General features: G+C 33.4%; 4 protein-coding genes across 4 annotated transcripts; all 4 read right to left on the bottom strand.

Annotated features, from left to right (window-relative positions):
• Positions 1-6,330: 6,330 nt before the first annotated feature.
• On the bottom strand, positions 6,331-27,814 carry LOC142219626 (transmembrane protein 135-like). Its single transcript, XM_075288523.1, has 6 exons — positions 27,580-27,814; positions 20,581-20,711; positions 18,627-18,750; positions 14,182-14,580; positions 13,780-14,111; positions 6,331-6,398 (listed from the first exon to the last, which is right to left on the bottom strand). Exons 1-6 carry the CDS (start codon positions 27,730-27,732, stop codon positions 6,344-6,346), a joined length of 1,194 nt encoding a protein of 397 aa, XP_075144638.1. The 5' UTR covers positions 27,733-27,814; the 3' UTR covers positions 6,331-6,343.
• Positions 27,815-34,538: 6,724 nt separating this feature from the next.
• On the bottom strand, positions 34,539-55,511 carry Hsc70-2 (Heat shock protein 70 cognate 2). The gene is made up of 3 exons (XM_075288700.1): positions 54,956-55,511; positions 35,033-36,514; positions 34,539-34,954 (listed from the first exon to the last, which is right to left on the bottom strand). Exons 1-3 carry the CDS (start codon positions 55,127-55,129, stop codon positions 34,685-34,687), a joined length of 1,926 nt encoding a protein of 641 aa, XP_075144815.1. The 5' UTR covers positions 55,130-55,511; the 3' UTR covers positions 34,539-34,684.
• A 6,354-nt stretch (positions 55,512-61,865) lies between these two features.
• Positions 61,866-65,516, bottom strand: LOC142219625 (small lysine-rich protein 1). Its single transcript, XM_075288522.1, has 2 exons — positions 65,081-65,516; positions 61,866-62,145 (listed from the first exon to the last, which is right to left on the bottom strand). The coding sequence occupies exons 1-2, from the start codon at positions 65,270-65,272 to the stop codon at positions 62,077-62,079; spliced, it is 261 nt and encodes an 86-aa protein (XP_075144637.1). The 5' UTR covers positions 65,273-65,516; the 3' UTR covers positions 61,866-62,076.
• Positions 65,517-71,716: 6,200 nt separating this feature from the next.
• On the bottom strand, positions 71,717-81,772 carry LOC142219916 (uncharacterized). Its single transcript, XM_075288689.1, has 5 exons — positions 80,817-81,772; positions 75,121-75,230; positions 72,468-72,635; positions 72,140-72,392; positions 71,717-72,072 (listed from the first exon to the last, which is right to left on the bottom strand). The coding sequence occupies exons 1-5, from the start codon at positions 81,690-81,692 to the stop codon at positions 71,878-71,880; spliced, it is 1,602 nt and encodes a 533-aa protein (XP_075144804.1). The 5' UTR covers positions 81,693-81,772; the 3' UTR covers positions 71,717-71,877.
• Between the last annotated feature and the right edge of the window lie 23,019 nt (positions 81,773-104,791).

The following is a 104,791-nucleotide window of genomic DNA, read 5'->3' as shown; positions in this document are numbered from 1 at the left end:
GGACTCTTCCACCTACGCCAATGTCATTGATAAAGTATATTTAAATATAAACAAACACAGCCTATTAAAGTTCTGCCAGCAACAGAGAGAATAAAAACACAAGAGGACGAAAATTTCTCTTCTACAAAAACAACAAATATCAACCGTATAGATGTCGCACAATGCCTACAGCTTTGGTATTACCGACGTTGCGGTCGAAGCGCTGTTTTGATAAATTTTTTTATAAAGGCATCGGCAGTTATCATTTCAAATTGTCTGCCAAAAAATTGAATGGAATGAAAACATTTATAAAAAAGAACATTTGTTACTACAAAGTAGGTTTTAAATCCTATTTACTTTACGTTTCGTAAAGTCAGCGGAGAACTGAACTGGGTGAAGCCGACGCAAACTGTATGATATTTGAGAGAAGCGCCGACAAAAACTTCATGATAGTAGAGAAATTTTCCTCATGGCTGCACCTACAGACGCAGTTTCGCTTCACAGTTTCGTTCTCTTGTGTTTTTATTCTCTTTGCCAGCAATGAAATTAGGGTTGCCAGATGGTCTGGAATGGGCTGGGATTTGCAGATTTTCTATATCATGTCCAGTTACACGCTATTCAATAATATTTCCAGCTAAATATACTTCTGAAATAATATTTCAATAGAAAAGACTTAGTTATTTATCTTTTTCATTCTCAATGAGGAGATTTTTGAGTGTTAATTAGTTTTAGTCATCACTCAATTACACCCAGAGAGAGAAAGCGTACACCCTCAAAAAAAATCGCTTCTCTAACATGTGTTCCAAACATATTTTGCAGGAAGCACATATATTATTGGATACTGCCGAAACATTAATATGTTTGTTTCACGTGAACATATTATATGTTTGGAAGCGTTTTGAGCCCAAAAATATTATATGCTTGGAAGAATTTTCTCCCCAAGAATATTGTGGTCATTCTCTCACATAATTTTCACTTCCACGAAATTTTTTAGTTCTTGGCACCTTTTTCTGTGATACAAATAATGTTGAAGAAATTATTCAATTTTATAATTTTTTAAAATTTTACCTTTCGCCTTGACGGAGAATCGAACCGCCGACCATGCAATTTGTAAGCCAACACACTATCCACTGGGCTACGTAGCTGTTATTGCCATCAAAAGACAATTATCGTTATAAGTTATATTTGTATAGCATAGTTTGCAGCGCCCACGAGCCGAAGCAAACAAAACATTATTCAACAGAAACATATATTTGTTGGCCACGAGGAGCAGTGGTTAGCATATCCGCCTTGCATGCCAAGGGTCGTGGGTTCAATCCCTGCTCCGACCGAACACTTTTTTTTAATTTACACATTTATATTTGTACTATATTAAATTTTTATAATGAAACTTCGAAATGTGGGTTATTAAAGATTTACAGTCAGAAACAGTGCTTGATATAAACGAAATGGACTGAGCATTTGGATAAAATATTATTTTTTATTGCATAAATAACAACCGGGAACCATGGAATTTGTAAGCCAACACACTACCTCTGGGCTACGTGGCTGTTACAGTCACCAGTAGACAATTATCGTTATGAGTTACATTTATATAGCATAGTTTGCAGCGCCCACGAGACCATGCAAACATAACATTATTTACAAGAAACATACATTTGTTGGCCACGTGGAACAGTGGTTCGCATGTCTGACTTGCATGCAAAGGGTCGTGGGTTCAATCCCTGCTCCGACCGAACCAATTTTTTTTAATTTACACATTTATATTTATACTATATTAAATTTTTATAATGAAACTTCGAAATGTGGGTTATTAAAGATTTACAGTCAGAAACAGTGCTTGATATAAACGAAATGGACTGAGTTTTTGGATAAAATATTATTTTTTATTGCATAAATAACAATTTTGTAACAAAAAACTGTTTTATATAAAAGTTTGAAATTTTGAAAGGAATTCAAAAACTCTAACGAAAGAAGAACGTGGAGTCGAGCACAAACATAAATATATAAATAATTTTATAATAAACATACACATAAATTTATTTAGGAGTGAACAATTTTTTACTAGCATTTAACACTATTTTAAATACATTTACAATTTTCTCTTTACTGCGAATAGTCATTCTGATATTCAAATTAAATAATATTTAGACTTAAGCATATCAAATTTTTGGCCTTTTGATTATCTCGATGTGTTATGTTGATTTCTTTCGTCAACCCTCCCGGTTTCCATCTCTATTTCTTTCTCTATACTCTCTCTGTTGCTCTCTAAATAAAATATTGCAACATATATATGTTTACTCGAAATTTGTAAATGTATATATGTTTACATTCACACATATTATTTTTATGAAACATTCATGAGCCAAACATAATATGTTCTAACATATTAACATATGTGTCCCAAACATTTAGTGTTAGTTTAGGAACATTATATGTTTGCACTTAAATATATTGTGTTTAAAAATTGTGCCCGAAACACATTTTGTTTATATCGGAACATATGAAAAACATATTTTTCTAACAGTGTAGTAACTCAAAATTTTCACTTTTCATTAAAAACGATATACACTGTAAAATTCTTCCATTTTTTTACTATTCTTTCATTAAAAATGCCGTTATGTCTCTTCTTGTCTTTAGAGTTAATACTTTTTTACTACAGTTTATTGTCTCTACTGAAAAATAAAAAAAAATTAGAGTTACTACCCTTTGTTTAATGCGTTTTACAGACTATCAGTTATTCCGGGCGGAATGTCGGTGTTTGTAAAGAATCTTACAGTGTGTCGGATCGATACGACTTGTCGGTGATAACTAAATAATCGGTAAATGTGTTATCGATCCCATAAACATGCAGCAGTATCGATTATGCCTTCGGACTTAATTTATAATGTGCACAATATATGGGATATGTTCGACACGAGCACTGTCGTCCGGAATAACTGATAGTATGTAAAGCGCATAATAGGTGCGATATGTATTATATATAAGAACTGCATTGAACCTATTTTGCCTTTTTCTTTAAATTTAGTTTGTAAGAAAAGATTGAATTAAAAATATGTTCTCATTTTTATAGCTTAGTTATATTTACTTTATTTTATTTATGTTTAAGGTGGGTATTAAGTTCGAGTTTAGCCGCTAAAATCGTAATTTTTTCACGATTACTTTTCTTTAATAACGTTTTTTACTCATTTAGTTTTCACTTTAGTGAAAATTAGCGGCTAAACTCGAACTTAATACCCACCTTTATGAAAAAAACTGAATTATAAATGTTTTGTTGTGTTTTTATTATTTATTTAAAAATTTTAATAAATAGTTTTATTCCTCATATTTGAGGATTTACGAAATCCAGATTTTTTTTTTAAATCCAGCCAACTTTTTCTAAAACTCCAGACAATAGGCCATTTGAATCTGGCAACCCTAAATGAAATAATTGCAGAGAGAATAAAAACACAAGAGAACGAAACTGCGTCTGTAGGTGGCAGCCATGAGGAGAATTTCTCTAATATCATTCAGTTTTTGTCGGCGCTTCTCTCAAATATCATACAGTTTGCGTCGGCGTCACCCAGTTCAGTTCCCTCCTGACTTTACGAAACGTAAAGAAAATAGGATTTAAAACCTACTTTGTAGTAACAAATGTTATTTTTTATAAATGTTTTCATTCCATTAAATTTTTTGGCAGACAATTTGAAATGATAACTGCCGATGCCTTTATAAAAAAATGTATCAAAACAGCGCTTCGACCGCAACGTCGGTAATACCAAAGCTGCAGGCATTGTGCGACATCTATACGGTTGACATTTCTTGTTTTTGTAGAAGAGAAAAACAAGAGGACTTGTGTTTTTATTCTCTCTGATAAAGGCCGGTACTCTGTTCGGTTTTCGCGTTGAAACTCCATACAAAACCAAAACATGCGAAAAATTTGCGAAATTTTTTCCATTTGTGATACTTTGTTTTTTCGTGTTGAAAAACTGACGTTTATAGCACGGCGCCATTTGCAATGTGAATTAAGAAATAATTTATTTATTAAAAACTATTTGTGCGGGTTTATAAATCAAACACGGACCATATTTTTGTTCCGAAACTATACAAAGGATCAAAGGAATAGCAGATCAATTGCCCAAGGAAAAATAAAATGTTATTTTGTAAAAACAAGCAACAACCACCAACTTAATCCAATATCGCTCCCTGTAAAATAGCGCTCCAAGCTACCTAAAAAAACGCCGCTTTCTATGTGCGAAATAATGGTTTCCATAAAAATTTTTCGCAAGAATGAACATAGTACCGGCCTTAATTGTGGATATGCCCATAGACCTTTTAATACATAGACGATCCACTATTCTCTTAAAAAAAAAAATGTGTCAGTTCCAAAAATTAATTTTCTGACATTTCGTTTTGATTTTTTCGTAAAGAGTCAGTCCCAAACATTAATTTTCGTGCATTTGCTTTTGTGTTGTTCGTAAAGAGCAATGCTGCTCAAAATTAAATTTCGTATTTTCGCGATTTTGGTCACAATTTTTTGTTCAAATATGAACTTTTAATATATTAATTTATTTATAAATCCTCTGTTGCATCATAAACGTTCTAATTTTGTGTAAAATTGGCAAATTACAAAAAGGAAAACGAAAGAGATTGTAAGCGTGCTCTTATTTTTCTCGTTTATTCTTAATCTTCGGAACTGCCAAAAATAGTTTGGCTCTCATGGCTCATCTATCTAAAGTCTATAGTCTATGGATATGCCTTACATTGAAATGTGGTGCTTACAGGGTACCTCATATATAATAAATTCTTACACAAGGTGTACCAGAAAAGTTTATTAAATTAATATGTCAGGTATAGGGCTGTCATTCGGGATCGATTTTTAAAAATCCCGAGATTCGGGATTTTAAAATATAGAATCCCGAGATCCAGGGATTTTCCGAGATTTTTTTCGGGATCCCGAAATTTTCGGGATTCTTTAAATATTTTAAGTAATAACAATCCACAGAGCCAAGAAATTGTTGTACATTCCCTGCCAGCATTTCAAAGTTCCCTTTCATTCTCATCGCTACCACAAACTCGTAAGTGACATTACTACAATCGCCAACTGTGATGGGGGAAACGTATCAAAAAGTACCAAATGTACATTAAAGTATTTTGCCATCACTATTGTTACAAGAGTCATTTTATATTTTGTGAAACACCAAGCGCAACTAGTTAATTATAAATTATTTAAATAAAAACGATAATAAAGTGCTGAAAACATAGCTACTACGCTTAAAATTGTGAATGGTATATTGGTGAACAGTTTTCGACTTTCCAAATTGAATAAAGTGATAGTTTTGTCAGATATTTTTCCAGACATGCTGCCTCCATCAAGAATAAACACTAATAGATGTTGGAGCGTCAGCCGAATATAACAGAATTGCAACTTATAAATCAACATACATAATTCCTTTTTAAGGTATTATGTTCAATGTGTTTTTATTCGTATAAATTTTATATCTGGAATAATTTTTAAATTTTTATTCAAATTAATAAACATCTAAACAATCGTGTTTTACTTGACCACAATGATTCTTATACAATTATCTTAAAATGCTCTTTTTTAATAGTTTGAAGGGGATCTTATTGGCGTCGTTCTAAATTTATCTAAAAAGGCACCTAATAATTGCACTCATGCGATGCTTTTTGTAGTAACTTGGCGTGGTACAACTTCTCAATAATGTCGGCGCTTTTCCGACGAGTTTTGGATATCGTATATGACTGTTTTCGACGTGGTGGGGATTCTCAGAAGGGCCGTCAAATTCAAAAAATGTTGCCGGGTATTAAATTAATTTAGTTAATTCAATTTTATTAACAAAAAACAACAAAAGATTGGGGATAGCAAACCCGTCATTTTCTACTAACTCTGAATTCTTTCCAAAGAAGTTTCTTATAAGCATAAATACATTAGAAAATTCTTATAGGGAAATATGTCACAATATAAGAATGCCAAATTTCAACTGGATCGGGTGAAATTTGTTACTCCATAATATGAACCAATTTGTGCGCGGTTGTTAGAGGTTAGAGTTAATTTCCTAATTGTTTATCAAGATTTTTTATTTTTTTTTATCGTTGTCGTCGCATAGGGTTGCCAGATACTAGATTTGAAAAATCAGTACATAAGGAAACATAAATAATTCAAGAAAACCACAAAAAATAAATAGAAAGAAATTATAAAAGATTTCTTTCTATTTATTTTTTTATGTTTCCTATGATACTGATTATTGTTTACATTCGAATTTACTATTTAATCATCAGAAGGTAACTCAACATCCATAGATAATATGCCATAATTTCCAAGTTCCAAAATATACATACAACAAAATATGATTTATTTTGCGTATTAGATGCCATAAGTTTTCTTATATTTTTGCACTATATTTTTAATTACATAAGGCCTGAAACGAAAAAAGAGAATATGGCAATTGAAATTAAGCCGTTGATCGATCATCCCAACAAAATAAATATACTGTTCCAATATCCTAAGTTCTACTCAAACAAAAACTACATTTGTCAAAATTACAAAAAAAAAAAAAAAAATAATAATAATAATGGAAGTGAGCAGTTTGAAGGTGCAAGAAACTAGAAAAGGTGGCGTACAACCTACCTCATCATGACAAAAATACTAGGCATAGACATTGTTACAAAAATAACACCTAAAAGACACATTTCGATTTCAGTTGTCGGATAAAGACAAGTAAGTAAAGTCTAAAGTCGGGCGGGGTCAACTATATTATACCCTTCACAATTATGTAGACAAAAATTTGTGTTACCATATCTGATTTACATCTGAAAAGATTTGGAGACAATTTTTTGTACTTCTACAAAATCGCTAGAATTAAAAATTAAATCGGCTAATACCCTGGGATGAAACACAATGTTACTAAAGCAATATGGGAAATATAAAGTTAGAGCAATTTTGATGCAATTGTACAAAATTGCATTTATGATTTATCGGGCGATACATATGTATTCGAGATATAGGACAATTTGAGTAATATTTACAATTTTTGCTACTCAGCAGTGGCGATTTTACAAGGTTATTGGTTAAATCTCGCCAAGATATATTAGGTTAGGTTAGGTTATGTGGCAGCCCGATGTATCAGGCTCACTTAGACTATTCAGTCCATTGTGATACCACAGAGGTGAACTTCTCTCTTATCACTGAGTGCTGCCCGATTCCATGTTAAGCTCAATGACAAGGGACCTCCTTTTTATAGCCGAGTCGGAACGGCGTTCCACATTCCAGTGAAACCACTTAGAGAAGCTTTGAATCCCTCAGAAATGTCACCAGCATTACTGAGGTGGGATAATCCACCGCTGAAAAACATTTTGGTGTTCGGTCGTAGCAGGAATCGAACCCACGACCTTGTGTATGCAAGGCGGGCATGCTAACCATTGCACCACGGTGGCTCCCTCGCCAAGACATGCGGTCAATTGTGGGTCGTGATATATTATTTGGCCAATTCGGGCGATATTTCCACAAGTCGGAGGTTTATTGAAAATTCGACCATTCTGTGGAAAGTTTGGCATTACCGTGTGTAGGATATGACTACGATATGGGGAAATCATCACAGAATTTTGTGTAAAATGTGGGTATTTTGGCCATATAAGATCAAGATGACACACTTAAATAGCATATTAAATGTATTCTATGGAAACTATCGAATCAATTAGAGGAAACTCCCATTGAAAATGGGTCTAAAATATGAAATATTCTAACATATTTCCCTTACTCTGGCGTACATATATATGGGAGCTATATCTAAATATAAACTATCTCAGCAAAAAACATAAATGGGAGAATAATTTTGGCCTCCGTGGTTATATGGGTGTAAATCGGCCGAAATATATATATATGGGAGCTATTCAACCAAAATTTGCACGCTTAACGATACTACTCATACGTACTCCTTGTGCAAAATTTGAAGCAAATCATGGCAAACCTCTAGCTTTTGAGGTCATATGAGTCTAAATCGGGCGAAAGATATATATGGGAGCTATATCTAAATATGAACTGATTTTAACCAAATTTAGCACACTTAATGATACTATTAAATGTACTCCTTGTGCAAAATTTGAAGCGAATCAGGGCAAAACTCTGGCTTTTGGGGTCATATAAGTTCAAATCGAACGAAAGATATATGGGAGCTATATCTAAATCTGAACCGATTTGGCTGATATTTTGCACATCTTAGGTTAGGTTAGGTGAGGTGGCAGCCCGATGTATCAGGCTCACTTAGACTATTCAGTCCATTGTGATACCACAGTGGTGAATCACTGAGTGCTGACCGATTCCATGTTAAGCTCAATGACAAGGGAACTCCTTTTTATAGCCGAGTCCGAACGGCGTTCCACATTGCAGTGAAACCACTTAGAGAAGCTTTGAAATGTCACCAGCATTACTGAGGTGGGATAATCCACCGCTGAAAAACTTTTTGGTGTTCGGTCGTAGCAGGAATCGAGCCCACGACCTTGTGTGTGCAAGGCGGGCATGCTAACCATTGCACCACGGTGGCGGTTGCACATCTTACGAAAGCCCCAAAATATTTGGCTGGCCGAAATTTTGAGAAAATACGTTGATAAATATATATGGCAGCTATATCTAAATCTGAACCGATTTTTTCCAAAATCAATAGCGATTGTCTTTGAGCCAATGTAAAACTCTGTGCCAAATTTGAGGACGATCGGACTTAAACTGCGAGCTGTACTTTGCACACTAAATTACATATACAGACAGACGGACATTGCTAAATCGACTCAGAATTTAATTCGGTATACTAAACGATGGGTGCCAGACTTTTCCTTCTTGGCGTTACATATAAATGCACAAACTTATTATACCCTGTACCACAGTAGTGGTGAAGGGTATAAATATTGGAAGGTGACAATTTTATGTTATTATGTATTTGACGACTGGATGTAGATCAGCTGTTATCACCTATGGTACACCACCTTTAACAATTTCATAATGAAGCTGACGTTGGCAACAAATGAAAACTTAGAATTGAACCGAACCATTTTGGTCAACGGCGGCTTAGTGGCTGATCCGATAAAATTTGGTATAGTCGGCTGCTGATAGTTATACCACGATGGTAGAATGAGGCCAACTCATTTTTGTTCACGGTGTCTGGTACTTAATTCTTATCATTGGCGGCGGCGGTTGAGACGATACAAATGTATGTATCGTCTCAACCGCCACCGAGCCGCGCCAACAATGTTTGTAACTTGACTCTCTCAATCTGGACCGCTTTGTATTAGTTATATAACTAATGTCACAATCAAATTTTCATTTTATTAAGCGGCCGAGTCGAGTTTGAAGCGGCCGAGTCGTGTCGCCGATTTTTAGCCACAGCTGACAATATTTGGCCAGGCGAAAATAAAGCATTTTTTAAACGTAATTGGCGGCTACATTTCGAGATGAGCCGACATTATCGGTGGCAAATTCGACGGAAAACCCGCCGACGTGTCTCGAGGTCTTCATTTTCTGACCACAATATAAATTTCAGAAATATAATAAAATTAGTTGTATTAGATGATTTAAATCATCACAATTTAGCAAGATTTTGGCTACAATTCTACGTTCTGATTAGGTACGAAATCTCGCTATTTAGAACTAACATCTCTTTACAAATATCAAGTGTTCAGACTGATAAAATAACGAGATTACGTTGATTTGAGGATTTTAAAGCTCTTTTTTGTTTACAAGTAGAAAAAGTAAACATTGGGACACTTTTCAGTTTACGGTGATTATTATTATTTCAAGGTGAGTATTAAGTTCGAGTTTAGCCGCTAAAATCGCTAAAGTGAAAACTAAATCATTAAAAAAATGCATGAAATTATACATATTTGTTGCAAATTTTATTATAACTTGATGGGGAAAAGCCCAAAGCAAATTTTCACAAAGTTTGTATTCCTTAAAATGGATTATTAAAGAAAAGTAATCGTGAAAAAATGACGTTTTTAGCAGCTAAACTCGAACTTAATATCCACCTTTAACATAAAAAACCATTCAGCTATGTTGTTGTTGTATCAGTTTATACATTTTTATGTTATACGCTTTGGTACTTCAGCTTGTAGCCAGATCGAGGAACTCTGCGAATAAGGTGGGGTTGTAAGTCGGATTGATTTAGCTGGGCAAGAGAAAAGATGACGCGTGTCATGTGGCCCTTGGTTGCATACGTCAGCTATGCTGCTATATGCGGCTGCACTTGCCTGATCTTAATTGGGCTAAAACTACCCTAGTCTGCCGTGGGATGTCTCTTTCCTCCGGTGCTATGGGCGGTGGTCGGACTCCGAGAACAGGATTAACTTTGTAGCTTCTCACTGCTTCAGCTACAGTATCCTCATGAATCCTGTTCAAACCGGCCTAGTACGCTGCTTGATCCAGAGGCTCTCTTTTTTTGCGCTGGATCTCGCGCTCTAGATGATGTATATCAACCCTTACATTCCTGGGTGGAGGTTGTTCATCCACAAGATGGTGATTTGGATGACTGCTTCGAAAGCAACCCAAGAGGTCCTGCTTTGACAACATGTAATCGTGTCGACGCACTGGGATGATCTTGGTCTCCCCATAAAGGTGATCCAGGGGTGTACTGTGGAGACATCCTGTTGTAGTTCTAAGGGCAGCGTTCTGACAGATCTGTATGTTATTCCACTGCGTGTCACTCGTTTGAGGTGTCCACTGGCGCTGCATAGTTTACCACTGACCGGCCAATTGCCTTAACAAGGTTTCTTTGTCCACACCCCAAGTACTGCCGCCAAGTGACTTGAGGACCTTGTTTCTACCACGGAGCTTATTACAAATTGCAGTGGCATGGGCAGACGACCCGAAAAGGCTGTCGAATGTGACCCCAAGAATCTTGGGGTAATTTGTGGTCGGAATCGTTTCGCCATCGACACTAATATTCAACTGCCTGCGTACTTCTGCCGTCCATGTAGTGAATAGTGTGGCTGAGGATTTGGTGGGGGATATCCTCAAATTTCTTGCAGTGAAATAACTGGTAAGATCAGCGAGGTAAACGTTCAATCGATCGCATATGTCAACAACATCATATACAATAGAATATATATATAGATGATCCATCGGTGTCAAACGATGTTTGACAGTTCCGAAGATTAACAATAAACGAAGAAAATAAGAGCACGCTTACATTCTCTTTCGTTTTCCTTTTTGTAGTTTGCCAATTTTACCAAAAAATGAGAACGTTTATGATGCACCAGAGGATTTATGAATAAAACAATATATTAAAAGTTCATATTTGAACAAAAAATAGTGACCAAAACCGCGAAAATACGAAATTTAATTTTGAGCAGCATTGCCTTTACGAACAACACAAAAGCAAATGCACGAAAATTAATGTAAAGGACTGACTGTTTACGAAAAAATCAAAACGAAATGTCAGAAAATTAATTTATGGAACTGACACATGTTTTTATACCCTTCACCACTACTGTGGTACAGGGTATAATAAGTTTGTGCATTTGTATGTAACGCCAAGAAGGAGTAATCATAGACCAACCTTTTAGTAAACGGATCGGCTTAGAATTAAATTCTGATTCGATTTAGCGATGTCCGTCTGTCTGTCTGTCCGTCTGTCTGTCTGTCCGTCTGTCTGTCCGTCTGTCTGTCTGTCTGTTGATGTATTTTTGTGTGCAAAGTACAGCTCGCAGTTTTAGTCCGATTGTCCTAAAATTTGGTATAGGGTCCTGTTTCGGCTCAAAGACGATCCCTATTGATTTTAGAAAAAATCGGTTCAGATTTAGATATAGCTGCCATATATATTTTTCGCCGATCTGGTCATAATTGGCGTGTATATCAACCGATCTTCCTCAAATTCCGTACATCCGCATATTTTATGGGTCTCGAAAAACTTACAAAATACCAGCCAAATCGGTTCAGATTTAGATATAGCTCTCATATATAGCTTTCGCCAGATTTACACTCATTTGCCCAAAGAGGCCAATTTTTAACTCCGATTTGGTTGAAATTTTGCACAGGGAGTAGAATTAGCATTGTAACTATGCGTGCCAAATTTGGTTGAAATCCGTTCAGATTTGGATATATCTCCCATATATAGCTTTCGCCCGATTTACACTCATATGACCACAGAGGCCAATTTTTAATTCTGATTTAGTTGAAATTTTTCACAGGGAGTAGAATTAGCATTGAAACTATGCGTGCCAAATTTGGTTGAAATCGGTTCAGATTTGGATATATCTCCCATATATAGCTTTCGCCCGATTTACACTCATATGACCACAGAGGCCAATTTTTTGCTCCGATTTAGTTGAAATTTTGCACATGGAGTAGAATTATCATTGTAGCTATGCGTGCCAAATTTGGTTGAAATCGGTTCAGATTTAGATATATCTCCCATATATAGCTTTCGGCCGATTTACACTCCTATGACCACAGAGGCCAATTTTTGACTCCGATTTAGTTGAAATTTTGCACAGAGAGTAGAATTAGCATTGTTGCTATGCGTGCCAAATTTGGTTGAAATCGGTTCAGATTTAGATATAGCTCCCATATATATGTTTTTCTGATTTCGACAAAAATGGTCAAAATACCAACAATTTCCATGTAAAATCGCCACTGCTTAGTCGCAAAGTTGTAAAAATGACTAATTTTCCTAAACTTCTAATACATATATATCGAGCGATAAATCATAAATAAACTTTTGCAAAGTTTCCTTAAAATTGCTTCAGATTTAAATGTTTCCTATATTTTTTTACTAACATTGTGTTCCACCCTAGTGCATTAGCCGACTTAAATTTTAAGTCTATAGATTTTGTAGAAGTCTATCAAATTCTTCCAGATCGAGTGATATTTAAATGTATGTATTTGGGACAAACCTTTATATATAGCCCCAAACACATTTGACGGATGTGATATGGTATCGAAAATTTAGATCTACAAAGTGGTGCAGGGTATAATATAGTCGGCCCCGCCCGACTTTAGACTTTCCTTACTGGTTTTAAAGAGACAAGTGGATCATCTATGTATATTCTATTGTCTATAATCAACATTTCGCCCAGATGCCATGATTGTACAATCGTCTGCGTACAATCTCGACGCCGTCTGGAGGGTGTGGAATAGAGGATAGGTAGAGGTTAAACAGTGCCTCACCCTGGAGAACTCTATGTTTCACTCTACCGTTCAGCTTTAGTGTCAGACGCTGCCGACAAAAATGTGTCGGTTTCATTCTCTTGCACACACAGATACATCACAACGAAAATAAAGGCAGGGTTCAGAGAATGAAGCCACCCAGCCGAGCAGCCGTTTTTAGCCGCCACTTACCGGATTTTGCCAGTCGAAGCCGCCGCCGAATATGTCGACTCATCTCGACTCAATTAATCAGAAAAATTTATTAATAATTGTCGTATTTTTTGTCAAAATATTTATCTTTCCATCCAAATATTAAGCTGCTATAATAATTTTGCAAAAAATTAGCTCAGAAAATTTGAATGAAATATTAATGTGATTGGTTGTGAAACTAATCGCAAACTTCAACTAACTTCAAATTGATTTTATAATGGATTGCCGCCGGAGGTAAAAAGTTAGTGTCAGCCGCCGTCGACAAAAATGGGTCGGTTTCATTCTCTGGCAGGGTTGCAAAAATAGTACTTTTATTTCTTATTTTTTTTATTTCCCAATTGGAAATCTACTGAAATCTATGAGGATTTCGGTCAAAATCCTCTTTCGTGCCTAGTGTGAACGTAGTATAAATGATCGTATTTTTCTATTGGATAGGTTTTAGATTTTTTTGTACTTACCTATTGTTGCCAGAACCATTTAACACAGTCGCTGCAAAGGATGAACAAAATTCTGGTCGGAAAATATATATGTGCGTAATTCTAGCTAAACTAAATGGTAATATAATTTTGTCAAATGGTATCTGCATTAAAACTTGCATAATCTGACTATTCGAACTAGCATGTTCGATTTTAATACATGACCACAATGTTCGAATGGCTTGGGTAATGGCATAACATAATAAATTTAATTGAGGAGAGGTTTTATAACAAATACCGGCTAGAAATGCTGATGTTATATGTTTACGTCTATCGTTTTCGCTAAATTGACGATTAAGGAAGCAGTCGACGAACTACACATACAAATTAGAGAGATTATAAAGTTAGAATTATGGCAATAATTGGAGATTATTAAGGACTTACCCTATAAATACCTATGTAGGTTATCAAGAACATTACAGAACCAATACGGAAGTTCTTCAATTTGCCCCATATACGATTGGTATTATCCGTTTTACTCGTCAACGCTTTTAAAGCTTCTATTGCCAAACCCATGAGGAAATATTTTCGCATACCTTGCATGAGATATGTTTTACAGGAGAAATTCGCATGATTTTGGCATTTCTTGTCGTTGTTTGCATCATTCAGTTTTTTAGGCTTTCGATTAGGTTCAAGTATCCAAAAACCCTTAGTATTGTGAAGCTGTTTACCTTGCAGGATTATTGCACTACAAATCATGAATATAATGGTTTGTAAACTACTGGAATTTGCTAAAAGGCGGCTCGCGAAAGATTGCTTCTTTAGGAAGAAGCTGTGAATGTTCTGCGAAAAGAAAATATACGCTTTAAACCAAATGTATAGGGATGAATCCTAATAACCGAATCAATTTCAATTAATTTTTTGATTGATTCAATTAAAAATTTAATTGATGTTGATTGCAAAACTCAATTAATTTTTTGAATTAAAATGGTAACTATTTTCAATTACTTTCTAATCTGACTTTGTGTTTTTAGTTTGATTAAAAAAATATATTTGGAAATAATTTTCTATTTAAAAATTAAAAAAAAAAAAAAAATCCATCACTTTTTTTTACTGACTTAGTCTTCCGAGTTGGATTAAAATGTTAATTGAATCAATTAAATTATTAATTGAAAAAAAAAAAATTCAACGTCAATCAACTTTTTAATTGGAAATATTTTGGTTATATTTTTTTCTGTGTAGATAGGATAATACTCGTACATAGTAAACAAATTTAAAGCCTGATGTGAGTGAAATTTTTACGTCCCCTAAATGTGCTATTATTTTGGAATATAAAAACGAAGAAGGACTATATCGGTCCATGTTTATGGAAGTTTATAAACTTCCAAAAGCATTTTGTTCTTTTGCATAGAGAAATAAAATCCATCACGAATGGAATTCAAGCTTGATATTATATTTGATATGATTTATATTTGACTGGAAAACCACAAGTGGCTATCGTTGTTAAAAGTGACTGCTTTCTCATCGCTTTAAAAGTGACTGCTTTCTCATCGCTTCTAAAAAGTGGAAGAAAAGCATATGTTAAGGAATTTAACTGGAAGAAATTTCTCAGAAAAGCATTGCTGGTTCAAGAGATATTGACTTTTTTTCGTTTTATGCATTCGTAAACCAGGGGCCAAATCACCGCAGTCGAAATCGAGTAATTCGTCATCGTAGTGTAGTTTACGCGGATCACCGCAGTCGTTATCGAATTGTTTCTACTCGAAGTTGAACACGATAGGTAGCATGCTATCGAAAACGAAGTATGTAGTAATTTTTGAGCAGAAAAAAGGTAAACAAAAAGAAAAAAGTTGGTGAAAATGTAATTATTATTCTATTTTGGCAAAATACATTTAAGAAAATATAATATTACTTGCATTTAGGGAAACGGATCAAAGAAAGGAATGCTCAGTAGCCGCTTCAAAAAAAAAAACTTATTTTTTCAAGAACATATTTAAAAGTTTCTTTTGACAGATGAAAACGTTTTTTAAATCTATGGATGTTAAAAACACAATTACTTAAAAGCACTCACTTTAAAATAGAATCACTTACTCTACTTCAGACAATGCTAAAGGACTGCTTTTGTCACGAATATTTTTCCTTATTAATGCCACTTTGTACTCATCCTCTGAATCCGAAGACGAAGAAAACAAAAAAAAAAAACACACACAAAAACAATATAAATAACATAATTTGATAACAAAAAATTATTTTGAAATTCATCTATCTTCCAATTTCTTATTACCATATGTTTACAGCAATGTAAAAAAAAGTAGTAGACAAAATAAATTACGATCGAATGCGGTGATCCAAAAATTTAATGCGATCGAAATGTTTCTCTATACGAAACAGAACTCGATGACGAATGCGGTGATTTGGCCCCAGAACATAACAATATAATTTGTTGGTTTATTAGGAATTATTGTATAAATATGGGTCAACCATATTTTTGTGTATTTGACATCAGCTCTTAGTACATGTTTATATTATACAACCCATTGCTGAATAAAGAGTTTGAATCACGATTAGAAAAACAAAAATTTCAATATGTTGTTTACAATTTTAAGAAGTCAAAATCAGCTGATAAAAAAATCGTATGACATTGGTAAAACTGGCAATTATTTATTCTTTCAATTGTCCTGAAAAAATAATTCAAATCCGGAGAAAAGTGGAGGTTCAAATTTAATTGCGTAACCTATGAGTGATTGCGAAGTAGATAATTCATCCGAGGAGACAAATAAGACTATAATACCTACGATATGAGACAAATAAGACTATAATACACACCAAAGTTAGGAATGGAAGGCAGTCAAATGGCTCTTCGCCAGCTATTAACGAAAACAGTTAATGATGCTGTTTAAAAATTGATGTGTGGGGTATTTTGGGACTGGAATATGTTATCAAGATACTAAAGTCATCTTCGAATAATTCTCCAGTTATGAATGCGTGAGTTGGTTTTAAATGCATTTGCTATGCAGTGTCATTTGGAGAGCTACAACCACCATAAACATTTGATTTTGACATCTTAAAATTTTGTCGAAATAAAAAAATTGTAATCATATGATCCCATGATTTAACCTTCTTGTTCAGCCATGATAACAGGTTGGCTGATAAGTCCCCGGTCTAACAAAGAAAAACACATTTTTTTTGTCAAAATTCGTTTTTATTATTCAACATAGTTCCCTTCAAAAGCGATACAACGATTATAACGACCTTCCAATTTTTTGATACCATTTTGGTAGTACTCCTTCGGTTTTGCCTCAAAATAGGCCTCAGTTTCGGCGATCATCTCTTCATTGCAGCCAAATTTTTTTCCTGCGAGCATCCTTTTGAGGTCTGAGAACAAGAAAAAGTCGCTGGGGCCAGATCTGGAGAATACGGTGGGTGGGGAAGCAATTCGAAGCCCAATTCATGAATTTTTGCCATCGTTCTCAATGACTTGTGGCACGGTGCGTTGTCTTGGTGGAACAACACTTTTTCTTCTTCATATGGGGCCGTTTTGCCGCGATTTCGGCCTTCAAACGCTCCAATAACGCCATATAATAGTCACTGTTTATGGTTTTTCCCTTCTCAAGCGAATCGATAAAAATTTTCCCATGCGCATCCTAAAAAACAGAGGCCATTACTTTGCCAGCGGACTTTTGAGGCTTTCCACGCTTCGGAGACGGTTCACCGGTCGCTGTCCACTCAGCCGACTGTTGATTGGACTCAGGAGTGTAGTGATGGAGCCATGTTTCATCCATTGCTACATATCGACGGAAAAACTCGGGTGTATTACTAGTTAACAGCTGCAAACACCGCTCAGAATCATCAACACATTGTTGTTTTTGGTCAAATGTGAGCTCGCGCGGCACCCATTTTGCACAGAGCTTCCGCATACCCAAATATTGATGAATGATATGACCAACACGTTCCTTTGATATCTTTAAGGCCTCTGCTATATCGATCAACTTCATTTTACGGTCATTCAAAATCATTTTTTGGTTTTTTTTGCGATGTTTTCGTCGGTAACCACCTCTTTGGGGCGTCCACTGCGTTCACCGTCCTCCGTGCTCATTTCACCACGCTTGAATTTTGCATACCAATCAATTATTGTTGATTTCCCTGGGGCAGAGTCCGTAAACTCATTATCAAGCCAAGTTTTTGCTTCCACCGTATTTTTTCCCTTCAAAACACGAAATTCCTTTTTTTCCATTTTTTTCACAATAACAAAAGTTGCTTCACAAAAGACGCTCTATCTCACAAACTAATTTTGACACGAATCATTTGAAGGTTGGTACTATATAAAAATAAAATGCATTTAATACTAGCGACGCCATCTATGTGTCAGACCGGGGACTTATCAGCCAACCTGTTACAACCTTTAATTGCTTCATTAGGCTGCAAAACTATCGGTATTCGTACCATTCAATATTTGCGATAGTTTCAAAAAAATCGATAGTATCGATACTGCTACAAAATAAAATGAGAGACAATTAACTTAATGCAAAATCGTCAACTTTACCAAAGAAGAATCTGTTTTTAAAGGAATACGCCTTTAGGCATTAAAATAAAGCAGAATTTTTCATTTTTGGTTTATTTTTATCCATGTCTGTTCATAGCATCGCCGGTATTTGTTTAGTGATCTGGGTTTCTCGATGGTACCGCTATCGGAAAATAAATATCGATAGTACATTAAAAATAAAACTATCGATAGTTTTGAAGCTCTAAGCTTCATTAGGTTTTTCTTAATAATGAATATTTATATTTGATTCCTAAATGATATATTCTATGATCAGTTGGGAGAATCAATAATGAGTCAACTAAGATAGAAAATGCGCAACAAGGAAATATGTATAGATTATACTCACAGCTTGAGTCAATGTTATTGCAAAAAGTTCTCGTGCTCTAGCAGATCCAAAACTTGCCACACAACCACCAAGATATGATGGTATGAATACGAAAGTGTATAAATAAAAACAACCTAAAATATTCCTGAAATTAAGAAAGAAAAAAAAATTATCAATACACAGAAAAAAATATCACCAAAATATTTCCAATTAAAAAGTTAATTGAAGTTGAAAATTTTTTCAATTAATAAATTAATTGATACAATTAACTTTTTAATCATGATAGAAACATTAAGTTAATTAAGTCAATGATTGAAATTTTTAAAATGTTTAATTAAAAAATTAATTGATACAATTAACTTTTTAATCAAATTCGGAAGACTAATTCAGTTAAAAAAAAATGCTGATTTTTTTTTACTTTTTTAATTAAAAATGTATTTCAAACAATCATTTGTTAATCCAAATAAAAACTCTAAGCCAATCTAACTAAGTAATTAAAAATAGTTACCTTTTTTAATTAATAAATTAATTGCGTTTTGCCATCAACATCAATTAAATTTTTAATTGAATCAATTAAAAAATTATTTGAATTTTGCTGAAAAAATCAATTAATTTTTTAATCAAGAATTTTTTCTATGCCCAATTAAAACTGTGATTGATACTATCATTTTCGTGATTGAAGACATTTCAATTAAAAAATTAATTGGATCAATTAATTTGGTGATTGAATCAGAGAAAAATTTTTTGTGTGTAGTAATACAGCAGAAAATTAATTGCACTCATGCGATGTTTTAACAGGTTGAGAGCCACCGTGGTACAATGGTTAGCATGCCCGCCTTGCATACACAAAGTCGTGGTTTCGCTGAAAATGTTTTTCAGCGGTGGATTATCCCACCTTAGAAATGCTGGTGACATTTCTGAGGGTTTCAAAACTTCTCTAAGTGGTTTCACTGCAATATGGAACGCTGTTCGGACTCGGCTATAAAAAGGAGGTCCCTTGTCATTGAGCTTAACATGGAATCGGGCAGCACTTAGTGATAAGAGAGAAGTTCACCAATGTGGTATCACAATGGACTGAATAGTCTAAGTGAGCCTGATACATCGGGATGCCACCTAACCTAAACAAGTGTTCGCCTGCCGCCTATCGCTATGGTTATAATTACACACTCCCATAAGAAATACACTTAAGAAATAAACTTAAACATGTGACCTATAAGATATACACTTATGGTGTTTTCTTTTCTGATAAAAGTGATTTGCCTTTATTTTGTCTGTACAGAATTCGCATTTTTAAACTGTTGCCAGCAAACCTAAAAAATGCTACCATTTCAGCGGGCAGAATAGAATTCAAAGGAGCAAACAGGGCAATCGCAGCACTCTCGTTTGTCGGCAGTGCTGATAATGCCCGCAATTTCGTGGCACTATTTTTACAACACTATTCGAAGTCTTTTAGCACTTTTGCCTGGTTTTTTTTAGAAAATAACCTTAAAATGTAAATTTTCCGGGCTAAATGCAAAGAAAGTGCGCATTTTACAAGAAAAGAAAACACCATTAAACAAGTGACGGTCTATCGGCATGGTTATATTTACACGCTAATTTGGCGACACGCCGCTGGCCGTCACGGCATTCTGCCTCGTGTTTTTGGCGATCGTTTTGAAATACTTTAACCCTCTAATGCCCAAGCCCGCCTTTAGGCGGTCTTCATTTAATAAGGAAGCTTTTAGTAAAACACACCTTAAGGCAACAAAAATTGGTAAAATAAAAAGAAAACTTAGTTAATACAGTTCAAGAGGCTTTGCAGCATGTACTGAATTTTACCGAATAAATTTTTCTTGTTTAGTTTTCGTGTCGTTAACATTGAAAATTTAATCAGCTGGCAAACAAATTGATGCATTAGAGGGTTAAAGAACATTTTTGCATATTTGAAGAAAGAAAGAATTGCTATGTATGAAAGAGCTTTTGTTTATGAAAATACCTGAGAGCGCACATGCTGGTTTGTAGAGTACAGCACAGGATGGAAGAGGTCAAAGCGCATTCAAAATAATGTTGAAAAATATCTGTTACCTTCTTTTTATTCAATTTGCGCAAATTTAGTACCATTGGTATCTGAAAAAGAAAAGTAAGATGTTGGTAAATATTAAAAATTCTAATCTAAGGATGTTCTCAAAGAAATTTGTTAGCACATACACCCATTGAAAACAAATACAGGGTGGCTGATATGTAACACTTTGAAGGGTCTCTTATTGACTTTGTTCTCACTCCAGATCTGCGAACCGGATGAAATTTGCTTCTCTTAGAGCAATCGCAAGCCAAATTTGGGAGTCCGTTTATATGTTGGCTATACGTAAAAGTGGACCGATATGGCCCATTTGCAATACCATCCGACCTACATCAATAACAACTACTTGTGCCAAGTTTCAAGTCGATAGCTTGTTTCGTTCGGAAGTTAGCGTGATTTCAACAGACGGACGGACGGATATGCTCGGATCGACTCAGAATTTCACCACGTCCAAGAATATATATACTTTATGGGGTCTTAGAGCAATATTTCGATGTGTTAAAAACGGAATGACAAAGTTAATATACCTCCATCCTATGGTGGAGGGTATAAAAACACTCATTTGCAGACGAATAAGTGCTATCACTCGAATTTGAGTTAAAACACCCAGCTGCCATTAAAAATTCCAGCGTATATGTTTTAATGTTTCTTTGAAAAATCGAAAATCGAAGATTTATTATTATTTTGGTTGATAAAAAAATAAAATTTCTTAATAAAAATTATAAAATTTGTCGTTTTGTTTAAAGGAGCTTTTTATTACAACCTCATTTTTTATACCCTGCGCCACACTGTGGAACAGGGTATTATAAGTTAGTGCATATGTTTGTAACACCCAGAAGGAGACGAGATAGAGACATGGTGTCTTTGGCAATAGTGCTCAGTGTGGGTCCCTGAGTCGACATAACTATGTCCGTCTGTCTGTCCGTCCGTCCGTCTGTCTGTGAACACATTTTTGTGATCAAAGTCTAGGTCGACATTTAAGTCCAATCGCCTTCAAATTTGGCACATATTCCTAATTTGGGTCAGAATAGAACCCTATTGATTTTGGAAGAAATCGGTTCAGATTTAGATATAGCTCCCATATATATCTTTCGCCCGATATGCACTAATATGGACCTAGCAGCCAGAGTTTTATACCGATTTGCTTGAAATTTTGTACAAACATAACACTTAGTCGTATAGTCATGTGTGCCAAATTTGATTGAAATCGGTTCAGATTTAGATATAGCTTCCATATATATTTTTCGCCCGATATGGACTAATATGGTTCTAAAAGCCAGAGTTTTGGCCCAATTTGGTTGAAATTTTGCACACGGAGTAGATTTAGCATTTTTGCTATATGTGCCAAATTTTGTTGAAATCGATTCAGATTTAGATATAGCTCCCATATATATCTTTCGCCCGATATGCACTTATATGGGCCCAGAAGCCAGAGTTTTATCCCGATTAGCTTGAAATTTTGCACAAGGAGTACAATTGGTAGTATAGTCATGTGTGCCAAATTTGATTGAAATCGGTTCAGATTTAGATATAGCTTCCATATATATTTTTCGCCCGATATGGACTTATATGACCCCAGAAGCCAGAGTTTTGGCCCAATTTGGTTGAAATTTTGCACTAGGAGTACAATTAGTAATATAGTCATGTGCGCCAAATTTGATTGAAATCGGTTCAGATTTAGATATAGCTCCCATATATATGTTTTTCTGATTTCGACAAAAATGGTCAAAATACCAACAATTTCCTTGTTAAATCGCCACTGCTTAGTCGAAAAGTTGTAAAAATGACTCTAATTTTCCTAAACTTGTAATGCATATATATCGAGTGATAAATCATAAATAAACTTTTGCGAAGTTTCCTTAAAATTGCTTCAGATTTAAATGTTTTCCATATTTTTTTACTAAAATTGTGTTCCACCCTAGTGCATTAGCCAACTTAAATTTTGAGTCTATAGATTTTGTAAAAGTCTATCAAATTCTGTCCAGATCGAGTGATATTTAAATGTATGTATTTGGGACAAACCTTTATATATAGTACCCAACACATTTGACGGATGTGATATGGTATCGAAAATTTTGATCTACAAAGTGGTGCAGGGTATAATATAGTCGGCCCAGCCCGACTTTAGGCTTTCCTTACTTGTTTTAATAATCGGGCGGAAAATCGGGCGATATGTATATATATATATGTATATATATATATATATATATATATATATATATATATATATATATATATATATATATATATATATATATATATATATATATATATATATATATATATATATATATATATATATATATATATATATATATATATATATATATATATATATATATATATATATATATATATATATATATATATATGAGAGAGACATTTTACAGACTTGAAGGGTGATGAAAAAGATTACTTTTGGCCAATTTTGTTGACGATCTGTTTGTAAAATAGCGCAATGTGACCCCATTTGTCGAAATCGGGCGGTAGCTATATCTAAATTTGACCCGATTTCTTCCAAATTCAATAACGTTCGTCCTTGTGCCCAGAAAACACCCTGTACCAAATTTCATCAAAATCGGTTAATAATTGTGACCGGAATCCTGTGAATAACAAATACATGGACAGACGGGAACCAAGCGCTAGATCGACTCAGGAGCTAATTCTGAGTCGATCGGTATATATTTTATGGGGTCTACCATCAATATTTCTGGTAGGCACATTTTTTGGCAGATCAAAGTTATTATACACTGAAAAAAAAGCATACCCGGTTCCAAAGATTTTGTCTTTACTTTAAAAAATTTGGTATTGATTCCGAGCCAAAGAAGCGGAGAATACAAGTAAAGATACTTTTAAGACACAATTCTCTTTTAAAATCGGGTTTTGTGTACTTGCTTCTAGGAAGCAAATTTTAATTTTTCGCTTTTTCAGCTTTTTTTCTTCATATGCTATCAAAGTCCTTTAAAAACAAGTTAACGACGGCTTTATTTTCCAAATTAAGACTCGACTTCTAGTAGAAATTATGCTGTGTTTCAAGTAAAAAACGTCTTTAAAATAAAGTGTTGAAAAACATATCCTATATTTGAACGATTTTTTTCTTTGTAGTCAAGATGCAAAAAGACAACAAATTTAAAGACAATTTTCTAAATTATTAAAGTCAAGTTGACCTTAGCCCAAACATTTTTTCTTTCATGTTATGATATCCATTTTTAAATCAAATCACTTAATTATAAGGACAATACGACTTCATTGAAAAGTTTATCGACCTTTGGTCAAGGAAAAAAACTTTATACTTTGACTTCACGACAATATTTTTTTCAGTGTACCCTGACCACTATGTGGTTTAGGGTATAAAAAGATTAATCGTGAAAAGTGACTATTTTCGTTTGAAAATACGAACGTAATATCATCATTTAAAAGACAAGAACACTGATTGAGCCAATACTTTACACACTCAAAAAAAAAAGTTTACTCGAGTCTAAAGATTTTGATCTTCCCTTAAGGATTTTGATATTGATTCCGAGCCAAAGATGCGGCTTCTTTAAAATAAAGACATTTTTTAGCGATCTATCTGGCTTTAAATCTACACTGAAAAAAATATTTAAGTGATATTAAAGATTACACAACCTCAATTTTAGGATGCGCAATTTACACACTGAATATTAAGGACAAATTTCTTTGAAATAATGAAATTTTAATTAAACAAAAGTTTATAATATTTGCTTCTAAATTTTTTTTTCATTAAATTTAGGACACACATTTTGAAAATTTGCGTACCTTGGTTAAATTTGCACGTCTTTAAACTAAGGCAAATTTTCCTTAGAGTAAAGAAACACATTTTTGATTTAAAGAAATCGTTCTCAAATTAACTGAAATATTGAATCTTTAGATTTAAGATAAAAACGCTTCAAATATAGGCTAAGACTTATTTTGAGTTTTAGCATCTTTGGTTTAAAGTTTTTTTTTGGAATTAAGAAAATATTTTTTACTTCGAAGTATCCGTCATAATTTGGATTTTTAATCTGACATTTGTTTGTACGTGAATAACTTTATTAATATACCGCAAAAAATAGAATGAAAATTCAACCAATGAGATATGTCTCCTAATTTTAATTTTATAGATTCTAGATTTAAAGCCAGAAAGGTAGCAAAAAAATTTCCTTTTTTTAAAGAACCCGCATCTTTGGCTCGGAATCAATACCAAAATCCTAAATGGAAGGTCAAAATCTTTGGATCCAAGTAAACTTTTTTTTGAGTGTAGGATTAATAAAAATTTGGCTCGGACCCAATACCAAAATCCTTAATGGATGGTCAAAATCTTTGGATCCAATTAAACTTTTTTTTGGGTGTAGGATCAATAAAATTAAAATTAGTATACAGATCTCATTTAAAGCTATTCACGTACAAACAACTGTCAGTTTAAAAATCCAAATTCAACGGATATTTTAAAGTAAACAATGTTTTCATAATTCCAAAAAAAAACCTTAAATTGTATTTGAAACGTTTTTTATTTAAATATAAAATTTAATATTTCAGTTCATTTAAAGACGATTTCTTTAAATCAAAAATGTGTTTCTTCACTTTAAGGAAAATTTTGTCTTTTTTCAAGGACATACGGCTTTCACGGAGAGATGCAAATTTCCAACATTTGTGTCCTAAATTTAATAAAAAAAATTTATTTTAATTAAAATTTCATTATTTTAAAGAGATTTGTCCTTAATATATTGTAAACTGCACATGCTAAAATTTAAGTAGCATAATATTTAATATCACTTAAATATTTTTTTTTAATGCACACTTGCATCATAATAATTTGTTTATGACTGTGCGGAGCATTTTTTTATACCCTCCATCATAGGATGGGGGTATATTAACTTTGTCATTCCGTTTGTAACACATCGAAATATTGCTCTAAGACCCCATAAAGTATATATATTCTGGGTCGTGGTGAAATTCTGAGTCGATCTAAGCATGTCCGTCCGTCCGTCCGTCCGTCCGTCCGTCTGTTGAAATCACGCTAACTTCCGAACGAAACAAGCTATCGACTTGAAACTTGGCACAAGTAGTTGTTATCGATGTAGGTCGGATGGTATTGAAAATGGGCCATATCGGTCCACTTTTACGTATAGCCCCCATATAAAGGGACCCTCAGATTTGGCTTGTGGAGCCTCTAACAGAAGCATATTTCATCCGATCCGGCTGAAATTTGGTACATGGTGTTGGTATATGGTCTGTAACAACCATGCAAAAATTGGTCCACATCGGTCCATAATTATATATAGCCCCCATATAAACCGATCCCCAGATTTGGCTTGCGGAGCCTAAAAGAGAAGCAAATTTCATCCGATCCGGCTGAAATTTGGTACATGGTGTTAGTATATGGTCTCTAACAACCATGCCAAAATTGGTCCACATCGGTCCATAATTATATATAGCCCCCATATAAACCGATCCCCAGATTTGGCTTGCGGAGCCTCAAAGAGAAGCATATTTCATCCGATCCGGCTGAAATTTGGTACATGGTGTTGGTATATGGTCTCTAACAATCATGCAAAAATTGTTCCACATCGGTCCATAAATATATATAGCCCCCATATAAACCGATCCCCAGATTTGGCTTGCGGAGCCTCAAAGAGAAGAAAATTTCATCCGATCCGCCTGAAATTCGGTACATGATGTTGGTATATGGTCTCTAACAACCATGCAAAAATTGGTCCACATCGGTCCATAATTATATATAGACCCCATATAAACCGATATCCAGATTTGGCTTGCGAAGCCTCAAAGAGAAGCAAATTGCATCCGATCCGGCTGAGATTTGGTACATGGTGTTGGTATATGGTCTCTAACAACCGTGCAAAAATTGGTCCACATCGGTCCATAATTATATATAGCGCCCATATAAACCGATCCCCAGATTTGGGTTCCGGAGCCTCAAAGAGGAGCAAATTTCATCCGATCCGCCTGAAATTTGGTACATGATATTGGTATATGGTCTCTAACAACCATGCAAAAATTGGTCCACATCGGTTCATAATTATATATAGCCCCCATATAAACCGATCCCCAGATTTGGCTTGCGAAGTCTCCAAGAGAAGCAAATTTCATCCAATCCGGTTGTAATTTGGAACATGGTGTTAGTATATGATCTTTAACAAGCGTGCCAGAATTGGTTCATATCGGTCCATAATTATATATAGCCCCCATATAAAACGTTCTCCAGATTTGACCTCCGGAGCCTCTTGGAGGAGCAAAATTCATCCGATCCGGTTCAAATTAGGAACGTGGTGTTAGTATATGGTCGCTAACAACCATACCAAAATTGGTCCAATCACACAAAAATTGGTCCATATCGGTTCATAATCATGGTTGCCACTAGAGCCAAAAATAGTCTACCAAAATTTTATTTCTATAGAAAATTTTGTCAAAATTTTATTTCTATAGAAAATTTTGTCAAAATTTTATTTCTATAGAAAATTTTGTGAAAATTTTATTTCTATAGAAAATTTTGTTAAAATTTTATTTCTGTAGAAAATTTTGTCAAAATTTTATGTCTAATTTGTCAAACTGAATTATATACGTATTGGATCGATCTTTTTTGATTTAATATATACCACGTATGGACTTACATACATTTTAGAAGATGGTGTTAGGAGGTTTTAAGATACCTTGCCATCGGCAAGCGTTACCGCAACTTAAGTAATTCAATTGTGGATGGCAGTGTTTAGGAGAAGTTTCTACGCAATCCATGATGGAGGGTACATAAGCTTCGGCCTGGCCGAACTTACGGCCGTATATACTTGTTTTGGAATAAAATATTACATTTTAGTGTATGTTCTTTGAGCTAAGTGGAATATATTAACTTGGTTTCTAAAAAAAATTATATATGGCACTGATGTAGAAAATTTTACTTACGATACATATTGGTGCATAATATTTGCAATTCGATAATACGAGTAGAGGAATCTGTCTAAGGCAAAAATGTAGGCAACTAGTACTATGTATTGAAAGGCTTTTACAGGATTGTGTGTGAATGGACTCATTAAACAATTTACTGAGTGCTACCATGTTGCTGGCTGGATCACTTCACTTTCAATACAATTCTATATCGGCCAAAGCTTTTTGAGCAACTGATTAGCTTGATATTCAATTGCTTTGATCGACCAATGCACAGTGATGATTTAATTTAATAGTTTATAAAATGTTATGCTTTTATGCACTTAGAAAAAAATACCTGAACAAAAAAAATGTTTTTTTTTTTATTCAATCACGAAATTAACTGATCCAATTAATTTTTTAATTGAACAGTTTTATTATTAGGCATAAAAAATAATTGATTAAAAAATTAATTGATTCCATTAGTAAATTTCAATTATTTTTTTAAATTGATTTAATTAAAAATTTAATTGATTTTGATTGCAAAACTCAATTAATTTTTTAATTAAAATATAACTCTTTCCAATTACTTTCTGAACTGACTTTGTGTTTTTAGTTTGTTTAAAAATATGTTTGTATTGTTTGAAATAACAAAATTAATTAATTTAAATTAATTTATATATATAATTAATTAAAAAAATATATAAAATATAAATATATAATTAATTAAAAATCCAATCCATTACTTAACTGACATAGCTGACATAATCTTCCGAGATTAAAAAGTTAATTGTCAATCAATAATTACAAATTAAAACATGTTCAAGCATTAACTTTTATTAACTGTATGCTTCTTTCTTGATTAAAAAGTTAATTATATCAATTAATGTAGTAAATGACAAATTGTTGAACTTCTTAATTGGAAATATTTTGGTGATATTTTTTTCTGTGTGTGGAAAATGCGGGTTCAAGAAACTAATTAAATACAATATGAATATTTTTCATAAAAATGTAAGGCATTTTATTAATTGAAAGCACGGAGTAACATAGTTCCATACAATGCATAGGTAATACTTACACTCAAAAAACAGTGAACCCACTAAGAAAGAAATTTTTGGTTAGTTTTAGAAAATTTTGGTTAATTCTAGAAAACTGAATTCCAAAGGCAGATCTCACGCGAATTTCACAAAAATAAGTAAATATTTTTGGACAAATTCAAGAAAATTTATAAGACAGTACACGGGCGAAAAATACCGTTTTTCATATGTTTGGGTGTAAAAGTTATATGTTTGGAACTCAAATTTTTTAACATAATGTTTTTAAGTCCAAGCATATAATGTTCATAAACTATCATAACATGTTTCGGACATATATGTTGATATGTCAGAATATATTATGTTTGGGACATAAAATATTATGTTTGCATGCAAATATATATTAATTTGGGAATAGCCTATAAACATATATGTGTTTTGAAAGAGAGACCTAGAGAGTATGCTGCAAGTAAAAGATTGGAGGTAACCAATTGGAGTCTTAAAAATATATATACACAACAGTCTAACAGTGTATGTCTAAGGTGAAACATACAAAAAATCGTCCCTTTATTCCAAGTCAATGCTTTTGAGGTCTTGGACCCTCAAATTACAATTTACTCTGCTTGCCTAAGAAGATTTTCAATTTTTGTGAAATTATTTCGTAAGGACTCGGGTCGCCATTTTGCTCCCTTATTTAAATTATTTTAATTTAAATTGAAAAATTTTAGGGACGAAAGCGTCTCAATTTGCGGACAAGAACCATGAAAATCCTGGCAACACTGCTCACGCATGGCATATTTTTGTTTAGTTCTATTCACACACATCACTAAAATCTCATGTCACGCACACATTTCTATTTAAAACTCATAATAAATAGTCTAAGTATGTTACTCTATAAACATAACTCTAGCGATAGGTGCAACATTTTTCTATGACGAATAAATACAACAATCTTGTCTACAAAAATGTCGTCTTTTCTTGTTCCAAGTGTTTTTGATTTGAATATTGAATATTCAACATTGGAGTTGAATCAAAATATGTAATGTCTTGTTATGAGTTGAATTATTTCAAGAAAAAAAACCATTTCCCCGTGGGCAAGCAACAACAGTGCTTAGTGCTGAGTTAAAAAAGCGATGGCATTAGCAATTAGAATAGATTGTCATTCGACGACACACCGCTTGCGCCATGATTTCAGTTTGCGCCAAAAAGGGAAAGTTATCACTTCTACAAAGAAGAAGAACTTATTCACCATGGTACTTTGACATAACACGAAAATTAAAATATTGAATTTAAAGAAAATTTTATCAAAATTTTGTTTCTAAAGAAAATTTTGTGAAAATGTTATTTCTATGGAAAATTTTGTCAAAATCTTATTTCCATAGAAAATTTTGTCCAAATTTTATTTCTATAGATATGTTTATAAAAATTTTGTTTCTATAGAAAATTCTGTCTAAATTTTTTTTTTATAGATAATTTTGTCAAAATTTTATTTCTATAGAAAATTCAAATTTTATTTCTGTAGAAAACTTTGTCAAAATTTTATTTCTATTGAAAATTGTGTAAGCATTTTATTTCTATCGAAAATTTTGTCAACATTTTATGTCTATAGAAAATTCAAATTTTATTTCTGTAGAAACATTTGTCAAAATTTTATAGAAAATTTTTGCAACATTTTTTTCTAAAGAAAATTTTGTCAAAATTTTATTTCTATAGTAAATTTTGTCAAAATTTTAATTCTAAAGAAAATTTTTACAAAATTTTATATCTATGTAAACATTTTATTTCTATAAAAAATGTTGTCCAAATTTCATTTCTATAGAAATGCTTATCAACATTTTGTTTCTATAGAAAATTCTGTCTAAATTTTATTTCTATAAAAAATTTTGTAAACATTTTATTTGTATAGAAAATTGTGTGTTTATGTCTATAGAAAATTCAAATTTTATTTCTGTAAAAAACTTTGTTAAAATTGTATTTCTATAAAAATTTTGTCAAAATTTTTTGCTTTATAGAAAATTTTGTCAAAATTCTATTTCTATAGAAACTTTGCGAAAATTTTATTCCATAGAAAAGTTTGTCAAAATGTTATATCTTTAGAAAATCTTGTCAGAATGCTATTCCTATAGAAAATGTTGTCAAAATTTTATTTCTATAGTAAATTTTGTCAAAATTTTGTTTATATAGAAAATTATGTCAGAATTTTATTTCGATAGCAAATTTTGTCAAAATTTTATATCTATAGAAAATTATGTCAGAATTTTATTTCTATAAAAAATGTTGTCAAAATTTTATTTCGATAGCAAATTTTGTCAAAATTTTGTTTCTATAGAAAATTTTGTTAAAATTCTATTTCTGTAGCAAATTTTGTCAAAATTTTACTTCTATAGAAAATTTTGTCAAAATTTTATTTCTGTAGAAAATTTTGTCAAATTTTTATTTCTATAGAAAATTTTGTCAAAATTTAATTGCTGTAGAAAATTTTGTCTATAGAAATGCTTATAAACATTTTGTTTCTATAGAAAATTCTGCCTAAATTTTAGTTTTATAAAAAATTTTGTCAAAATTCTATTTGTATAGAAAATTGTGTGTTTATGTCTATAGAAAATTCAAATCTAATTTCTGTAGAAAACTTTGTCAAAATTGTATTTCTATAAAAATGTTGTTATTTTTTTTTTTGTTTTATAGAAAATTTTGTCAAAATTCTATTTCTATTAGAAAACTTTGCGAAAATTTTATTCCCATAGAAAAATGTGTCCAAATGTTATTCTTTAGAAAATCGTGTCAAAATGTTATTTCTATAGAAAATTGTGTCAAAATTTTATTTCTATAGAAAAGTTTGTCAAAATTTTATTTATAAGAAAATTTTGTCAAAATTTTATTTTTATAGAAAAATTTTCCAAAATTTTATTTCTAAAGAAATTTTTGACAAAATGTTTCTTAATAAGTTTTGTCAAAATTTTATTTCTATAGAAAATTTTGTAAAAATTTAATTTTATAGAAATTTTTGCAAAATTTTATTTCTAAAGAAAATGTCAAAATTTTATTTCTATAGTAAATTTTGTCAAAATTTTGTTTCTATAGAAAATTTGTGCAAAATTTTGTATCTATAGAAAATTATGTCAGAATTTTATTTCTATAAAAAATGTTGTCAAAAATTTATATCTATAGAAACTTATGTCAGAAATTTATTTCTATAAAAAAATGTCAAAATATTATATCTATAGAAAACAAGTAAGGAAAGTCTAAAGTCGGGCGGGGCCGACTATATTATACCCTGCACCACTTTGTAGATCTAAATTTTCGATACCATATCACACCCGTCAAATGTGTTGGGTGCTATATATAAAGGTTTGTCCCAAATACATACATTTAAATATCACTCGATTTGGACAGAATTTGATAGACTTTTACAAAATCTATAGACTCAAAATTTAAGTTGGCTAATGACCTAGGGTGGAACACAATTTTAGTAAAAAACAAGTAAGGAAAGCCTAAAGTCGGGCGGGGCCGACTATATTATTCCCTGCACCACTTTGTAGATCTAAATTTTCGATACCATATCACATCCGTCAAATGTGTTGGGTGCTATATATAAAGGTTTGTCCCAAATACATACATTTAAATATCACTCGATCTGGACAGAATTTGATAGACTTCTACAAATCTATAGACTCAAAATTTAAGTCGGCTAATGCACTAGGGTGGAACACAATATTATTAAAAAAATATGTGAAACATTTAAATCTAAAGCAATTTTAAGGAAACTTCGCAAAAGTTTATTTATGATTTATCGCTCGATATATATGTATTAGAAGTTTAGGAAAATTAGAGTCATTTTTACAACATTTAGACTAAGTAGTGGCGATTTTACAAGGAAAATGTTGGTATTTTGACCATTTTTGTCGAAATCAGAAAAACATATATATGGGAGCTATATCTAAATCTGAACCGATTTCAATCAAATTTGGCAGGCATAGTTTCAATGCTAATTCTACTCCCTGTGCAAAATTTCAACTAAATCGGAGTTCAAAATTGGCCTCTGTGGTCATATGAGTGTAAATCGTGCGAAAGCTATATATGGGAGATATATCCAAATCTGAACCGATTTCAACCAAATTTAGCACGCATAGTTACAATGCTAATTCTACTCCCTATGCACAATTTCAACTAAATCGGAGTAAAAAATTGGCCTCTGTGGGCAAATATGTGTAAATCGGGCGAAAGCTATATATGGGAGCTATATATAAATCTGAACCGATTTGGCTGATATTTTGCATGTTTTTCGAGACCCATAAAATATTCGGATGTACGGAATTTGAGAAAGATCGGTTGATATACACGCCAATTATGACCAGATCGGTGAAAAATATATATGGCAGCTATATCTAAATCTGAACCGATTTTTTCCAAAATCAATAGGGATCGTCCTTGAGCCGAAACAGGAACCTATACCAAATTTTAGGACAATCGGACTAAAACTGCGGGCTGTACTTTGTACACAAAAATACATCAACAGACAGACAGACGGACATCGCTAAATCGACTCAGAGTTTAATTCTAAGCCGATCCGTATACTAAAAGGTTGGTCTATGATTACTCCTTCTTGGCGTTACATACAAATGCACAAACTTATTATACCCTGTACCACAGTAGTGGTGAAGGGTATAATTATTACAAAGTTTTATTTCGATAACAAATTTTGTCAAAATTTTATGTCGATAGCAAATTTTGCCAAAATTTTGTTTCTATAGAAAATTTTGTCCAAATTCTATTTCTGTAGCAAATTTTGTCAAAATTTTACTTCTAAAGAAAATTTTGTCAAAATTTTACATCTATAGAAAACTTTGTCAAAATTTTGTTTCTATAGAAAATGTTGTCAACATTCTATTTCTATAGCAAATTTTGTCAACATTTTATTTCTCTAGAAAATTTTGTCAAAATTTTATTTCTATAGTAAATTTTGTCAAAATTTTATTTCTATAGAAAATGTTTTCTAAATTTTATTTCTGTAGAAAATTTTTTCAAAATTGTATTTCTGTAGCCTGTTTTGCATCAAGAATTCTATCATTCTATCAAACAGTAAAAAATCTACCATTTTTGCTAGAATTCTACCAACTGTGGCAACCGTGACCGCTAGCCATCAAAGGAGCACTATAATAACATGGAATTTTTTTACAATCAAAATTTTGCTTAGATATAAAAAAAGTATTTTAGTAAAAGACTCGCTTGTAATTAATGAAAACATTAAATCAAATAAATAATCATGGAATTCCTTTGCCAATGGAAGCCTTTATTGAAGCCGGAAGTTCCGTTACTTTGCAAATACCGTCATTATATGTATACTTTTTTAATTCAGTGTATAAAAGTAATGCATATTTCCCACATAATTCCCACAAATACAATGTGGTAAAATGCTTAATGCATTTAAATATTTAAATGCATTAAGCAATTTCTGGTTGGTACCGTTTCGTGAACCACTGCTTTGACTTTTCTCTTAAATTCAGCTTATATTGTTTTTTAACTAATCTTTTAAAATTTCTTTTGCTCATATTAATTTATTTTTCAATTTCAATTTTACAAATCACTTTTTCCTTTTTTTTAATAAAACTTTTTTTAATAAAAATTTTCAGAATTAAAACAAGGAAAAACAATTAATAATTAAAAGACTTAGAGCTGTCATAGACTTACAGCTGTCAAAAATGTCAACCGAAAAAAGCAAGTCTAGACCATTTGTTGACTATGTCACCATAATAGTTGACAAAAGTGTTGACTTTGAGACACTAGACCCCAGGCTTTCTACAGGGATATTACTTTTACAAATTCTAATTTATTACTTTTCTAACATTATAATTTACCAGCAACTTTCCCTATAGTTTTTTAATCGATATTGTAATAGTTTGACTTGTCAAACTCATTGAGATACTTGCAATTTCTCAAGCCATACAAATAATTAGTATTCGTGGATTAATTAGGTATAAAAAAATTTTATTAATAACAAATAATACATATACATATTCATAATAATAAAATAATGTAAGATGCCGAAAATTCGATGTAAATACAATGGAAAATAAAATCATATAAAAAAAAATTATTAGAAAATTTAATATCTAATCAACTTCCTCAACAGTGGGACCACCACGACCACCACCACCATTATTTCCTTGGCCTGCCGCCTTTTGACCTCCATCACCACCGGCTCCATGCATTTTCGCCATGATTGGACTGCAAACACGTTGGCAATCCTTCAAATGATCTTCAAATTCTTCCTTTTCAGCCAATGTATTGTTATCCAACCAGGACATTTCAGATGAACATTTGTCACGAACCGTAGCCTTATCCGATTCACTTAGTTTATCCGAAGGAGCATCTTCAACTGCCTGGAATACATAAAGTTTAAGGGAAACACGTTACAAAATCTTTTCTGAAATTCTTTCCCGCCCATCACCATGACCCACCTGTTTACAGCTGAATATATACGATTCCAGATTATTGCGTGCCTGTACTCGTTGCCTTTGCTTCTCATCGTCGTCCTTGTATTTCTCAGCTTCGGCCAACATTCTATCAATATCGGCCTTGGACAAACGTCCCTTATCATTGGTTATGGTAATCTTTTCAGATTTTCCAGTGCTATTATCCTTAGCGGACACATTTAAAATACCATCGGCATTCAAATCGAATGTTACCTCGATTTTGGGAACACCTCGAGGAGCTGGAGGTATACCAGTTAAATTGAATGTACCCAAAAGATTGTTATCCTTGGTCATGGCCCTTTCACCTTCATAGACTTGAATGGTTACAGCATTCTGATTATCACTGTAAGTGGTAAAGGTCTGTTGTTGTTTACATGGAATACGGGCGTTACGTTCAATTAATTTGGTCATAACACCTCCAGCGGTCTCAATGCCCAGTGATAAGGGCGTCACATCGACCAATAAGACATCCTGAATTTGAGAGCTTCCCACTCCGGTGAGAATTGCAGCTTGAACAGCGGCCCCATAGGCCACGGCTTCATCGGGATTAATGGACAAATTCAATTGTTTGCCCCCGAAGAAGTCTTGCAACATTTTTTGGATTTTGGGAATACGAGTAGAACCTCCCACCAAAACTACATCATTTATGGCCGCCTTGTCCATTTTGGCATCATTTAAGGCCTTCTCCACCGGTGTCAATGTTGAACGGAACAAATCCATATTCAATTCCTCAAAACGAGCACGAGTGATTTTCGAATAGAAATCGATACCTTCGTGCAAAGCATCAATTTCCAATGAAGCCTCTGAGCTAGAGGATAAAGTACGCTTTGCTCTTTCACATGCTGTACGCAGGCGTCTAAGGGCCCGGACATTGCCCGAAAGATCACGTTTATGTTTCCTCTTGAATTCCTCAACAAAGAAATTGACCAAGCGATTGTCGAAATCTTCACCACCCAAATGGGTATCACCAGCAGTAGATTTAACCTCAAATAGTGAACCTTCATCAATGGTCAAGATGGAAACATCGAAGGTACCACCACCCAAATCGAAAATCAGCACATTTTTCTCACCCTTTAGATTCTTATCTAAGCCATAGGCCAAAGCAGCTGCTGTGGGTTCATTAATGATACGCAAAACATTGAGCCCGGCAATAGAACCAGCATCTTTTGTAGCTTGACGTTGTGAATCATTGAAATAGGCTGGCACTGTAATAACGGCGTCCGTTACCTTGCCACCCAAATAGACTTCGGCAATTTCCTTCATTTTGGAGAGGACCATCGAACTGATTTCTTCAGGAGCAAAACGCTTACGTTCGCCTTTGAATTCAACTTCAATTTTTGGTTTTCCACAATCATTGACTACTTGGAAAGGCCAATGTTTCATATCTTCTTGGATTTTCTGATCATCGAATTTGCGTCCAATTAAACGTTTGGCATCGAAAACGGTATTCTTGGCATTCATAGCAACCTGAAAAGTAATAAAAAAATCTTATAAAAACCATAATCAAATGATGAATTGAAGGGTTAGCTGCCAATTATTACAGACAACTTAGGTAACTCAATACTACATTACAATCATATTATATCCGAAACAATCAGACATATCAGCAGTGAGGGGACACATAATCGTTGTTTTGCTTTCGGTTGAAGTTGGAATTGAATCCTTGATCGTTGTATACAAGCCGATCGTGGTAATATGGTGGCTCCCTCCCGATAAGTACTTAAACTTACACACCAAATTTTTTTTCTGATTCAATCACGAAATTGATGCAATTAATTTTTTATACCCTCCACCGTAGGATGGGGGTATATTAACTTTGTCATTCCGTTTGTAACACATCGAAATATTGCTCGAAGACCCCATAAAGTATATATATTCTGGGTCGTTGTGAAATTCTGAGTCGATCTGAGCATGTCCGTCTGTTGAAATCACGCTAACTTCCGAATGAAACAAGCTATCGACTTGAAACTTAGCACAAGTAGTTGTTACTGATGTAGGTCGGATGGTATTGCAAATGTGCCATATCGGTCCACTTTTACGTATAGCCCCATATAAACGGACCCCCAAATTTGGCTTGCAAACCCTCTAAGAGAAGCACATTTCATCCGATCTAGCTGAAATTTGGTACATGGTGTAAGTATATGGTCTCTAACAACCATACAAAAATTGGTCCATATCGGTCCATACACCCAGAAAAAAGTGACCCCTTCTTTAAGTTAAAATGAACTAATTGTGAAGAAAGTTGAACTTCGTATAGCGCCAAAGACATTTTTATTTGTTTGAATGATGTGATTTTCGTAGAAATTAGGTAGAATGCATTCCGTATATTAGTTAACATTTTCGTATATTTATGTACCACTATACTACAGAATGAAAAAAATTAACTGAATTGAAATCATATATGGAATGATTTTGAATAATTTGCTGCCTAGCAATTTTGTCCACCTTTTACAATTTCAATACCTACAAATATAAACAAAAAAATTCAAAACCAATTTTTCACAAAAGGTTAGCGTCACTGAATATTACCTGATATTTGAAGATTCGAAAATGAAGTCGAATGAAGGGGTTGTTATTCTGCTGGTGTTTTCTTTTTTATAAACCAATTTTCAAAAAACGAACATTTTTCTCACTAATTTAAAATAACAAATATTTTATATATTTTATTTGTTTTTATAATATTATTTTACTATATTATTTTTTAACAATCTCTCCGTATACCATAACAACGCGATTCCAACTAAAAAAAACAACCTACGCGCAAACATATCGATTACATCAAAGGCAGGTATCGATTACAGGTAGATAAAAGAAATGTAGGAAATTTTCCTACATTCTAACAAGTGTGTTTCCTTAAGTTTTGAAAGGATTGAATACTTCTTAGTACGAATGAACTAAAATATTTTTCTATGCCAAGTGTTATTTGTATGTATGATAAGCTTTCTATAATAAAGGAAGTCAGAATTATCATTTTATAAGAAATCTTACTAAATTTGAGGAAACTTGGTTTTAGTTCGGTTTTTGTTTATTTTTACGAATGCTTTGTTATCAGTCACTAAAATGTTCTTGTTCAGTAGTAAATTCTTATACCCAGCGAAGAAAACAGTGTTAGTTAAATTCCATGCCTTATTCTAGTTAATGAACTATTCCTAACTGCTTTCAGTTTAGGATTTTTTTACTGAAACAAGTAAATTTTATTATTTCACACAAAATATTAACTGAGTGGAAATAAAATGGCTAAACTAAATTGATGAACATTTTTTCCTTTAGTTTCGAAGACACTTTTTTCTGGGTGTAAATATGTACCCCCAATTTGGCTTTCGGAGCCTCTAAGAGAAGCAAATTTCATCCGATCCGGCTGAAATTTCGCACATGATGTTAGTATATGATCTCTAACAACCATGCAAAAATTGGTCCACATAGGTCCATAATTATATATAGCCCCCATATAAACGGACCCCCAAATTTGGCTTGCGATTGCTCTAAGAGAAGCAAATTTCATCCGATCTGGCTGAAATTTGGTACATGGTGTTAGTATATGGTCTCTAACAATCATGCAAAAATTGGTCCACATCGGTCAATAATTATATATAGCCCCCATATAAACCGATCCCCCGATTTGGCTTGCGGAGCCTGTAAGAGAAGCAAATTTCATCCGATCTGGCTGAAATTTGGTACGTGGTGTTACTATATGGTCTCTAATAACCATGCAAAAATTGGTCCACATCGGTCCATAAATATGTATAGCCCCCATATAAACCGATCCCCCAATTTGGCTTTAGGAGCCTCTAAGAGAAGCAATTTTCATCCGATCCAGCTGAAATTTGGTACATAGTGTTACTATATGGTCTCTAACAACTATGAAAAAATTGGTCCACATCGGTGCATAATTATATATAGCCCCCATATAAACCGATCACCAGATTTGACCTCCGGAGCCTCTTGGAAGACTAAAATTCATCTGATTCAGTTGATATTTGGTACGTGGTGTTAATATATGACCTCAAACACCCATGCAAAAATTGGTCGAAATCGGTCAATAATTATATATAGGCCCCATATAAACCGATCCCCAGATTTGACCTCCGGAGCCCCTTGGAAGAGCAAAATTCATCCGATTCGGTTGAAATTTGGTTCGTGATGTTTGTATATGGTATCAAACAATTGGTTCATATCAGTCCAAATTATATATAACCCCCATATAAACCGATCCCCAGATTTGACCTCCGGTGCCTTTTGGAGAAGCAAAATTCATCCGATCTGGGTGAAATTTGGTACGTGGTGTTAGTATATGATATTTAACAACCATGCCAAAAGTGATCCATATCAGTTCATAGTCATATACAGCCCCCATATAAACCGATCCCGAGATTTGGTTTTGGAGCCTCTTGGAGGAGCAAATTTCATCCGTGTCAGTTGAAATTTGTTACATTGTGCTAGTATATGGCCGTTAACAACCATGCCTAACTAGGTCCATATCGGTCTATAGTTATATATAGCCCTCAGATAAATCGATCCCCAATCACACAAAAATTGGTCCATATCGACTTCATGATTGTATATAGCCCCCATATAAGCGACCCCCATATTTTAATTCTGGCTCTCTACGTACCGTGCAAAAGTCCATATCGATTCGTAATTATTTATAGACTTACCTACGCATACCTTTTTTGTCTAATATATACCACATATGGACTAACTCATAATTTAGAAAACGATTTAAGATACCACAACCCAAGTAATTCGATTTTGGATGACAGTCTTTCGTAGAAGTTTCTACGCAATCCATGGTGGAGGGTACATAAGATTCGGTCTGGCCGAACTTACGGCCATATATATTTGTTTCTTATTGAAATGTCTTCAATCACAGAAATGATAGTATCAATTAAAAAAATAATTGAAAGTCAATTAAAATATTAATTGAACCAATTAAAAAATTAATTGATATTATTAATTTGTGTTATTGATTTTTGTTTCAATTAAAAACTTTGTTGAATCAATTAAATTTGTAATTGAATATTTTTTAAAACTCAATTAAGACTCTAATTGGTCTAAAGGTCTAAATAAAAATTTAAATATAGGTATATGGGAACATAAACCTCTAAATATAGTACTCAACAAATTTGAAGAAGTTGAGATGGTATAGAAAGTTTAGATCTACAAAGTGGGGCAGGGTATATTATAGTCGACCCCGCCCTACTTTACACCGTCCTTTAAAACTCAATTAAGACTCTAATTGGTCTAAAAGTCTAAATAAAAATTGCCCAAATCGGATAAAATTTAAATATAGGTATATGGGAACATAAACTTCTAAATATAGTACTCAACAAATTTGAAGAAGTTGACATGGTATAGAAAATTTAGATCTACAAAGTGGTGCAGTGTATAATATAGTCGGTCCCGCCCTACTTTAGACCTTCCATACTTGTTGAAATCTCGCTTTTGTGTGGAAAGGCGGTTTGCAAATCTCGGAAAAGCGAAACTTCGTGAACATAGTATAATTCTTTATAATTCTATCATATTTTCGATAATTAAATATACTACAATTCATAAGAGTTTTTGATGGGATATTATTTGGTATATATTCAGTTTAAATAAATAAATAGATTTTAAATTGTAATAAATATTTGAAATTGCTCTTTAAAACAGTTCTCAGAAATTAATTTTAATCCATTATATCATTCTTCAATCACAAAATCTATTTTTGTGTACAAAATATATAATAAAAAAATATTTCCATTGGAATTGAGGATGGCCAAATTTATACAAATATTTATAAAAAAAAAAAAAAAAAAAACAAAACAAAACGAGAATTTTCCACCGGCAATAATAGCCACACAATCATATGCAAAGAAAATTAGAGAAGCTTCCACAATGTACGTGTATGTTCATATATATGCCCACTTTATGTCGATGCCCCCCTTATAATGTTCCCACTCAATGACACATCAACTAATTGGCAAAATTGGTATATTATTAATAAAAATAATGCAGTAATTACAATGAAATGTTGGAACCAACGTTTATGTGGAGTATTTATAAATTTGTTATATTTAATTTCAATCATAAAAAGATATAAATGTTTTTTTTTTTTAAGAAATTTTTCCAAAAAATCTGAAAATGCATGAAATCTTTATTAGAGTCGATAGTACAGTCCATATACTCGTAATGTAATGTTTGAAGATTATTGCATGCAAAAATTGACCGCGACTGCACCTCAAATGGTACATACGCTTACTTAGATTTTGGCATACTCTTTGCATAATTTCGCAAAAACACAAAGAATAGTCTAAGGGCCAGTTTCTCAATGTCTTGTTATTATTTATCGTGTCGATAAAACAGCTGTTCCCATACAAAAATTTTACTAACCGGAGGTCTATCCACCGGTTAAAATTAATCGGAGGATGAGAAACTGGCCATAAAGGTGTTAAATCGCACGATCTAGGCGGCTAATTGACCGGTCCCGAAAGTTTGGTATGTGGCACACGGTTGTCAAAGTTGCTAGAATTCTACACCAAGAAAAAAGTCCCTTCGGAACTAAAGGAAAAAATGTTCATCAATTTAGTTTAGCCAATTTATTTCCATTAAGTTAAATTTTTGTTTAAAATAATAAAGTAAAAAATCCTAAACATAAAGCAGTTATGAATAGTTCATTAACTACACTGTTAGAAAAATATGTTTTTCATATGTTCCGATATAGACAAAATGTGTTTCGGGCACAATTTTAAAACACAATATATTTAAGTGCAAACACGTAATGTTCCTAAACTAACACTAAATGTTTGGGACATCTATGTTAATATGTTAGAATATATTATGTTTGTGGCATGAATGTTTCATAAAAATCATATGTGTGAATGCAAACATATATAAATTTACAAATTTCGACTAAACATACATATGTTGTGATATTTTATTCAAAGCGACAGAGAGTATAGAGAAAGAAATAGAGATGGAAACCGGGAGAGTTGACGAAAGATATCAACATAACAGCGAAAGAATCAAACGAGAACAATTTCTGTGAAACCGCTTGTATGTTGTTTCGGAAAATTGTTTTATGATAAGGCCAAAAATTTGATATGCTTAAGTCTAAATATTATTTAATTTGAATAAAGAGAATAGACATTCGGAACCAAGAGAATAGACATTTGAAAAACAAACAGCATATGTTTTCGCCTTGAGAGCACCATTTTATGTATGTGTGGACATGTGTTTTGTTTATCATTTTGGCATTAAGGGCACAATTTTTTTCTTGGTTCATTAAAAGAAATCAGGGGTCTTCATAAAAATAACGAAAGGGCACTATACTCTTTTTAGAGTTGGGACAGTAAAATGAAATAAGGAGGAAATAGTGAAAAATTACACAGTAAAATGTATAAAAAAAAGTTTAGTTCCTCTTTATTAATAAGTAGTCCACGAGGAGTTGACGGACACCTTCAAATATAAAAGCGGGCATTAAATTCGAGTTTTGCAGCTAAAACAATTTAAAAAGTTTATTTTCTTTAAAATGAATTATTAAAGAAAAAAAAATAAAAGGCATTTTAGAGCGACGGTGTTAAATGCTAGTAAAAAACTGTTCACGCCTAACTAAATTTATGTTTATATTATAAAATTATTTATGTATGTTTATACTCGACTCCACGTTCTTCTTTTGTTAGAGTTTTTGAATTCCTTCCAAATTTTAAAGTTTTGTACCAAAAACAGTTTTTTGTTACAAAATTGTTATTTTTGCAGTAAAAAAATATTTTATCCAAAAATCAGTCAATTTCGTTTATATTAAGCACTGTTACTGACTATAAATCTTTAATAACCCACATTTCGAAGTTTCATTATAAAAATTTAATATAGTATAAATATAAATGTGTAAATTAAAAATAAAAAAAGTGTTCGGTCGGAGCAGGGATTGAACCCACGACCCTTTGCATGCAAGGCAGACATGCTAACCACTGCTCCACGTGGCAAACAAATGTATGTTTCTGTTAAATAATGTTATGTTTGCATGGGCTCGTGGGCGCTGCAAACTATGCTATATAAATGTAATTTATAACGATAATTATCTCCTGGTGACTATAACAGCTACGTAATCCAGTGGATAGTGTGTTGGCTTACAAACTGTATGGTGCTCGGTTCGATTCTCCGTGCAGGCGAAAGGTAAAATTTAAAAAATTTATAAAAGTGAATAATTTCTTCAACATTATTTGTATTACAGAAAAAGGTGCCAAGAACTAAAATATTTCGTGGATGTGAAAATTACGAGTATGTTAGGCAATGAGCAGAATCGTCTTTGGGAAAAATTCTTCCAAGCATATAATATTTTGGACTCAAAATGCTTCCAAACATATAATATGTTCACATAAAACAAACATATTAATGTTTCGGCAGTATCCAATAATATATGTGCTTCCTGCAAGATATGGTTGGAACATATGTTAAAGAAGCGATTTTTTTTGAGGGTGTAGAATAAGGCATGGAATTTTATTATACTGTTTTCTTCGCTGGGTATAAGAATTTACTACTGAACAAGAAAATTTTATTCACTGATAACAAAGCATTTAGTAAAATTTCTTATAAAATGATAATTCTGGCATAGATAAATATTTTAGTTCATTCGTACTAAGAAGTATTCAATCCTTTTAAAACTGAAGGAGACACACTTGTTAGAATATAGGAAATTTTCCTATATTTCTTTGATCTACCTGTAATCGATAACTGTCATCGATGTAATCGGTATGCTTGCGCGTGGGTTGTTTTTTAGTTGGAATCGCGTTGTTATGGTATACGGAGGGATTGTTAAAAAATAATATAGTAAAATAATATAATAAATAAAATATATAAAATATTTGCTATTTTAAATTAGTGAGAAAAAACTATGTTCCTGATGGTGTATAAAGAAAGAAAACAGAATAATGACCCCTTCATTCGTCTTCATTTTGGAATCTTCATCTTCTAATCTTTCCATTGTAAAAAAATTGCGGATGCGTCTTTTTTGAACACCTGTTTCTATATGAACGAGTTGCCAGAGATGGAAGTTTCCAAAACACTTAACTTTTTTCTGTTTATACAGCGCTTTTTGTGCTTAGCCTATAGGCTAAGAAGTTTCCGAACTGCCCTCGTACGTTGCATTTTCACATGTTTTAAAATAATAAAGCACATAGAACCATTTTTATACCCTCCACCATAGAATGGGGGGTATATTAACTTTGTCATTCCGTTTGTAACACATCGAAATATTGCTCGTGAAATTCTGAGTCGATCTAAGCATGTCCGTCCGTCCGTCTGTTGAAATCACGCTAACTTCCGAACGAAACATGCTATCGACTTGAAACTTGGCACAAGTAGTTGTTATAGCTGTAGGTCGGACGATATTGAAAATGGGCTATATCGGACCACTTTTACGTATAGCCCCCATATAAACCGACGCTCAGATTTGGCTTGCGGAGCCTCTTGGAGGAGCAAAATTCATCCGCTCCGGTTGAAATTTGGTACATGGTGTCTGTACATGATCTCTCACAACCACGCAAAAATTGGTCCAAATCGGTCCATAATTATATATAGCCCCCATATAAACCAATCCCCAAATTTGGCTTGCGGAGCCTCTAAGAGAAGCAAATTTTATCCGATCCGGCTGAAATTTGGTACATGGTGCTAGTATATGGTCTCCAATAAATATGCAAAAACTGGTCCACATCGGTCCATAATTGTATATAGCCCCCATATAAACCGATCCCCAAATTTGGCTTGCGGAACCTCTAAGAGAATCAAATTTTATCCGATCCGGCTGAAATTTGGTACATAGTGCTACACTGAAAAAACAGTGAACCCACCAGGAATAAAATTTTGGGTTAATTTTAGAAAATTTTAATATTTTTAGAAAATTTTAACTAAACAGTATTACAAACGCTGACATGTCGCCGATATCACAAAAATAAGTAAATATTTTTCGACAAATGCAAGAAAATTTATTAGGCATAATTAATTTTTTTCACTTGTCAAAGAAAATTTTGTAGTTTGAAGGAAAAACTTGGAGTTAAAAAATGCAAGAATGTCTTTAGTGACATACGAAGTTCATGATGAACGCATTTTTGGTAAAATTTACAAATTTAAAGAAATAATGAACTATTTTGTGGGATGCGCGAATTTAGTAAATCTTTTTGCTTAATTTGAGGATAATTTTTTCCCGTTTTTTAGTTCATTTAACTAACGTACGCAAAAAATTATTAGAGTAAATGAAACTTTCTCCAAACATAATAATTCCATGAACTAAAATAAAGTTAAATTGGCTTTAGTGAAATAGAGAGTTCACTTTTTTTTGAGTGTAGTATATGGTCTTTAACAAACATGCAAAAACAGGTCCACATCGGTCCATAATTATATATAGCCCCCATATAAACCGATCCCCAGATTTGGCTTGCGGAGCCTCTAAGAGAAGCAAATTTCATCCGATCCAAATTTCATGGTACATGGTGTAAGTATATGGTCTCTAACAACTGTGCAAAAATTGGTCCACATTGGTCCATAATTATATATAGCCCCCATATAAACCGATCCCCAGATTTGTTCTCCGGAGACTTTTTGAGGAGCAAAATTCATGCGATCCGGTTGAAATTTGGTACGTGGTGTTATTATATGGTCTCTAACAACCATGCAAAAATTGGTCCACATCGGTCCATAATTATATATAGCCACCAAATTTGGTCTCCGGAGCCTCTTGGAGAAGCAAACTTCATCCGATCCGGTTGAAATTTGGAATCTACAAAATTTTATTTCTATAGAAAATTTTGTCAAAATTTTATTTCTATACAAAATTTTCTCAAAATTTTATTTCTATAGAAAATTTTGTCAACATTTAATTTCTATACAAAATTTTGTCAAAATTTTATTTCTATAAAAATTTTTGTCAAACTTAATTATATACGTATTTAATCGGCCTTTTTAGTTTAATATATACCACGTATACCACCATCGAATTAAAATTTAAGTCCATTGGATAGAATATAAACCATAGATTAAGGGTATAATTACAGACCTTTCTAGCTTCTTATAAATCCACAGCTCTTTCATATAAATATATCGAAACAATTAAAATAGGAATATTGTCGATATGTATTTTCAAATCTCTCCAGCAATCATCAACATTTGTAAATATATATGACCATATTTATGACATCAATTGTTACTCTTATATAGAAGTGGATACTGAAATCTTGTTGTTCACATGACCATATAGAAGTCACTGGAGCATGTATTCCAATCAGTAAGTAATGGCGTAAGTCGATTGCGGCGACGACGACAACGACGACGTGAGTATCTTATAGTTGCCATTCACAAGAGGTCAAGTAAATCTTGGCTTTACAAACTCTACAATGTTACCGAAATTGTTGTTAAACATCATAAAATTGTCAACAAGAATAACAATAAAAATCCATAAATCAATCGCTTGGTGTGAACAATAATTTCAATTGATGACGATCCGAATAGTGGAGAAACCCTCTAGCAATTGGACAGACGGCTAGATATGCTACTATACTATTAGCATTTAAATTTGGTAAATCGAAATTATGAGACATAGACGCCTCTAACAAATATGTTACAAAATTATTCGTACATAGAATCGTGAACAAACAAAACTTGCCAAATTTTAATTCTAAATTATTTCTCATTGATTTGTGAAAATGATGAATGATTTTCTCACTTGTGATCGTTGGAGATCATTAAAATCGCAGCGTGATAGAAATGAATTACTTTGTTTTAGAAATTGTTGACCTATGATTATTTTCATTACTATTTAGTAATGAAGCCATGGCTTTAGACTTGATTTCAGTTGAGCGAGATATTAACATAGAATGGACTTTATGGCTACTCAGCATGTATATGAAGGACAGTTGAGATCGATTATACCAAGTATAGAGGAGTGGAGGGACTGATTCATTTTGGAGACCTGAATATTTATACGGATGGCTCGGAAATGGATGATGGCATCTACTGCGAAGAGTTGGGGACAAGGGATTCATACAAGATGGAATGACGGGTGCAGCATCTTTCAGGCGGAGGTATTTGCGGGACTGCGGGACTACTGTTGATGAGGCCGAAATTCAGGAGCGATATCAGCTTCTTCATCGACAGTAGGACGGACCCTATGGCGACTCAGCATGTATATGAGGGACAGTTGAGATCGATTATACCAAGTATAGAGGAGTGGAGGGACTGATACATTTTGGAGACCTGAATATTTATACGGATGGCTCGAAAATGGATGATGGCATCTACTGCGAAGATTTGGGGATAAGGGATTCATACAAGATAGATGACGGATGCAGCATCTTTTAGGCGGAGGTATTTGCCATTACGAAAGCGACGGAACTACTGTTGATGAGGCCGATATGCAGCAGCGATATCAGCTCTTCATCGACAGTAGGACGGACTTTATGGCGACTCAGCATTTATATGAGGGTCAGTTGAGATCGAGAATACCAAGTATAGAGGAGTGGAGAAAGGGACGCATACAATTTGGAGACCTGAATATTTATACGGATGGCTCGAAAATGGATGAGGGCATTGGCAGTGGTATCTACTGCGAATATTTGGGGATAAGAGATTCATCCAAGATGGATGACCGATGCTGCACCTTTCTGGCGGAGGTATTTGCCATTGCGAAAGCTGCGGAACTACTGTTAATGAGGCCGATATGCAGTAGCGATATCAGCTTCTTCAACGACAGTGGCGACTCAGCATTTATATGAAGGACAGTTGAGATCGATTATACCAAGTATAGAGGAGTGGAGAGAGGGACGCATACAATTTGGAGACCTGAATATTTATACGGATAGCTCGAAAATGGATGAGGGCACTGGCAGTAGTATCTACTGCGAAGAGTTGGAGATAAGGGATTTATACAAGATGGATGACGGATGCAGCATCTTTAAGGCGGAGGTATTTGCCATTGCGAAAGCTGCGGAACTACTGTTGATGAGGCCGATATGCAGCAGCGATATCAGCTTCTTCATTGACAGTAGGACGGACTTTATGGCGATTCAGCATGTATATGAAGGACAGTGTAGATCGATTATACCAAGTATAGAGGAGTGGAGGGACTGACACATTTTGGAAACCTGAATATTAATACGGATGGCTCGAAAATGGATGATGGCATCTACTGCGAAGATTTGGGGATAAGGGATTCATCCAAGATGGATGACGGATGCAGCATCTTTCAGGCGGAGGTATATGCCATTGCGAAAGCTGCGGAACTACTGTTGATGAGGCCGATATGCAGCAGCGATATCAGCTTCTTCATCGACAGTAGGACGGACTTTATGGCGACTCAGCATTTATATGAGGGACAGTTGAGATCGATAATACCAAGTATAGAGGCGTGGAGAGAGGGACGCATACATTTTGGAGACCTAAAGATATATACGAATGGCTCGAAAATGGATGAGGACACTGCCAGTGGTATCTACTGCTAAGTGTTGGGGATAAGGGATTCATACAAGATGGATGACGGATGCAGCACCTTTCAGGCGGAGGTATTTGCCATAGCGAAAGCTGCGGAACGATTGTTGATGAAGCCGATATTCAGGAGCGATATAAGCTTCTTCATCAGACAGTCAGGCAGCAATAAAGGTCTTAGGAAATCCGAACATAATGTCGAAGGTAGTCAGCCGCTCTCGTAGAGAGCTTAGAGCTCTCACAGAACAGCATAATATCACTCTGGTGTGCTGGTACCTGGAAATTATGGAATAATGGGATATGAGGAGCCGGATGTGCTGATTAAAGAAGGCGCACCCGGGACGAAGAACATTGTTACAGATGTCTTTCTCCCGCTATCTTTATATAATTAAAAGATCAATGTCAGATATGGTGATTTACGAAAGGAAAGTTGGGCTTCCTCTGCGACCTGCTAGCAAACCAAACTGATGTGGGACGACAAGAGCTGTAAGAACTCTGATTTTCTGATGGCTACTCACAGAGAAGAGAGCATTGATAGGCATAATAACAGGACACAACACACTTGGAAAAACATGGTAAGGATTGGCTTAATGACTGGGAGCCTCCGGTGCAATGGTTAGCATACCCGCATTGCATACACAAGGTCGTGGGTTCGATTCCTGCTTCGACCGAACACCAAAAAGTTTTTCAGCGTTAAATAATCCCACCTCAGTAACGCTGGTGATATTTTTGAGCGTTTCAAAGCTTCTTTAAGTGGTTTGACTGCAATGTGGAACGCCGTTCGGACTCGGCTATAAAAAGGAGGTCCCTTGCCATAGAGCTTAACATGGAATCGGGCAGCACTCAGTGATAAAAGAGAAGTTCACCAATGTGGTATCACAATGGACTGGATAGTCTAAGTGAGCCTGATACATCGGGCTGCCACCTAACCTAACCTAAAACCTAATGACTGACGATATTTGCAAATGGTGTCTGGACCCAGAGGCAACAGAAGACTCCTACCATTTTCTGTGCCAGTGTTCAGCATTATTCTTTAGAAGAAACAATATACTGGGCTCCTTTTTATTTCAGGATATAACGGAACTGCAACCTGAAGGATATATGTACTTGCCTTCATCTAGGCCTCGGGATGGAAGACCTAGAAAACTCTTTCTTTGGAACTCGCGTGCAAACTCAAATGGTTGATGAGGACGAAGAAGAAAAACATGGTCTAAGTGGGAGCCAGCTCTTTTGGCTACGGGCTGGTTTTATCCTCCATAACCTAACCTAACATAGACTTGGTTTGGACAGAATCGTACCACAGTCGCAATAAAAACAATACCCGCTACTAGAGTGGGAGCGTTGTATACAGGTCGATAACACGGCATATATATCTTATGGCAGCTAAATATAAAGAATCGATAATAACGGTCCATGGAATTTCCAATAGCAATTATAGAAATGCATTTCTTTTACGCCTCCAACGGAAGTATCCGCTGCCCATAATGCGCCGTCCAAACAATAAGTTTATCCGGATGACAGTGCACGTGTCGAACATATCCCAGATATTGGTCACACTATAAGTTATGTCCGAAGACATAATCTATACCGTAGCTTGTTAATGGGATCGCTAACACAGTTATCGACTTTCCGTCCGGAATACTTTATAGTCTACCAAAATTTTAAGAACATTTTACCAAAAATCTGCCAATTTCTAAAAACCGTATTTTTAAGTTTGTCAAAATTTTATTTGTATAGAAAATGTGGTCAAATTTTTATTTCTATCGACAGTTTTGTCAAAATGCTACTTCTATAGAAAATTTTGTCAAAATTGGATTTCTATAGAAAATTGTTTTTTATTTTTAAAATTTTTTCTATAGAAAAATTTGACAACACTTTATTTTTATAGAGAATTTTGTCCAAATTATGACAGTGGCATAGGAAAAGAGATATGTTTGTTTCGAATTTATTTCGGCAAAAGCCGGCTATCAATGTAAAACCTTTTTTCGGAGGGTTCAAGTGTGGTTTTTGTTGGGTTTAATAAACTGCCTGAATTTATTCTGATAATTGGTTGATAGTTTTACTGCAAGTAGAGGATGCTGATGAGGAATGTGGTAATTCCGAAACGTGCGTCCATCCAACCATCTTGCAGTCTATAGGGCTTTGCCCAAATAAATTTGACAAACATTCTTTTCCTCTGTTGGTTAAGCTACTCTTGTAGTTTAGTCAATGTATGGTTTTAAGCTGAAATAAAAAACAACAACAATGCTTAAAGAACAAAACCAACAATAACAAAACAAAACAAATGGCAAATTATATTTCTATACATAGAAAATTGAAGTATATCTTAGTTGGAGAGGAAGATTAAAAAAAAAATACCATTTTCAGTAGAATTCTACCAGCTGTGGCAACCATGCTCAAGGTTAGCCTAAAAACTAAGAAAAAATAGATATTTGGGTTTCCACAAAAGGCCTGGTACGAAGCATTTAACGAATGCATGTTATCGATAAATGTTGTTATCGACTGTTTTTATATTGCATATGGACATACCTAAGAAAAATGCTGTCATCCACAATCGAATTACTTCGGTTGCGGTAACACTTGCCGATGGCAAGTTATCTTAAAACTTATTAACACCATCTTCTAAATTGTAAGTCAGCCCACACAGAAAAAAATTTCACGAACATTTTTCCAATTAAAATCTTAATTGAGTTTTAAAAAATATTCAATGAAAAACTTAATTGATTCAACAAATTTTTTAATTGAAATAAAAATCAATCACACAAATTAATAGTATCAATTAAATATTTAATTGGATCAATGAATTTTTTAATTGACTGTCAATTAATTTTTTAATTGATACTATCATTTCTGTGATTGAAGACATTTCAATTAAAAAATTAATTGGAGCAATTAATTTCGTGATTGAATCGGAAAAAAAATTTTTTGTGTGCATGCGGGGTATATATTAACCAAAAAAAAAGCCGATAAAATATGTATATAATTCAGTTTGACAAAATTTTCTTTAGAAATAAAATTTTGACAAAATTTTCTATAGAAATAAAATTTTGACAGCATTTTCTTTAGAAATAAAATTTTGACAAAATTTTCTATAGAAATAAAATTGTGACTAAATTTTCTATAGAAATAAAATTTTGACAAAATTTGCTATAGTAATAAAATTAAAAAAAAAATTGCTATAGTAATAAAATTTTAACAAAATTTTCTATAGAAATAACATTTTGGTAGATTATTTTTTGGCGATATGGACCAATTTTTGTGTGATTGGCGATCGACTATATATAACTAAAGACAGATATAGACCAATTTTCGCATGGTTGTTAGAGACCATATACACGCAAAGAAAAAAAAAAAAACGTTTGGAAAACGTGTACCGAAAACGTTTTTCTTTTGTTAGAGTTTTTTGAATTGCTTCGAAAATTTTAAACTTTTATCACCAAAAAAATCGTTTGTTACAAAATTTGTATTTTTTCAATAAAAAAAGTTATTTTTGAAACCACAACGCAGTCCATTTCGTTTATATCAAACACTGTTCTTTTCTGACTTTAGGTCTTTAATAAGACACATTTTACAGTTCAAAATTTAATATAGGACAATGTAATGTTCAACATTTTTACGGAATCTTCGGAACATATCTGGAATATATGAAAAAAAAACTTTGGTCGAAGCAGGGATCGAACCCACGACCCTTGGCATGCAAGTCAGACGTAGCAACCACTGCTCCACGGTGTCAAACTAACTGTTTTTTTCTGTTAAATAAACTTTGTTTATTCGGCTCGTGGGCGCCGCAAGCTATGCTATATAAATATAACTTATATGGATAATTATCTATTGATGACAATAACAGGTACATAGCTCAGTGGTTAGTGTGTTGGCTTACAAAGTGCATGGTCCGCGGTTCGATTCTCCGTCCTGGCGAAAGGTAAAAAAATTTTAAAAATTTATAAAATCGTATAATTCCTTCTACATTGTTGGTATTACAGGAAAAGGTGTTAAGAACTAAAAAACCTCGTGGATGTGAGAAAGATGTGAGGGAAAATGCAATTAGTAAGAAAACAATTTTTTTTGAGTTAGTCTTTATGAAATTGTTTTTACATCCTGGAAAAAAATAAACGTTTATCACAAGAAGTATATACTTTTCTTCCAAATACACTTCCTTACAGCGAAAAGCAAATGAGAAACGAACTTTGTTTGTCTAAAATTTCGTTTGGGAGGAAAGAATTATTTTTTTGCGTGTACTAACACCACGTACCAAATTTCAAGCGGATCGGATGAATTTTGCTCCTCCAAGAGCCTCTGGAGGTCAAATCTGGGTATCAGGTTATATGGGGGCTGTATATAATTATGGACCGATATGGACCAATTTTTGCATGGTTGTTAGCGACCATATACTAACGCAATGTACCAAATTTTAACCGAATCGGATGAATTTTGCTCCTCGAAGAGGCTCCGGAGGTCAAATCTGGGTATCAGGTTATATGGGGGGCTGTATATAATTATGGACCGATATGGACCAATTTTTGCATGGTTATTAGAGACCGTATACTAACACCACGTACCAAATTTCAAGCGGATCGGATAAATTTTGCTCCTCCAAGAGGCTTCGTAAGCCAAATTACAGGTCGGTTTATATGGGGGCTATACATAATTATGGACCGATATGGACCAATTTTTGCATGGTTGTTAGCGACCATATACTAACGTAATGTACCAAAATTTAACCGAATCGGATGAATTTTGCTCCTCCAAGAGGCTCCGGAGGTCAAATCTGGGGATCGGTTTATATGGGGGCTATACATAATTATGGACTGATATGGACCAATTTTTGCATGGTTGTTAGAGACCATATACTAACACCACGTACCAAATTTCAAGCGGATCGGATAAATTTTGGTCCTCCAAGAGGCTCCGCAAGCCAAATCTACGGGTCGGTTTATATGGGGGCTATACGTAAAATTGGCCCGATATGGCCCATTTGCAATACCATCCGACCTACATCAATGACAACTATTGTTTCAAGTCGATAGTTTGTTTCGTTCGGAAGTTAGCGTGATTTCACCACGACCCCGAATATATATACTTTATGAGGTCTTAGAGCAATATTTCGATGTGCTACAAACGGAATGACAAAGTTAATATACCCCCCATCCTATGGTGGAGGATATAAAAAAAAAAACAAAAGAAACAACTTGGATTTATGATGAGGTGCCAGAGTTTGCCTTAGGAAAATAAACTGACTGGACTCTGGTTAATACCGATGGGAACTTTAAAATTCCCACCAATGGGAACTTTAAAATTTCCACACTGAAAAAACAGTGAACCCACCAGGAAGAAAACTTTCGGTTAATTTTAGAAAATCTTGAATATTTGTAGCAAATTTTAACTAAACAGTATTACTAACGTTGGCATCACGCCGATGTCATAAAAATAAGTAAATATTTTTCCACATATTCAAGAAAATTTATTAGACATAACTAAGTTTTTTTAATTGTTAAAGAAAATTTTGTAGTTTGAAGGAAAAACTTGGAGTTCAAAATTGCAAGAATGTCTTTAGTGACATACGAAGTTCATGATGGACGCATTTTTGGTAAAATTTACAAATTTAAAGAAATTCTGAACTATTTTGTGGAAGACACGAATTTAGTTAATCTTTATGCTTCATTTGAGTATATTTTTCCTCGGTTTTAGTTAATTTAACTAACGTAGACAAAAGATTATTAGAATAAAGGAAACTTTCTCCAAACATAATAATTCCATGAATTAAAATAAAGTTAAATTGGCTTTAGTGAAATAGAGAGTTCACTTTTTTTTGAGATTTTGGCAATTTAAATCCATTAAACGACAAAATACTGTCAAGTCACACTAAATTACTTTAAAAACAAAAAAAAAAAAACCTTAACCACTATTTTCGCTTAACTCTCAAATTTTCTTCGATATTTTGTGGTATTAATATTTTAAAATGGGAAATTTTTTCATTGAGAAATAATTCTCGAATATTGGGGCCTTATTTCATTTTTGTTTTGGACTTTATTTCATTAGAGCCATAAACTCTACATTCCACTATAAGCGCAAAACTATCAAACTTTAGCATATATTGCACATTTCAATGTCCATGGTATTCAGGGGCCCATGTCGCACATATTTGGCAAACTTTTTGAATTCACTTGGGAAACGGTGTACTAAAAATATTTTTATATGTATGGCATTTCATATCTAACAAATCAATAATGAAACACGACACTAATGCTTAATTATTGTTAATGATTTCGCTGGCAAAAAAAAGAAAAACACCATTCACATCCAATTGCGTAGATATCCCGCGGTGTTGATTGATACCAATTTATTTTTGATCCTTTTATGGCCAATTAGAACTCATGCTGGTTTTGAATGCGTCTAGTAGTTAAAAAATCCAAATTTCCACCAACTGTTCTAATCAAATGCGAGAGGATATGTACGTACCTGATTTTTGGCAGCATCGCCTATCAAACGTTCGGTATCATTAAAGGCCACATAACTAGGAGTGGTACGATTTCCTTGGTCATTAGCAATGATTTCAACTTTATTATGTTGCCAAACACCCACACAGGAGTAAGTGGTGCCAAGATCAATACCAATTGCTGGAGCTTTAACCATTTTAATGTATTAACTGTTTTTTTTGTTATAAAAAATTATTTTGTGTGCGTGTTTTTTTAATATTTCCAAATACGGATATTTTTCTTATTGGACACAACCACTCTTTGCCCGATGCACACTATGCTTGCACAATTGTCCACTATCGTTTTTTTTTTTCAATAGAATTTTCAAAACGCTTTGTTTGATGTTCAACGTTATACTGAAAAAATATTGAAGTGATTCATAGATTTTATGCGATTTTTGTGGCGCACGAAAATGTTTATTCAACTTGCAACGATGCCCCCAAATTTGCGATTCTTTCTCAGTGTGAGTATTGAATGAGAGCGTTGATCTTCTTTTTGGAAAAATGAACTCAGTGCGATCGGAATCTTTTTGTTTTATTTATTTCGATGAAGAAAAATGTTCTATGCATGTATGTATATCTATCTATAAATGTTATTGTTTATAGAAGAGAATGTTTGACAATATTTTCTTATGATAATTTCTTTATTTTTAATATTTATCTTTATTTATGTCAGAATATTCGAGATGTAGGAAAATAATTTTGGTTACGCACATGAGAAATATAAATTTCTCGCCATATATGTTAAGCATGGAAAATAATATTACTCGATTTTTTTCAACAGATTTTATTGGAAAAAAATTATATAGTATGAGTTGTTTTGATTAACATACAACCAGAAAAACAGTAGCTCTCCTGGACACAAATTCCAATTTAACTCTATTTTAGTTCATGGAAATTATTATGATTTACACAGAAGAAAAAAACGTAACCCTCCAGGACACAAAAGCCAATATAACTCTATTTTAGTTCATGGATCATATTGCGATTTACACAGAAAAAAGTAAACTGTTTTATAGAAAGAATGAACTACAGCATGAGAAAATTAAACTAAATTGTACTCATAGAAGACAAAAATGAAAAAAAAGTAAAGAACAAATTATTGGTGTCAAATCAGGACCATTTTAACCATACAATAGAACCTTCTTACTATTTTTCGGAATCGTACGAAAATGTTCTTCGTTTTTAGTTCATATTGAACGTAGGTGTACGACCATTGCCCACTTTATGCCCAAGTTTATATCATAAAATGTTTGAGACATATTAAAAAAAAAACAAGTATATACAGCCGCAAGTTCGGCCAGGCCGAATCTTATGTACCCACCACCATGGATTGCGTAGAAACTTCTACGAAAGACTGTCATCCACAATCGAATTACTTGGGTTGTGGTATCTTAAAACTTCTTATTCCTGCATGGTTGTTGGATACCATATACTAACATCACGTACCAAATTTTAACCGAATGGGAAGTATTTTGCTCTTCCAAGGGGCTCTGGAGGTCAAATCTGGGGATCGGTTTATATGGGGCCTATATATAATTATGGACCGATATCGACCAATTTTTGCATGGGAGTTTGAGGCCATATATTAACACCACGTACCAAATTTCAACTGAATCAGATGAATTTTGGTCTTCCAAGAGGTTCCGGAGGTCAATTCTGGTGATCGGTTTATATGGGGGCTATATATAATTATGAGCCGATGTGGACCAATTTTTGCATGGTTGTTAGAGACCATATACTAACATCACGTACCAAATTTCAGCCATATCGGATGAAATTTGCTTCTCTTAGAGGCCTCGCAAGCCAAATCGGGGGATCGGTTTATATGGGGGCTATATATAATTATGGACCGATGTGGACCAATTTTTGCATGGTTGTTCGAGACCATATACTAACACCATGTACCAAATTTCAGCCGGATCGGATGAAATTTGCTTCTATTAGAGGCCTCGCAAGCCAAATCGGGGGATCGGTTTATATGGGGGCTATATATAATTATGGACCGATGTGGACCAATTTTTGCATGGTTGTTAGAGACCATATACTGACACCATGTACCAAATTTCAGCCGGATCGGATGAAATTTGCTTCTCTTAGGGGCCTCGCAAGCCAAATCGGGGGATCGGTTTATATGGGGGCTATATATAATTATGGACCGATGTGGACCAATTTTTGCATGGTTGTTAGACACCATATACTAACACCATGTACCAAATTTCAGCCGGATCGGATGAAATTTGCTTCTCTTAGGGGCCTCGCAAGCCAAATCGGGGGATCGGTTTATATGGGGGCTATATATAATTATGGACCGATGTGGACCAATTTTTGCATGGTTGTTAGAGACCATATACTAACACCATGTACCAAATTTCAGCCGGATCGGATGAAATTTGCTTCTCTTAGAGGCCTGGCAAGCCAAATTTTGGGGTCCCTTTATATGGGGGCTATACGTAAAAGTGGACCGATATGGCCCATTTGCAATACCATCCGACCTACATCAATAACAACTACTTGTGCCAAGTTTCAAGTCGATAGCTTGTTTCGTTCGGAAGTTAGCGTGATTTCAACAGACGGACGGACGGACGGACGGACGGACGGACGGACGGACGGACATGCTCAGATCGACTCAGAATTTCACCACGACCCAGAATATATATACTTTATGGGGTCTTAGAGCAATATTTCGATGTGTTACAAACGGAATGACAAAGTTAATATACCCCCCATCCTATGGTGGTGGGTATAACAAGTATATACAGCAGTCCGGCCGGGCCGAATCTTAAATAACCACCACCATGAACCAAATATTAGGGTTTCCTTTGAAATTTCAGGAGGGCTTGAGGACACTTCCCGAAGATAAATTTAAAGATTTCACCTATGAGGACTATATCAGATTCTGGATTTATAAGAACCATTTTTGTTTGAGTTTTAGAGGAATCATTAACATCTCTTGTAAGTGTGCAAGAAAATTATAAAATAGCGTCTTGATTTGAAATCTGAAATCTGTAGATTTTCACCCGAGAAGTAAAATCTGGAAATTTTACATTGAGTTTCAAGCAATTTTCATGATCAATGCGCCTTCTATACCCTCAAGAAGTGAAGCCGGTCTATATGGATGCATTACCAAATGGACCGATAAAAACTTAATCCGATACACGTTTTTGTGAGCCTGAAATACCAGAATATTTACAATTTCAGGCAAATCGGATAAAAACTACGGTTTCTAGAAACCCAAGGAGTTAAATCGGGAGATCGTTCTTATGGGGGCTATACTAAAATATGGACCGATACTTACCGTTTTCGGCACACCTCTTTATGGCCCGAAAATACTTCTAGATTTCCAATTTCAGGCAAATTGGATAAAAACTTCGGATTCTAAAAGCCTACGAAGTAAAATCGGGATATCGGTCTATATGGGGTCTATAGCAAAACATGGACCGATACTCATCATTTGTGGCACACTTCTTTATGGTCCTAAAATACCTATAAATTTCCAATTTCAGGTAAATTGGATAAAAACTGCGGTTTCTATAAGCCCAAGAAATAAAATCGGGAGATCGGTCTATATGGGGGCTATACCAAAATATGTACCGTATACTCACAATTTTTGGCACACGTATATGTAGTCCTACAATACCTCTAGATTTCCAATTTCAGGTAAATTGGATAAAAACTGCGGTTTCTATAAGCCCAAGAAGTAAAATCGGGAGATCGGTCTATATGGGGGCTATACCAAAACATGGACAGATACTCACCATTTTTGGCACACCTCTTTATGGTCATAAAATACCTCTAGATTTCAAATTTCAGGCAAATTGCATAAAAACTACGATTTCTATAAGCCCAAGACCCCAAATCGGGAGGTCGGTTTATATGGGGACTATATCAAAACGTGGACCAATATAGCCCATCTTCGAACTTGACCTGTCTGCAGACAAAAGACGAGTTTGTGCAAAATTTCAGCACGATTGCTTCATTATTGAAGATTGTAGCGTGATTACAACAGACATACAGACAGACGGACATCGTTATATCGTTTTAGAATTTCTCCCTGATCAAGAGTATATATACTTTATATAGTCGGAAATCGATATTTCGATGTGTTACAAACGGAATGACAAACTTATTATACCCCCATCACCAATCTATGGTGGTGGATATAAAAAAGAAGTATATACGGCCCTAAGTTCGGCCAGGCCGAATCTTATGTATCCTCCACCATGGATTGAGTAGAAACTTATACTAAATACTGTCATCCACAATCGAATTACTTGGGTTGTGGTAATACTACACTGAAAAAACAGTGAACCCACCAGGAAGAAAACTTTCGGTTAATTTTAGAAAATTTTGAATATTTGAAGAACATTTTAACAAAACAGTATTACAAAACGGCGAGATGCCGATGTTATAAAAATAAGTAAATAATTTTCGACAAATTCAAAAAAAAAATTATTACACATAACTAAGTTTTTTTAATTGTTAAAGAAAATTTTGTATTTCGAAGGAAAAACTTGGAGTTCAAAATTGCAAGAATGTCTTTAGTGACATACGAAGTTCATGATGGACGCATTTTTTGTAAAATTTACAAATTTAAAGAAATTCTGAACTATTTTGTGTAAGACACGAATTTAGTTAATCTTTATGCTTCATTTGACTATATATTTTTCCTCGGTTTTAGTTAATTTTACTAACGTACACAAAAAATTATTAGAGTAAAGGAAACTTTCTCCAAACATAATAATTCCATGAACTAAAATGAAGTTAAATTGGCTTTAGTGAAATAGAGAGTTCACTTTTTTTTGATTGTATTGCCGATGACCTTGCCATCTTAAAACTTCTTAACATCGTCTTCTAAATTGTAAGTTAGTCATACGTGGTATATTAGACAAAAAAACAGATTAAATACACTGAAAAAAATATTGACCTAATATGGAAGATTATGCAACTTAAATTTTAGGAATCGAAATTTACCCAAAGTTAAGGACAAAATTTCTTTAAAATAATGACATTTTAATTAAATGAAAGTTTATAATCCTTGTTTCAAAAATTTTTTTCATTAAATTTAGGACACAAATCTTCAAATTTTCCGTCTCTCTTCTGAAGTTGTAGATCTTTGAAGTAAGGCAAATTTTCCTTAAAATAAAGAAAAACATTTTTAATTTAAAGAAATCGTCTTTTGCTCAACTGACATATTGCATTTTTAAATTTAAGATAAAATCGCTTCAAATATAGGCTAAAACTTATTTTAAGGATTTGCATCTTTGGTTTAAAGTTTTTTATCATAACGAAAACTGTTTTACTTTGAAGTACCTGTCATAATTTGGATTTTAAACTGGAATTTGTTTGTACATAAATACCTTTATTAATATATCGCAAAAAAATGATAAAAATTCGATAAATGAGATCTCTATCTAATTTTAATTTTAACTAGCCACACTGTGGAACAGGGTATTATAAGTTAGTGCATATGTTTGCAACACCCAGAAGGAAGCGAGATAGACACATGGTGTCTTTGGCAACAATGCTCAGGGTGGGTCCCTGAGTCGATCTAGCCATGTCCGTCTGTCTGTCTGTGAACACATTTTTGTGATCAAAGTATAGGTCGCAGTTTAAGTCCAATCGCCTTCAAATTTGGCACAAGTTCCTGTTTTGGGTCAGAATAGAACCCTATTGATTTTGGAAGAAATCGGTTCAAATTTAGATATATATATCTTTCGCCCGATATGGACTTATATGGCCCCAGAAGCCAGAGTTTTACCCTGATTTGCTTGAAATTTTGCACAAACATAACACATGGTCGTATAGTCAAGTGTGCAACATTTGATTGAAATCGGTTCAAATTTAGATATAGCTCCCATATATACCTTTCGCCCGATATGGACTTATATGGCCCCAGAAGCCAGAGTTTTACCCTAATTTGCTTGAAATTTTGCACCAGGAGAACAATAAGTACTATAGTCAGGTGTGCCAAATTTGATTGAAATCGGTTCAAATTTAGATATAGCTCCCATATATATCTTTCGCCCTATATAGACTTATATGGCCCCAGAAGCCAGAGTTTTAGCCCAATTTGGTTGAAATTTTGCACTAGGAGTACAATTAGTAGTGTAGTCAAGTGTGCTAACTTTTATTGAAATCGGTTCAGATTTATATATATATATATATATATATATATATATATATGTCTCGCCCGATTTTCCGTCATATGACCACAGAGTTCAAAGTTGTAGTCCAATTTACGTGAAATTTTGCACAGGATGTAGAATTAAAATACTAAGTATGCATATCAAATTTGGTTGAAATCGGTTCAGATTTCTATATAGCTTCCATACATATGCTTCTCCGATTTGGGCAAAAATGACCAAAATACCCACATTTTTCTTATAAAATCGCCACTGCTAAGTCGAAAACTTTTAAAAGTGACTCAAATTTTCCTTTATTTCTAATACATATCTATCGACCGATTGTTTTTACCATCCCAGGGTCATTAGCCGACTTAAATTTTAAGTCTATGGATTATAAATTTTGTTCAGATGGAATCAGATTTAAATGTATGTATTTGGGACAAAAACCTTTATATATAGCACCCAACACATTTGACGGATTTGATATCGAAAATGTGGATTTACGAAGTGATACAGGGTATAATATAGTCGGCCCCGCCTTTAGACTTTCCTTACTTGTTTTTTTATGATTTTTGAAATTTTCAAAAACAAGAACAAACTGAAATTGAACAAAAATCAAAAAGAAAATCATATAATGCAGTAAGTATTTGTACGCCAGGCCGTAATATTTGATTTTTTTTTATTTTTTCCAAAATTTTGTCGAAAATAACACTAGTAACTAGCATCTTATGGTTTGATTTATATACATTTGTGAAAGAAGAAAAACTTTGTTACTCTAGGTTATTTATTAAATTGGATAAAAATATAATTTCAATTCATGCACATCATATTAAAAATAGATTTAATTTCAGCCAACCAAACTAGTCATCATAGCCAAAAGTGTAATACATCAATCTAGGTGGGCGTAGTAATGACGTGTAGAGAGATGATTCGATTTGGTAGATTCCTCTAGACTTTTGGCTGCGTTAAGAGACTTTTTACCTCTTGCCTTTCTTCTTTTTCTTTTGCCCATCTGGCCAAGCAAATCCACGAGATTTTAACACATCCTAAATAAATATTTAGTTGTTTATTATTGTTTGTTTTTATAATGTTGATTTATTTATTCATTGCGTTCATTTCAAAGTAGGCTAAATCGACTTTGTCCTTAATGAAAGATAGAGATTTTATTTACACAGAAAAATATATCACTAAAATATTTTAAATTAAAATTTTGTTGGGAAAATAAAGTCAATTAAGAAAATGATTGAACTTTTGTACAATTTAGTTAAAGGTGTGTTAAAACTAACAGGATTCTCAAAAACTGTTCCATGAAAAATTTTTAAACATTTTTTCGAATTCAGCAGATCAAAATACATAAGAAAAGTCGACTCTCATCAAGAGTACATTTTCAGTGTAAACTAGTGTAATTTGTCTTTTGTGAAATAATCATAGAAAACGGAATTTTTGCTATTTTGTGAAACTTAGACCAACTGTGTTGCAGATAGCAGTTTTAATGCATGCACACAAAAAAATTGATCCAATTAATATAAAAATATTTTTGGTCTTTAATTACGATATTAATTGATTCAGTTAATTTTTAATTGAAATTTTCTTCAATCACCAACATCAGTTAATAAATTAATTTATTCAATTAAAAAGCAAGTATATACGGCCGTAAGTTCGGCCAGGCCGAATCTTATGTACCCTCCACCATGGATTGCGTAGAAACTTCCAAGAAAGACTGTCATCCAGGATGGAAATACTTGGGTTGTGGTATCTTAAACTTCTTAACATCGTTTTCTAAATTGTGAGTTAGTCTATACGTGGTATATATTAGACAAAAAAAAAAAAAAAAAAAAATATATATATATATATATATATATATATATATATATATATATATATATATATATATATATATATATATATATATATATATATATATATATATATATATATATATATATATATATATATATATATATATATATATATATATATATATATATATATATATATATAAGTATAGACCTAGTTAGGCATGGTTGTTAACGACCATATACTAGCACAATGTGACAAATTTCAACTCACTCGGATGAAATTTGCTCCTCCAAGAGGCTCCAAAACCAAATATCGGGATCGGTTTATATGGGCCTATATATGATTATGGACTGATATGGACCACTTTTGGCATGGTTGTTAAATATCATATACGATCACCACGTACCAAATTTCTAGCAGATCGGATGAATTTTGCTTCTCCAAAGGCACCGGAGGTCAAATCTGGGGATCGGTTTATATGGGAGCTATGTATAATTATGGGCTGATAGGAACCAATTCCTGCATGGTTGTTGGATACCACATACTAACATCACGTACCAAATTTCAACCGAATGGGAAGAATTTTGCTCTTCCAAGGGGCTCTGGAAGTCAAATCTGGGGATCGGTTTATATGGGGCCTATATATAATTATGGACCGATTTCGACCAATTTTTGCATGGGAGTTTGAGGCCATATATTAACACCACGTACCAAATTTCAACTGAATCAGATGAATTTTGGTCTTCCAAGAGGCTCCGGAGGTCAAATCTGGTGATCGGTTTATATGGGGGCTATATATAATTATGGATCGATGTGGACCAATTTTTGCATGGTTGTTAGAGACCATATACTAACACCATGTACCAAATTTCAGCCGGATCGGATGAAGTTTGCTTCTCTTAGAGGCCTCGCAAGCCAAATCGGGGGATCGGTTTATATGGGGGCTATATATAATTATGGACCGATGTGGACCAATTTTTTCATGGTTGTTAAAGACCATATACTAACACCATGTACCAAATTTCAGCCGGATCGGATGAAGTTTGCTTCTCTTAGAGGCCTCGCAAGCCAAATCGGGGGATCGGTTTATATCGAGCTATATATAATTATGGACCGATGTGGACCAATTTTTGCATGGTTGTTAGAGACCATATACTAACAGCATGTACCAAATTTCAGCCGGATCGGATGAAATTTGCTTCTCTTAGAGGCCTCGCAAGCCAAATTTGGGGGTCCGTTTATATGGGGGCTATACGTAAAAGTGGACCGATATGGCCCATTTGCAATACCATCTGACCTACATCAATAACAACTACGTGTGCCAAGTTTCAAGTCGATAGCTTGTTTCGTTCGGATGTTAGCGTGTCCGTCCGTCTGATACGGACGGACATGCTCAGATCGACTCAGAATTTCACCACGACCCAGAATATATATACTTTATGGGGTCTTAGAGTAATATTTCGATGTGTTACAAACGGAATGACAAAGTTAATATACCCCCCATCCTATGGTGGAGGGTATAATAAATTGATACAATTATTTTTGTGATTGATTTTTGTTTCAATTAAAAAGTTTGTTGAGTCAATTAATTTGTTTCGTTTTATATTTGTTTAATTAATTTAAATATTAATTAGAAAGATTTTGGTGATTATTAAATTTTGGCTCAAATTCAAAGAATATTTCAACTGTAATTATAATCTTAAAATTCATAAAAAAATATAAAGTCTTATAAAACTACAAGAAAATTGCATTTAAAATTAAAATAATTATGAATAAGTAAGAAAATAATAAAATAAATAATTGATTGCCTCAATTAAAAAAAAGAAAAAAATATTGTGTTTTGCCACCAAAATCAATCAAAATTGATTAAAAAATTAATTGAATCATGCTGAAAAAAATCAATTATAGTATATCAAAAATATATTTGAAATTTTTTATCAAGTATATTTATTATTTCAATTCAGCTCTATCATTTTTGTGATTGATGCAATATCAATTAAACAATTAATTGGATTTCTTTGTATTTTCGGGCGTCAAGCTGATTTCGTAATTCCATAACAGTATCTTTGTACACTTCACAAATTACTTTGATTTTTTTTTCAACAAAGTCATCTTAACTTATTCTAAAATTACGGCAATGCTTCTAAAGTATTTAAAAGAAGTGCAGATACCATAACCCACCTGTACATTATGACACACATAATAGGCATTTTCCATGGCTGCATCATTGAATATATCACACCCAATAGATTTTCCACTTGAACCTTTCTTTTTGCCACCTTCTTTCTTTTTCTTTTCTTCGCCCTCTCCGCTTCCAGTATTACTGGCTGAGGAATCTTTACTTCCGCGTTTTTTGCGTCCCTTCGATGTCATTTGAATAACTGAAGTAGAATCCAGTTACAAAGTAAGTTGGTGGAGTGTTTTTCAAAATTTTCATGGCAACCAGTTAAGACATATCCTTGGCAACTATTATTTGGGAAATATGAATTTGAATTTTGACAATTGACTCTGGTAATTTTGTTTATCCTTCACACACTCATTAATCATACACGAAAAATACCCTTTTTGAAAACGGATATCGCAAATGTTATTCTTTTGAATTTGTTGAAAGTTCCGTTGTCATTTTTGTGTATGAAGCCCGTTACTGGCCTCAGCGGTGGAAATGCTGTCAGTGTGTCCAACAATATCCGCAAAACTTTGTTCTACACACGGTATTTACAAGATACATACATGCAGTATACCTAAATGTAGGTATTAATGTACGAAAACCATTCCTGTCCTCAGAGCTGGAAATAATATTCCACACCCTCAAAAAAAAAAAAAAAAAAAAAAACAAGTAAGGAAAGTCTAAAGTCTGACGTGGCCGACTATATTATACCCTGCGCCACTTTGTAGATCTAAATTTTTGATACACTGTTAGAAAAATATGTTTTTCATATGTTCCGATATAAACAAAATGTGTTTCGGGCACGATTTTAAACCACAATATATTTAAGTGCGAACATGTAATTTTCCTAAACTAACACTAAATGTTTGGGACATCTATGTTAATATGTTAGAATATATTATGTTTGGGGCATGAATGTTTCATAAAAATCATATGTGTGAATGTAAACGTATATAAATTTACAAATTTCAACTAAACATACATATGTTGTGATATTTTATTCAAAGCGACAGAGAGGGTATAGAGAGAAATAGAGATGGAAACCGGGAGAGTTGACGAAAGATATCAATATAACACAGCAAAAGAGTCAAAAGAGAACAATTTCTGTGAAACCGGTTGTATGTTGTTTCGGAAAACTGTTTTATGATAAGGCCAAAAATTTGATATGTTTAAGTCTAAATATTATTTAATTTGAATAAAGAGAATATACATTCTGAACCAAGAGAATAGACATTTGAAAAACAAACAGCTTATGTTTTCGCCTTGAGAGCAGCATTTTATGTATGTGTGGACATGTGTTTTGTTTATCATTTTGGCATTATTTTTTTCTTGGTTCGTTAAAAGAAATCAGGGGTCTTCATAAAAATAACGAAAGGGCACTATACTCTTTTTAGAGTTGGGACGGTAAAATGAAATAAGGAGGAAATAGTGAAAAATTACACAGTAAAATGTAAAAAAAACAAAGTTTAGTTTCTCTTTATTAAAAAGTAGTCCACGAGGAGTTGACGGACACCATCAAATATAAAAGCGGGCATTAAGTTCGACTTTCACAGCTAAAACAATTTAAAAAGTTTATTTTCTTTAAAATGAATTATTAAAAAAAAAATAAAAGGAATTTTAGAGCCATGGTGTTAAATGCTAGTAAAAAACTGTTCACTCCTAAATAAATTTATGTTTATATTATAAAATTATGTATGTATGTTTATACTCGACCCCACGTTCTTCTTTTGTTAGTTTTTGAATTCCTTCCAAATTTTAAAGTTTTGTACAAAAACAGTTTTTTATTACAAGATTGTTATTTTTGCAATAAAAAATAATATTTTATCCAAAAATCATTCAATTTCGTTTATATCAAGCACTGTTACTGACTATAAATCTTTAATAACGCACATTTCGATGTTTCATTTAAAAAAATTAATATAGTATTTATAAATATAAATGTGTAAATTAAAAAAAAAAAAAAAAAATATATTTTCGGTCGGAGCAGGGATTGAACCCACGACCCTTTGCATGCAAGGCAGACATGCTAACCACTGCTCCACGTGGCAAACAAATGTATGTTTCTGTTAAATAATGTTATGTTTGCATGGGCTCGTGGGCGCTGCAAACTATGCTATATAAATGTAACTTAAAACGATAATTATCTACTGGTGACTATAACAGCTACGTAGCCCAGTGGATAGTGTGTTGGCTTACAAACTGTATGGTCCTCGGTTCGATTCTCCGTGCAGGCGAAAGGTAAAATTTAAAAAATTTATAAAAGTGAATAATTTCTTCAACATTATTTGTATTACAGAGAAAGGTGCCAATAACTAAAAAATTTCGTGGAAGTGAAAATTACGAGTATGTTAGGGAATGAGCACAATCGTGTTTGGGAAAAATTCTTCCAAGCATATAATATTTTTGGCTCAAAATGCTTCCAAACATATAATATGTTCACATAAAACAAACATATTAATGTTTCGGCAGTATGCAATAATATATGTGCTTCCTGCAAAATATGTTTGGAACATATGTTAAAGAAGCGATTTTTTTTGAGGGTGTACCATATTACATCCGTCAAATGTGTTCGGGGCTATATATAAAGGTTTGTCCCAAATACATACATTTAAATATCACTCGATCTGGACAGAATTTGATAGACTTCTACAAAATCTATACACGCTTACAAAAAATCGCTTCTGTAACATATACTCCCAAACATATTTTGCTTCAAGCATATACATTTTTGGGTATTGGCCAAACATTTATATGTTTGATCTCTTCCAATATATAATATGTTTGAAAGCATATTAGGTTTTCGATCTGAATGCTCAAAATTTTGTTTCTGTTTGTTTGTTGTATATTCCCCCACATCTTTCTCACTTCCACGAGATTTTTTAGTTCTTAGCACCTTTTTCTATAATACAAACATTGTAGAAGAAATTATTCAATTGTATGATTTTTTTATTTTAATTTTACCTTTTGCCGGGCGGGGATTCGAACAGCGGACCACACAGTTTGTAAGGATCAAAGAAGTAGCTGATCAATTGCCCAAGGAAAAATAAAATGTTAATTTTGTAATAACAAGCAACAACCACCAACTTAATTCAATATCGCTGCCTGTTAAATAGCGCTCCAAGCTACTAAACACATATATGTTTATAGGCTATTTCTAAATTATTATATGTTTGCATCCAAGCATATTATATTTACAAACATTTTATGTCCCAAACATAATATGTTCTAACATATTAACATATATGTCCCAAACATGTTATGCTAGTTTATGAACATTATATGCTTGCACTCAAAAATATTGTGTTTAAAAATTTGTATTCCAAACATATAATGTTTATAGCCAAACATATGAAAAACAGCCTTTTTCATCCGTGTAGACTCAAAATTTAAGTCGGCTAATTTTAGCAAAAAAATATGGGAAACATTTAAATCTGAAGCAATTTTAAGGAAACTTCGCAAAAGTTTATTTATGATTTATCGCTCGATATATATGTACTAGAAGTTTAGGAAAATTAGAGTCATTTTTACAACTTTTCGACTAAGCAGTGGCGATTTTACAAGGAAAATGTTGGTATTTTGACCATTTTTGTCGAAATCAGAAAAACATATATATGGGAGCTATATCTAAATCTGAACCGATTTCAACCAAATTTGGCACGCATAGCAACAATGCTAATTCTACTTCCTGTGCAAAATTTCAACTAAATCGGAGTTAAAAATTGCCTCTGTGGTCATATGAGTGTAAATCGGGCGAAGGCTATATGGGAGATATATCTAAATCTGAACCGATTTCAACCAAATTTGGCACGCATAGCTACAATGCTAATTCTACTCCCAGTGCAAAATTTCAATTAAATCGGAGTAAAAGATTGGCCACTGTGGTCATATGAGTGTAAATCGGGCGAACGATGTATATGGGAGCTATATCTAAATCTGAACCGATTTCAACCAAATTGGGCCAAAACACTGGCTTCTAGGACCATATTAGTCAATATCGGGCGAAAGATATATATGGGAGCTATATCTTAATCTAAATCGATTTCAACCGAATTTGGCACGCATAGCTACAATGCTAAATCTACTCCCTGAATTTCAACCAAATTGGGCCAAAACTTTGGCTTTTAGGGCCATATTAGTCCATATCGGGCGAAAGATATATATGGGAGCTATATCTAAATCTGAACCGATTTCAATCAACTTTTGCACACCTGACTATAATACTAATTGTACTCTTAGTGCAAAATGCAAAATTCGGCCAAAAATCTGGCTTCTGGGGCCATATAAGTCCATATCGGGCGAAAGATATATATGGGAGCTATATCTAAATCTGAACCGATTTCAATCAAATTTTGCACACTTGACTGTACGACTAAGTGTTATGTTTGTACAAAATTTCAAGCAAATCGGTATAAAACTCTGGCAGCTGGGTCCATATTAGTGTATATCGGGCAAAAGATATATATGGGAGCTATATCTAAATATGAACCGATTTCTTCCAAAATCAATAGGGTTCTATTCTGACCCAAATTAGGAACATCTGCCAAATTTGAAGGCGATTGGACTTAAATTGCGACCTAGACTTTGATCACAAAAATGTGTTCACAGACAGACGGACGGACGGACATGGTTATATCGACTCAGGGACCCACCCTGAGCATTATTGCCAAAGACACCATGTGTCTATCTCGTCTCCTTCTGGGTGTTACAAACATATGCACTAACTTATAATACCCTGTTCCACAGTGTGGCGCAGGGTATAAAAAAAATCGCTTCTGTAACATTACCCCAAACACATTTTGCTTCAAGCATATCTATTTTCAGAATTGGTCCAAACAAAATATTGTTTGTATTATTCAAACATGTTTCACCTTAGGGCATACACTGGTAGAAAAAAATTTTAATGAAATTTTCTTTGTGTGGATATATTTTTAAGGCGCCAATTGGTTACTTCCATTATTTTACTTGCAGCATACTCTCTAGGTCTCTCTTTCTAAACAAATATATGATTATAGGCTATTTCTAAATTAATATATGTTTGCATCTAAGCATATTATATTTACAAACATTTTATGTCCCAAATATAATAAGTTCTAACATATTAACATATGTGTTCCAAACATGGTACGCTAGTTTATGAACATTATATGCTTGTACTTAAAAATATTGTATTAAAAAATTTGAGTTCTAAACATATAATTTTTACACCCAAACATATGAAAAACAGCTTCTTTCGTCCGTGCAATGATATCTGGAAAATTTTGTTCTACACTCGGTGTTTTAAAGATGACACACTAAATTTTAGGTATTAAGGCCCTCTTTCAAGTTCGGTTTTCATTTTTGTGTACGAAGTTCATTCCTAGCATCAACGCCGGAAACACTGTCTTGACCTCCAATACGTCCAATAATGTCTGGAAAATTTTGTTCTACACTCGGTCTTTACATGATATATGTGATACACCAAATTTTAAGTATTAATGATCTCTTTCAAGTAGGGGTTTCACTTTTTTATACGAAGCCCATAACTAGCTTCAGCGCTGGAAATACTTTCCGACCCTCCAGTGCATCTAACAATGTCTGGAAAAGTTTGTTCTACACTCGGTGTTTCCCAGATATATGCGATACACCATATTGTATATATTAGTACCCCCTTTCCAGTTCCGTTGTCGTTTTTTGTGTACGAAGGAAATGGTATCCTGACCAACAACAAAAATAGGATAAATGGTTTTTATGTCTATGTGTCACCCTATTTTTTTTCGATAACTCTGTTTTTGAAAGTTAACGACGTCCATTAAGATAAGCGAGGTACACACTTGCACACTCTGCACATATGTCGACTCATCTCGACTCAAATTTAGCCGCCAATTAATCAAAAATATCGATTAAATTAGGAAAAATGTATTAACAATTGTCACATTATTTGCCAAAATTGTGAACTATCCACAATCAATAGTTTTCCAGCTACTATAATAGTTTTGCAAAAATGTAGCTCAGAAAATTTCATCGAAATGTAAATTTGATTGTAAAATTGGTTGTACAACTAATCTCGTTACCGTTCGAATAACTTCAAATTGATTTTATAATGGATAATTGTCCGGAGGCAACAATTTAGTGTCAGCCGCCGCCGACAAAAATGGTTTGGCTTCATTCTCTGCTATGGAGTGGAGAATGGGGCTGTCAGACCGCCGAGATTGGTATAGGTAGAAGAGAATGAAACACCCACAATAAATAGTCGGCGTTGGCACGACTCGGCGCTTCATTCTCTGATCATAAGAGGCCAATCAAAAGTTTATGATAGCACAAATAATTTTAGAAGCGTTCAAATACTATTTTGTTGTGTTGATACACTAAAAAAAAAACAACATTATCGTGAAGCGAAAGATGTCATGTTTGAAAAATACGAGTGCGAATTTTTCTTAGCATAGAAGACTCATTTCTCCGATGTAAAGTTTTTCCTTGTCTTGTCCAAAAGTCGATAAACTTTTCAATGAAGTCGTTCTGCCGAACCAAAATGGATCGACTTCATTCTTTGCTCCGGAGACCAAGGAATAGCCGAAACACTGGATGACGAATACTGTCCCTTTAGATGGAAACCTGCCATTTATGTCCAAAGAGGTTATTTTACATATAATCGAATAAAAAATCGGATAGAATTGTTTTGTTACATCAAAAGCTATTTCTATTTACTACCAGTGTGAAGTAATGCGAAAGTCACTTGTTGGGATTGGTATACAGTAAATCTTAAATCTTATCCCATAGAAGTGATACACAAAGATTTTTGACATTTGCCAAAAAGAGTTTATTACATTCGTAGTTAAAAATTTTGGAATTCCTCGGGCCAAACTATTGATGCTATCCAATCAATATAAGATGAAACTCTGGTATAAACGCCGGGACTGCCGCTGCCACAAACTTCACCATACGATATAATGCCAACTAAATAATAGCGGAAACCTCTGCGATTACGGCGACGTTGCAAATTCAATTGAAGTGGCCCACCAGAATCACCCTGTGAAAAAAAAAATAAATAGCTAATAATTTAACCTTTAAAGAAAAGATGATTAATCGCCACATACCTGACATGTATCACGATTTTTTATGTAATCTTTTGCACATATCTGCGTATCTGTTATACCCTGTGGAGCAATCTCATTTGGTGGCAATTCCTCATTGCATTCATCATGAGGTACAGTTGATAATTCCATTTCTGTTAAAATATATGTAGGAGCTTTAGCAAAACTTGTCGAACCATAACCCATGGTAAAGACATTGGGATATGGTATATCATCACGGGCCCATAAACGTACAGGTCGTACATATGGTGAATAGCTGAAAATGGATAAACGAAAAATCTTTACCGATTATCGTTGTGCAATTACACAGGGTTCCATTGTATTCACTTACACAATTGGTTCGTCTAATCTCAATAAGGCTATATCATGATAATGCATTGATGTATTATATAATGGATGTACTATAACTTCAGCTACGTTACGGGTTTGTGGCATTTCAGGATTGGAATTTTCTTCCTTTAGATTGATTATACCAAATTTGACCAAAACCGGTGAATCACTGGAATGAAAGTGAGCAATAAAAAATTATTATTATTATCTCTGGCATTAGAAGAACGCTTTGGCAATAGAGTCTAATAATTGAAATGAGTAGAGATTTCAATAAAGGGAACTGATGAGGATGTGGAAATCCGAAACAGCTGTCTTCCCAACCATTTTGGATAACATAACATATTTAACCATAAAACCATAAACACTATAAAAAACTGATAGTGATAGGCAAATAAATGAACCATGATATCATTACATGTACTAGAGTACACTATGTGTACTTCGTACAAACAAACAGTCTCGAATGTGCATCTTATTCTCTACTATGTTCTGTGCATATATCATTTTTTTTTGCTCTTAAAACCCCAAATTTCATGAAATATTGTATCAATCTGTCAGATTGTAGTACAGTTTTGAAGTCTCTTTGTCACCCTGTATTTTTAGGGACGTGAACAGAGAATGAAGCCGCAGAGTCGCGCCGCCGATTTTAGCCGCCGCCACCTAGTTTTTACCAGTCGAAGCCGTCGCCGAATTTGTCGACTCATCTCGACTCAAAGTTAGCCGCCAATTAATCAAAAATATTGATTTGAATCAGAAAAAATTATTAATAATGGTTGCATTTTTTGTCAAAATGTTTAACTTTCCACCCAAAATCCGTCAGTATCAACACTCAAAAAAAAAGTGAACTCTCTATTTCACTAAAGCCATATTAACTTTATGTTAGTTCATAGACTCATTATGTTTGGAAAAAGTTTATTTTAGTCAAATAATTTTTTGCGTATGTTAGTTAAATGAACTAAAAAACGGGAAAAAGTTATACACAAATAAAGCATAAAGATTTCCTAATTTCGTATTTCTTACAAAATAGTTCATTATTTCTTCAAATTTGTAAATTTTACCAAAAATGTGTCCATCATGAACTTCGTATGTCACTAAAGACATTCTTGCAATTTTGAACTCCAAGATTTCTGAAAAAATTTAGTTATGTCTAATAAATTTTCTTGAATTTGTCGAAAAATATTTACTTATTTTTGCCATATCGGAGTGATGCCAGCGCTTGTAATACCATTTAGTTAAAATTTTCTAAAAAAGTTCCAAATTTTCTAAAATGAATCGAAAGTTATCTTTCCTGGTGGGTTCACTGTTTTTTCAGTGAAGTTGCTATAATAATTTTGCAAAAATTTGGCTCAGAACATTTGAATTAAATGTAAATGTGATTGTAAGATAAGTTGTACAACTAATCTCAATACCATTCGGATAACATCAAATTGATTTTATTATGGATAATTGTCCGCCGCCGATAAGACAAATTTATATCGGCTTAGCCGTCAAGCCGCCGCCGCCGCCGGAGGCAAAAAATTAGCATCAGCCGCCGCCGACAAAAATGGGTCGGCTTCATTCTCTGGACGTGAATATATTCACTTATGTGTGTAAATAAAGGGTGGTTAAAATTTCAAAGGCCGATGTTGATTTTGAATAAAACACAAACTATTTAGGAAATTATTGTAATTTTATTTTAGTATGATATATTGGTATTATTCAATTATATATGGAACAAAATATCGGCCAAATGGGCGCCTCGACCTCGGTGGTCCAAATTTTCGATGACGCTGAGGCATAATGGAGGTTCTATGCCGTTAATGTGCCGAATTATCTCATCCTTTAGCTCTTGAATTGTTACTGGCTTATTGACGTACACCTTTTCTTTCAAATAACCCCAACGGTGCCAAATCTCATGATCTTGGCGGCCAATTGACATCGCCATTACGTGAGATAACACGGCCATTGAATTTGTTGCGCAAAAGAGCCATTGTTTCTTTAGCTGTGTGGCAAGTGGCACCGTCCTGCTGAAACCACATATCGTCCACATCCATATCTTCCAATTCGGGTCTTCTTCCAATAACTGCCTGACCGGCCTCATTTTGGAAAAAATACGACCCGATGATGCCGCCAGCCCATAAACCGCACCAAACAGTCACTCTTAGGGTAAGTTAGGTTAGGTGGCAGCCGGATCAGGCTCACTTCGACTATTCTTTCCATAGTGATACCACAATGGTGAACTTCTCTCCTATCACTGAGTGCTGCCCGATTCCATGTTAAGCTCAATGATAAGGGACCTCCTTTTTATGTTATAGCCGAGTCCTTTTTATAGCCGAATGGCGTTCCACATTGCAGTGAAACCACTTAACATAGAGGAGCTTTGAAACACTCACAAATGTCACCAGCACCTTAAAAAACTTTTTGTGTTCGGTCGAAGCAGTAATCGAACCCACGACCTACCGTATGGTACTTTCACACTTTGCGTACAATCTGTAGTGTTTGGTATCACTATTGTACCATACGGAGTTGTCTATCAATAGCGTACGGTATCGATTTGAGCCCGTACGGTTGTATACCCAGAGAAAAAATATTGCCAACTAGCTTACCATTTATAGCCAAGTTTCAATGGTAGTTAAATATGTTATTATTATTCAAGTCTTTGGTAATAAACTTACCCTATCACATAGCAACAGTGTGCGGCGGTAATAACATAGGTAGGACTAATCAAACTTCCACCACATTTGAATTCAACTAAATCATCAGCAGCGGGAAATCCTAAAGCCCCCTGCAAAGAGATTGTGAAAAGCAAAACACAGATGAAATGTGTGCAAAAGATTTGTCATACATATTCGGCAGGTTCGAATATGATTTCAACTGATCCAATTTTGACATAGAATTTCTCAATAGAAGCAGATCCCACAAATAGATTCCTTGTGCATCTAGATGGCATATGTACAGTGGGGAGCAAAACCGAGTACATGTTTTCCCGTTTCGCAATCTTTATTGAATAGAAATCGTCTAGATAGGCCAATTGCCATACAATGTCCACAATTAACAGTTTATGTTCTTCAAACCGATTCCCAAAAATAGCATTTTGAAAAAGTAATCAAAACAAAAAAGTAAAAGCACAAAGTGAGTTATCATGCACTCAGTGAGTTATTCTCAATAAGAAGTTCTCAGTCACAAAGAAATGTTTCAAAATTTACCGTATATCATTATGATGAGTGATTTGGCTTGGTTTCATGCTTAAAAGGAATACTGTTTTCATTTAAGATTAATACTTGTTGTTGAATACTCGAGAAATAACGTGGACATTGAATCATACTGCGGTTCTTCTAAAATCATCAGGAAAATTTCAGATGCTATTGTAAATGATGTCGTAAGAATGTCTAAAGAAGGGTTTTCATCACGAAATATAGCACAGAAAATAAGTATTAGCCAGCGAACCGTCATTGCCGTCCACAAACTTTGAAACATTGTTCCTGCGCCTAAACTGGGAGGACGCCCAAGGTTATTAAAAAACTCTTATGTTCGTCTTATGGTAAGAACTAATGGTGATTTCGTTTGGGGAAAAAAGTGTTGCATACAAATGGTACAACATTTTATGGTGTTACCACAGTGTTGCCGAAACCCCTTGCAATGACAACACCGTTTGCGTGTGAAAACGAACAAAAAAGGTACAACACTGATATAAAATCATAACAAAAGAAAATTGGCGGAAATATTTCGATTATTATTAACAACTATTATTGGAATCTCGACTAAAGGCCGGTACTCTGTTCGGTTTTCGCGTTGAAACTCCATACAAAACCAAAAAATGCGAAAAATTTGCGAAATTTTTTCCATTTGTGATACTTTGGTTTTTCGTGTTGAAAAACTGACGTTTATAGCACGGCGCCATTTGTAATGTGAATTAAGAAATAATTTATTTATTAAAAACTATTTGTGCGGGTTTATAAATCAAACACGGACGATATTTTTGTTCCGAAACTATACAAAGGATCAAAGGAATAGCAGATCAATTGCCCAAGGAAAAATAAAATGTTATTTTGTAAAAACAAGCAACAACCACCAACTTAATCCAATATCGCTCCCTGTAAAATAGCGCTCCAAGTTACCTAAATAAACACCGCTTTCTATGTGCGAAATAATGGTTTCTATAAAAATTTTTCGCAAGAATGAACATAGTACCGGCCTTAACACTCAAATTTTTCTTGAACAAAGGGAAATTGTTGAAACTTTTGATTTTATATATTTTTAATGATCAGAGTACAAATTAATTACATCCTCAACAAACTTTTTAACTCGCCGTTTGTCATTTCGTCCAAGCAATGATGTTGTAAATTCTTCATCTCCAATAGCGCATCTACAATGTTGTTGACCAAAAAACGCATTAATTTTGTTGTCACGGCACTAAACAAATGGTATGCTTCTTAGTAAATTAATCAGCTGTGTTGAAGAAATTGAAAATCAACCACAATACACGCGTCACGCACTTTCTTTTGTATTTTCAACAACGCTATTATTTAGTTCGAAGAATAAAAGCGTCTTCAACATCTGATTGAAAGTGTAACCATCTGCACCGTAGATCAGCTCTTGCGATGGGTAACACCCCGTCAATTGAACGTGCACAGTTTGGGTAGGCTGCACTGAATTTTCCAATCGAACAAAAATGTTCGATTTATGGGGGTAAGGTGTAAAGTATGCAACATATTTTTTTACCAATCGAAATCACCATAAGACTCAAAAACACTAAAACAAGCCGCTGCGGCTATAAATAAAAAAGTTAGTACTTGTACAGCTCGGAGAGCTTTGCAGAAAATTGGGTTAGCAAAATTGGTGGCAGCAGTTAAAAAGAAGAAACCGGCGTTGTTTGACAAAAATATCAAGAAACGGATAGCGTTTTGCAAGGTCCACAAGACTGTTGATGACTGGAAATGTGTTATAGGGTTTGATAACATAAAAATAAACCGCTTTCAATCCGATGGAAAAGACTATTATTGGAAATAACCACAAGACTGTTGATGACTGGAAATGTGTTATAGGGTTTGATAATATAAAAATAAACCGCTTTCAATCCGATGGAAAAGACTATTATTGGAAATAACCTCTTGAAAGTATTCAAAAATACCACGTCATACCAATAAAGATGGAGGGGGAAGTCTCATCGTATGGGGATGTTTTAATTGGTGGCAAACTTGGCCACTGGTAAAAATTGTTCGAATCATGAAAAAGGAAGGCTACCTTGATATTTTGCAATAAAATTTGTCTAGGTTTGCGCTTATCCTGAGGAGCTTCTCAAATCTTCTCTAAATGGTTTCACTGCAATGTGGAACGCCGTTCGGACTCGGCTATAAAAAGAAGGTCCCATGTCATTGAGCTAAACATGGAATCGGGCAGCAATCAGTGATAAGAGAGAAGTTCACCAATGTGGTATCACAATGGACTGAGTAGTCTAAGTGAGCCTGATACATCGGGCTGCCACCTAACCTACTAAAATATTTGATTTTAATTTTTATGCATAAAAAGCAAAACTGAGTATATCCAAGCTAATATGTAGTTTATAGTAATAAATTCACTATTATAGGTATATATTTATCTGAATGTACATATTTGTTTGTCATGAAATAATATATAAATGAAGTAGCAATTGGACTGAAGGAATGTTTCTTATTAAATAACAAGTAAGGAAAGTCTAAAGTCGGGCGGGGCCGACTATATTATACCCTGCACCACTTTGTAGATCTAAATTTTCGACACCATATCACATCCGTCAAATGTGTTGGGTGCTATACATAAGTGTTTGTCCCAAATACATAAATTTAAATATCACTCGATCTGGGCAGAATTTGATAGACATAGAACAAAAATCTATAGACTCAAAATTTAAGTCGGCTAATGCATTAGGGTGGAACACAATGTTAGTAAAAACAATTAAGTAAAGTCTAAAGTCGGGCGGGTCGACTATATTATACCCTTCACCATTATGTAGACCAAAATTTGTTGAAGCCATATAAGTGCAAATCGGACAAAATATATATATGGGAGCTATATCTATATCTGATCGGACGGACGGACAGACAGACAAACGGACATCGCTAAATCGACTCAGAATTTAATTCTAAGACGATCGGTATACTAAACGATGGATCTCAGACTTTTCTTTCTTGGCGTTACATACAAATGCACAAACTTATAAGGGTATAAAATATGGGAAACATTTAAATCTGAAGCAGTTTTAAGGAAACTTCGCAAAAGTTTTTTTTTATAATTTTTCGCTCGATATATATGTATTAGAAGTTTGGGAAAATTAGAGTCATTTTTACAACTTTTCGACTAAGCAGTGGCGATTTTACAAGGAAAATGTTGCTATTTTGACCATTTTTGTCGAAATCAGAAAAACATATATATGGGAGCTATATCTAAATCTGAGCCGATTTCAACCAAATTTGGCACGCATAGTAACAATGCTAATTCTACTCCCTGTCCAAATTTTCAACTAAATCGGAGTTAAATATTGGCATCTGTGGTCGTATGAGTGTAAATCGGGCGAAAGCTATATATGGGAGATATATCTAAATCTGAAGCGATTTCAACCAAATTTGGCACGCATAGCTACAATACTACTTCTACTCCCTGTGCAAAATTTCAACTAAATCGGAGCAAAAGATTGGCCTCTGTGGTGATATGAGTGTAAATCGGGCGAAAGCTATATATTTTTGGAGCTATATCTAAATCTGAACCGATTTCAAAATTTGGCACACTTAACTACACTACTAATTGTACTCCTAGTGCAAAATTTCACCCAAATTGGGGTAAAACTCTGGCTTCTGGGACCGTATTAGTCCATATCGGGCGAAAGATATATAAGGGAGCTATATCTAAATCTGAACCGATTTAAATAAAATTTGGCACACTTGACTATAGTACTAATTGTTCTTCTTGTGCAAAATTTTAAGCAAATTAGGGTAAAGCTCTGGCGTCTGGGGCCATATAAGTCCATATCAGGCGAAATATATATATATTGGAGCTATATCTAAATCTGAACCGATTTCTTCCAAAATCAATAGGGTTCTATTGTGAGCCAAAACACATACTTGTGCCAAATTTGAATTCGATTGGACTAAAACTGCGACCTAGACTTCGATTACAAAAATGTGTTCACGGACAGACGAACATGGCTATATCGACTCAGGAGCCCACCCAGAGCATTTTTGCCAAAGACACCATGTGTCTATCTCGTTTCCTTCTGGGTGTTGCAAACATATGCACTAACTTATAATACCCTGTTCCACAGTGTGGCGCAGGGTATAAATAGTAACGCCAAACTAAATAGAGCGTATTTGATATGTAATGCAACAAAGTAAAGTGCAATATTATACCCTCCACGATACGATGGGGTGTATACTAAATTTTTCTTTTTATCTAACGTAGACTCCATACCTAACATACAGGTTTAATAACTTGGCCATCGGAAATTGTTACACGACAATATATTTTTCAGTGTATGTAAACAAATGCGCATGGTTTTTAGTCGGTAGGCAAGAAGTGTTATCAGCGGTCAATCAATATATACTAAAATCACTAGAGCTGATATGCCGCACATGCGCAGATTAATAAAATCCATGGGAGAGATTTTCCACACATAGAAATAACAGCAAACACTTAGTTATAATTAGAAGAAGAATTATTTTACTATCTAGTATATAAGTCATTGTTATTGAATAAAATGAGTTTCCACAAAAACATCGCTACATTTCTATTCTTTATCCCTCTAATGTCCGGTTTTTAATATCCCGATTATCACTTAAACGGAGGATAATCCATCGGTTAGAAAATTTTTGTTTCAGTACGATAAACAATAACAAGACATTGCGAAACCGGATCTTACTATGAGTCATAGACCAATTAAAATAGAGACATACCTTGACAATTCACCATGGTGTTGTTTATTTGCAGTGCGCAGTCAGTCCACTCAATTGCGCAGTCAAGTGACTCAATTTCTTTTTTTTTGAAAACGAGAATTGCCGTACAAATCACTCAATTTGCATTACAAGAAAAGTGTGGATGTATAGAATTTTCTATGCTTTTACAATGCTTGGTGTTTCATCAAGAAAACAAAGGAAACAAAACAAATTAAAACCAAATTAAAAAAATCACTCAATTGCAGACGAAAAAGAGCCCTCTACAGTGTGCAGACAAACGACAGTGCTGTGAATTAACTTGAGATGTCTGTACTATGAGTAACGAGTCATGTGAGTTTGGAACGTGTTTTATTTAAGTGAAAAATTCTAACTCTTGCCAAATAAAAAACAATTCTTTAGACACATGTTAACCGGTTCTCTGTGTATGTCGAATATCTATAACTCACCATGTGTGGATATTCACCGGGTGCTACAATAGACCTTCCGTCAAAATCATCATTTATTGCTTCGAGTTCTTCTTCGTCATCTTCATCATCATCGACATTGACATCTTCTCCCTCAGGGTTATCTTCACTTATTACTTTTGGTTTTTTATCTAGACGTTTATAAATTTTAGCGAAATTTTGCTGACGTTTTGCCTGGGGTTTCTTGGGTTTGGCAAATTGTGTCGATTTGTTGGCATTGTATACTGGACGTTTGATATTTTTCTGGACTTGTTTTTGTAGCTGCTTTATTTGGGCTAGACCTCGCTTGATTTGTCGATTTATTTGATTTAAAAGGACTTTTTGTGCATTAGTTTGAGCGAATGCACCATTTTGTGCGGGTTTCTTATTTTGAGTATTTTTCTGAGCATTATTTTGAGATCCATTAGTATTTTTACCGTTATTTTGAGACATAGCTGGCTTTTGAGCATTATTTTGATTGGCACCCATTTTCTGACCTCCACCGGAATTTTGAGCGTTATTTTTATTTGTACCCATTTTTTGAGCCTCACCCGCATTATTGTTATTTGCTCCCGCTTTTTGAGCATTTTTTTGAGCCGTACCGCTCTTTTGATCATTGTTTTTATTTGCACCCATTTTTTGAGAATTATTTTGATTGGCACCCGCCTTTTGAGCATTGTTGTGAGTCATCGTATTCGCTTGTGCCATACCGGCTTTTTGAATACCACCCGCTCTTTGATTATTATTTTGACGATTGGCGAATGGTTCATCCATATCATCATCTTGAGCATTCACACTAAAAACATTTAGAAATCCATGGAATTGTCCAAAAATAACAACTATACTAATGGCGATAAGAAAGTTCGTTGAAATACGCATCTTTCTATGACGGAATATCAAAGCGTTTACAAGATGACAACCAATTAAAGCGGGACCGAAAAACAAGACGTGCGACCGGTTAGATTTTCTATGACTAACTGAATGAGAAGTGTCTAATTATTCTCAGATTTAAAATCAAATACTTGTTTCGTTTGCCTTCTTTTGTTTCGTCAAGCATGTTTTATTAATTTAATTTACTTCATTACCAAAAATATGAGGTTCGATGTTCTGATGTATTCAAAATATGGATAGAAGTCGTTTTAATATGAGCCCTACTTTTATGACTCCCTAATAACACACTGAACTGGGATGGAGAATCATATGAATTCAACAATAATTTTTAATTGTTGTTTATACCCTCCAACATAGGATGGGGTGTATATTAACCGTTTGTAACACATCGAAATATTGCTCTAAGACCTCATAAAGTACGAGTATATATATTCTGGGTCGTGGTGAAATTCTGAGTCGATCTAAGCATGTCCGTCCGTCCATCTGTTGAAATCACGCTAACTTCCGAACGAAACAAGCTATCGACTTGAAATTTGGCACAAGTAGTTGCTATTGGTGTAGGTCAGATGGTATTACAAATGGCCCATATCGGTCCACTTTTACGTATAGCCCCCATATAAGCGGACACCCAGATTTGGCTTGCGGATCCTCTAAGAGAAGCAAGTATCATCCGATCCGGCTGAATTTTGGTACATGGTGTTACCATAACAAAAATTGGTCCATCTCGGTCCATAATTATATATAGCCCCCATATAAACCGATCCCCAGATTTGACCTCCGGAGTCCCTTGGAAGAGCAAAATTCATCCGATTCGGTTAGAATTTGGTACGTGATGTTAGTATATGTTCTCTATCAACCATGCAAGAATTGGTCCATATCGGTCCATAATTATATATAGCCCCCATATAAACCGATCCCTTGATTTTGACCTCCGGTGCCTTTTGGAGAAGTAAAAATTCATCCAATCTGATTGAAATTTAGTACGTGGTGTTAGTATAGGGTCTCTAACAACCATGCAGGTATTCATATCAGTCCATAATTAACAGGTTGGCTGATAAGTCCCCGGTCTAACAAAGAAAAACACATTTTTTTGTCAAAATTCGGTTTTATTATTCAACATAGTTCTCTGCAAGAGCGATACAACGATTATAACGACCTTCCACTTTTTTGATACCATTTTGGTAGTACTCCTTCGGTTTTGCCTCAAAATAGGCCTCAGTTTCGGCGATCGCCTCTTCATTGCAGCCAAATTTTTTCCATGCGAGCATCGTTTTGAGGTCTGAGAACAAGAAGAAGTCACAGGGGGCCAGATCTGGAGAATACGGTGGGTGGGGAAGCAATTGGAAGCCCAATTCATGAATTTTTGCTATCGTTCTCAATGACTTGTGGCACGGTGCGTTGTCTTGGTGGAACAACACTTTTTTCTTCTTCATATGGGGCCGTTTTGCCGCGATTTCGACCTTCAAACGCTCCAATAACGCCATATAATAGTCACTGTTGATAGTTTTTCCCTTCTCAAGATAATCGATAAAAATTATTCCATGCGCATCCCAAAAAAACAGAGGCCATTACTTTGCCAGCGGACTTTTGAGTCTTTCCACGACGGAAAAACTCGGGTGTATTACGAGTTAACAGCTGGAAACACCGCTCAAAACACGAAATTCCTTTTTCCCCATTTTTTTCACAATAACAAAAGTTGCTTCACAAAAGACGCTCTATCTCACAAACTAATTGACTTACAGACGTCAAATTTTGACACGAATCTTTTGAAGGTTGGTACTATATAAAAATAATATGCATTTAATACTAGCGACGCCATCTATGTGTCAGACCGGGGACTTATCAGCCAACCTCTTACTTGTGGTACCACCTGAAGTGAACAGAATGCATGTTGTACTCTTTCTCAAGTACTTACATTTTTATTGTTCCTTTCTTTCAGAACACATATTGTTTCGGATAAGTACTGGTTGGAATTTGATAAGCAAGTGTTCTCTTCACTTCACTACTTGCGCTCTGAGATCTCTAATTGATACTGTTAATTGTTGTTTCGACTTTTGTTTCAATTAAAAAAAATTGTTGCATCAGTTAAATTTTTAATTGAATATTTTTTTAAAAGTCGATCAAGACGTTAATAAGACAAATTTTCGTGAATTTTTTCCGTATTTCCCAGCAGAAAAAGCGTCCGCAGAAAATTTTTTTCTGATTCAATCACAAAATTAATTGATCCAATTAATTCTTTAATTGAAATGTTTTCAATCACGAAAGTGGTAGTATTAATTACAGTTTTTATTGGACATATAAGGCCCAAAATAAGATATCCCTTTGCCAGATACAGTGACGCACATAAGTATTGGCACACCAAACAGTTTTGTTTAAAAGCCAAATGTTTAAAGTGATATGAAGCTATTTTAAATAAAAAGATATTTTAATTTGGATTGTAACTGGCTTAAGAACCTAGATCATTTTTTATTTTAGAAAAATGTTTGTTCTTTCAATATTTAAATTATAAAAACATTAAAAACAGGTACACTTATGGTGTTTTCTTTTCCGAAAAATGTGCTTTGCCTTCATTTTGTCTGTACAGAATGCGCATTTTTAAAATGTTGCCAGCAACCTAAAAAATACTGTCGTTTCAGCGGGCAGAAAAGAATTCAAAAAAGAAACAGGGCAATCGCAACACTCTCGTTTGTCGGCGGTGCTGAAAATGCCCACACTTTGCCTCTATGCGTGGCGCTATTTTAACAAAAGAATTCGAAGCCTTTTCGCACTTTTGCCTGTTTTTTAGAAAAGAACCTAAAAAGTAAATTTTCCGGGCAAAATGCAAAAAAAGTGCGCATTTTATACAAGAAAAGAAAACCCCATTAGTACTTTTTGGGCATTCCTTTTTGTTTGATAACAGCATCAAGCATGAATGGACTAATTTTTTGTTTTATTTGTACCTATATTCACCCCTTCTTCCTTCAACACCGTACCAAATTTCATCAAAATCGGTTAATAATAGTGGCCTGAATACGGCGAACAACAAATACATGGCCAAGCGGACGGACACCAAGGGCTAAACCGACTCAGGAAGTGGTTCTGAGTCCATCAGTATATATTTTATGGAGCTTAAAATCAATATTTCTGGTAGGCACATTTTTTCGCAGATACCCTGACCACCATGCGGTTTAGGGTGCTGTGCCAATACTTATGTGTGGCACTGTATATACTGAATGCAATGGAAATTCGCTCTAGTCAACAATGAAACATGTATAGCCAGGCTTGGTACTTAATAATAATAATAAAATTATAAAATTAAAAAAAAAATATTTTTGGCGTAACTTTTTATACAAAAAGCACTATCTGAGCTGGTATAAATAAAAGGAGGTCCCTTGTCATTGAGCTTAACATAGAATCGGGCAGCACTCAGTGATAAGAGAGAAGTTCACCAATGTGGTATCACAATGGACTGAATAGTCTAAGTGAGCCTGATACATCGGGCTGCCAACTAACCTAACCTAGTACGGGTATATTCTGAAAAAACCGTTGTTTTGATGCAGCAAATAAAACACATACATTTCTACTATACTTACCCATTAATGTAACAGCAATGTGCAGCAGTGATAACAAAGAAAGCATTAATCAAGCTTCCACCGCATTTGAATTCAACGAGATTTCCACTTGTTGGAAATCCAACGGCTGCCTAAAAATAAACAATAAGAACAAATGAACAATAATTAATAACTTTATACTTTAATAATTGTTTTTTTATTTATTTTAATCCGATGACTTTTTGTAAAATGAAACATATCATACTTCAAAATCAATTACTATGCAATTAATTAATCCCTAATCTCTTTTGCTATTGTTAATTCTTATATTTAAACTCGGACAAAAAAACTGTTCTACGTTACGCATGACTGATAAATACAAAAAAAAAAAAAACTCAACATATGATTTGTTTCAAATAAAAAAAGCTATCAACAAAGAAGAAACAGAGAATAGAAACCAGCATATACGTAGACGTCATCGTATTGGGAATCACCCGGTCTTATTATAAAATAAAGAAAACAATTGAGATAATTTGGTGACAACTCGTTTTGGACTTTCCTGACATCTAGAATTTAAATAAATAATAAATAGATACGCACAAGTCGAATCTTAAGTGACCTCCACCATAGATCGCACTCACGAAATATTCTTTATTAGTGCTAAACAAGTATATACGGCCGTAAGTTCGGCCAGGCCGAAGCTTATGTACCCTCCATCATGGATTGCGTAGAAACTTCTTCTAAACACTGCCATCCACAATCGAATTACTTAAGTTGCGGTAACGCTTGCCGATGGCAAGGTATCTTAAAACCTCCTAACACCAACTTCCAAATTGTATGTAAGTCCATACGTGGTATATATTAAATCAAAAAAGATCGATCCAATACGTATATAATTCAGTTTGACAAAGTAGACATAAAATTTTGACAAAATTTTCTACAGAAACAAAATTTTAACAAAATTTTCTATAGAAATAAAATTTTCACAAAATTTTCTATAGAAATAAAAATTTTGACAAAATATTCTATAGAAAGAAAATTTTGACAAAAATTTCTACAGAAATAAAATTTTAACAAAATTTTCTATAGAAATAAACTTTTGACAAAATTTTCTATAGAAATAAAATCTTGGTAGATTATTTGTGGCTCGAGTGGCAACCATGATTATGAACCGAATAAAATTTTAACAAAATTTTCTCTAGAAATAAAATTTTGACAAAATTTTCTATAGAAATAAAATTTTGGTAGACTATTTTTGGCTCTAGTGGCAACCATGATTATGAACCGATATGGACCAATTTTTGTGTGATTGGACCAATTTTGGTATGGTTGTTAGCGACCATATACTAACACCACGTTCCTAATTTGAACCGGATCGGATGAATTTTGCTCCTTCAAGAGGCTCCGGAGGTCAAATCTGGAGAACGTTTTATATGGGGGCTACATATATAATTATGGACCGATATGGACCAATTCTGGCACGCTTGTTAAAGATCATATACTAACACCATGTTCCAAATTACAACCGGATTGGATGAAATTTGCTTCTTTTGGAGACTTCGCAAGCCAAATCTGGGGATCGGTTTATATGGGGGCTATATATAATTATGAACCGATGTGGACCAATTGGTACATGGTTATTAGAGGCCATATACCAACACCATATACCAAATTTCAGCCGAATCGGATGAAATATGCTTCTGTTAGAGGCTCCACAAGCCAAATCTGAGGGTCCCTTTATATGGGGGCTATACGTAAAAGCGGACCGATATGGCCCATTTTCAATACCATCCGACCTACATCGATAACAACTACTTGTGCCAAGTTTCAAGTCGATAGCTTGTTTCGTTCGGAAGTTAGCGTGATTTCAACAGACGGACGGACGGACATGCTTAGATCGACTCAGAATTTCACCACGACCCAGAATATATATACTTTATGGGGTCTTAGAACAATATTTCGATGTGTTACAAACGGAATGACAAAGTTAATATACCCCCATCCTATGATGGAGGGTATAAAAATATTATTTTTGTGGTGTGATGAGTTCTATATACAGGGTAATTATCACGAAGTATTATTCGTGGTGAAATAAACATTAAAATTAACTGTCAATAAAACAAATGCAAATGCGTGAAAAGACTCAAAAGTCCGCTGGCAAAGTAATGACCTCTGTTTTTTGGGATGCGCATGGAATAATTTTTATCGATTATCTTGAGAAGGGAAAAACCATCAACAGTGACTATTATATGGCGTTGTTGGAGCGTTTGAAGGTCGAAATCGCGGCAAAACGGCCCCATATGAAGAAGAAAAAAGTGTTGTTCCACCAAGACAACGCACCGTGCCACAAGTCATTGAGAACGATGGCAAAAATTCATGAATTGGGCTTCGAATTGCTTCCCCACCCACCGTATTCTCCAGATCTGGCCCCCAGCGACTTTTTCTTGTTCTCAGACCTCAAAACGATGCTCGCAGGAAAAAAATTTGGCTGCAATGAAGAGGTGATCGCCGAAACTGAGTCCTATTTTGAGGCAAAACCGAAGGAGTACTACCAAAATGGTATCAAAAAATTGGAAGGTCGTTATAATCGTTGTTTCGCTCTTGAAGCGAACTATGTTGAATAATAAAAACGCATTTTGACAAAAAAAATTTGTTTTTCTTTGTTAGACCGGGGACTTATCAGCCAACCTGTTAGTAGATTAGTCGACATCCAAAAAATCCTTTTTCGATCCAATCCAATCTAGATTCCTTCAAAAATGATCAGCCCCTAATTTTGATGAATGTAGGCCTTCACAACATTAAAGGGTGATACGGTCAAAATTTGGTCAAGGGAAAACGCGTGTAAATCGGTGAAATCGTTTATTTAAAAAATCAAATTAAATTTAAAATTCATGAAAAATATTCAGTTAGGCTTTCGAATTGCCGGGCCTCACGCTTGACACCTGCCATCAGATTTTGTACAGCCACCTTGTCCACCTTCTTCGCCGCAGAAAGTCAGTTTGCCTTGAACTGCTGCTCGTCCTTAGCAGTTTTTTGGTCTTCTTTAGGTTCCGCTTGACAATAGCCCAGTATTTCTCAATTGGGCGGAGCTCTGGCGTGTTGGGAGGGTTCTTGTCCTTGGGAACGACCTGCACGTTGTTGGCGGCGTACCACTCCATGGCCTTTTTACCGTAATGGCAAGATGCCAAATCCTGCCAAAACAATACGGAACAACCGTGTTTCTTCAGGAAAGGCAGCAGACGTTTATTCAAATACTCTTTCACGTAAATTTCTTGGTTGATAGTCCCGGAAGCTATGAAAATGCTGCTTTTCAAGCCACAGGTACAGATGGCTTGCCAAACCAGATATTTCTTTGCGAACTTTGACAGTTTTATGTGCTTGAAAATATCTGCTACCTTTCCCCTTCATTTTGCCGTATAAAACTCCTGTCCCGGAAGCTGCTTGTAGTCGGCTTTGACGTAGGTTTCGTCGTCCATTACCACGCAGTCAAACTTCGTCAGCATCGTCGTGTTCAGCCTCCGGGATCGCGCTTTGGCCGTCGTATTTTGTTTATCATCGCGATTTGGAGTCACTACCTTCTTGTAAGTCGATATTCCGGCTCGTTTTTTGGCTCGATGCACGGTTGTAGACGATACACCCAGCTTATTTGCGGCATCTCGGCGAGAGAGGTAAGGGTTTCGCTTGAAACTACCGGCAAATCTCTTTGTCGTCTCAGCGGCTTCCGGTTTTCGATTTCCCCCCTATCCAGACTTCCTGGCTGTCGACAAACGTTCCCCAAACACTTTAATTACATTTGTAACGGTTGATTTGGCAACTCTTAGCGATTTTGCCAGTAGCTCGGATTTTCGCGATGCGCGAGCAAAATTTTGATACGCTGCTCTTCTTGCTTGAACGACATTTTGACAACAGAAGAGTGAATTCCAAAATCAAAATAGGAGCAACATTCTACACACACACACACACCTTCAAAATGAGGGGTGTTCAGGTTTTTTAAATGCAAAATTGAAAGAAATACGTCAAGTTTATATTGAACAAATTTTGACCGTATCACCCTTTAGGCCGGTATGCACCTCTTGCGAAAATGTTCTTTCCCATAAGAATTGCATTGCTATTTATGTTAGCGAAATTTTCGGTAGCTACACTAGGTACACTACTTTTAAGTCAAATATGAATTTTAAAATCACCACAACTTTAACTCACCATATGAGGATATTGGCCAGGTCCAACAACAGAACGACCATCAAAATCATCATTTATAGAATCCATATCAGTATCTCCCATATTCGAGTTCATATCTAATCGACGATAAATACTATAAAAGTCCTGATAACGTTGAGGAGGAGGTCTTCGGGGTCTTGCATATTTATAGGATCTACGTGGACTATACGTTGGTCTACGTGAACCCCATGGCGATGACCAAGGGACTGGTTCAAACCCTGGCCATCTCCTATAGAATTGATGTGACGGAGAAAAGTTGTTATTGGTTGGTCGTGAGTTTGTGGGAAAATAAATTTGCGATGACACCGGCTTCCTTGGTGCTGGACGGAATGGAATTTGACCAGATGATGGCGGTGAGTTAGGTGGAAATACTATTTGCCCAGAGGGCTTACGCTGTTGACTGGAAATAGATGGAATTTGTGTAGACTGCGAATCAACACCAAATTGATGAGGACCCGATGGAAATGGATAGGGTCTGGCGGGCGAAAATTGTTGAGGTCCCCCAGCCTGGGCACTAGCAAATGCAAAACTTTGTACATTTCCACCGCCTTGAGCATTGGCGAAAGCTACATTTTGCAAACCAATTCCCTGGCCATTAGCGAAAGGGAAATTTTGAGATTGTGACCACCAATTGAATTGAGCTAATACATTGATCGCAATACCACAAATAACAAATGTAACAAATACCACTTTCATCTTCTACGTCCGTAACACACGGTTTTGTGAGTGCGTTTTGTTAGAATTCCGACTAATGACTACATCTCTGCGGTTTAAATTTAAATTTTCTCTACACACATCATTTCAAAGAAATACTTGTTTTGGTTCAGCTTGGCTTCCCCAAAATTTATTAGTGATTATTAAACCGAAAATTGTATTTATCAATGAGTTTGAGAGAAATTAGCGGGAATTTAAATTAAAACATTAGGCGTCATAGACTTATATGAAACCGTACTATGGCGAACATATATGTTGATGACGGATATAAGAAATTCAGTATAGGAACACCATTTTTTTCTTATATGCTTCATTTTCTTGTAGGTGAGTATTGCTTATAAATAACATACAGGGTACATGTATGTAATTTAAACGACTTCCGTATGCTATCATTTATGAACCTCTTGTCAGACAGTGACATTTCATTTTAATGTTTACAAGCTTATAAAAGCATGTTGATCTATTGCTTTCAGAAATAAAGATATTCTTGATGGAACTCAAACATCTATCGTTAGAGCCTTCCAGCAGTTAAATGTAAATATTGAAAAATGAACTAATACTACAGCCATTGAAGTTCCAAAACCGATGTATAAAAAAGTTACATTTGTATTTGCCATTTACCATTTGCTTTTTGCTCTAACGAAGTTCGGTCAGGATAATAATTTTTGTGATAACATTTGATTACGGGATTACGGGATGTGAAAACAATTCATAAAGACTAACTCAAGAAGTCTTTTTATTTTCTGATTTTCTGGCTAATTGCATCTTCCCTCACATTTTCCACACTTACACGGGGTTTATTTAGAAATTATTTGATGTTATATTTTTATACCCTGCGCCACACTGGGTATTATAAGTTAGTGCATATGTTTGTAACACCCAGAAGGAGACGAGATAGACACATGGTGTCTTTGGCAATAATGCTCAGGGTGGGTCCCTGAGTCGATATAACCATGTTCGTCTGTCTGTGAACACATTTTTGTGATCAAAGTCTAGGTCGCAATTTAAGTCCAATCACCTTCAAATTTGGCACATGTTCCTAATTTGGGTCAGAATAGAACCCTATTGATTTTGGAAGAAATCGGTTCAGATTTAGATATAGCTCCCATATATATCTTTCGCCCGATATGCACTAATATGGACCCAGCAGCCAGAGTTTTATACCGATTTGCTTCAAATTTTGTACAAACATAACACTTAGTCAAGTGTGCAAAATTTGATTAAAATCGGTTCAGATTTAGATATAGCTCCCATATATATCTTTCGCCCGATATGGACTAATATGGTCCTAAAAGCCAGAGGTTTGGTCCAACTTGTTTGAAATTTTGCACTAGGAGTACAATTAGTAGTGCAGTTAAGTGTACAAAATTTGATTGAAATCGGTTCAGATTTAGATATAGCTCCCATATATATCTTTCGTCCGACATGGACTAATATGGTCCAAGAAGCCAGAGTTTTGGTCCAATTTGTTTGAAATTTTGCACTAGGAGTACAATTAGTAGTGCAGTTAAGTGTACAAAATTTGATTGAAATCGGTTCAGATTTAGATATAGCTCCCATATATATCTTTCGCCCGATATGGACTAATATGGTTCTAATAGCCAGAGTTTTGGCCCAATTTGGTTGAAATTTTGCACAGAGAGTAGAATTAGCATTGTAGCTATGCGTGCTAAATTTGGTTGAAATCGGTTCAGATTTAGATATATCTCCCATATATAGCTTTCGCCCGATTTACACTCATACGACCACAGAGGCCAATTTGTAACTCCCATTTAGTTGAAATTTTGCTCAGGGAGTAGAATTAGCATTGTAGCTATGCGTGCCAAATGTGGTTGAAATCGGTTCAGATTTAGATATAGCTCCCATATATATGTTTTTCTGATTTCGACAAAAATGGTCAAAATACCAACATTTTCCTTGTTAAATCGCCACTGCTTAGTCGAAAAGTTGTAAAAATGACTCTAATTTTCCTAAACTTCTAATACATATATATCGAGCGATAAATCATAAATAAACTTTTGCGAAGTTTCCTTAAAATTGCTTTAGATTTAAATGTTTCCCATATTTTTTTACTAACGTTGTGTTCCACCCTAGTGCATTAGCCGACTTAAATTTTGAGTCTATAGATTTTGTAGAAGTCTATCAAATTCTGTCCAGAGCGAGTGATATTTAAATGTATGTATTTGGGACAAACCTTTATATATAGCCCCGAACACATTTGACGGATGTAATATGGTATCGAAAATTTAGATCTACAAAGTGTTGCAGGGTATAATATAGTCGGCTCCGCCCGACTTTAGACTTTCCTTACTTGTTTTTTTTTTTTTAATATAGTGGTGGTATCTTTAAAAATGCGGTGCGAATTAAACTAAGTTTTTATTTACAAACAAACAATTTGAGTTTATTAGTTTATTATTTACACTACTCACCTTTTTTACCAACATTACTTTCATCTCTAGTAAATGTTATTGATCATCTAATTTGTGGTTTTTAATTTTTTTGGTCAAAATTAAATTTTGCAGATTACTCAGAAATATAAAAAAATTTCCGAAAAAATAAATATTTTTATAAATAGCACTATAATGTGTTAAACACAACAAATTTAATTTAATAGAATTCTGATCATAGAATTCAAAATTTTCAGATGCATTTAAGGGTTAACGAACCATTGTAACAAAACATTTTAAAACTAACTAAGGATAAATTCATGCTGCATTCCCAGTGCGATAGGAAAATTTTAATGATGCTCCCTTTCCAAGTGATATTCTAGTTAGTTTTTTTTTTTTTATGAAAATACTCTTTTACTGATGGTAGATATTTGACTAAACATTTTCAGTACATTGTATACGAGAGCGGTTCGGAAACTTCTTAGCTTATCAATGAAAGAGAATAGTTAGTTTTTCAAAAATATTTTATTTTTCAATATAATCTCCTGAAACTTCAATACACTTAGTCTAACGCTTTTCTAGCAATTCTATCCCTTGATTAAAATAGTTTTCCTCAGGGTCTTCAAAATAGTGCATTTGAGGTAAAACGCTTGCCAGCAAGGAATTTTTTTAGATTTGGGAACAAGTAAAAGTCACTGGGAGCTAAATCAGGAGAATAAGGTGGGCGGTCAAGCAACTCGTACTTTAATTCGTTGATTTTAGCCATTTTTAAAACACTCGTGTGCGCTGGTGCGTTGTCTTGATGAAAAATAATTTTTTTGTGTTGTAAGCCAGGACGTTTTTGTCGAATTTGTACATTTAATTGATCCAAAAGGTTGTAATAATACTCTGAATTTATTGTTTTACCCTTTTGCAGATAGTCAATCAATAAAATACCTTTGTAGTCCCAAAAAACCGTTACCAGCCGATTGAATTGTTTTTGCCTTCTTTGGGGCACTTCCTCCAGCTTCAGTCCATTGTTTGGATTGTTATTTTGTCTCTGGAGTATAGTGGTGGATCCATGTCTCATCAACAGTTATGAACCGACGCTTAAAATCCATTTTGTTTCGCTTAAAACGATACAAACAAGCTTGAGAAATGTTCATTCCATCTTGCAGAAGCTTTTTCATCTGTAGTTCTTCATACAAAATTAAATGGACTAGATCATTTCAGATGCCCATGATATTAGCAATTTCACGAACTTTTATTCGTCGATCATTTAATACCATATCATGAACTTTGGCTACAATTTTTGTTGTTGTTGCTATTTTTGAACGTCCACTACGTGGTTCATCTTCAATGCTTGTACGACCACGTTTAAATTCAGCATTTTATTCTTTACTGTTGCATATGAAGGAGCACTTTCACCTAACACATTCACCATATCATTATGATTTTCTTGTCCCGATAAACCTTTTTTTATGTAAATATTTAATGACAGCACGCATTTCTAATTTTTCCATTGTAAAAAATAGCGGATGCGTCTTTTTTGAACACCTGTTTCTATATGAAGGAGTTGCCAGATCAAAACATAACATAACAGAAATTGAAGTTTCCAAAACACTTACATTTTGAATTTCGTTTGAGTAAAATTTCATTCCGGAGGAAAATATTTAATTTTGTTTTTGAGGAAGACAAACAATTTATCTCCTCGGCTAAAGCGAGCAATACGAAATCGTCGTAGAGAGTAGTAAAAGATTATTATGTGCTACTTAGTGAAAACGTGTTGCAAGTAGTGAGTTGTTTATGAACTTCAGTACCTTTTTACAAAGAGTTCGACTTTCGGAAGAAAAATATGACTAAGTAGATTGAAATTTCATTGAAATACAGAAAAACCGGTTAACCGATAGTTAAAACTCGTGTTTTTCACTATCAGTTTTCGGTTTGTGTAATTGAATCCCATTAACCACTGTCGGTTTTGAATACCCTAAAAAGGTCTCAGCACCATAGCAAGCGTCAACCAAGAATGGCTTAAAAAGGAGGTTCCTCGCTTCATTTGTACCGCATAATAGCCAACAAAATCCCAGGGCTCAATTCGTTGGACTTTTTGGAGAGTAAGGTTGGCACCAAAAAGTATCCATAATTCGGGCCATAACGTAGCTATAATAACAAATGGGTATCATTTGATATTGGCGCCATATGAGGATGAACGATATATTATAGACACGTCAAGTAAAGGATGGGTCCCGCCTGAGGCATTCTTATACCTCGATAAAGAAAGATCATTCAGAAAGAAAATGCCTTTCCTGTGTTTTATCACTATTATAGAAGGGCCAATATCAAAGCTTTTGATTGTACAAATTAATTAGATAATAATTTAAGATTCAGCACTAGCATATCAAATAGAGATCTGCTTTCCTATACCAAAACAGTATTGGTGGCTAATTAATTAAAATTATATGTTATTTTAAATCCTTTCCTTTTAAACTTCTGACTTAAACCTTTAAAAATAAATCTAAATGTTGTTTGCAAAAAAATTTCATTACAAAAAAATTATAATAGAATTACAAACATGTAAGAATAATACCAGTATCATATTTTCCCAAAAGAAAATCTCAACCATAATTATTGTACTCGAGAGCTCGTCTAAGGGACTAAGGACTGTTTAAGGGATTGTTGAAGAAAATATTATATACTATCGCTTATTATAGTTATATATTATATAGAAAATTTGAAACAATAAACACGATGCCTTCGATAATGTTGTTATCCGCTACATCTCCTCGGAATATAAACGAAACTTTACATCCGATTTAGTGCAAGATATAATGTTAAGATAAAACTATTTAAGTCACCATGTTGGTAAAAAATTACAATTGATAAAATGGCAAAAAGTGTTACTGAATGTTTTTGTTGCCGTCGATAATGTTGTATTCCGCAACATCTCCACGGAATATAAACAAAACTTTACATTGAAATTAATGCAAGATAATAAGATAATAATAAGATAAAACTACAAAACTATTACAATTGATAAAAGATAAAATCGTATAAGAAAAATCAATTTCAACTGAAATGACTACTACAAAAATATTTCCTACTTATCAAAAGCATTATTATTTAAACACAACTTAAAAACTCAACACGATAAGCTAAACACGAAGAAGAAATAAATATAGGAGCTTTGGGTACTATTACTATAAATATTTCCTAAGTTAAAGCTTTCCAAGCTTTTTGAGTGAAATGTTAAGTTATCGTAGAGCGTGACGTTAAACCATAGCATAGCATACACAACAGAGCCGTTAAAAAGTATTATTGTTTCAAATAAATTTAAGTAAAATTCTTTAATCGAAATTTAGACTCATATGGACGATCAATTAACATATTTCCAAAAAAAAAAAAAAAAAAAAAAAAAACAAAAAACAATGGCCAACATTTTTGGAAATTAAACAGAAATTGTTATAAAAAAAAAAGAAATCATAGTATGTATATATATTTAAGTGAAAATTCTAAAACGTTATTTTATTTAAATATAGTGACAAACAAAACTTTCATGTGCATTAGGGATGTCGTCCACGATGAGATTCTGAATGTATTGGGGTTTAAAGGTAAATTAGTACCTTCAATATTTCCGATTTATAGGTTTTCATGATATGAAGATAAAACATTTCCACTCAATAAACTAGCATATACAAAAATAAAATTTTCTTTCAGTGTTTATAAACACGTTCATTTTTTATATTGCATCGTTACAGCGTATTAGCCAGCTAAAATTTTAAGTTTAGATATTTTATAGAAGTGTTCAGATTTAAATATATGTATATGTACACCAACATTTTTGTTTATGATCCAATCACGAAATTAATTAATCCAATTAATTTTTTAATTAAAATGTCTTTAATCAAGAAAATGATAGTATCAATCACAGTTTTAAAGGGGCATAAATAAATACTTGATTAAAAAGCTAATTGATTTCATTCGCAAATTTCAATTAATTTTTTAATTGATAAAATAAAAAAATTAATTGATGTTGATTGGAAAACTCAATTGATTTTTTTATTAAAAAGTTATCTATTTTCAATTACTTTCTGAATTGGCTTAGAGTTTTTAGTTTGATTAACAATTGATTGTTTGAAATAATTTTTAAGTTTTTTAATATAAAGTAAAACAAGTATATACGGCCGTAAGTTCGGCCAGGCCGAATCTTATGTACCCTCCACCATGGATTGCGTAGAAACTTCTACGAAAGACTGTCATCCACAATCGAAATATTTGGGTTGTGGTATCTTAAAACTTCTTAACATCGTTTTCTAAATTGTGAGTTAGTCCATACACACAAACAATTTTTTTTCTGGTTCAATCACGAAATTAATTGATCCAATTAATTTTTTAATTGAAATGTCTTCAATCACAGAAATGATAGTATCAATTAAAAAATTAATTGAAGGGCAATTAAAAAATTAATTGATCCAATTAAAAAATTAATTGATACTATTAATTTTTGTGATTGATTTTTGTTTCAATTAAAAAATTTGTTGAATCAATTAAATTTTTAATTGAATATTTTTTAAAACTCAATTAAAATTTTAATTGGAAAAAAATTCGTGAAATTTTTTTCTGTGTACGTGGTATATATTAGACAAAAAAGTTATATATAGTCTGTGTACGTGGTATATATTAGACAAAAAAGTTATATATAGTCAAGTCTACAAATAATTACGAATCGATATGGACTTTTTGCGCGGTACGTAGAGAGCCAGAATTGAAATATGGGGGTTATATACAATTATGAACTTGATATGGACCAATTTTTGTGTGATTGGAAATTTATTTATGTGAGGGATATATATAACTATAGACCGATATGGACCTAGTTAGGCATAATTGTTAACGACCATATACTAGCACAATGTACCAAATTTCAACTCACTCGGATGAAATTTGCTCCTCCAAGAGGCTCCAAAACCAAATCTCGGGATCGTTTTATATGGGGCTATATATGATTATGGACTGCTATGGACCACTTTTGGCATGGTTGTTAAATATCATATACGATCACCACATACAAAATTTCAAGCAGATCGGATGAATTTTGCTTCTCCAAAAGGCACCGGAGGTCAAATCTGGGGATCGGTTTATATGGGAGCTATATATAATTATGGGCTGATAGGAACCAGTTCCTGCATGGTTGTTGGATACCATATACTAACATTACGTACCAAATTTCAACTGAATCAGATGAATTTTTGTCTTCCAAGAGGCTCCGGAGGTCAAATCTGGTGATCGGTTTATATGGGGGCTATATATAATTATGGACCGATGTGGAGCAATTTTTGCATGTTTGTTAGAGACCATATACTAACACCATGTACCAAATTTCAGCCGGATCGGATGAAATTTGCTTCTTTTAGAGGCCTCGCAAGCCAAATCGGGGGATCGGTTTATATGGGGGCTATATATAATTATGGACCGATGTGGACCAATTTTTGCATGGTTGTTAGAGACCATGTGTTAACAACATGTACCAAATTTCAACCGGATCGGATGAAATTTGCTTCTCTTAGAGGCCTCGCAAGCCAAATCGGTGGATCGGTTTATATGGGGGCTATATATAATTATGGACCGATATGGACCAATTTTTGCATGGTTGTTATAGACCATGTACCAACACCATGTACCAAATTTCAGCCGGATCGGATGAAATTTGCTTCTCTTAGAGGCCTCGCAAGCCAAATTTGGGGGTACGTTTATATGGGGGCTATACGTAAAAGTGGACCGATATGGCCCATTTGCAATACCATCCGACCTACATCAATAACAACTACTTGTGCCTAGTTTCAAGTCGATAGCTTGTTTCGTTCGGAAGTTAGCGTGATTTCAACAGACGGACGGACATGCTCAGATCGACTCAAAATTTCACCACGACCCAGAATATATATACTTTATGGGGTCTTAGAGCAATATTTCGATGTGTTACAAACGGAATGACAAAGTTAATATACCCCCATCCTATGGTGGAGGGTATAAAAACGTTCAAAAACAGGAAATGTTTGCAACACTTTATTTTTAAGAGGTTTTTTATAATAATAATTTCTACTTGAAGACTAGTCTGAATTTGTAAATTTAAGTTGTAGTAAACACGGTTTTAAAGATCTAATGTACTAAAATTTGTTTCCTAGAATCAAGTACCCAAAACTCAAATTTAACCCTTATACAACGTTGGGTATTAGGTCGTATTTTTCATCACCGAATTTCTTACTTTTGGATTATAATTAAAAGTTCTTACTACTCAGCATGAATTCAGCATATGTTACCAATTAATGCACTGAATGATAGAAATTGTTAATTATATTCGAACATTAAAATATGCGGTGTTGAAAAATACGATTTGGGACATCAAATGACCCCAACGTAGTATATGGGTTAAAAGAGAAATCTATCCTCACAAAGAAGCGGAGAATTAAATAGCAAAATACCAAGTCAAAATCAATAATGTAAAAACAAAGTCTTTAGAACCGGGCCACTTTTTTTTAGTGTGTACATAATTGTACTTACAAACACAACAATTTTTATGATCACGAAATTAATTTTTTAATTGAAATGTCTTCAATCACGAAAATGATAGTATCAATCACAGTTTTAATTGGGCGTAAAACAAAGTATTTGATTAAAAAATTAATTGATTTGATTTGAAAATTTCAATTAATTTTTTAATTGATTCAATTAAAAATTTAGTTGATGTTGATTGCAAAAGTCAATGCAGCTTTCAATTGATTCAATCAAAAATGTAATTTATGCCGATTGAAAATCCCAGTTTTTAATTGATTCAATAAATTATTTAATCCAATATCCAAATAACTTTTTAATTAAATCAGTTAAACCAATAATAGAGTTGTGCAAACTACATCGATTAAATTTTTAATTGGAACAATTAATTGTTTAATAAAAACCGCAGTCAATTAATTTTAAAATTCAAGACATATCAATTTTTAATCACTTCCTTAATTGACTTTTATTTAGATAAAAAAATTGAAATAATAATTAATTTTTGTATTAAAAATGAAAAATAAAACTTTACATTAATTACAATTTTAAATGCGAGCTAATTGGACATGAAGATTAAGGAATTGGTATTATTATGCTATTGAAAAGAAAATGCCAGATACCCATCTTACAAGCCTGACTATACATATGTTTCAGTGTTGGCTAATCCACATTTCCATAGTCTCTAGTAAGATCTGGCTGGGTGAGATGATTCAATTTGGGTCTTATATGCTAATTTCTTCATGTCCAATTAGCTCGCACTTAAAATTGTAATTGGACGAAAAACCAGCCTGCGTTGATATCAGGCTACCATAAAAATTGAAAAAAAAAACTATAACTTTTTAACTGATTTATATCAAATATTTTCAATTGAAAAAGTTTTCAGCTTTAATTAACTTTTTAATGGGAAATATTTTGGTGATATTTTTTTCTGCGTATAATAATAATTTTATTATGTGTATATTAAAAAGAGTATGTTCAGAGAACGCATATTTCTATTTATGGGTTTGACAATTGTTTTAACTGTGAGGAAAACAATTCATTCGGAGCATATGCCTGACCGTTAAAAAAAAATATTAAAGAATAATTTCCATAATTTCCAGATTTTCCAGATTTTTTTTCACATTTTTCTGTCTTAACATTGCTTCAGTTAACTTCCAATACTAAGCACACGCTTAGAAAGCGAACATATACAACGAACCAAGAGCTTAAAGTAAATAAACATCGTGGACTTATAATGAAAACAAAAATATCATTGACCGTTCGGAAATCACGGTCAATGTTTTAGTAGGTATGCGCAAAAATGTTACTTCATTTCTGAATATGGGTTTCGATTATATTTTACCTTATGAGAGCGGTAAGAAATGGACATAAGCATATGCAGTGACATATAAATACCAAAATAAAAAGCACTAAAAATTTAATTTGTTTCGAATTTGGGTTTGTTTGGCGTGAGATTGTTAAATGTTGATAGGGAAGCAAAAAAACAAACTCTCAAATTTGTTTTTCGTTGTATTGTAAGTGAGTACCCATAGGTACTGGTAATGACATAGTTGCTTAGATCTTCCATTGTAACGGAAGCTTTCACTTTCGTCGGATCGAAAGATGTTTTTTGAGACAATCCATTGTTTGTATGTATGTGTCCAATTAATTTACTATTTTCTATGATGTATACATACATACATACCATCAAAGCTCTTGGAATTGCATAAAATCATATTCGTTAACTCCACCAAACAAATTGTCAATTCTTGTTGATGGTCGAAGATATGAATTTGCCGCTCACCATTTGTCTGAAGAGCCAAACAACCTGTTGAACTATGATACTGATGTTCCCTTAACGCGAGTAAGCACTTGTTGTGTCGCCTGTTTCCATTTATGTGTGTGCATATCATTAAAATAAAATCGAAAACCTATTTCCCATTGAGTTTCTCTCTTAAGTATACGATAATGAATATGTGGATATACATACATATGTGTGAGCAATGCAATTCTATAGGCCGATGGAGCTTGACAACTAGCTTAAACCGACTTTATTGATTGCTACAAGGGCTCTATACATGGTTGCCACTGTTTGGTAGAATTCTAGAAGTTTTGTTAGGGTAAGTGCAGCAAATGTGGTATACCCATTTGTTTTTCGATAGCCAAATTTTTTGTTTTTGTCTGACGAGGCTAAGATTGTACCACATTCATTTTATTAGTGCAACTATGAGTGAAAAATAAGAAACCCATAATTTTAGATATATTTGCGAATTTATTAAAAAACTCATTAAGTACGAATTCATAAAATGTACAGGTAATGTGTAAAAAAAAAAATAATAAATGCAACATATGTATATATCGCAACTGTATACACATAGAAAAAAATTTCCGTAGTTAAACACCGCTAAATTTAACTTATTTTTATTGGAAAAAATTTATTTGTTTGTAGTTAAATTTTATTATTTTTATCAATTAAAATCTTACTTTTTTTAAGTATGTCTCAAACATTTTATGAACTAAACGTGAGTATAAAGTTCAATGATCGTACACATAAGTTATATATGAACTAAAGCAAAAGAAGATTTTCGTACGATTCCCAAAAATAGTAAGAATGAACTACTATATGGTTAAAATGGTCATGATTTGGCGCCAATGATTTTCTTCTTAACTTTTAGTTAATATTTTCTTCTATTAGAGGGTGTAATTTGGCGAACTGTACTTAAAAAGTACAACAGGGCATTAAATTTTTAAATTTTCCTGGTTTTAACAACGCTTTGGGGAAATCTCAAAATGTGTAGTAAAATTTAGTTCAATTTTCGTGCGAGTTAGTTTATTCCTCCTATAAAACAGTTTACTTTTTTCGGTGCATTTTATGCTTATTTAGTACTCGTTACATCCGAAAATTAATAAATTCACACAAAACGAAGTGCTTAAGAACAAATGCGATTTTTTAAACTCGCACAAATAAAGTTTTGCAAAAATCAAACTGATCTTTGATTGCTTCATTCTATGGCAATCAAACTGATCTTTGATTGCTACTCTAGATTTTGCAAAATACTTCTCTCTAACTAAGGAATATTTTCAAAAAATGAGAAAATGATTCATAGAAATAAAATTTTAAAAACATTTTCTACGGTAATAAATTTTTGAAAAATTTGTTTTAAAATAAATTCTTGATATAAAATGTTGACAAATTTGCAAAATGTTATTTCTACATTTTGACAAAATTTTCTATAAAATTAAATTTTGATAAATTGTTTATTTTAAAATTATTTTTTTAAGTAAAACTTTGAAAATTTTCAATAGAAATAAAATTATGAAAATGTTCAATAGAAATAAAATTTTGAAAATTTTCGATAGAAATAAAACAAAATTTTATATAGAGACAACATTGTGACAAAATTTTATATAGAAACAGCATTGTGACAAAAGTTACATATAATTAAAATTTTGAGAAAATTTCCTATAGAAAGAAAATTTCGAGAAAATTTTCCATAGAAATAAAGTTTTGAGAAAATTTTCTATAGAAATAAAATATTGAGAAAATTTTCTATAGAAATAAAATTTTGAGAAAATTTTCTACAGAAATAAAATTTTGAGAAAATTTTCTATAGAAATACAATTTTGAGAAAATTTTCTATTGAAATAAAATTTTGAAAAAATAGAGAAGAGAAATAAAATTTTGATGCAATTTTTTCAAAAATAAATTTTTGAAATAAATTTTAACAAAATTTTGGATAGAAATAACATTTTAACAAAATTTTCGATAGAAATAAAATTTTGACAAAAATTTCGATAGAAATAACATTTTAACAAAATTTTCTATAGAAATAAAATTTGACAAAATTTTCTATAGAAATACAATTTAGACAAAATTTTCTATAGAAATACAATTTAGAGAAAATTTTCTATAGAAATAAAATTTTGAGAAAATTTTACATAAAAATAAAGTTTTGAGAAAATTTTCTAGAGATATAAAATTTTGAGAAAATTTTCTATAGAAATAAAATTTTGAGATAATTGTCTACAGAAATAAAACTTTGACAACACAGAAATAAAAGTTTTCGATAGAAATAAAATTTTAACAAAATTTTCGATAGAAATAAAATTTTAACAAAATTTTCTATAGAAATAAAATTTTGACAAAATTTTCTATAGAAATAAAAGTTTGACAAAAATTTCGATAGAAATAATATTTTAACAAAATATTCTATAGAAATAAAATTTTGAGAAAATTTTCTATAGAAATAAAAGTTAGAGAACATGTTCTACAGAAATAAAACTTTGACAACATAGAAATAAAAGTTTGACAACATTTTCGATAGAAATAAAATTTTAACAAAATTTTCTATAGAAATAAAAATTTGACAAAAATTTCGATAGAAATAAAATATTAAAAAAATTTTCGATGGAAATAAAATTTTAACAAAATTTTCTATAGGAATAAAATTTTGAGAAAATTTTCCATAGAAATAAAACTTTGACAACATTTTCAGTACAAGTTATTAACATTAGCAAAATTTTCTACAGAAATGAAATTTTGACAAAATTTTCTATAGAAATGAAATTTTAACAAAATTTTTGATAGAAATAAAATTTTGACAAAAATTTCGATAGAAATAAAATTTTAACAAAATTTTCAATAGAAATAAAATTTTGACAAAATTTTCTACAGAAATAAAATGTTGACAAAATTTTCTACAGAAATAAAAGATTGACAAAAATTGCGATAGAAATAAAATTTTGACAAAATTTTCAATAGAAATAAAATTTGGAGAAAATTTTTCATAGAAATAAAGTTTTGAGAAAATTTTCTATAGATATAAAATTTTGAGAAAATTTTCTACAGAAATAAATTTTGAGAAAATTTTTTACAGAAATAAAGCTTTGACAACATTTTCTGTACAAGTTATTAACATTAAAAAAAATTTCTATAGAAATAATTTTTTTTCTAAATTTACTATAGAAATTAAATTTTAACAAAATTTTCTATAGAAATAAAATTTTGACAAAAATTTCGATAGAAATAAAATTTTAACAAAATTTTCTATAAAAATAACATTTTCTATAGAAATAAAGTTTTGAGAAAATTTTCGATAGAAATAAAATTTTGGCAAAAATTTCGATGAAAATAATATAGAAATAAAATTTGACAAAATTTTCTATAGAAATAAAATTTTGAGAAAATTTTCTATCGAAAAAAATTTTGAGAAAATTTTACATAAAAATAACGTTTTGAGAAAATTTTCTAGAGAAATAAAATTTTGAGAAAATTTTCTAGAGAAATAAAATTTTGAGAAAATTTTCTAGAGAAATAAAATTTTGAGAAAATTTTCTACAGAAATAAAACTTTGACAACATAGAAATAAAAGTTTTCGATAGAAATAAAATTTTAACAAAATTTTCTATAGAAATACAAGTTTGACAAAATTTTTGATAGAAATAAAATTTTGGCAAAAATTTCGATAGAAATAAAATTTTAACAACATTTTCTATAGATATAAAATTTTGAGAAAATTTTCTATAGAAATAAAATTTTTACAACATTTTCTATAGAAATAAAATTTTGACAACATTTTCTATAGAAATAAAATTTGACAAAATTTTCTATAGAAATAAAATTTTGAGAAAATTTTCTATAGAAATATAATTTTGAGAAAATTTTCTACAGAAATAAAACTTTGACAACATAGAAATAAAAGTTTTCGATAGAAATAAAATTTTGAGAAAATGT

The sequence above is a fragment of the Haematobia irritans genome, chromosome 1, assembly GCF_050003625.1.
Source record: "Haematobia irritans isolate KBUSLIRL chromosome 1, ASM5000362v1, whole genome shotgun sequence".
Lineage (NCBI taxonomy): Eukaryota > Metazoa > Arthropoda > Insecta > Diptera > Muscidae > Haematobia > Haematobia irritans.
Note: the sequence above shows the minus strand (reverse complement) of the source record. Positions and strands in the feature narration are given on the sequence as shown.

Coding starts and splice junctions, on each gene's coding strand:
- LOC142219626 (XM_075288523.1), bottom strand. CDS start 27,732: ATGGTAGCACTCAGTAAATTGTTTAATGAGTCCATTCACACACAATCC. Junction 20,712..27,579: donor ATTATGCACCAATATGTATC/GTAAGTAAAATT, acceptor TTTCTTTTTCAG/ATACCAATGGTACTAAATTT. Junction 18,751..20,580: donor ACCAGCATGTGCGCTCTCAG/GTATTTTCATAA, acceptor TCTTAATTTCAG/GAATATTTTAGGTTGTTTTT.
- LOC142219916 (XM_075288689.1), bottom strand. CDS start 81,692: ATGCGTATTTCAACGAACTTTCTTATCGCCATTAGTATAGTTGTTATT. Junction 72,636..75,120: donor CACTGTTGCTATGTGATAGG/GTAAGTTTATTA, acceptor CTTTCATTCCAG/TGATTCACCGGTTTTGGTCA. Junction 72,073..72,139: donor AAAATCGTGATACATGTCAG/GTATGTGGCGAT, acceptor TTTTTTTCACAG/GGTGATTCTGGTGGGCCACT.
- LOC142219625 (XM_075288522.1), bottom strand. CDS start 65,272: ATGACATCGAAGGGACGCAAAAAACGCGGAAGTAAAGATTCCTCAGCC. Junction 62,146..65,080: donor ATGTGTGTCATAATGTACAG/GTGGGTTATGGT, acceptor ATATTTATTTAG/GATGTGTTAAAATCTCGTGG.
- Hsc70-2 (XM_075288700.1), bottom strand. CDS start 55,129: ATGGTTAAAGCTCCAGCAATTGGTATTGATCTTGGCACCACTTACTCC. Junction 36,515..54,955: donor GCGATGCTGCCAAAAATCAG/GTACGTACATAT, acceptor ATTACTTTTCAG/GTTGCTATGAATGCCAAGAA. Junction 34,955..35,032: donor ATATATTCAGCTGTAAACAG/GTGGGTCATGGT, acceptor TATGTATTCCAG/GCAGTTGAAGATGCTCCTTC.